At 38.3% G+C, this 144,179-nt stretch overlaps 7 protein-coding genes, 1 long non-coding RNA gene, 1 other non-coding gene and 4 pseudogenes across 14 annotated transcripts in view; 6 read left to right on the top strand and 7 right to left on the bottom strand.

Annotated features, from left to right (window-relative positions):
* The window catches only part of LOC131796473 (ankyrin-2-like), a 178,383-nt gene extending 173,243 nt beyond the window's left edge, over positions 1-5,140 (bottom strand). For 4 of the 6 annotated variants that reach the window (XM_066167742.1, XM_066167741.1, XM_066167744.1 and 1 more), the window contains exons 1-3: positions 3,227-3,482; positions 1,440-1,488; positions 1-1,013 (exon numbers count right to left, since the gene is read on the bottom strand). The exon at positions 1-1,013 is cut by the window's left edge and continues 194 nt beyond it. In XM_066167742.1, coding sequence (XP_066023839.1) covers positions 1-1,013; positions 1,440-1,457 — 1,031 coding nt within the window. In that variant the 5' untranslated portion in view covers positions 1,458-1,488; positions 3,227-3,482. Of the gene's footprint in view, positions 1,017-1,439; positions 1,489-3,226; positions 3,483-4,942 lie in introns of those variants that run through there. The other 2 variants (XM_066167740.1, XM_066167743.1) reach the window with 2 other exon arrangements.
* Positions 5,141-5,958: 818 nt separating this feature from the next.
* LOC136280784 (uncharacterized) lies at positions 5,959-6,855 on the top strand (annotated as a pseudogene).
* Positions 6,856-20,469: 13,614 nt separating this feature from the next.
* Positions 20,470-26,014, top strand: LOC136280785 (uncharacterized; annotated as a pseudogene).
* Positions 26,015-44,153: 18,139 nt separating this feature from the next.
* LOC131787076 (ankyrin-3-like) lies at positions 44,154-54,612 on the bottom strand. Its single transcript, XM_066166482.1, has 6 exons — positions 54,498-54,612; positions 54,027-54,086; positions 52,586-52,651; positions 52,058-52,123; positions 50,496-50,582; positions 44,154-46,234 (listed from the first exon to the last, which is right to left on the bottom strand). The coding sequence occupies exons 1-6, from the start codon at positions 54,610-54,612 to the stop codon at positions 44,154-44,156; spliced, it is 2,475 nt and encodes an 824-aa protein (XP_066022579.1).
* Positions 54,613-56,142: 1,530 nt separating this feature from the next.
* LOC131776921 (uncharacterized) lies at positions 56,143-56,604 on the bottom strand. The gene has a single exon (XM_059093123.2). It carries the CDS (start codon positions 56,602-56,604, stop codon positions 56,143-56,145), a length of 462 nt encoding a protein of 153 aa, XP_058949106.1.
* Positions 56,605-62,938: 6,334 nt separating this feature from the next.
* Positions 62,939-69,007, top strand: LOC131787084 (uncharacterized; annotated as a pseudogene).
* Trnat-ggu (transfer RNA threonine (anticodon GGU)) lies at positions 63,817-63,890 on the top strand. Its single transcript has one exon. It is a non-coding gene; the product is annotated as a tRNA-Thr (tRNA).
* A 2,909-nt stretch (positions 69,008-71,916) lies between the features above and the next one.
* Positions 71,917-76,572, top strand: LOC136280981 (uncharacterized). The gene is made up of 4 exons (XR_010717505.1): positions 71,917-72,529; positions 73,113-73,212; positions 73,951-74,015; positions 74,314-76,572. It is a non-coding gene; the product is annotated as an uncharacterized lncRNA (long non-coding RNA).
* Positions 76,573-81,384: 4,812 nt separating this feature from the next.
* Positions 81,385-95,308, bottom strand: LOC131789964 (uncharacterized). Its single transcript, XM_066166483.1, is given in 12 exon segments — positions 81,385-82,420; positions 83,027-83,954; positions 84,710-84,796; positions 86,413-86,481; positions 86,947-87,012; positions 88,473-88,553; positions 88,992-89,057; positions 91,104-91,172; positions 92,447-92,512; positions 93,139-93,204; positions 93,921-94,302; positions 94,305-95,308. Coding segments are annotated over 11 exon segments (2,817 nt in total). The 5' UTR covers positions 95,247-95,308; the 3' UTR covers positions 81,385-82,420; positions 83,027-83,031.
* Positions 95,309-96,114: 806 nt separating this feature from the next.
* On the top strand, positions 96,115-97,250 carry LOC136281291 (uncharacterized). Its single transcript, XM_066167690.1, has 3 exons — positions 96,115-96,329; positions 96,401-96,507; positions 96,649-97,250. Exons 1-3 carry the CDS (start codon positions 96,236-96,238, stop codon positions 96,817-96,819), a joined length of 372 nt encoding a protein of 123 aa, XP_066023787.1. The 5' UTR covers positions 96,115-96,235; the 3' UTR covers positions 96,820-97,250.
* A 14,162-nt stretch (positions 97,251-111,412) lies between these two features.
* LOC131796474 (putative ankyrin repeat protein RF_0381) lies at positions 111,413-117,270 on the bottom strand. Its single transcript, XM_066167018.1, has 4 exons — positions 117,206-117,270; positions 113,866-114,564; positions 113,021-113,747; positions 111,413-112,374 (listed from the first exon to the last, which is right to left on the bottom strand). Exons 2-3 carry the CDS (start codon positions 114,485-114,487, stop codon positions 113,047-113,049), a joined length of 1,323 nt encoding a protein of 440 aa, XP_066023115.1. The 5' UTR covers positions 114,488-114,564; positions 117,206-117,270; the 3' UTR covers positions 111,413-112,374; positions 113,021-113,046.
* Positions 117,271-117,544: 274 nt separating this feature from the next.
* Positions 117,545-127,272, bottom strand: LOC131775883 (D-inositol 3-phosphate glycosyltransferase-like). The gene is made up of 7 exons (XM_066167017.1): positions 126,969-127,272; positions 121,815-121,863; positions 120,195-121,401; positions 119,597-119,665; positions 118,406-118,471; positions 117,873-117,941; positions 117,545-117,736 (listed from the first exon to the last, which is right to left on the bottom strand). The coding sequence occupies exons 2-6, from the start codon at positions 121,830-121,832 to the stop codon at positions 117,889-117,891; spliced, it is 1,413 nt and encodes a 470-aa protein (XP_066023114.1). The 5' UTR covers positions 121,833-121,863; positions 126,969-127,272; the 3' UTR covers positions 117,545-117,736; positions 117,873-117,888.
* Positions 127,273-138,811: 11,539 nt separating this feature from the next.
* LOC136280976 (uncharacterized) overlaps positions 138,812-144,179 on the bottom strand; it is an 8,222-nt pseudogene continuing 2,854 nt past the window's right edge.

Consider the following 144,179-nt stretch of genomic DNA (forward strand, 5'->3'; position numbering starts at 1 on the left):
ACTTTCTTCAGAACTTCTCCAAGCCCTGAATTACCACTGACAAGTACAGGCAGACCAGCAGATAACGCTTCCAGAGCTGTTGTTCCAAAACCTTCCGTCCTGGATGGCATTATTGCAAGATCTACTTCACAGAATAAGTTTGCCAGCACTTCTCTGTTATCGTCAAAGCTGCAAACAATAAGCTGATTACGACTAATGCCATGGTGGAGCAAATTTTCAGCTACAATATCTCCTTTTCCTCCAGCTGCACAGACAAACTTGAGTTTGTATGATTCGTCTTTCAACTCAGAAATTGCTTTGGAAGCTATGTCGTACCCTTTGACATTGAAATCTTCACAGCTGTCACCACTTCCAATTAAAAGAATACGGAATGTTCTTCTTTGTTTAGTGGCTTGCTCTACTGCCAAAAATTCAGAGAAAATGCTTGGAGTAAGGTCAAAAACTTTTTCCTCCTGTTTAGCTGGACAAAGGTAACACTTGTAAGCTTCGGCCAGCTTAGGTCCAATTGTGATAACTTGATCAGCCATTTTACAGAGTTGGATTTCTGTTTCTTGCATCTTTTGACCTTCTAAAATGTCTTTGTACATTCCATCTTCCTCAGGAGCAGAGTGAACAACTTGCATCCATTTGCAATGACTGTAATTTGGATTTCTCTTCATGGATGCAATTGGTCGGCCCAGGTGAACTCCATGACCAATGACACAGTCTATTGTATGGTCTCTTGGAGGAAAGGACAGGCAAAGAACTGGCTCAAAACCAGGAACTCTATCTGCTTCAACAAGCTTCACGTTGTGACTTTCCGCACTGCTCCTGTCTGCTTCACTGCAATTTGGAAGCAAGACACTAACATCCACATTGGGGTGTTTAGCTAACTGGATGGCCAGCTCTCGGTTGATAGTTGACAAATCCCCATTAGTGGATGATTTCCACTCACTACTTAGCAAAGTGACTTTCAGTGTCATGTTTTCCTGGTCTTCCTGTGATGTACAGGCCACACCAGGAATTGTGAAATCCTACAACAACAAAACAAGAATGGTATTGACAATAAGCTGTAAAACAATAATAATTAAATCACAATAATGCATGTCCACTTGATATGTAATGTCAATTCTTTTGGAAACTTGTAGTTAAGTTTTATCTTTTGCCAAAAAGTCGGAGACGTGTAAAATGAGACAAATTTAAACCAGGAAAATATGAAGTTGCCTTAGAGATGACTACACTGTCACTGTCACTGATAACAACCATTACAGTTACAAGGAATTAAATTTGAAAGAAAAATTATCCTTAAAGGGTCTTCCATTTCAACTCACTTTGAAATTGGTACATGTAGTCTCATTGAAGAAATTTAGGTAAAAAAAACAAGGACACAAATTTGAATGTTTTTGTCAAAATCAAAATAAAAGTTTGGTATTTGTAATAATTTAGATTTTTCTAACTACCTTTTGTAGCGTTGACATCACAGGTAGCTTTTAATTTTGAAAAATTACCCTGGAAAAAAAACAATACAAAATGTGAGTTTACTGAGTCCATTTAAGTTTTCTATTTCCTCTTAGAGTGTTGTTGAGGCCAATTAATGCATACTGGAGGTTAATTTGACCTTTCTGGGAAGCTTTCATTTCCTCATATATTTAAGATCATTGTTTAAATTACCTACTTGCAAAATTTGGCAAATGGAAAATGGCACATTTTCGAAATGAGAAGGACAAATCTTGCAGAAAATAGAGATAAGATCCTGGTCTAATGGTGTTTGCCATTCTTGCTGTATTTCCTTCAGATGACATTCCTGACACATTCATTTCATAAGTAACCATTTCATAAGGAAAAACAAAGTGCTATGACCTTACCATGGATGGAACTCAGAAAAGAGATTTACAGTACATGTAGCTAACTATTTACACTTTCCAAGCAACAAAGACACATTTATTTTGGTTAGCCTTTTTATTCTAAGAGTTTTTCCTCATATTTCCAATTTTCGGAAGGCATCACAACCATAAAGCAAGCCAATAACCACACATTTAATTTTGTTACACCATGTTAAATTTAAAGTTGCTATTATCAAATTCCTACACCATGTCATATTTTTGTGGTTCCTATTACCACTTTTTGCAAATTAATTGCTGCTGCAACTGTATTATCTCAATAAGGTTAACACTTTTGATCAGACTCTCTGCAAACTAAAACTTCTTATGACGAGGAATATTTACAGCACACTATGCCTCTGTCTGCCAAAACTTCTCCAAATGACAAGGTACGGGATAATTAAATTGTCAATATCAAATATTACTTAGCAGACTGCACTGAAAATCTTTATCACCATCAGCTCTTTATCTGTGCCAAACCATTTTGAGTAGTATTAATCAAAAATGGCTTGGATTTAGAGACGTTTTTTCTTAATAATGGCTTTTCAAATACACCCCCTAATTCCATTAAATTCCACCAATTCCATGGCACTGAGCAAAATACAATTTTTCTCTTCAGATTATGTGTAAAATCATATATCCCTTGTGATAATTTCAAGTCTTTCTAACAAATCCGTCAGTAAATATTTCATTAATGATTTGAGACAAAATTCACTCAATTAAGTGTCCAGTACCCCCTTAACTTAGTATTGAAAATGTACCTTAACCCATTAGCACCTGCGTGTAACGCGTGCTTATCCAAAAGTTAAATTTGGAGAAACCGGAAAAGCAAACACAATGCACAGTACATTTTTTAAAATCATCATTTCCCATAAACAAGCTCCAGAGAAAGAAGACCATTTAAATAACTTACTTTCAACGAAAAAAGCGATAGAGGCATATTAAGTTTTAACACTAAAATCAAGATAAAAGATAAAAATCGGTAAGTTTTCTCGCACGTGTGCAAACAAGTATGCGGATTGGATTTTAATGTGAATATGCAAATTTGGCGGTGTGTGGAGAGATTTCAAGTTACATGGAATTTGTAAATAGGAAGCAAGACGAAACTGACCAAGAAACGTTTCGGGAAGAAAGCTTAATTCAAAACAGTTCTTGATTTTCTGTTAGAAGCGAAAAACGTGCGAATTTCTTACGTGTACGAAACCCACGAAGTAGAATTAATCATGCTCACATGACGTTTCTGCTTGACTTCACGGCTAGTAAATTGCGCAGCGTTATGTTGAAAATTCTGAGAGTTCTACGTTTTGACAAAGTCTTCGATTAAACATTACTTTTTGGACATCTCATTACTTAAACATGATATTTACCGGGCTCTGGAATCTTCATAATGTCGCTAGGCCTCGCTTGAAGTTCGAAAGTTCGGTTTCACTTTACAGCCCCAATTCGCATCGCTTCAGAGAATCGTAGTGTTGTCGACTCGAAAGCTTGTTTTGTCGCTTTTAAGACCTTGATATCCATTACTTTCGTAGCAGATTATTCTAAAGTATTTTCACTCTTCATTTTGTGTTCCAGAAGGTCTAAAATAATCGGAAAGCAACGGAAAATCCGACTTGAAGATATTGAAAGTCGGCCGCGCGGACACCATTTTTTCATATTTGATCATTCCTTGTGAACGCATAAAATAACGCCTTTCTAGTACCCCCTAAACTTATCAAATAACTGCGGAAAAAAACGTATTCTGATTGGTTTAAAGATCCTCTAACAACAGAGGAATTTTGGAAACAAAATTCTACCTAGTAGGGGGAGGTAGGGGAGAAAGCGTCTCTAGCGCGGGTTCACCGCGCGGCACGGGCGGTTACGGCGGTTCAGGTGTCAAGTAAATTGGTGATTTCAAATAAGTTCCCGGAGCTGACGTATACAGGTTCAATCCAAAGTAAATAAAAAATCAGCAGCGTGAAAGTTGTGAAAAAGTTACAAACAGGATCGACAAATAGGGAACTGCAAATGCACAACCCGATGTCAAGAAAAACCTCCTCTCATCAAATCCCGAAAACAATGTTACAATGTGCATGATTAAATCAGTTGATTGAACTAGAAAATATTTACATATGTTCGCATTATCTGACGAGTTGGCAGGGACAAAGAGATTTTTCACATGATCCCATTCTAAATTCTTAGAGACATATGACCTGCAACCAGGGTACTTTCTTACCGCAGGAAGAGATAAAGGACCCTAGAAACAAGGTTGGGTCTTCATTCCCGTGAAGGGATCTGATCACAATTTTTAATAAGATGTTTAATTCAAACCATTTTGGTTTGAAAATATCCGAAGATATGAGAGCTGACAATCAAAGTTTGTGACACAACCCAGAAGTTTAATTACTCTACCTTCTACTTCAGGAGTGACTTGCTGATTATGGAAAATAAATCCATATTTTAAATGAACGAGTTGTCCTCCACAAATGTCTTCATGGTATGTTCAAAATGAGATTTAAATTTGCATTTGAAACATCTCTCATGCGTGAATTACTAAGCATTTCAACTGAACGAAATTCCACAATCCTCAAATTAATTCCACAGACAACGGATAATCCGTCTGTTAATAGGACAAGTGGACCGAAAACGTACACAATTCATGGTACCCGTTTTTTCGCACCATCTCGCCTGTAACACCTCACAGTTGTAAACACATGCAATGCGACGAAGGCACAGACAATGCAAATCCAGGGAAAACACGCATATCAAGTCACACTTCTAGCCTACATTAAATTGAGAAAGTATAACAAAATTAGATACATCTCTAATTGACTGGACTTCTTCGGATGAAGTAACCTTGAGTTGATGAGGAAGAAGAGCTTTACGCGAGTTTCCTGCCGACGCAAACGTTGCAAACTCAGCACGTTTGTAAGGTGCCACGAACGCTGGGAATCTGAGATTTCAAATTTGCATGTTTTCTCACGATAAATAGCTTAAAGACAACCTACATGTACACATTTGAAGATATCAAGAGGATCTTAATACCTGAAAGTGGCATCGAACAAGTCCTGAAATGTACAGAAATAGTAATTTCCTTAATAGCATACCTTTGAGTGCTGAAGCACCTGTAAGCTGTTGCTGATTATCGCCACTGGTTTCCAGTGCTTAAAGCCTCTAAAAGGAATGACCACAACTTTTCCGGTGAACTAATCACTCGAAGACATGATTACGAGCTGAAGAAATATGGAACTCAACCCATTATTGACGTAAACACTCCCTTGCTAGGAAGTCAGCTCAGTGACGGATGACCCTTACACGTTGATTGTGAGAGAAAATATCGTAGTTGGTTGGTGCGGATTTCTAGATTAATTTGGTCACATGATTAATTTACCAGCAGTGGTGCGGACAGTGGACTACGGGACGCTGGATCAGATAGTATGCCTGACAACGTTTTTGGGAATTAAATGGGTATGATACTAGAATGCGGTTAAATGATAACCTATAAATACCGACGCCCATTCGATAATATTACAACAAAATGAAACGGACAATTCATTTTTAATGTACAGAATTACTCACAAAATTGGGAGTTATAATTTGGTAATCTGCTATATGTCTGGAGGTAATTTCCTCATTTCTTGCATCTTTCAATTTTTTTTCTAAAATACCTATAAGCAAAGCATTTGATAAGGTGTGGCATGCTGGTTTGTTGTGTAAGTTGCGAACAGTCAACTGCGGAGTCCCTCGAGGGTCTTTGATAGGACTGCCTCTATTTTTTATTTATATCAATGATATTACTGGTGATCTCGCCTCTCTTCCTTTGATTTATGCCGATGATACTACACTGTTCACGAGCCAGCCGTCTCAGCTGGTTGCCTAAATTCTTATCTAAATAAGATCTCCGGGTGGGCTGCTCCTGGTTGGTAGCTATGAATCCTGTTAAACCTCTCAATGTTGTATTTCTCTCAAGCGTAATATACAAGATCACCCGCCTCTATTTCTTGATACCAAGGTCATGAAAGACGTTGAGTCTCACACTCACTAAGGCCTAACTTTGCAGAGTAATATGTGGTGGAGAAATCATAAAGTTAAGATGTACAAGAAAGCCTCTAAAAGATTAAATATGCCGAAATTTGTTAAATACAAAGTTGACAGATCCACCTCAACATGCTTGTACAAAACCCTGATTAGACCTCTTATCGAATATGGGGATGTTATCTGGAACAACTGTCATAATCGTGATTCAGCTTTACTGGATAATGTTCGATACGAAGCCACAGGGGTGGTAACAGGAGCCATTAAGGGAAACAGCTCTGCGAGGTTTCATAATCAACTTGCTTGGGAGCCTCTTTGTACCAGGAGAGAATGACATAAACTAAGTCAATTTTACAAAATAGTCAAGAATCTTGCTCCACGTTATTTAACTGAACTATTGCCCAAACTGTCTAGTGAACGTACAAATTTTCGTCTCAGATCAAGAGAAACTTCATTCAACTTCGAACTGTAGAACTTCTACGTTTCAAAAGTCTTTTTTTCCATCAGCAATCACTGGTTGGAATTCTCTGGGCCTAGATGTCCGAAACTCTGTATCTCTTCCCACTTTTAAAGCAAAAACTCGGTCAATTCTCCTTCCGCATATTTACAATAGGTTATATGATTGTTCTTTATAAGGCGCGCATCTGTTGATCACACCCGCCTCAGACTTGGGTTTTCTTGTCTAAGAAAATATCTCTTCAAAATTGATAGTTGTGTGTCGCCTATTTGCCAGTGCAGTTTTGACTCTGAATCGGTGAAACACTTTATCTTGTATTGCCTAAGGTATGCCGCTCAACGTGATGTTCTCATTACCTCTGCTACTAATATTTTAGGTGAGACGTGGTCATCGAGTAGCGATGCTAAGAACGTTAATTTTTTATTGTATGGTGTTGAGTCTGTAAATTACGACGTCAATTATAGCGTAATTAACACTAATCGCTTCGCTGAAGCCATTGATAGTTTGAATGATATATTCCTAGCTTAGTAGGTTTAACTCGTTTTTATTGCAACTTATTTGTATTGTTCATGCGTGTGTGTGTGTGTTGGGGGGGGGGGGGGGGAGGAGAATCTCTCTATTTGAAGTCCTTTCCCTTGTTTGCTCACGGGCAGCAAGGAGGTCAAATTTGACTTATCTCCCGTTAAATTAGGGGCCCGTTTTCGAACGTCCCGGTTACTTAACGAGCCGAAAGTCATATTTTGAAGCTAAAATTTAAAGATTAGAGATGCAGATTCCGGCACCCTGAGCAGTCCATTTTGTTTCTTTAGCTGATAGTTTTAATGTAGAATTTTCAAAACTTTTTCAACCCCTTTCTTGAAGGAAAACAAAACAGCTTTTCGGGCCCGTTAAGTTTCCGGAACCTTCAAGGCCTCAGGTGCAAATTTTAGAAAATTCACCCATCAAATGTACTCTTTACAGTATTTCATACGCATGCGTCGTGAGTTTTATAGGAAAGCTCAGATCTCACCTTACCCTTCTGTTAACATCACGCGTCACATGTTAGTTTTGGGCTTAAGCACGCGTCACTTATTTTGAAACTTTACGCCACCCTCTTTAAACAGGTGAAGGGAAATCCTTAATTTACACCCCCGTCAACAAGGACTAACTTTATTTCTACTTACGTAAGATCGATGGCTAAAACTTTTTGCCGGATTTTCTGTTTTAGAGGAGAGAAACCAAAAACATGTGATAGACCTAACATAAAAATATTGTCCAGTTTCTATCATATTGTCTTACCTTTATTGATATTATCAAAAGAGAGAAGCAAGGTCCTAATGAAGTTTACCGTTAGCCGTTGAATGGCCAAAACATTTAACCGTTTGGCGTAGAAATGGACAAATTTTAACCGTTGTCGTAGAAAAGGTTATCCGTAAAAATTTCTCCCATTTTCGATGTGTAATTTTGAATTTGTCAAAATCTTACACTTTTGCGTGTCTTGTCTTATGGCCATCGCACAAAAACGCAAAATTACTCAGTTTCTTGACTCTAAGGATAAAAGCGAGCAAGTATATGTGTTTTAGAATGATGAAGATTAATTATTAACCTTTTCAAAATGATTAAAATTGATTGTTCATATTTCGGCTAGCCGTAGCAGAAAGAAATGAAGCGTTTGCCTTAAAGCCTTAACTCCATTATGACCCTCTGTTAAATACAAGTGTTAATTTGGTGTTGGGTACAATAGCTATTTTGACAAAGCGAGAGAAACGATTCTGCAGCGCGCCGATAACAAATTTTCCCCTTATTTCAAACAGCTTTAATTCAACTTTTCATTTCGGCTGCCAAAATGAAATTTATTTTCTACGACTACAAAAGAAAAAAAAAACCAAAACCCACATACTCTTTCCGGATTTCAAAAAAAAAAATGCTCAGGAACTCTCCATTTTCTGTTTAAATTCAAACTGCGCCGACTTTGCTTGCTTGAAATTTTCTTTCAAAAATACCAAATTTTTCTTCTGTGAAATGATGAAAGACCACAATACGGAAGCTCAAATCTAGTACATAACGATCGGTAGGAAATTCATTGGCTGTTCCTTAGCCTGTTTCCTGTCAGCGTTTTCGTTTTCGTTTTATTTTGCTTTTTTTTTTTTTTTTTCACTTCCAAGATCTCATTAGTAATTCTCCTTTCTGTGTGTCATACAACTGTTATGATGATTTAAATGAAAATGATGAGTTTTAAGCGTGGTGTTTACATGAAAGAAGATGTCATTCATCTAATGACATTGGCATACTCCTAGAAGAAGAACTCCAAGAACTAGGAGTCGTCACAGACGTAGTTAAACAACCTAGCTCAGTGGTCTTGGTAGAGAATCGATGGATGTACGTTCGACTCTTATCGGGAACACTCGGAGGTTTTTCTCCTCCGAGTGTGCTTGTGTCATCCACTGATTAACATCTTTTATCACAATTCTTCTGATATTAGTTCGGAGAATTTTGTATTGGATCAACTAATACTCTCCTTATTTTTATCTTTTCTATTCTTATCGCTTTTCTGCTTGATATCTTAGGGATATTGTAAGCAGAAATTCGGTCTTGGCCACTTGAAGACGAAAACACCATCTGCTCATCAAATTTGATTTACTCGGAATAAGCTGCGAGTTTATTAACAGCATCATCACGTTGTAACAATTAGCAATCATGGTTTTCTCGCAAGTCCCTTGCCGGTGTTCATGTTGTCATCGACGTTGTCGGCCTTCCTGGAAACTTACTGGTCATAACAACGATTTGTATGGAGAACATTTTTTATGTGATGTGGTATGTTCTACTTGCCTGCCTAGCAGGATCATTTATTCTCTTTTTGATCCTAGGCAACTCGCCGAGTATCTCAAGCACTGCCCAAGAACGATGGTTGTATGGAAAATAATTTGTAAACTGCATTACCTTGTTTCAGGATATTTCTACTTGAATACGGTTCTTCATCTCATAGCTGTGTCATGAAGGTATAGCGCCATTGAAAAATCACCTTTGATGGTTCCATTACTAGATCAAAAGTCGTGGTAATAGTACTGATATGGAATGTCCCTGCTCTTGTAGTTGCCACCGCTTTTTTCAGACAAGCAGAATCTGCCTTTATCATTCGAAACTGTTCTTTTGCGGGGCAGCTTCAGATGCCCCTGCTTTTCATGCTACCGCTGCGGCATTCATCATGTTCGTTTTGCCAATTTCAACAATCTTTTTCCTAACCTGGAGACTTTTTAAAACAGTTAAAGCTATCCAATCTAACGATCAACCAGTCATATTTTTGGAAAGCAGAGCTGCAAGTTCTAACAATGGTCCAAGCCAGCACCAACAACATGACGCGAGAAGAATCAAAGATCGGAAGGCAGCTGTCGATGTCTGCATCACAATGGCGGCGTTTATGATCTGCTATCTTCCTGAGTGGACCGATTTCGTTCTTCATTATTTCTTCAAGGTAGAATTTCCATCCGAAGTTACGCAAACCACTCGATGTATTTACTACATCAGCTCTGTGACCAATCCAATCATTTATTCTGTTCACAAGAGAGAAGTTCGACGCTTAAGAAAATTGGTGGACAGTGTGCCATTTCATTTGCTTCTGGTACGGACAATGTAATTGGTGTGCACGATTTACGGCTAGCCCTTACAAGAATCCCTTCAATTGCGGAATGAAGAGCTGCACAGGTTGCCCAACACATGGACTCTCGTAGTTCTCGGACTTTGAATGTTCCCGAAGGAATTCAAATGAATCTCCAGAGATGCCATCCTCTAACTGAAGAAATCGTTGAATGAACTGAACACTACAACCCACACTCTCTTGCCTTTATGATTTTTAAAGAAGTCTCTCTTATAGGCTGAAAGAGAATTGTAATTTGTACTTTTTAGCCAAGTGGGAAGGCCAAACGGGAAAATGTTAACTTGATGTCATGACGCTTGGACAGAACTGTTAAGTTCGCTAAAGTTTTGTCTTTTCAAAGACAACAATTAATTTCAAAAGTTTTTATAATACGCTGAACACATTTACTTGATTTTTGTACGAAGAGAGGTTTTGTTTTGCAAGTTTCAACACTAGCTGGGGAAAGGTCAGGATGAATTGATTTTGAAAGTAACGTTACGGCGCGCAAGCACTGAGAAAATGATATCTTGTAGACTTATAATACATTATATCGTTAAGTTCAGGTTGGTAAGGGTTAATCAATGGTGACAAGGAGCCTGTCGATTATATCAGGAAATTACTGTTTAAAAACGAGATGTAAATCAAAGAGAACTTCCAAAAGCAAAGAAACGGATAAGCAAAGTGGTGGTCAAAGCAGAAAGTAAATATAGCTTGCTAAACTTTTGAATCTTCATCGAAAGAGTAACCGCAAGGCAAAAAAAAGATTATCGATCCAACACGACTTATGAAAATGATTGGTGCAATTTTTATTAGAGTGAGTAGAACTAGTTCTTCTAAATCAAATGCTAGGTGATCGATAATTTCGTGTTGAGCCCTTTAGCTGATGTGGCGTGCGTTTTAAGCGAAGGAGCGGTACACAAAACACGTTTTAACTTCCAAAGGGTAAAAAAAAATTCCCTGCCGAACTTCCTAATCCCGACAGATCATAGCAACGAGGTTCTCACGAAGGACATACATTATTTTACTGGATAGATGACCTCACAGCTTTTTGTCAATGTCATTCTTTGTGGGAGTCAGTGTTGGACTGACTGCATTGCACCATCATTGCGCACACAAATTCCATGTCACGATTTACATGAGGGACAATACCTTAACGCTCTCATTGGTGCAAGCATACCCCCAATCCTGTGATCTGATTGGTGCAAGATACATACCCCAACCGTGTGATCTGATTAGTACGAGATACATTTCCCCTATTGTGAACTAAGTGGTGCAAGATATAACAACAGATTTTCATTAGTTTAGTTCAGCTGATCTGTAGATTTTGAATGCAGTTTGGAATAGTTAAGTGCCACCACTTATTTTTCAAGGACCAACAAATTCGCAATTCGCATTCTTTCAAAAAATTAACGGGCGCTTTTTCATTCCAAGTTGCACAAGAATAATCCTTGTGATGAGTTAATCTCAAAAATGAAATGTTGCTTTTTTAACAGTTTTTCAAACCGTGAAAAGATTCAGAGCCCTGCTTAACAGTTTGTCACCTGTTTAACCATGATTCAAGTATGTCTGCATTGCATTACCTCTCCTCTAAAGATGTATGTCGTAAGACCCGCATTCCTGTCAGCCAATCAGAATGAGTAAATGGTTTATGTGCGCAGCAGAGACCCGCTTAACTCAAAGTCACTTAGCTCGAACTCCCCGCTAACTCAAACTAAATGCGATTTGCTCTGGATTTTACCTCATTTAATCACTGATGGTAAAGCATAAACGGCAGAAATCGCCAGAAAACAAAACACCGAGTCACACAACGCGTGACGTTTTCATTAATAAATTAATCTTGGCTTTTTCTCGAGGCACGAGTTTGGGCCGCCTGTGCTCGCTCAAGATAAACATAACATCAATACACTGATCTACGATTACCTCTGCGCTACAAGATGCTCCACTCTTGAGGTCTTGACTTCTCCCTTTATCTTTGACAAAATTCGCATTGAGTGCACTCGAAGATCCTCTTTCCGTCTCAAAACTTTTTAAAGAGACAAATGTAAAGTGTAGAAAAAGACAATCCCTTTTTAGGCTGGATACTTTTACCTGACCAACTTCCGGTTTCAAGTCACGTGAGAGATAACCGCTTTCTGAACATTTTCCGCATATTTTCCGAAACGTCACGGAAAAAAGATAAGTCCCAGGCCGATATCGACCGCTCTATACTATAAAAGAAAAATATATTAGTCTTTTCCATTTTTCTTTAGTTCTTTCATGTTACATCTTCTTTTATTCCACCTTGCAATGCTGGATTGATGAAAATAGTATTGAAATTTGTAGTTACTGGGTGCCCACTAAATGCAGTCTCACTGCTCTACTGTATAATTATTTGACCCAAAAAAGAAAACATAATAAATAAGCAGCTGTCGTGACCGAAGCGTTACATTGAATTTATTGATGAGTTCGTGACGCAAGTACAGAATTATGAGAAGTGATTTGGGTTGATTGATTGTGAGATTGTGAGTTACTAGTGAGTAGGAGAATAAAGTAATTTATTATATACATACCGAGATTTACGCGCTAAAAAGCATCTAGATACAAATAGTCTCTTCGCGCTAGAGAAGCCGGCTGATGGGTCATACGATTTTTTTCACTAGTGAAGAACAGCGTATCGACGCTCTGATTGGCTACATCATTATCTTCACCAGTGAACAATACTTTGTCGCTCACTCGCCGCTCCTCTTTACTGACAAATAGCACATTTTTAAGAGCATAGGCACATTTTTCTTCAGAGAGATGACTTAAAATCAGACCAACCGTTTTCAGGGCCTAGATTTACCAGTAGAAGAGTTCATAGACGGACAGGGAAATGAAAACACCAAGAAAAAGACCAACCACGATGTTGCTCTGTTCCATGGATTTCTTGTTTTGAAATGCGAGACGAGACAAAAAATGAGCAACAAAAAATGAAGTCTCGGGTTTTCACTTCTGTATTTCAAATTTTGAACTTCCCTAGAACTATTTCGACATATTTTCAGGATTTCTTATTTTATACTAACTAGTTCTGCCTTTTAACGGCATTTTTGCTTGATAATTTAAATGTAAAGTATTTGACAAGGAAGCCATTTCAGTGCAACTCTCGAACTGTGAGGCGGCTCGACCGCCCGTTGTTCTCCTTTGAAAGAAAATAAAGATATGTTTATCTTTGAGTTCTGTTTCCTTATGAATCTCGGTATGTATATAATAAATAAGTTATTTCACGGCTAGTTTGCTTGTGCGATTTTTTATTCACTCATTGTGATAACAATCGTACGCGCTCACCAACCAACCGTGAAATAATCTATTAGTACATCAAACCAGTGTGATTTTTTTTGTTGCGAAGCGTAAAATGATTCATAGGCTTGTCAATGTAATGCGAGAGTACTTAATTAGCGAGTGAAACGGAAGTGTTTGACATAGAACGTGAAATTAATTAAAGTTCACAATAACATTCGCGAGGATCCGAGCGGCCTGCGAGCGCTACGTAAATTTAAGTCTCTTTCCTACAATTTTAACGACGATAGAAATAAGTACACAATCATAGCACGAATGGCAATTTTAATAATTTCAAAATAATTCACTGACTTGTACGGCTTAGCTAAGCCCAAGGATGGCTTGTTTACCTGCGTGACCTGACTATCACGTCACAGCTGTTGTACCTGGTCTGTTGTCCGTGATCTACAGATTTATTGATTTGTGACACAATGAACGATTATCTGTTCTGTCACGACAATGCCAAAGTTAAATTGTGACAGCTAACTTATGCCAGACCTTTGTCTCTGAGTCAGCATAGAGGCCGGTGAGCCGCTCAGCAAGGACCTTGTTTTCGAGAGAGATTTCGACTGTATTATGTTCTGGACATACAGGAGTATCATTTAACGCTTCAAACGATTGGGCAGATTTTTGATAATCATTCGAGTTCATTCAAATTCTTTCATTCTAGTGAGTCAAAAAATGTATAAAAAGCCACAGTAGTTTTTTTGAGTGGTAAACTAAAATATTTTTGCCTTGCTGCTTGCTTTCATTGTACACCTGTATGTCCGTACTTTTGTTGACCATTACTGGTGAAATTTTTAGGTAAATATAAGTGTTAATGGTCTTTCTGGAAAAATTGTTCATTTTCAATATCAGGGCTGTGAATGCTCACCTCAGTTTTCTATTTTTAACGTCGTGGAGTTTATTGAACCCTCTTCCTTAACTTAACAGATGGGAATATTTTAGTAGAAATCGCTTTACTTCAAAGATAACTTTCCCGCTTCTTTTGTTATGCTTTTCAAATTTAGTAGATTTAGAGAAAAATATATCCACGCGCTCGATCGTACTTAGGAGAAAAACAGCCCAAACAGGACTACTACCCAAGAGAAACAGAAACAGGTGAAGAAAAACAGAGGGAAAGGTTCTGCCCTCAGATAACAACAGCCCAAATAGGACTGACTACCCAAGAGAAAATTAAGGACTGATTACCCCAGATAATGGATAAGAAATAACAAAAGAACGAGAGCATGTTTAAGATTTCATACTTAAAGAGCTCCTTAGTGTAGACGCCAGAAATGTGTTAATCATTTTTTCTTTTAAATTTTATTTATCAGGAAAGTCCTAGCTTTTAATGATGAGGTTTATTTTTTCCTGAGAAGCCCATTTTATACACTTTAAAGTGAGATATTGTAGGTGTTATTGCTGTAAATATTTGTTGAGATATGAATTAAAACTGAATGTGGACAGTTTTTGCGTTTTTTTAGATGATATGAATGATTTAAAAGGAGGGGTACTCAGTGGAAGGAAGTTGCTTGATCAAGGGAGGTGTTTAGTAAGAAACTATAAGCTGTACTGACTTAGCTGTCGTTGAAGCTTAAAAAGTTATCAATAAAGTAGAAATAGAATCAGGTTTTCCTTTTATTTAGGAAAGTGGGCAGGCAGCAGGATAGTGATAATTCTAAGGGGGGAGCTTGTTTGATATAATGGCCTTGGGGGAGGGCACTTCTCAGAACGAATGCGCTTATATGAGGAAATACAACAATTTGTCACAGTGTTAGACTGGAAGATGCTGATAATCCTATCGTTGCAGCAATGAAAAGCTGATTTACCAGATCTTTTTTATTCTTTTGAGAACTATTATGAGGGATACTTGCTGTTTAGTCAACATCAAGAATATTAAACAAGTAAAGGAAATTATGAACTCACATTTCTGTTCAAAATTATTCTGAACTTATCAATTGTTAATGCACAGGCTTCCCAAGCTCACGTCTCCAGAAAAAGCAAACAATTAACTCATCACTTTGTCCTATAGCAGGAATAGCAGTGACGGCAAACAAGATGAAAACATCAGAGAACGTGGGAAACCAAAACGGACACACAAAATGTGAGTAAATCCTAGTGATCTCACATAAGGGCTTGTTATTATAGGCTCCTGTCTTACATGTAAATTGCTCATATTTCGAAATATTTATCATTGTAAATCGAACATATTTCGTTCCCCATACTATTCCTTATAATGTGTTCAAAATTTCAGTGGTTCCTCTTGTAACTTAACACTGAGTTACACAACGCGTGACGCTTTCATTAATTTTTCTGGAGACCGGAGCTTGGGATGCCTGTGCCCACAGCTGTCATTGAAAACACTCCTTAACAGGAGTTTTTAGTTTACCTAACAGATCCTGTAAGTTAAAAAAATATCACATACCTACTGCTTGCACTACTTCCTTGTCTCCCTGTGTTTGTTCTCTTGTTTCACTTGAAGTGTCTGGAGCTGCATAGAATGAAAACACTGAAGTTATAATCATGACTCTCTTTAAGTGCTATCAATGATGATTTTAGGAGGTCAGTGAAAATGATAATGCCGCTTAATTAGTTTTAAACAGCTCTTAATTTTTATGTCATAAAAGCCAGGCAGCAGTTTACTGTTCACAAAATAAGCTTTTGAGTCAACAACGCCACGATTCTCTTAAAATGCGAATTGAGGCCTCAAAGTGAAAACCAAACTTTCGGACTTCAAGCGAGGCTTATAGCTAGTGACATTATGAAGATTCCAAGGCCAGGTAAATATTGTGTTTGAGTAAAGAGATGTCCAAAAAGTATTGTTTGATAGAAGATTTTGTGTCAAAACGTAGAACTTTCAGAATTTGCAAAATAATGCTGTGCAACATTAACAGATAATATCTTCAGACTTCAAGACTATCCTTCAACAACACTTAAGCATTAAATGTTACAGATGTATTTTATAACTCTACTCTCTGACTTTCTGGGATCTGTTGTACAGTTCAAACAATATCACGCAGGCTAATTTTTCAGAAAAGAACCAAATTAGGGCATAACCTGCAATGTTACATGTTCATTCACCCACCTGGTGCAGACTCACTTTGTTCCCTTCCATCTCTTTTCTCAACTTCTAGGCCACTGTGTGGAAGATCACCTAAAGAAAGTGAAGAGAAATATTTATGAGATAAGCTGATATCATAGCCAGCAAACATATTTATTATCTGCCAATCATTTTGAAGCTTCAACAACTTCCCCCCTCCTCCTGTGCAACCCACAGGGAAATGCCTTACGTTCATAAAACAGAAGTCTTTTAAATCAAAGGTATTCGACGGATACAGTAAAACATAGGAATCAGGAATAAATAACAAACACCAATGAAATAAAGAAACAATCAAAACTGTTAATGGTGTGGGTAAGAGGGAAAAAAAATTATCTTAGAAGCTAGAAATATATACCTTGCCGCTTGCTTGCTTGCTTGCCTGCTTGATTGCTAGTAACATGTGCACAGATACCTAAGAGGTAATATATTAAAGTAATTTCGCAGTAAGAACATGTTAGCCATTGGCTCTATGGAGGTCTATGTCTTACATGCTGAACAAATTGCTCTATTTTAAGGAGATGACTAAAATGTACCCTGCCTGTACCCAGTCCAGACCTCTCAGTTGTCGATGTCTAGATTCATATCGATAAAGATTAATGTTCACTAAAATCTTCGACATGTACACACTGAGAAGTTCTAGAAACAACTTCCTACATTTTGGGAAATACCTAGTACCTTAAGATGGTATGCTATTACTATGGTTGTTGCAATCAAATCTGTGATTTGTAAATTCATTTGTCAGTATACTCAGTGCCAATAACTGATGTAACTTTCTGATTACAGATTTCCCATTACTACCGTCTGATTAGTATTACCACCATAAAGAGTTTAAAAGCTCACGTTTCGAGTACCATTTGCTCTGACTACGCTAACGCTAAAAACGTCAGCTTTTAACGCCAGCTTTTTAACTCTTAACGATGGCCAATTTATGTTATCAACTCAGTTGACAATACTAAATTATACTCTCTGGTATCCGCCAGTTTCGCCCCATTTAATTTTCGACCCAGCAACTTCGTCCCGCATCAAAATGCCGAAAGCATAATGACTAAATTCGGATAAAAGCGTCCTAAAAAGGTGAGATCATTTTGGAGGACGCCTCTAAGGAACGAAACAATAGCGCAATAAGCGACCTCGAGCGTTTACAAGTGTATCCTTCTGTTTTGACGTGCCGGTGAACTCCAAGGAATGGTTGAAAACAATTTATGCCTTCAAGTTTTTTCGCTCAGTGTCCTCAAGTTTGATTTGTATTCATTAAAACAGAGCATTTTCAGAGCTTTAATAAGGGACCTTAAACGAGCATATTTGATGAGTGTAGGCCAAAGGTTGCATTTTACTTCTTGTTATTGGCGTTGTAATTTCTGCACAGCCAACTTTCACCGGCGCGTATGAAGCATGAATTCCAAAGAATGACTGCAGAAATTTTATGCATTCAAGTTTTGTTCGCCAACTGTTTTCAATTTTGATTTTCATAAAATAGAAAAGGGCATTTTGCGAACTTAATAGAGACCTTTGAATGAGGTGCGTGTGAGGCATGTCTTGCAAATCATCCTTTCTCTAACATTCCCATGAGCGCGTGCCAGATCACGATCGAAATTTACGAAAGAGAAGAGATAAACCTTCAGTAAATAAACTTCAGTAAATAAACTTGGATCAGAATATGAGGCAGAGAGCGCGTGGAAGAAATGGACAAGATTTTTAGTCAAGTTCACTGCAAACGCAAACGGCAAATGTCGCCTACTTTTCTTCTTATCCAATAAACCAAACTCACAAATATCTTCTAATTACAATAAACGCAGATATTTTTACATTAGTGCTCTTAAAGCTGAAAGGCAGACGAAACTGAAAAGAGTCCAGAGAAAGAAGTACAGAGATATGCAGGCAAAGTTGTTTGTGCACTGGGATGAATACCAGCAGGGAAAGAAGAGTACCTCGCAACTTCTCAGGTCGTGTTCGTATTGGAACGGACTAAGAGCTAATTGATTGAAACCAATCCGTGAATAGAGTGGAAATAGACTTCAGTCGGAAGTGATCTGTGAGCGGGTCACGCCACATGAATTCAAACTTGCTTGATTCGAGTTTACATAAAATATATAACATGTTAGTTGTACAACACAGTCGTTTTAGAAACGCCTTCAATCACAAATAAAAGTTTTTTTTTCTTTAATAAAAACATCATCGAAGCATTATGTATAAGCAAAACACAAAAAACACTGTGCACATGCTTGGCACATTTACATGAACATAAAGCCACATTCGGTGAATTGTCTAATTTGCATGAAATCCACACAATTCTTGTTTCCGTATCTTTCCATAAATACTTTTAAATATAAACCTGTTGCATAAATACAAATGTTAAAGGACATAAAATGTAAGTTGGACATAAAAACACATATTTTATGAGGGGGTCAAACTTGGAGTTGACACGGGTCGAAGTTAAACGGAGCGAAAATGAAACGTAAATACTTTTAAAATACAAATCTGTTGCATAAATACAAGTGTTAAAGGACATAAAACGTAAGTTAGACATAAAAACACATATATGATGAAGTGGGTTGAACTTGAAGTTGACACGAGTGGAAGTTACACGGGACGAAACTGGCGTAATTCTACTCTCCCACCGACGCATAAGAAACTCAATTCATCATATTTAACACACGTAAAAACGCCTTTCGATGTTGGTAGCTTACCGAACTCAAATGAAGTTTGCCGAACGTTCGTTTACCTCAACCGAATTTTAGGTACGTACCATACAATAACCTCACCTCGTATGGGATTCGATGGATGCCTGCTCTTTCTCCCTAAATTTCTCAAGCTTTTAAAAGGATTGCTCATTATTCTCCCAAAATTAGCATAGATTCCTTTCGTTCCCAACTTGCTGTGTAAAGAATTCCAGCTGGGCAGAAACCAAATTTACTAAAAAAACTTTCGAACTCTGGGCGTGACATTTTTCCGCTGGCAGAAACTCAATGGCGCCAGTAGTTCTAACGAGAATTCCCATTGGATTAAATTCTTGCATTTCGGCCAACAAGACCAATCTTTACTTCTCCGTTCACTTCCTTCTGAATGTTGATTAGCTTTAAGAAGAGACGGGAACCAAATTTAAGTTATCAGAACCAACTGGAGCTGGCTGGAACCGAGGACTGATTAGTAAGTAATCAACGAAGTAACTAATATTTAGTCCAGTCCGATGTTTGACTAACAAATTTTAGACTCAATGATATTAGTTTCCATATATACTCCATATACTCGACTGTGTTTGTATACTCAATACCAGATTACGTCTAATTAACCTCTCGTCCTTCAAGTTGTTCTTATTTATCGACCAAATCTATCACTTTCCGAAGAGATTCGCCACAGTTGCCGTTGATTAGGAAAAAAACTTAGAAATTTCAGCAGTTCAATGAATAGTAATTAAGGTGTGAATGAAAGTGATCCTCGCAGTAATGTGCACTACTTGGGCAGTAGTGAAAATAAGGCCTGAAAAAAACTCAGGCCTGTACGGGATTTGAACCCCGGTGCAGCGCTCTACAAACTGAGCTAACAAGCCAACTTGCTGCGAGGATCACTTTCATTCACGTCTTTATCCGCAGTTCAAATATACGACTTTCATATATTCTTAACTGTTTAACAGTAATGAACGAAGCCAATGGGCGCAAAAGCATGACTGTATGCGAGTTAAGGATAATGGAATAAACAAGTTACGGTCCAATTCAGGTGTAACTGCTTCAGGATTATTTTATCACAGTGCATTGCATTTTCATGTGACCTTGCTTCTTCCTTGTTCCATAACGTACTATTTTTAAGCACTGACTCAACTTCCGCCTATTTTGGTTAGAATTACATAATTAAATAAAATCTCGCATTCTGATCGGTCAACGAAGCGAAGTATTTAGCGTTTAATTGCGAGTTGAAAACGAGGCTAGGTGATATTGTTTCGCATCCGCGTAAATATAACAACTATCGCCAAATTGTAACAAAGTTTTCTACGATGTCATTTTAAACTGTTAGCAAAACCATTGACACCTTTTGAAGAGCGAAAAACGAACAAAAGCGTTTTGCAAAGTGAGTCAGAGGTTCTTCCCTGTTTTGAAATGAACTACAAATTCTTGGAGAGGCATAAAAGCGAGAAAATCCTGTGAACACGGCCTAGAAAATGGCAAGCAAAAGTTCAACCACACAAGACGAAGAAGCGACAACGGAAGAAGTGCCAGGGTCGATTGCCATACGTGTAGAAGAGGAAATAAATACCTTTAATCGCGATGTTAAACTTTCAGCGCTTTCGGTTGGACACTTCATTTCTTTCAGTTTTGCCACAAGAGAGATAAAAGGTGTAAATTAATTTCCTTCTCTTCTTGGAAAAAGATGTTAAAGATAAACGGCTTGTAAATTCAATGAAATACCAGTATCATCCTTAAAATAGTGTGAAGCTTGTTAAAAAGTTTGAAGACAAATGTAAAAACAAGCACAAGATAAAATTAAAGTTGTCGAAGATTCAAATGTGTACCACTGACCTTGCTTCCTATTCGCTATCGCAATGACAGTTCTGACAGTTTACTTTGAAATGGTTTTCTGGGGCACGCACTCAGGATAAAAACAAACAATATTAATATTGTTTTCATTTTTAACTCGTGAATTGCGCGCATACGCAACAGCGAGTTGTAGATACGATGTGGGGAATAGCACTCGCTCGCTCGCTCGCTCGATTGGTCAATTCCTGTAAACGTTTTTTCGATTTTAGGCTTTTGAGTGCATTTGATAGTTTTTGGCGAGCAATAAACGAACGAAATGGCGACCTTTGTTGCTAAGAATAGTGGTGGGGTGACAGAGAAGCCAATGATAATCTTAAAAGTTTTTTTTTTTCGTTTTAGTTTCAACAAGCGGCGCCAGCGACTGGCAGGCATGCAAGGATTCACACTGAAATAACAGAACAACCTTGTTTTTCATAAAATTGTAATTTACAATCCTTGAACTTGAGAACGGTCCGAAGATTCATTGAAAATATCACTTACTGCGAAGCGCTCGGAGTTTACAGATGTTCAAAAGCTTTTTCTGTTACGGCGTGAGATTGAGGACAAAATCGATCATCACGTTTGGTATCTTGTGTTTTTCCTGTGTGAAGCAACAAAAGATGCCGGCGACTAACGAAATTACAAGTTAACACGAAATCAAATAACACCTAAACAAACAATTTTAGCTACCGATTTTCAGTGAATTTTTAAAGAACAATTTTCTTTTGAGTTTCAAGACAATTTGAAGATTCAAAATACATATTACGTACTAAAATGCTTAGGTTATACACCACAAAATTGATAAATGGGCCTGAAATGAAATTCTATCTTGTTATTGATTATACGTTGCCTAGCACGTGACTAAAATCTACCCAGGCGGAGATCCAAAATGACGGTGGCAGTCTTGGCTTAGGTATATCACTCGAAACTCGTTCCCGTTTGTCTCATTTGATAAAGAGGGAATCGTTAATGTTTACATTAAGACAGTATTGCCTTGATTTTCTAATATTTACAATGATAGACAGTGAATTTCAATTTTCACGCACCCATTGAGTTTACTTCCAACCTTTTCTTTTGAACCAGAAACAGAAATGATATACGTTTAAAACACATGACATCATCCACCCCTGTCAAATGCAATAGCATGATCATTTCAATTGTAATGCCTTCTTATCCCAACGTTACTTTGTTTCTTTGCTACAATAGCGAACACTGAACTACTGCTCGTACTCTAGATATGACAATCAACCACAAAACTCCCTAAACCAGATAACATTAAACATAATCCAAAAAATCATGTGTCAATTCACGAGTTTGCTCACAGAGCACTTTGATTTCTTATTTTGATGCAATTATGAGATTCAGGGAAAATCTATTACCTGACTTATGAATTCCTGAACGATTTCGCGATTCATGCGATATCGGTTTTCGCTTGCAGTTTAACTCGGAATTCTCTCGTCAGGTGATAAATTTTCCTATAAAATTTACACTTTATGAAAAGAAATCAGGTAAAACGTTTTTGTATTTATTTCTGGTCATTTGTTGTCTTGAACTTTTGACAACTCCAACTTGATTATGGCCCGGTCGCCTGAGGGGGGAGGGGGAAATGTTATGGACCGGTCGCCTGAGGGGGGATGGTGGAGGGTTTTGAATGAGTCACGATTAAGTTTACATGATCCCCCCTCTTAGGCTGATTATCTCTCGTCAGCAATAATGCTTTTCACGATTTATCTGTTTCTATAACTTCCTAAAAAAGTTTTAACCTTAGTTCATTTTAACTCTTTTGGTACAGGAAAACCCTCCAATCAACGATCAGAGAGAAAATGGCGTATGTGACACAAAGGACATCCATAATTGTCTACCTTGTCTTTATTTGATCAGTAGTCTTGTGATTTGCACCAGAGCAGACCTAATAAGTGAGTGCACCGACGCCACTATTTGTATTGGAACCTATGCTGACATCTACAAATCCTTAGCATCAGATGTGAACAGTTTTAACATCGAATCCGCCTTATATCCGGCAAATGAGCCTTCCTCAGTTCTAGTCTTCGTCAATATATATGATCAGAATGGACCAGATAAAGCAGGCAACGATTCCATACCTGCTGTAATGAAATACACATGGAGTTTAAGAAGCCTTTATGCTGCTTTTCCCGCTGTTTTCCTGGAGATCTCATCCCTTTTCTCGATACTGGTGACTCCACGCACGCAAGAACTAAACATCACGATTCCATACTTTTGCTGCAATGTTTCTGTAAAAGACAGGAAAAGAATGATTAAAACTGTACTGGCTGCCGTAAGTATTTCAAATAGCTATTTTTTATTAGCGCACAAAGCCCCATTCGCGAATTCAAGATGTTAGCGCAATGCTCAACCAGTTTGCTTAGAAATTCCGAAAAGTTTCTGATGAGTCTTTTAGCTGAGACGAAACGCAGCATGTTATTAACCACGAAATATTTTTTCACAAGTATTTAACAATTTCCATGGTAGAAATAATTAAAAATGTCCGTAATACAAAAGGCTCTCATTCAACTAAATTTCAATCTCACTTTACCTAAACCGTCACGTTCACATTTTTCTTTTCTACAAAAATATTTCGGAATCATCCTCACTGATACATTTTGAGTGGTTTGTGTATCAATATGCTGTTGCGGCTGCTCGACGCCCAGCCGTCACCTGGGTCCTCATACGGAACATTTAAGTTTTTCGTGCATGCCCGGTGGCGGCATCCTCGAACGGTGCCACGAGGCCACCGAGTTAACACCTTTTTATCTCGTTCGGTTTTTCGATTTTTGGTCTTAATGTTAGACAATGTAAAATTTTGTGCGAGTTTTCTCAAAGCCCTCGTGAAGGATTTTGGATTAAACTTTGATATTTCAAATGGTTAGTCACCGTTCGCGGCAACAATGCTTTCTTGAGTAGTTTGAAAATGAGAAGTTTATACCCTCCGTAACAAACAGGTATCTCTTTACATCCCTAGCTCTACGAGGGCCATTTCTGTACAAAGGCCACTGTCCCCTGTGTGGAGAGGGTTCAGTTATATTAAGTCGCCTCAAACTCAGTAAAATGTTACAAACTAGCTTAGTTTTTGTGCTTTTTCAGTTGTCTGTGTTCACTTAGTGTTTCAGATATCGGGCCTTGGCGGTCAGAAAACTTGATCTTGGAAACCAATTTTTGTCTTTTTTTGTTAGGTTTGTCTTTGTCTTATGCCATTCATTTAGCAATGGTTACGGCGTAGCTGTCAGTCAGGGTGCAAGAATTGTAAAGTTATGTTAGGCTTGTAAGATTCCATCTATCTCCGGCCTCGTTACTATGCCCTCTTAACACAGAATTTGTTTTTAAGAGGACATAGTAACGAGGTTGGCAACCCGATTGGTTCTTAGGGTGAGCAAAATTTTCTCCTTTCTCTGCCCACAGGTAGTGCTAACACCTAACACTTCGTTAAATTCTCTTGTTATATTTTCGTGAATTAATAAGCAAGCAATCGTCATTCTTTTGACGTTTTAAAAAACATTTAATCCCCCGGCATTTCACCGCGTCGGATTGCCAAAGGACTCCTGTTTACGCGTCCCATCAAATCCCATCAAATTTCCATAAAGGAAAACCTTCGTCGACCCTTGTGGAAATGCCTATTTTTCAACTTCTTGGATCAGTTGGTGCGAGTTATTTAATTAGCTAATGATATACAATACCGATGACGTCAGGAGCAAGCCTCTCGTCAACCTATCAGACGGGAAGAGGAAGAACATGCAAGGGGACATATATATATAAATATATCACAGCATATACATATAAGATTTCTGTTATTGGCAAATCAATGAGTGGTTTATAACGTCTAATTTACTGACTGCCAAAGGCCTTTTAAATCGAAAATGATGACTTCCGCTTAGGTTGTCGAAACCTCCGTCAGTGATCACTACCTCCAGAACTGCTTAAATAAAATACTCCTGCTATCACCAAAAACGGTTTTTCACTGTTACATGCTCCACTCTTATAATCACGTCTGATGTATAATTTTTTTTTCAGCTTCAAGACCTTGCTGTAACTCCTGGTTTGCGAGATCCACGCTTGAATTTTGCAGAATCTGTCATAGAAGGGCACATCCCAGACATGAAGACTACTGATCGTTCTTATTTAAGGGTAGTTTTGTGGTTTTCTTTCCTGTGTCCCATGTTTTTTGGTCCATTTTTATATTTTTGGGTCTTACAATACTTAAAAGATGACACTCAAGGCACATCACTCTCTGCGGGAAGCGATGGAAACCGTAGTAGGGTGGATTATATTTGTCGTAGATACGAAGAACCATTGATATGTTCAGTAACTCTATTTTGTTGTTTCCTGTTGCTGATAGAGGTCATGTTTGTTTTAGCTAGAGTGTGGACATCCACCGAAATTTCAAAAAGAGGAAATATGTCGCGAGACTTTATTGTACTCCTTGCACTTATACCAGAATGGTTAGTGATATGCTGTTGTAACTGCCTTTGTTGTGAAGATTTGGATATTAGTTCATTTTTCAGCAGATTATTGCTGATTATGTGCACGAGCTTGGTTAGTTACCATTTGAGCTGGGTTGCAGTGGGTATCATGGTTAATCCAGCTTGGGGCGTTTCTATTTTGCTGATACTTTCCTTTTTTGGCATTACCTTATTTTTTGTAATCAATGAAACAACCCACGCAAATGACTTTCGCCTTTCTGCCCTTTTCGCATATACACCTGGCTTCCTTGGTCTCTGCTTTGTTGTCGTCCCTCCAGTATTAGTTGGACAGTCATTTTATGGTCGGGAAACTGCAGATGATATTCTAAAAGCAGCGTTATTGTCTGTTATCGGTGCTGTGTCATGGCTGTACTTCAAATCTCGCAAAGCTTCCTCTGATACTTCACAGTGTGTTGAGGCTGCTAAGCAAGCAGCAGCTGTAGCGAGGGCTCTAGCCAAAAAAATAACTGTACCTCAACGTGATGGGACTGAGGTTCATTCTGCAATTGTGGCAGCAGCTATAGCTACATCCTCTGCAGCTAGTGCAGCTGCGGCGGCGGCGGAAGCTGTGGCTGTTGCTTTGGCTGCAGCCAAGAATGAAAATTCAAAACTTAAAGCCGCGCAAGGTGGAAACGAAAATAGCACCCCAAATGGAAATGGATTAAGCGAGGAGACACATCCCCTATACGAAATCCAAAGTGCCTCCGGACGTTAAAACATCGAATCTCGGTCACTTTGAATCAATGTTGGTCTCCTTCCCCACTTCCCCCTCCCTGCTCTTACCTTTCGTGCAGGCTCTCTAAGAAAAATTAATCCTCGCGTTCTTGCCTTGGTTTTAATGGCGGTGGTCTAACAGTTTATGTAAGAGTACCAATAGTTCGCTCGTCAAAATGCTCTTGCTTTATATTAAGGACAAATAATGATATTACGCAAGTTTTAGCTAGAAGTAAAACTCGCTCCTCGGGGCTTATGTGGCCTGGTACGTTTTTGAATTCACTTTGCTTGCTCCTAGAGAGCTCTAGCTCTTATTTCTTAGTTTATAACATGATATCGATTTCCTGTGACGTCTTTGGTACACACCCCATTGATTTAGATTTCATAGAAATAAAAGGATGCAAGCGAAGATATTTTATCATCTTGTTTAGTCATACAATCGAACCTCCACTATTCTCGGCTCTCATTGAATATGACAATCTCATTCATTCTTTTCTGAAATAATTTCTCATCTCCCTTTGACGGCTAGCTCTCCTCAGTTTCCTCCGCCCTCAAAGTGACCGAAGTGGAAAAGTTCGACTGTATTTGTTATCAGTAGCGTTTGAACAGGTTAGGAGGAAAACTTTTTGTAACTATAGAACATGCAGCATATCAACTTAATGCATTTTGAATTCATCTCTCAAAGCAATTGTTAAATTAAATATCATTTTTTCCTTCTTGGTAATTAGTGCTATGATTCTCCGAGACTTGGACGTTTGTCATTAAGAAAATCTTACGACAACATTGCAATAGAGTCAGTTTTATTAAGTCACAAACATCAATTTTTTCATAGCATGATGATGTTACTGTAGCCTAAGTATGAAAATCACTTTCACTGTCATTGATTGTCTATGTATTTTAATTTTTTATATGTTTCCTTTGTACTGCAGTTTTTACTTTAGTGTTAGACAGGCATTTTATGGAAGGAAAAGTATCGATTAAACTAAACCGTTTTTCTCGGCATCTTACAGTAATGTTATGGATAGTTTTGTAATCTCGAAGTGAAAAAACCTGTAACCCGAAACTGTTCCTCTTCCTGCGGTGGCTTCGAGCTCCAAAAATAGGTTGAGGAGGAAAAGGTTTGCGTCTTAACTCCCCACTACGGATTGAACGTTTGAATGCACATACACATATCCCAGCTATTGATTCTATGGTAACCATGAACTTTTTGAGGCCCTAAAAAGGATTCAAATCCACAGAATAATTTCCGTACCCTATTCGAACTAGGGACTTCCACCTGAACAAAAACGATAACATAAACTGGCCACCATAAAGAGTTTAAAAGCTCTCCAAAAATGCAGTGGTCGTTTCCTTTTTCCTGCTCCTTTCTCAAGCCCATGTTTACTTTCTCCTTGTGCCGGGCTACCAAGCTGTAAATAGCGTTGCAAATCAACTGCCACTCAAGGTGGCGATAAGAAACGCAGTTCTTCGAATTCGCTATGTTTTAGCCTTGTTCTGGTGATTTTTATTTCGGTGCGGGAAAGCCCATTTTATGGAAAAATGCAAGCAGGACGAAAGCTAGGGATTGTGTACATTGGCGAGGCTGGTGGCAAGGTCAGTGCGGAAATGTTTTCAGTGACCGGTTTTATTTACTTACTTGTATTTGATCTGATCAAGTACTAATCAAGAGTTTATTTGTAATCTTGCGATTTAGATTGCTGATGTTCTCATGATCAGTTATTTCAGTGGAATCTCCTCGGTTAATCAATAATAATAATTATTATTATTATTATCATCAATTTCGAGGTTCTCACTTTCGATCTACATGTATTGAAAATAAGCCTGATAGAGGGAATGATGGACTCTAACAAAGGGAATAGTGGTCCAAGTTATTGCAATGTTAACGTGTAATTGTAATTCCATACTTCCAAGAGGTTTAGTGTATAACTATACACGTGATGACAACTACTGTTGGGCTACAGAGCTTATTGTAAATTTTACTGGCTCAAGGCATCAAGGAACTAAAGATGCAGCATTTAAAATCCACATAGCTCTAACAATTCCCCTTGTTTGCTCCTTTGTAGGCTATCTTTGGTGGTGATCGAACACAGATCCAATCTTGAGGCCACTCTTCTAGAACAGACCATTTTTTAATTACTTAAATCTTCATTACTTAATGGATGCATTTTCTGGATGTTTTGTAAAATATTAAGTACTATGACAGGATGTGAATTACCTTTTGTTTACTAATCACAAATTTTTTTGTGCTTTTACATCACTTTAAGTTTTTTGTTTTATTCCTTGTTTTTCTCCATACCATCCTTTGTAGCACAAATGTTCTCTCTTCTTGACAAAAACAATGTTCATCCAGTTAAAAAGTTTAGATTTGAGGTAAGTGATTTCAATTTTCTCTTCCTACAGTTACTCAATAAAACCCTATGGAATTTATCAATTTTTTTGTCAGGGTTTATCCAAAATCAAAGGTCTCTACATTAAGTTATGGACCTCATTTTTTCAGCTGGCATTTATAGCCCAAAGGCAACACATGTAGACCATAAATCTGAGGGGTGAAAAACAAGGTTCTGTAACTTACAGTAGTGACTAAGAAAAGAAGATCAGTACAATATTTAGTCTCTCTCTCTGGATTCAAATCGAGGGGAAGAAACCAAATCAAACAAACTTTTGAATTTAGCGTGCTATACAGTGAAATACAGCCTGCTAAATTGACCAATCATTTTGCATGTATTAACTGAGAGATATAATCAGCTACATTATTGATTGTTGTTGTGTAACTGGAATGCAAAACATATTAGTCATTTAAAGCAAAAACACTTAATTTTCAAAGATGCACATGTGCCCTCTCTGAAAAGTGACTTATTAATACTTGATTTGTATTTGAAAATTATACATAGCATCATGCTATTACACTTGCATGCTGTATAGATTCCTTTTCCCTGTTTCTAGTCTGTGGATTTACAGTAAAAGCTTTGTATTGCTTCATCAGGTGAAAGTTGATGCCATTAAAGATGGCAATGGTGCTAACATCTTTGCATATGGATTTGACTTATCAAGAGAAAGAACAAGTGGATGCTATTTTCATGAATGTAATGGTAGTGAAATGTTTGTTGCCTCTCTGACTAGCCTTTAAGAAAGAATGTTCTCCAGTCATTAAATACACAAGAATAGTTGTTAAATAGTAGCTAGTCTTGGCATTTTGTTTATTAAAGTTAACTCATTGTTGACTTACTTATAATGAATTCAGAAGTATGGCATTTGTCTTGCAAGAAAGGTTGTCTAATTTGCTAAGTACGTGTATAAAGAAATGATAAATTAATAATTACTTCAGTTAACTGAAAGGGACCTCAAGGTATTCACAGCTACAATTGTTTCCAATAGTTTATTTATTTATTTATAATAACTTCATTTGCCTAAATAATAAGATAATAATAATGATAATAGAAAAAAAATAAAAAAAAGCAGAGAAAATAACTACAGCATATTTACAGACAGATGAAAAATAAAAATAACATCGAAATGCAAAATGGAAAAAAGGGTCAAGCCAGAGAGGAACTAAATCCTCATTAACAGCAACCCCCAGAATGAAAGAAACATGCAATAAAAATAGAACTAAAATTAAAAGGTAAAAATCATTTGAAAAAAAACTCAATTGATAAATAGATATTGGTGCAATATCATTGATATTAAAGTAAATGGTTTGAACCCAGGAGTATCAGTAGTTCGTGTAGTGTGATCGTCCGGGTGAGTGTAGTTCTGAAAAGAACTGTTGTTGGTGACTGACGTTTCGACTATCTGTGCGATAGTCATCTTCAGAGTCAAGTGAGTAGTAGTTGTCAGTCGATGATGTTATAAAGTCTGGTCTGTTGAACGTGATTCGTCTGTTTAGCCGTGATGTGATTGGCTGGAAGACTCGTGTAGAGTTTGTTAACAGTCATTGGTCGGTTTCGATCCGTCTGTTGTTTGTCGGTCTGTTTGTCGGTTTGTTCACGTCGTTAATGAGTCGTTTGTAAGGTGCTGGTAATTGTTGACATCTGTTGAGAGGCGTCTGTTCTAAGTTAGGGAACCAGCTTTCCAGAGTCAGTCGTTGAAAATAGTTTGTACTGTAGGTTAAGCATTTAGCAGAGTCCCAGTCGATTCTGTGATTAGTTTGTCGGTGATGTTCAGAGATGTGATTGTTTACATCGCCATTTCTAGTTGCTCGTTTGTGTTCAGTTAGTCGCGTGTTAAGGTTTCTACCAGTCTCACAAATGTAGGAGGCCTGGCAGTCGGAGCATTCGATCTTATAAATCGCTCCCTGTCTGTTGTTGGGTTCGTCTTTGTCTTTAACGTTGGTCAGCAAATGTCGTAAAGTAGTAATAGGCCTGTGAGCTACGCGAATGTTGTAAGGTTGTAGGATCCGCGCGATAGCCTCAGAAGTGCCTTTGATGTAGGGTATAGCAGCTGTAGTCGTGATAGATGTGGAGTCCCTGTTAGTTTCTGTAGTGTCGGTCACCCTGTGAGTGTTTCGTCTAATGAAGTCAGTGTTGTAGTTGTTTTTGTCAAAAACACGGTCAAGGTACTTGTTTTCGTCAGATAAACTGTCCGGTGTGTTGCAAACAAGTTGCGCTCGTCTTGTCAATGTCTTGATAGTCGTAGCTTCGTGGGAAGTCGGGTTGTAGGATGATTCGTCAAGAAGTCTGTCGGTATGCGTCGGTTTTCTGTATATTGTTGTTCGTAGTTCGTTGTTGTTTCGGCCTACCAAACAGTCGAGAAAAGGAAGCTTGCCGTCTTCTTCGATCTCCCTGGTAAACTGAATGTCGGTGTTTTGTTCGTTAAGGTGATTGTGAAAAGCGTCAATTTCGTCTTTGTGTACGGCGGTAAATGTGTCGTCAACGTAGCGTAACCAAAGCGGTATGGTTTGTCGGCAAGTTGCAAGGGCGCGTTCCTCGATGTTTTGCATCACAATTTCTGCGACAACAACGGAGACCGGCGACCCCATAGCTGTTCCGTGCAACTGCTTGTAGTGTTTCCCGTTGTACTGAAAGTAAGTCGATGTAAGGCAGAGGTTAAGTAGGTCCATAATGTCTTCTGTCGGTAATGGTAGTGCATCAGTAGACTGTTGGCTGGCGGTTTCAGTACACTGTAGAGCCAATTGAAGTGGAATACTGGTGAACAGTGATTTCACATCAAAAGACACAAGTTTCTAGTCGTCAGGTATCTGTACGTCTTTGATAGCGTCAATAAAGTTCTCAGTTGATTGTAGTTTACGTCTCGATTTGTCAGTCAGTGGTTGCAGTATCGTCGTAAGGTATTTCGACAGTTGGTACGTCGGGGACCCACAGAATGAGACTATAGGTCGCATAGGTATCCCAGGTTTGTGTAGTTTCGGTAGTCCGTAAAGTTTAGGTGGTTGTGGTACAGAGCACCTCAGCCGGTAGTAGCGTTGAGTGTCAAAGGCTTCAGTCTTTTTGAGCGTAAGTAGTTTGTTGTTGAGTTTGCGTTGTAGTGCTGGCGTCGGGTCACGTTTAAGTAATTCGTAAGTTTGTTTGTCGTTAACAAGTGCGTCCATTTTGTCATAGTAGTCAGTCTTGTCCATAACAACAGTAACACGTCCTTTGTCGGCTGGTAGTATAACAATGTTCTTGTCGTTTTTCAGTCGTTTCAGTGCTTGTTGTTCGTCTTTGATTAAGTTGCTGTCAGTTATGGAGGCTGATTGTATCGTGAAAGCAATTCTACTTCTGATGTTGTCCTTGTCCAACAACAGACAGGGAGCGATTTATAAGATCGAATGCTCCGACTGCCAGGCCTCCTACATTGGTGAGACTGGTAGAAACCTTAACACGCGACTAACTGAACACAAACGAGCAACTAGAAATGGCGATGTAAACAATCACATCTCTGAACATCACCGACAAACTAATCACAGAATCGACTGGGACTCTGCTAAATGCTTAACCTACAGTACAAACTATTTTCAACGACTGACTCTGGAAAGCTGGTTCACTAACTTAGAACAGACGCCTCTCAACAGATGTCAACAATTACCAGCACCTTACAAACGACTCATTAACGACGTGAACAAACCGACAAACAGACCGACAAACAACAGACGGATCGAAACCGACCAATGACTGTTAACAAACTCTACACGAGTCTTCCAGCCAATCACATCACGGCTAAACAGACGAATCACGTTCAACAGACCAGACTTTATAACATCATCGACTGACAACTACTCCTCACTTGACTCTGAAGATGACTATCGCACAGATAGTCGAAACGTCAGTCACCAACAACAGTTCTTTTCAGAACTACACTCACCCGGACGATCACACTACACGAACTATCATTGATATTACTTAAAAGTGTGATCTTTCAGGTTTTTTTTTAATTTACTAGCAGAGCTAGAGCTAATTATGTCATTTGGCAAGTTATTCCAGATTTTTATATATTTAAACCAAAAAGAGTTCTTGAGGATGTTTGTTCGAGCATAAGGCGTCCAGATTTTGACATTGTTGGTAGATCTCGTCCGACTATTGGAGAAAGATAAGTAATTACATAAGTCTACTCTTGAAAAACCATTAATTAATTTGAATAATTGCACTAAACTAAGAAATTCACGACGCGAGTTGAGTGTTGGCCAGCCAAGATACTTCAAACGTTCACCATAGTCGATAGAACTACCAAGGATTCACCTGGAAGCATTCCTTTGCACTCTTTCAAGCTTATCAGACAGATATTGTTGATGTGGATTCCACACAGGACAAGCATACTCAACAATTGGCCGAACCATAGACTTATGTCCAATTGTTATTGTTTCAGAGCATTTTCCAAATGTGCGCTTTAGTAGGCCAAGTATCTTATTTGCTTTAGCAGCAACAGAGAGAACACGCGGTTTCCAAGATAAGTCAGATGATATAATGACTCCAAGATGTTTGTGTGTTTTAACCTGTTCCAGTGGGATTGAATTGATGTTGTACGAGCATGGTGTTACAGATCTAGATCTTGTGATTCTCATACATTTGCACTTAGTTGCTTTAAGTTTCAAAAGCCACTTTTTACACCAGTCTACGATCTGAGACAAGCTTTCACACACAGGTTGATGAACAGATGATGGCTGATCTGAGTTAAACAATTGAGTATCATCGGCAAACATTTCACTTGAGCACGATAGGTTCTCAGGTATATCATTGACATACAACAAGAACAACACTGGCCCAACAATACTTCCCTGAGGGGACACCAGAATAAACCATGGACCAGTCTGACCTTTCACCTTCCAGAACAACACGTTGGAAACGATCTTGCAGGAAATCACCTAGCCACTCGAGAATCTGACCATTGATACCATATCAGCCAAGCTTAGAGATGAGATGTTTGTGTGGGACTGAGTCAAACGCTTTCTCAAAGTCTAGGAAGACTACATCTGATGTTTTGTTTTTATCTAAGGCTGATGCCCAGGAGTGAAATATGCGAATAAGTTGGGATGTGCAGGAAAAACCAGCTCGAAAGCCATATTGATGAGGGCTTAACAAGTCATGATCTTCTAGATGAGCCATAATATGTCTTGTGACTAGCTTCTCTAGGGTCTTAACTACAAGCGATGTTAGAGAAATCGGACGATAGTTAGAAACATATTCTTTATCACCATTTTTGTAAACTGGGGTAATGTTGGCACACTTCCAGTCACGAGGTAGTTTTCCTCTATTCAGAGACATATTGAATAACTTTGAAAGTGGATCAGAAATTACAGGAGCTGCCTCTCGGAGCAAACGTGCAGACAAACCATCCGGGCCAGTGGCTTTATTCACATCAAGGGTAAGCAAGAGCTCTCCCACATTAGCACTAGAGCACATGAGATCTGGTATATCGAAGCCTGAACCATGTAAATGGGCATCCTCATCGACACCAGTAGCTAGGTCATGGCGGGTAAACACCGACGCGAAAAATTTGCAAAATAACTCTGCTTTGTCCTTGCCAGTAGAAGCCGTGACACCGCGATCCGACCATTTCATAGTGACAGGTATTGATTTGCATTTCGTTTTGGATTTTATAAAAGACCAGAAGCGTTTAGGGTTTTTGGAATCAATTAATGAGTGACATGTTGGTAATAACTCTTATTAAGTTCCGATTTAACTTTATTCCATAACGATTTATATTTATTCCAATCAACGTCAAGCTGGGTAGATTTGGCTTTCTTCCAAAGGCGTTTTCTTTTGTGGAATAGCTTGCGTATATCAGAAGTGATCCAGGGCACATTTTGTCTTGATTTTAATTTCCTTGAAGGAACGTTGTTTTCAACGGCTTTAAAGAATGCACACTTCCAATTTAACCAAACCTCTTCTATTGTGTCATTGTCGTTCAATATAGCGTCACATGGGATATTTGATAGTTCAAGACGAAAGTCATCCCAATTAGCATTTTTGTAGACAAAGATTTGTTTTGGTCGTTGATATGGACAAGTGACTTTGCATGTCAACTTGAGAGAGACAATATTGTGGTCTGAAGAGCCAATTCCGTCCAAAATTTGGATGTTTTTAATTGATTCTGGACGATGAGATATCCCAAGGATATCTATCTAGGATAGCATCTTGACGTGCAGGCTCATCAATCAATTGAGAGAAACCATAGAAGTTCACAATATTATCGCAGAAATAGTCTGATAAGACATTTGGTTGAGAAGGGCATATCAAGTCCCAATCAATATCTGGAAAATTAAAGTCACCCAAAAGAACAATATTAGTGTGATCAGATACCACTGTAACTTTTTCCAGTGACCTTTTAAGGCCCTGTAGGTAGTTCATGTTACTTGAAGGAGGGCGGTAGAATACTTCTAGGAAGTATGATCCTGAATTTTTCAGTGGAATCTCGGCCCATAAGAGTTCGCAAATATCTTCTTCCAAATCTGGACGTCTTGAGCATGATATATTAGATTTAACAGCTAAAAGTACACCGCATGGGTGTAAATAGTAGAACAATAGTAAAACATTTACTAAGATAAACATGTGAAATCTGTTGTCTACAGATGTAGACAAGTACAGTGGTGTGATGACACCTGTAACTTTTTTGCACCATATTATTTGTATGTGCAGTACCATGACTGGGCTCTGTAGATATAATCATAACAATTTGTTAATGACTTTGTACATTGAAAGTTCATAATTTTGAAAGCATTTCTCTCACTAATGATTAAAACCATATAGAATTTAATTGGAAAGTCATGGAGGAACCTGAAAAGGATTTTTTTATGCATTGTGTGATCTAAACAGAATGCAAAGCTTAGAGTGGAGTTTGCATGATGACAGATCAGAATCATTTGATTCATTTATCTTCTGTGAATGCTTAATTTTTACATGCAATACCTTTGTTCTTGTTCTACCTTAGGGAGAGACATTGTGGTGGCATAGCAGCTGGCCTTAAATTTTTTCACAAAAATGGTGTAACAGTCGGTAAGTTATCATCAGGAATCCAAAACTAAATCATTTGTGAAACAAACCTTATGGAAAAAGAATTGCCTTTGAGTATTCAACATCCTGATGAAGCCATTGCAGGCTAATTGTATGCCTTAATTTAGTTCATCAATGAAAAAGAAGGTTATGAACAATAAACATTTCATTTTGGGACAATAATAAAGTTCAGCTCCTGAGAAACAATCTTAATTTGCTCTTTCTTTTGTTTGTGTTTGGGGTTGTGATGTTTGCTGGCAATGATATAGGCTTACTTGATTTTTCTTTCCATCGTCCATAGTCAATGTTTCACGCATGTAAAACAGCTTAGAAGATGGAGAAACAGAGAGCAATGAACAAACAGAGTCGGCATCAGTTGTGTGAATATCCATTGTAATATTGCAGGTTAGGCCCTAATTTGTTTCTTTTCTGAAAAATAAGCCACATGCATACTGAAGATAAAAGAGAACATCTTATTACGTTCAGCAGCTCAGAGTTACATGCATCATTTTGCATTCAAACTCTCCAAGCACCAACTGGGTGACTAAAGTAAAAGTTTAATTGATAGGAGAATCAAGTTGTATGCTTGCCGTCAGTCAAAACTTTATGCAACTGTATCATAGACATTTTTGAATGAATTATGAAGAGATGCCACAGAAAACCAGTTAAAAGCAAATTTTAAAATGGTTATAGAAGATAACTTTTAATGTTGATGATGACTGCACATTGGAACTTTTATTTATACACAGATTTTTAGCTACCTCTTGGTAGCACTTAGAGTATTGTTGGGTCAAGTTTTGATTCTTTCGCAACTTAAATTTGGTCAATTTTGATTTGGGATTGGCAGGGTAACAGAAGAAAAAGCTGGTTTGAGAAAAATATTTTGGTACACACCAGCAATGAAGGAAAGATGTGCCAATTAAAATTTTGTTGAAATAGATATGTATTGCATACCTATAAGGGCTGCAAATTGTCCCAGAGAGCACATGGCATATTTACCTTGCAAAGAAGTGGCCAATTATTGTGATTAGGACTTACCTATCTGAAAAGAAAAAAAGTATTGGCATGTAAGGGTGAGCTATGTGCATTCAAATCTCTGAATGCTTAATGCTATTAACTTACAAAGAGGTAATTACTTATATTTTCTCTTAACTCTTTACACCCTAACATCAGTATGCATATTCTCCATACTGTTCTCTATACATTTTCAAAGAGGCTGACAAGGAGAATTTGTGTAACGGTCAAGAGCTGCTTTAGTTGGTGATCATCTCCTTTATTCTCATAACTTTCACATTTTATATAGGCATGATATAGTACGGAGAAATTAGGTGCTAGTCAGTCTTAGGGGCTAAAGGGTTAACTGTGTAGGCAGAGCTTCACACAGCTGTCTAGACTGTGTTGTGTTTTATTTTTACAACTTTATTGCTGTTTAATATCTGATAGGTAATTACAAAATAAACTTAGAAGTAAACAAATAGAAGACAATATGAAAACAATAATATATTATATAGAAAATCAATACTTATTAATGAACTTGAGTTGAGAAACAGAGAGCTGGAACAAACAAGAAGAGTGCATACCCAGTGAATAAGCTTACATTACATTGTAAAGATATCTGAGTGAAACGGCTTATTGTAACTGTCATTTAGATTAGCCTATATGGAACAGATCAATAAATTTATAAGGTCTGGCCAAAAATAGTTCCTAAAAAGAGAAAAAAAAGTAAGCAAGTCTAATTCAAAGCTCTTTTTTCACAATGTTAGAGGATTATAATAAGCATCTTAGATTATGTGGAATAATCAACTATGGTGAAGCGAAGACCTTCATGTAATTGCTGACTGAGATAAAGCTTGAATTTAACAAATATATAATTTGTGTACCCGTTTCTGCTTTATAGTTATAACTATTAGTCAATATAGGTAAGTCTAGATAGGTAACTCTAACTAGATAAGTAACTTTATTATCTTAACACATATTAATCAAAGCACTACTTAACTAAACTCCAAAAAGGAGATCTTATGGGAGTGTATATATAAATATATAAAACCTTAAACCTTGAAGCAATAAGGAATGAAATGAGTCAGTTCTTAAACATCGAACAATATGTTAATCAAAAATAGCTATCTACATCTATTTATGGCTTATGGGTCAGTCAATTGGCACTTGGATCAATTGTCAAAATGTTTGTGTGTATATAATTTTGTCAGCCTTTTTCCCATATAACACTCTGGTCCCACACTTCACTTGGGCTGAAACTGGAGGCAAAGGATGCTTTCTTTTACTTAGCTCTGCACTGAACCTGTTTAACATTTGAGTCTTGCCTGTGTTTGGTTCATTTAATGACTGCGTTTATTGGCTTTTTTGCTGTTGTTGTTGATTTTTTAATTTCAAATTCATCTGATTTAGGTACAGTTGTACATGATTCAACCGTTCCGAGAGGTCTTTATTCTGGTGCTTTGCCTTAATCCCTTTAAGACTCAAATTGATTAAGATGTAATTTCTCATATCATCTTCAATTAGAGCCTCTTTTTGCCATAAGAGGTCTTGATATTATTGGCATTTTACTTTGTTCCTTTTTCATGTTTGACTTGATTATTTGATTACTAATCACCGACTGGAAGCGACTGTTGAATGTAAGCGCAGAGTGACATAGATCAGAAATGGATGATGGCGTTTAATCAATAGGAATAGGTTTAATAGGTTTAATACAGTACGTGAATGGTTTTATTGAAATTTCGAAGAACGCATCCTTGTGAGTTTAGAGGGAAAATCTCGTAAAATCCAGTGAGGGGAATGCTTCTTAAAAACAAACCTAAATCTTTAAGTGTGGTTTGTTTGCGAAGAAACATAAAACCGAGAAATTCCCAACAGAGGCAAGAATTTGTTTTAGGACGGAAATATAATGAAAGCAATTTGGGTGGGAAGAGCACAATTTATCTGTAGACACTCATAATTTCTACTTTTTTCCTTTTTGTTTTTACTCACAAGTTTGGTGAAGATTGTCCAATACCACGGATCTTAACGAGTCGTAAATTTAAAGTGACTCGTCGATCCGTACGATCCGTATATACGTACGGATCGTGTAATGATCTGTAATGTTCCACGAGTCTTACACTTCTAACGCGCGAGTCGTCTATTGTATTCACGAGTCGTAAGATCGTGGTGTCGATCCATGAATGTTATTAAAGAGACTTTTTTCACCACTTGAGAGTTTTTCAGGCCATGGTAGATTTCGTCGTTTCGCACGATCCGTAGGGTTCGTGTGATATATTCACCAGACGTGTTACCCTTACGAATCGTCTAATGTATTCTCGGCTGGTGTCGTTCATCCGTGAATCTCATTAGGGATACTTGGGTTTTGTCTGCTGGCATGGTCGTGTGTCGTGCACTTCGTGCAGTGCTTTTTGAACAGAAAATACTCTGTGGGATATTGATCAAATGAAGCCTTTAAGTGCTACTGTGGTTCTTTCTTTATTCACTCCGAGCTTTCGCCGTTCTACGGCATCATCAGGGAGGACGATAAAATATTTGCGCTATGGTTTTAAACGTTGGAGGTGCCACTGTAAATTAGCATAGTGTAAAACTAGCCAGTTGGACGCATGAAAACTAATGGCGTGATAAAATGTTCTAAAATATGTGTTAAAACCGTTAATTAAAATAGCTCATTAAAATAAATCATGAAAATAGAAGATCGTTAAGTTCAGTGCATTCCTCACGGGAGTTCAGTCCCGGCTTGTGCTTTCTGATGTAATACGCTCACGCTCGCAGATTGACGGGGTCATTTTCACGCGTGATTACTTTGACTTCAATGTTATGGCTGTTGTTGCGATGGTGTGTTGTGAGATGTTTTTTTACCGACGAGTTGTCGTTGGTCAAGTGCTCTTTTGTTCGATCATGTAGGAATCGTGTCATGCTTCCGATGTAATATTCGCCACAAGCTTTGCACGTGAGCTGATAAACGGTGTTTCTCTGTAGGCAGAAATTGGTGTCTGCGATGGGGCATTTTGGTCTGTTGCATTGCCTTTCTGTTGTGTTGTGTGAAAGGGCTTGTCTCAGAGTGTAGGACTTGTGGGCGATTCGCATTGGGATGTTTTCTCTCTTGAAGATTCCCGTGATTTTTCAGTTTACTCTGGCAAGACATATTATCTAAATTAAGGAATATAACTTTGTTTGATAGTCAGTGCATGAGATCTAAGTTGAAATAAGGCTTTATTTAATTTACCATTTGAAATTAGCTAGAAAAGACGATCAAAAGTAGTCAGTAATTCAAAAACTATTAAATGTCACGCTCCATCGTGACATAACGCAATGCCCATAAAGTAATTTTCTCACTTGTGACAGGTTTTGTCAGATTATGATCTTTCTATGTGTATTCATGGACAATAAAGACACTATCAAAATAATAACATGCTATTAAAACTGACTTGTTATTTACCTGTGCATTGTTGTTTAACCCTTTGACTTCCATTGGTGACCAAAACAGAATTTCTCCTTACAATTTTAATACAATATCAAGCAGACAAGTGAAGAGAATTAAGAAAAAGTCAAGTGGGGGATTAGCAGTTGATCCAATACCAAATTCTCTGAACTAATATCCTAAAAATTGTGTGAGGCAGTAAGGAGAATTACTATTAAGATCTTGGGAAGGAAATGGTTTAAAGCCGATGAAAGGTTTTGTTTGTGCTTGAATTGGAGCATGAATGGATCAGTTAATTGGTTTGGGAACAAGATACCTGTGTTTAAAAAACAAAATATTTCAGAGAAAGGGGATTTTTGGTTTGAAAAGTATTCAATTTAGAGTGCAGTTTGAGCCAGAGTTTCAAATAAGGGTTACTGATGGTGAGCAGCTAGTCTTTGGTGGTTACAGCTTCTGCAGGTTTTCAAAAGCTATTCTGCTGTTTCTAAATTCAGATCATGCTGATTTTTAATTATAGTTTTACATGGAATTTAAGGCACTGATCAACAGCATGCTGAGCCCCATTGTTCCAAAGTACTTTCTATTCCCCCAGCAACTAGACCAAAAAAAATTATCTTGAAGTCTCAACAAAGTCATAAAAATTGTACTTTCAGTGATACACTTCCTGTACGATCAGATTAAAGCATGTTTCACAGACGACCCACTCCCCTCAGAAGTGCATAGCTTTTCATTGTCCACCCCTCTTTAATAAATAAAAATCGTGCTCCCTCTGTTTGGTATCCGGTTAGATCGCTCCATGGTTAGATCGCTCCAAGTCAGATCGCTCCATACGGAAGTCAGATCGCTCCACTCAAAAGTTAGTTCGCTCCATCAAATAAGTTACTTCGCTCCATACATAAGTTACTTCGCTCCATGTAGAAACCTAATACACTAACTTACTTCTGATCTTTATAGTTTATAGTTGATGATGTGTATTGCGTCTTGCGATCGGTCGAATTACCGATGCTGGAACAAGTGTTTCAGTGTGTAATGAACGTAGAAAACTAATAAACTAACTTACTTCTGATCTTTGTAGTTTATAGTTGATGATGTTGCTTGCGATCAAGTTGCTGAAATATAAAGTGATCGACGATTCGTTCACAAATAAAATAAAAGAAATGACCAACAATGAATATGATTTATAAATATTGCTTTCAAAGAATCGCCATTTTTAAAAGTTGTCAAATCCAGCCGTGAGTGAGACTGGGTTCGACTCCGGTTAAAATGGCGAGTCTTTAGTCGCGTTACAATACTCTTTCTTTTCTTTTCCCTTATCCTTCTGTCTTTTATCAACCTTCCACGTTAGTTTTCTTCATGGAGCGAAGTAACTTATGTATGGAGCGAAGTAACTTATATGATGGAGCGAACTAACTTTCGAGTGGAGCGATCTGACTTCGGTATGGAGCGATCTGACTTGGAGCGATCTAACCATGGAGCGATCTAACCGTAAACCCTCTGTTTCTGTGGATCAATGTCAGTTTCTGAGCAACTGAGTATCTACCTGGAAAAGGATTGAGTGATATTTTAAAATGCTTTCCTTTCCCCTGTGAAAATATTTCCATTATTATTACTATTACTATTATTATTATTATTGTTATTGTTTTTGTCGCCTTTCTTTTAACATTTATTTTCAAATTTCTGTTCAAATAGTATGATTTTAGTCAGCTTTTCTCTTGAATTTTCTGTTGACTCCCAAGATGCAAAAGGTAGAACGCAGCTAATGAATGCTGCTGTGAATGGTAAGGTTCAAGCGGTTAAAGGTTTAATGAAGAGAGGATGAACAAAGGAGGATGGAATTCATTACAACTTGCTGCAGTGGGTGGTAACCCTGAAATCATTGCTGTGATGATAACTCACGTGCCTAACATTGAGTCAAGGTGTGCTGAGAATCTCTTATTACTTATGATTCCTTTTGTGAACCGTAATTGACAGGCTGTGTAGTGGTTTCTTGAGAAGGAAGTAACTGCAACCAGTGAAAACAACAGAAGATTTAAGAATGTGTTGCCACAGACAGGGGTCCCTTACCCCTCATGGTAGCTGGTTTGACTGGTAAGGGACGTGCAGTGAAATGGTTTGTAAGAGGAAGACAACTGCAACCTGTGTAGACAACGATGGAATGTGCTGCATGGGAAAAAACCGCCTGTGGTGATACATCTCTAATCATTGCTGTTTGTCATAGCAAGCTGTAGGGTGTAAAGTATAACCTTCGAAGGAGGGCAAATCCCTAGGCTAAACACAACAACAGACAGAATTCTTTATATCTCGCCTCATCATGTGACTTTCAAGACTTATTGCTGCTGTGTCACATGCACCTTTCCTTTGCCTGAATAGTTTTTGAGTAAAGGAGGCAAGTTTCCAAAGAAACAGTGGTGCTGCGTCGGTGGGAGAGTATAACAGGGTAGTTTAATATTATCAACTGAGTTGATAGAGTAAATTGGCCCCCGTGAAAATTTTAAAAGCCGACGTTTCGAGCGTTAGCCCTTCGTCAATCGCTCGAAACTTCAGCAGCTAAACTCTTTGCGGTGGCCAATTTACGTTATTAACTCAGTTGATAAACTAATTTACTTAGTTTTTGGATAGCCTAGCTAGATATGCAGTTCTTCAATCTCTCGAATGTTCTTTGTTTTGGCTTGTTTGTTGGGGACCGCTTACTATTTATCATCTGGGAGCGGGGAGAGTAGGGTCGGAACAATTTGTTTGAGTCAGAATGAAATTTACCTCACCCCCAACCCACCCCCTTTATGGGTCTGTAGTATTCTAATGATTTCCCTTATCGGCAGACACCCCCCTCCAGGTACTTCAATAGTGACAACTGGTCCAACCTCCCTTCCCCCTTGAAAAAACCGAAATATCCCCCCCTGAAAAAAAAGGCCTCCTTCCCATAGACGATATATACATGTACTGCTCCCTTTAACTTTCCCCTTTCTCCGTATTTATCCAAACAAGGAGTTTTTACACTGCTTTCCCAAACGCTAGAAATATCAAATCGTTCCCGTTGACAAACAAGACTTTCTTTCGTTCGGTGATATAAAATTTTATTGACTACTGTTATAGTCGCTTACAAAGGTTACTTAAAAATTAGTTGTAATTGGTGCCGCTCAGTGATGTTATCATTCTTTATTGGTACAGGTAATCGCACTACTTCGAGTGACATTTGGTATAAATACCCCAGTTTTTTAAATTTTTAATTTTTTAAACCATATTAATTGCACGTGCCCGTAGGGCGCGTGCAATTCGTTGTCTTTTTAAAAATTACGAGTGTTTATTCATTTCAGTTTGCCTAAGAAAAGTCATGTCACTTCTAATTCATTTTAAAATGATCTTATTTTCGACATAGCTTCACCTGATAATGCAGAAACAAACAACAGGTAGAGCACGTACAAAAAGATTCATTCAAACCTTGCAAACATCATTGTGTGCTAGGTCAAATCGACGTGTTACGTCAAAGGAGAAAATTTTATGTTCTATAATAATAAAAAGTTATATGGTAAAAAATAACCTATTTAATTGTGAAAAATATACAAAATCACATTAATTTTAAAACGTCTTAAATAAAAAAATAAAGAGGCCGGTAACATTGCAGAAACATTCCCTTCTGTCATTGAAATTAATACGTTGCAACCTAAGAGACAAAACCAATGAGTATTTTAGGAAGAGAAATGAGGATTCCTACCACAATTGAACAAGAACACGCTGCAATAAGAGACTGCATATCTTGGTACATATCGTCTCATGCCAAATGCAGCCCAGCACTAACACCGCAACATACGATTCATTCGGATCATTCATATGTTTTAAACTTATGGCTGTGCTCTGTCCAATTGCCACTGACTTTTGTCTTTGGGTGACTTGTACAACTTTTATCTCATGAAAACTCTCAAAAGCTGGATAAGCAAATTCTGAGAATAAGGCCTGTATGCACACAGTGTTGAAATCAACTAGCTTCAAAGAACTAAATCATTACACTCAGCCAACGTGCCACAGGAGGCCCAGGCTCAAGTTCAACTTTAACGACATAAGCTATTCCGTATCGAAACCGTTAAACAGCTCACAAGTTGTACAGATTGTAAGTTAGTCTAGTTGGTAAAATATCAAATAACACACAACCTGTTAAAAACCTTCATCTGCAGCAATAGATCACTTAATAAAAAGAACGGCTTTGAAGTTGACGGAACTAGCAAACCAGTGAGTTACATTTTGACATTGAAGAATTAAGCAAACATAAAATAACCTGTAAAGCTTACTTCACCAACCTGAGTTAATCATGCGTAACGCATCAGCAAGTCAAAGAAATCTGAGTCACATGATGAGGCGTGATATAGAGAATTCTGTCCTTTGTTATCTTCAGCCAAAGGATTGGCTCCCCTCTCAAGAAGACACTTTACACCCTGCAGCTTTCCCAGACGAACAGCAATGATAAGAGGTGTTTCACCATGAACAGTTTTTGACTCAATGTCCGTCAGGTGGGTAAGGATAAGATCAATGGTATCAGGGTCACCGCTCTGTGCGGCACCATGTAATATATTCCATCCATGGCTCACAACAGAAGTTACAGTTGCTCCCTTCTCAAGAAACCATTTCACTGCATGTAATTTGCCACGGAAAGCTGCCACCATTAGTGGCGTGAAGCCGTTGCTTGTTTTTGACTCAATGTTGGGCAGGTGAGTATGGATTAGAGATATAATATCAGTGTCTCCGCCCTGTGCGGCATAATGTAACGTGTTCCATCCTTCGTTGTTTTCACAGGTTACGGTGGCCCCCTTCTCAAGAAACCATTTCACTGCATGTAATTTGCCACACGAAGCCGCCAACATTAGTGGCGTGTCACCCTCGCCTGTTTTTGAGTCAATGTTGGGCAGGTGAGTATGGATTAGAGATATAATATCAGTGTCTCCGCCCTCTGCTGCACGATGTAACGTGTTCCAACCTCTGTAGTCTTTACAAGCTACAGTTGCCCCCTTCTCAAGAAACCATTTCACTGCAAGTAATTCGCCATGGAAAGCCGCCACCATTAGTGGCGTGAAGCCGTTGCTTGTTTTTGACTCAATGTTGGACAGGTGAGTATGGATTAGAGATATAATATCAGTGTCTCCGCCCTGTGCGGCATAATGTAACGTGTTCCATCCTTCGTTGTTTTCACAGGCTACAGTGGCCCCCTTCTCAAGAAACCATTTCACTGCATGTAATTTGCCGCACAAAGTCGCCACCATTAGTGGCGTGATACCCTCCCCTGTTTTTGAGTCAATGTTGGGCAGGTGAGTATGGATTAGAGATATAATATCAGTGTCTCCGCCCTGTGCGGCATAATGTAACGTGTTCCATCCTACGTTGTTTTCACAGGCTACAGTGGCCCCCTTCTCAAGAAACCATTTCACTGCATGTAATTTGCCGCACAAAGTCGCCACCATTAGTGGCGTGATACCCTCCCCTGTTTTTGAGTCAATGTTGGGCAGGTGAGTATGGATTAGAGATATAATATCAGTGTCTCCCCCCCGTGCGGCATGATGCAACATGCTCCATCCTCTGCTGTCTTTACAGGCTACAGTTGCCCCCTTCTCAAGAAACCATTTCACTGCAAGTAATTCGCCACGGAAAGCCGCCACCATTAATGGCGTGTAGCCGTTGCCTGTTTTTGACTCAATGTTGGGCAGGTGGGTATGGATCAGGGATATAATATCTGTGTCTCCGCCCTGTGCGGCATAATGTAACGTGTTCCATCCTACGTCGTTTTCACAGGCTACAGTTGCCCCCTTCTCAAGAAACCATTTCACTGCATATAATTTGCCACACAAAGCCGCCAACATTAGTGGCGTGTCACCCTCCCTTGTTTTTGAGTCAATGTTGGGCAGGTGAGTATGGATTAGAGATATAATATCAGTGTCTCCGCCCTGTGCGGCATGATGTAATGTGTTCCATCCTCTTTTCTCTTCACAGGCTACAGTTGCCCCCCTCTCAAGAAACCATTTCACTGCACGTAACTTGCCATTCAAAGCCGCCAACATTAGTGGCGTGTCACCCTCGCCTGTTTTTGAGTCAATGTTGGGCAGGTGAGTATGGATGAGAGATATAATATCAGTGTTTCCGCCCTGAGCGGCATAGTGTAACGTGTTCAATCCTCTGTTGTCCATCAGGGACGGATCTGCTTCCCTTTTTATTATACTCTTCACCACTTGAACGTTGCCCTTCAAAGCAGCATTCATTAGCGGCGTTCTGCCTGTTGTGTTCCTGCAGTCAACAGAAAATCCACGAGGAAGCGTCGATTTCATCTCAGTGACGTCACTGTCTCTTTCAGCAGAGTGTAACTGATTCAATTCCTTGTTGTCCTCGCTCACAGAAGTACCGCCTAAAATCATATAATGTGAAAGGAAATTAAGATTGGCATCAAACTCCAAGGAGGATGTAGAGAAATGAGATTTATTTTGGAACTAGTGCCGTCGGGAGGAAAATTAGGTAACAAGAAAATTGGACCAATAACAAATATAGTAATACTAATTATGATAATAATGATAACTGATTGGTATAATTGCTCTGGTGACTATAGATATGCATGCACTCTGGTTGGTCAAGGATTGCATCATATCTCGCTAAAATCGCCTTGCGCGAGATTATGTCATTTTAAACTTCCACTGAAAAATGACTGCTTATCTCGATACGAGTAATCAAAACAATTGTAACACATTGTTATCAACAAAAGTCCGAACAGCTTGTTGACAAAACGCCTAAAGCAAAGTCGCGATTTGATTGAATTTCAGTTGACGTAAGCGTTACAGACAGGATATGAAAATTATGTTTTATGACTTTTAAGTGCTTAGTTGTTCTCCAATTCTCTTTTTTGCGTCGCCACAAGTCAAAAATGATTTTTGGCCAGCCATCCCTGTGGACAGCGATCGAAAGTACAAATTTCAAAGATTTTTTCCAGCGCGTAGCGACTGCAACAATGTAGCTCACGGAATTCTATCTTGATACAAGTTACAAGATGTATTCAGTTAGTTCACAGACAAAATATGGAAACTTCAGCTGAAATATTTTTGATACCAGCGTGATCAGAGGAGACCCTTCACTTCGAACTTAATTTGCATATCAAAAATTCACTACTTTGTACAAAAGAATTCTCAAAATGCAGGCGCTAATCTGGCTAAAAAAGCATATCAGTGCATATTTTATACACCAATGAGGTTACGGATTGCCTCAAACCCGCAGGTATATCTCTAGCTTCCATCCACCAACTTCTTAAAAACAACGCAAATCCATGTGTTTGCTCAATTGGGCTGGTGTCAAAGATTATTTGCATGACTCTAAAAATTGACCAAGATCTCCTTTTGACCGTTCAAACTTCGTTCGTTTATCTTCTGCGTTGAGGATTTTAGGTTTTCATAGTAACTGAATGGAGAATAGATGCCGAGTTGTTCTAAAACGTTGCGTAAACGTGATCGGTCGTAACGCCTGCACGCTTGCGTGACTTACAAAGTAGACAAAGGTGATCGGAGGGCGCCTTCGCGATAATTTACGTTGAAATATCAGGTCATGAACTACGCACAGTGTGGAGAAGATCAAAATTAAAGAATAAAATTTGGCACTTTGGTCATTACACACATATCGCGTTGCTTAAAAGGACACCAAAAAAAGGCAAAATAGGTTACAGTGTCTACATTTACAAAGCAACACGCATACACTCTGAAACAATTCTTCCAGTTTCTCCCGAATGGACCACAACAGTTTTGAGCGATAAACTCGAAATTTCCTTGCGACCATCAAAATCAACTTGACAACCCGGCTTGATATATTGCGTGACGTGATTGTGCAAATTTCTCCCATTGCCATATGGCTTGTTTCGCGGGTTCTACAAATTGAAACCAAAATTAGTTAATGCAACGAATTAGAATCGAAAGTTATTAAAATGTACCGAAGAATTTTACATTTGAAAGAGAATTTTAACTTTTAAAAAGGTTTACATGATTCATGGAAAGCAAAGATTGGAGTGGCTTTGGGTATTTCAGCCCTGATTTCTCTCCTGGAATGCTGGGAAGACGTATCGAGTCATTTGAAGTACTATCAGCTATCCATCGAAATCGTCAATTACAAGTTAATTTTGTTTCGTTCCGGTCAGTTTGACCACGATATGGAAAAAATGTAACAGTAATTGGTATGTTCTGAACATCCGAACACTTTAAGAAACATTGGAAATGCGGTGAAAGTACTTGTTAACAGCCACAGCACAAGGGAAAATGTGAGGCAGTGAAGCAAGCCAGACTGACTGGAGATGTTTTCGAATTTTTCGGAAAGTTGTAGTCGTAGTTAAAAGTTGTAGTCGGATCACATGGGTAATATATTTGCAATTTCTCGAGAGTGGAGGCTATTATTTACCTAAAAATTGATTCGTAAGTGCCTATCTGGGCTATTTGCATTAGCAGACAAAACCAGAATTCTCTTGACTAAATCAAAGGACAAACTGTGTCATGACGAATTTTGTCTCGATTTTTGCATCCGCTTAAAATTTCAAAACTGTCAAATTTCGTCAGCGCTTGATCTGCTCATGAGACCAGCTGGCATAGTTTGCCGATGGACTCAAACTCCAGTTTCAGGATTCATCGTACGTCGTTTCAAAGTTTTAAAATCCACGAGTTTCACGACAAAAGAAAGTTAATGCCATCCAGGTAAATTTTAGTGAGTTCAATAACAAGCTGGTGGCAGCTTTTACGACAAATGGCGTTGAAAACTCAGTCTCTTTTCACTGCCTGACATTCTCCTTTTTGCTCTGGATGCTAAAAAATACCTTTACTACATTTCCACTGTCCTCTCAGGTGTTCTGATGTTTAGAACGTACCCATAACTGTTAAATTTTTCCAAACCAGGGCTGAAATACCCAAAGCCACTCTAATGCTTGCTTTCCATGAATCAAGTAAACATTTTCAAAGATAAAATTCTCATTAAAATGTAAAATTCTTCAGTCCATTTCAATAACTTTCGATTCTAATTCGTTACACTAACTAATTTGGGTTTCAACTTGTAGAACACGCGAAACAGGTCACATGACAAAGAGAAGTCTGCACAATCACGTCACGTAATACATCAAGCTGGGTTTGTCCAATTGAATTTGATGGTGGCAGGGAAATGTCGAGTTTGTCGCTCAAAACCGTTGTGGTCCATAAGAGCGTAACATCATTAATGACGGAAAATTTGCAGAAAGAAGGGCTAGTTCATCGGGTTCCGTGAACCAAATCTTGGGAGAAACTGCAAGAATTGTTTCAGAGCGTATGCGTGTTGTTTTGTAAATATAAACACTGCAACCAATTTTAACTTGTTTTTGGGTACTTTTGAGCAACGCGATATGTCTGTTATGACCAAAGTGCCAAATTTTATTCTTTAATTTTGATCTTCTCCACACTGTACGTAGTTCATGACCTGATATTTCAACGTAAATTATCGCGAAGGCGCCTTCCGATCACCTTTGTCTACTTTGTAAGTCACGCAAGCGCGCAAGCGTTACGACCGATCACGTTTACGCAACGTTTTAGGACAACTCAGCATCTATTCTCCATTCAGTTGCCATCAAAACCTAAAATCCTCAACGCAGAAGATAAACGAACGAAGTTTGAACGGTCAAAAGGAGATCTTGGTCAATTTTCAGAATCATGCAAATGATCTTTGACACCAGCCCGATTGAGCAAGAAGTTGGTGGATGGAAGCTAGAGATATACCCGCGGGTTTGAGGCAATCCGTGACGTCATTGGTGTATAATCTATGCACTGATATGCTTTTTCAGCCCGATTAACGCCTGCATTTTGAGAATTCTTTAGTACAAAGTAGTAAATTTTGATATGCAAATTAAGGTCGAAGAAAAAGGTCTCCTCTGATCACGCTGGTATCAAAAATATTTCAGCTGAAGTTTCCATATTTTGTCTGTGAACTAAATGAATACATCTTGTAACTTGTATCAAGATAGCATTCCGTGAGCTACATTGTTGCAGTCGCTGCGCGCTGGACAAAATCTTTGAAATTTACACTTTCGATCGCTGTCCACATGGATGGCTGGCCAAAAATCATTTTTGACTTGTGGCGACGTAAAAAAAAAGAACTGGAGAACAACTTAACTATTTTTGAAACATGTACCCTAAACCTTTCTCGTGGGCAAGAAATGAAAGAAAACTTTTCTCCGACGGGAAGTCGAGAGGAACGCTCTTAGAGAGAGGGGCACTTAAATCACTAATTTTCAGCATTTGCCGACCAGCTATGTTCTTGGTATTAAAGGTTATTGACAGTTGTAAAAAAAAAATCATATCGTGGCAGGCTTTGTTGTGCTTTACAACTTACCCAATTTTCTGTCTAAAAACAAATTTGTGCCCCTTCTTGCGAGAAGAGGCTCTAAATTAAGATGTTGTGAGAAATTACACGTGGGTCAACATTGTAAACTAAAGGAATGAAACCAAAGAAATGGAATACAACTGTTACACAATATGAGTACAAAGTCTAATATCCGTACTGCCAGTCCCTTCTTTTCCGTAATTTCCTGCTCTGTATGAATCTATATTCTTCTACCCCCTCCCCGCCCATCCCTTCACATTTCCCAATTCCAAAATTGGTTGAATGATATAAAAGGTATATACCTTCTACAGCCGTACATAATGCTGTAAAGACTTCCTTTTCATTTTTCAATTCTTCTTCTGTTGAATCACACAGAACTGTACCTGAATCTGATGAATATGAAAAAATATAAATTATGCACACATTAAATCAACCAAACACTTGCAAGGCTCAGATTTTAAACGCGTTTACTATATTAGTGCTAACTATAAGTATAAGGAAGAGAATCTTTTGCCTCCTTTTAGCTTCATTGAAAAAGTCATTAGAGTGACGACAATTTTGTAGAAAAGAGATACATGGAAAATCATTATTGATATGTTTGATCCATTTGTGCTGGATGACATGTAAGCAAACATGAATACATGTAAATAGCTCTTCTTTGATCAACACTGTTCTATGTTTGAAAACTAACTCATTTCTTCTCAAACAATGCTTTAATTAATAAAGTTCTACCGGTATTTCCGTACATATCCTTTTAAGTTGAAAGTGAAGCAGAAAGACAAGAAACTGTTACAGAAATACTACTTATATTATATAGCTTCATCCCAATCAGAAATGACTGGTACACGAAGGTCTTTGCTTCACCACATTTAATAACTTTACATGCATTACCTTGAATAAGCACCTAGGCACGAATTTCAAGTTGTGACTAAGAGGAGAGTCGCTTATTAAAAGCAAGTCGCTTAATCCAAGGGGTGTTTTAGTATGAAACTATAAACTGTTCTGATTTGGCTGTAGTTGAAGCTTTCTAAAGTTGTAAATAAAGTGGAAATAGAATCAGGTTTTCCATTTATTTTGGAAAGTGAGAGAGAAGGGTTGGATAATTATTCGATTAAGGGAGGGGGGCTAGTGTTCTTGTTTGATATGTTGACCTAGCTCACAAAGGTGCCATCTAAACTCGCACAATTTGAAAATATATTAAGAAAGGCAACATTATGCAAGAAGAGTGTAGAGAGGGGAGAGTTGTGACGGAACTAGTAACTTTGAGGGGAAAATTAAGACCGAGTAAACATTTCAGTTCTATAACTTTTATCAATGTGGACCTTGTTCAAACAGAAATTTCTTATTTAGTTGAATTGCGTTATTAAAAAAATCGAGATTAATATGTTACGCCCGTCCTGATCTTATGTTAGAGACTTCTCACCAGAACTGATGGTAATTCGCTCTATTGAGCTCTAAACGTGCAGTCGAAGCTTGGTTGATATTAGTTGTGTTAATTACGTCAAGTTTTGGTTGTGATTGAAAATGCCCGTGAGCCATCACTTTGATATTCAACCAACTTGTTCTGTCTACTATCAAGATTAGTAACCAAAAATAGTCCCAACTGCCCGTTAGCAACACAGCTGAAGTGAAGCCTCAACTCGGTTTGTTTTCAGTTGCTCAAAGTGTTACAGACGGGATATCAAAGTATTGCTACAGAAAAGAATTATTCATAGCCTTGGCATTTTGGAAAACTTTCATAGATCAATCATGTTCTATGACATCTGAATCACTTATTTGCATTATTCACTGACCAGCCTTATTCTTTGTATTAGAGTTTATTGACAGTTATAATTAAATGACGTTAGTTGTAAAGTTTACTCACCTTGAACAGACTTCGTTTGTTTATTCCCATCAATTGTTTTACTCTTTAAAGTGTTTGGACCTTTTTCTTAGGAGCAAGAACAGAAATATCACATAATGAAATCCTACCTAGTTTGCAAAACCTGCAGACAGACTTCCATTTAAAAGACAATAAAAAGCAGAAATGATGGGTCTCCTAACATCCGTTGTACTGTCTAACTTCCATATTGTTTCAATATTACTTTCTGTTCTTAGAATCAATCTTGCCCCCTTTTTGCAAGATGCTCTAAATTACAATGTTATGAGAAATTAAATGTTGATCAATTTTGGGTATTAAAGGGATTAGACCAAAGCAACAAAATAGGAATGTTACATAAAATAGAAGGAAAAACTCTAATATCCCTTGGGAGTCCCAGTCCCTCCTCTAGAGTCCTTCCCTGTTGTTTTATCCAGGATGTTCTCCCCAACCCCCTTCCCCCTTCGTATTTCATATTGGTTGCAATCCATAAATTGCTGATAGGCACGTGGTGTATTCATTCTACAACTGTACCTGTTGCTGTCCAAACATCTTTTGTATTTCTCTGTGCTTGTTCTGTTGAAACATATGCAGCTGCACCTGCAACAATCAGTTTAGGTTAAAAAGACTTACTTTAATACTCCAACGTAAACCAAGCAGTTACATGTTCAAAAGCCACACAAAACCCACAACCTCAAATGCGCATATTATTGGTAGATCAATAATAGCGCACTCATTGGAATTACATGCATATGTTTGCTGCTTATAGATATGGTTTGGTGATCTATGGCTGCATACTTCCAACAGTATTTTGTTACAGTACCTGAATCTCATGAATATGAAAAAATACAAATTATGCAGTTATTAAATGAACCAAACACAGGTTAAGACTCAAATGTGAAACATATTTACAATATTGGTGCTAAGTAGAAATAAGAGAATCTTTCGTCTCCTTTCACCTTCATTAAAAAAATTCAGAAGAGTGAGAAGTGTTGTGGAAGAAAGAGTAAGGCAAACACAAACATATTGATATTGTTTGATCCATGTGCTAAATGACCCATAAGCCAACATGAATACTGCAAGTAAATTAAGCTCTTCTTTGATTACCAATTATATCATTTTTTTAATTTGAGAACTAACTTATTTCCTTCTTCAAGGCCTTATCTACACACTCAATCTCTTTCTGGTGTTTACTCAAATAGTGCTTTGATTGATAAGTGTTGGGATAATAAAGTTCTACTGGTATTTCCATACATTTCCTTATAAGTTGAAAGTAAGGCAGGAATAGTTACAGAAGTTCTACATAAATTAAGTAGCTTCATCCCAATCAGAAATTACACAAACGTCTCTTTTTCACTAATTTAATCGCTTCAGATCCTGCATTTCCTTGAATAAGTGCCCAGGTGCGAGTTATTTAAAGTTTTGGTAAAAAAGGAGGGGGCACTTAGTGGAAGAAATTTGATTACTCCAGGGGGGTGTTTAGTAAGAAACTATAAACTGTACTGATTTAGCTGTAGTTGAAGCTTAAAAGTTATCAATAAAGTGGGGAAAGAATTAGATTTTCCTTTTATTTGGGAAAGTGGGAGGGAAGCTGACGGTGATAATTCTAGGGGGGAGCTTGTTTGATAAAAAGGCCTTGAAGGAGGGCACCTCTTTGAGTGTGGGCACTTATATGAGGATATACAGCAATTGGTCATAGCGTTAGACTAAAAGATGCTGATAATCCTATTATTGCAGCAATAAAAAGCTGATTTACCGGATTTTTTAATTCTTTTAGGACCTTTTCTGTGGCATACTTGCTGTTTAGTTGTAGAAAGTTATAAAAACCTAAGGAAATTAGTAATTAACGTTTCTGCTCCAGTTTCTGGAGACGTGAGCTTGGGGTTCCTGTGCTCCCACCTGTTATTGACAACAATTCTATACAGGAGTTTTTTGTTTACCTAAAGGATCTTTCAAGTAGACAAATATTACATACTTGCTGCTTGCACCACTCCCTTGTCTCCTGGGATTTGTTCTCTTGTTTTATTTGAAATGTCTGGAGTTGCATAAAATGAAAACACTAAAGTTACAATCATGACCTTCTTTAAGTACTATCAATGATGATTTTAGGAGGTCAATGAAAATTGAAATGTCGCTTTTCTATTCACAGTCTAGGGTTTTTTTTTATTGTTAGCATTGAATGGAAATTGTGATCTTAGAGTACTCGGTATAACTTAAGATCCCAACTAGAATATCTTAATCAATTTTAAACAGACTCTAATTTTATTAAAACTAAATTGTGCAGAAAGCTATATAGTTAAGTGGCTGTAGACTGTACACAAAATAAAGAAAAAGCTGGCTTCTTTTACCTGTTGAATGACAGTATGAGAAATCAAAATTATCCCTGGGTTCAGACTGATTAATCATGAAACTAATAAAATTTAAAAAAGGCAATTAATACACATACCTGCTGCTTGAACTTTTTTCTTGTCTCCCTTCGTTTTTTCTCTTGTTTTATTTGAGGTGTCTTGATCTGCAACAAAAACTGAATTAAGCATATTCATGAATTGCAACGCATACATCTCTGTAACATATAATAGCTTTGCGTAGTTATTTCTTTTCATCTCTTTTCATTGTTTTTTGTAAAAAGTTGCTCAATTTTAAGGAAATGACTGATATGTACCCTGCCTGTGCCCAGTCCAGACCTCTCAGTTGTCGATGTCTAGATTCATATTATTAGAGATTAAGATTCACTAAAATCTTTGACATGTACATACTGAGAAGTTCTAGAAACAACTTCCTACATTTTGGGAAATACCTACCTTAAGATGGCACGCTATTACTACGATTAGTGCAATCAAATCTGTGATTGGTAAATTCATTTGTCAGTATACTCAATGCTAATAACTGTTGTAGCTTTCTGATTACAGATCTCCCATTACTACCGTCTGATTAGTATTACCAACATAAAGAGTTTAAGAGAGAATGTCAGCATCCATCGAACAAATTTGAAATATTGTGGCAAGTCGCCCAAAATTCGTTTTCTCTCCTACTTTCATATTTTTTTTAGCCCAATATGTCCTAATAATTGTGGTGTAGTTTTTTGTGAAAACATATTTTCGTTTTCGAGAAATGAATTTTTTCGCTCGAGCGCTGAAATATGCAAATTTTCACCCTGAATATTACCCGAGTTGTGTAACCTCGCGTAACGAATTTACTTGATCGAGGTAACCGGTAACCGGTAAGGTTACCGGTTACCTCGCCACCAGGGAGACTCGCCACCAGCGAACTCGCCACCAAGGAACGATCTCGCCACCAACGTACTCGCCAACAAGCGAAGTCTTCTCGCCACCAACCACCAATAAAGAGATAAACTAGAATAAAGTAGTCGAGGAGAGTAAGATGTTCGAACGAGCACAATTCAAATCGGCCGATACGTTTGTGCGCTTGTCTGTATTTAAATTAGGACCTTCAGCGACGTGTTAGATGTGTTCCGTTCCTAACCCATCGAAATCGAAACGTATCGTGTTTGTCTTTTGCACATAAGCGAGGAGAAATTGCAAAACTCGATGCGAGGAATAAAAACTTATTTGAGAGAAAATGAAACTTCATGGGAAGAAATAGGTGATGAAATGAAACTCGATAGCAGTTGTATTAAAACTAGATGCGAGAAATTGTAAGCGTCGATGGACTGAAGCTTTCCTAAGGCAACTACAGTTGTTTCCCAAGGAGAGTTAACAGTTCGAACCAATCGATTCCTGAGTTTGTTTGCTTATTTGTATGAAAATTTTGACGTCTGTGATGTTATAAGTTCGAACGAATCGACTCACGAGTTTGTTTACTTATCTGTATGCAAATTTCGACGTCTGTGATGTTGTCAAGGGAACTTATTCAATATTCGGTCGAATTATATTACCCAGTTTCCCCGCGGCAAAATAACAACAAACTTTATTGAATATTAAATCTAGAAGAGCAGCTCATATGTGATCATGACTTTGCAGATGTGGCGGCTCCTAAAAGAGCCATTTTTAGCGACCTGGAAACGTCCTAAAGACGCAACCAGGGCGCGGTGGCTCCTAAAAGAGCCGTTTTTTGATGTTCCAGGTTCTGCTTCAGGTTCTGGTCGCCGGGCCGTTCAGGTAACTGCAGAGTTTGAGAAGGCGGCGGGCAGAAATCTCGTTGCCGTTAAAGTCTTCCCAGTGCTTGAAGATTTTAGATTGAAGCAGCCGGTACTTCTTCCGCTGAATCCTGGACAGCTTCCCGTCTGACACTAGCCTTATCTGAATGGAGACAAGTCTGGCCTCCTGGTGTAGCAGCTCCACCAGCAGGTAGAATGGCAAGTGGACTCTGTTGTTGGCTCTACTGTTAAGACCGTGGTGCCACGCCTCTATGTCGTTGTTGGTGCGGATCGGCAGCATGAAGACAGACCAACAGGATTGAGGCCACATTGTGCTGGTAATCCAGTTCTCCTCTACGTACAAGGCAAGTGCTTCCAGAGCAGTGGTAGTGGCGCGGTCTCTGAGCCGCTGAAACATCGGCGTAATCTCGGCTTCCGGCAGGAAGGGCAGCGCCATGAGTTTTCTAATGTACTTGTAGGTACGGCTTTACTTTCCTTTTATACACACCCCTAGGATCCAAATTTTCACTTCGAAGAAAGCAAGGAATTTGATTGGAGGATCGTTAATTAACACAACATTTGTTTGTTTGTTTGTTTGTTTGAATTTAGTCTCACCTAAAATTAACATATTTTCGCACATCGCCTTGGGTTTAAATGGTGAGAAAAATGATCATTACATTTCCAACATTTCGACTTGTGTTTGGATGAAATAGTTTGCCTTTACACTACGAGATACGAACGAAATGCTGTTGCACAACACCTTCAGTTTTGAACGTGCTATCGACAACATACGTTTATAAAGTTTGAGTACAGACAAGCGAACAAACTTATCGGTTTCGAACGTGCTTTCGACAACATACGTTTATAAAGTTTGAGTACAGACAAGCGAACAAACTTATCTGCCGAACATCCTACTCTCCTCGACTAATCTCTTTATTGGTGGTTGGTGGCGAGAAGACTTCGCTTGGTGGCGAGTACGTTGGTGGCGAGATCGTTCCTTGGTGGCGAGTTCGCTGGTGGCGAGTCTGCTTGGTGGCGAGGTAACTGGATACCCACGGTAAAGATAGGGTTAAGTCGATTCCAAAAGCCTATTGGGAAATTGGCGAGCGTGTACCACAGATAGTACGCAAGACGTCTGGAAAATTTCTATAACCTGGCTACTTACCACCTTGTGCAAAATTACTCGTCCCGTCAGACTTAGGCCTCGATTGGGGATTGGTTAATAGGCCACCAAAAATCCAGACAGAGGCGGAGTTTTCCATACTAATATCTGAGCACTTTGTAAGCTTCGTAAGACGCGTAATTAAGGACACAGTGGTAAAGGGCCCTTCCGCACTGGCTACAAGACGCTGACAGAACTTTTTTCACTTCACCGAAAATCACATCAAAATTTGTCCTTGCTAAATTTCAAATGTACTGCACATATCAGCATCCCCCGGGGAGCCCCTATACATAAGAGGGCGAGGATGCGCACCAGGACCCCTATAAAATTACAAAAAAAGGTACCAGAATCTTATCCATGTGGGAGTGGTGACAACTGATGTCTACCCCTAAAAAGTACCAATTTAAACGCAAAAAATTGAAAAATTCCAAAAAGAAGAACACCTTTATCGATATGCTCCAGAGGCTAAAGTCAGATTATTAAAATCGTCCTAGTAATGCATAAAGCCTCTTTCAGGTATTTTATTGAGCGAAAAACACCTTAAAAGGTACCAGCTAAGTCTCTGGTAGTCCATTAAAGTTTGAGACACTGTAAAAGGTACCAGATCACTGATTTTGACCCCTGAAAGGTACAAGCATCCTCCCCAACTTTCGATCGAAATGATCACATGAAATTCGCTTGGTAATATATAGAAAAAAAACAACACGAGTGATACACATATATCCAAAATCTTTTATCACATAATAAGTTGTAGGACCTGATAGCATCTTCGGAACGGGCCATTGGATTTTTGATTGGGGGAGGTGTTAGGGTGTTGAGCAATAACCCCCGAAAAAATCGAGCACAGCCTTAATGGAAGAAAACATATTGTGCAATTGGCAAAAGGCCCCCCCTCCCCCAGTTCCGCATCAGAAATCTAATTGTCCGTCCCTAAGGCATCCTCGGAGACTCAGGGGCTGTGAGTCGATTTCAAGTCAGGGCGGAAGAGCCTCTGGGGACATTAACGTTCTCTGCTATCTTGGCCATATTGTAAGGGTCCCAATGGGGTTAACCGTTAGCCGTAAAACGGCCAAAATATTTAGCCATTAGACTTAAAAATTGACAAATTTTAACCGTTAGTCGTAAAAAAAGTTAACCGTAAAAAATATCTCTGGTGGAAACAATGGAAAGGTGTTAACCGTTAGCCGGAAATTGGCCAAAACTTTAACCGATAGCCGTAAAAGCCATCACCCCATTGAGACCCTCTATTGTGAAAGACTTTACTACTGTGTAGGGGTTAGATTTTGGCGCGTACAGAAAGCTACGCAAGCGTAAGCGCCAGTTGCTTGACATACCTGCGTGGCCCGTGCGACAAAATAACTTCACGGGATTGGCAAAGTTTCAGTCACAGCAAATTATACGAGAAATCTAGAACGATATAAGTTTACATTACGTCTAACGTTTAAAGCGACATATTAACGCCTGCAACCATTATGTTTTGTACGAACCTCGCAAACTTTATACGTTTTCTTGTGATACTTGCGAAAGTATTCAGTATAATTTCTGGCAAGATTTTCGCGGCCAATCTGATCGATTTCTCTTGCATTGTGTGCTGAGACTGAACCTTTTCACCCCGAGCAAAGCTTCGTCGCACGGCCCAAACAAAGAAGGCGAGCTACTGAGCTTCTTATACATCTCCGTGTTAAAACACATGAAAGGACTCTAAAGCATACTTCACTCTGATTGGGCAGAAAAACACAAAGATTTTCTGCCACCAATCAGCTGCCAGAACAACTGCGACCGTTTGGAACTAGTCTTGTAAGACAATATCCCCAGGGGTTCTTCTGCCCTGACTTGAAATTCACTCACACCCCCTGGGTCTCCGAGGATGTCCCTAAGGTACCTTTTACATTATTCCAAAATAGGTTTCGCTCCAGAACGAAATGAATTTCATACTGCGTTTAATGCAAGATAATTTAGCTTTCTATGCTTCCCTCGCTCCTAAAGAGGATTCATGCAGATATGAGTGTCGCACCCGTTTACTTTATACAGGTACAAAAGGTCGTCCAGAACAAGTGTTTCGTTCTGGAATGAAAAACCTCAATAAACTCATTCAGAAATGACTCGTTTCGAATGATTTTACCCTGGTATCATGTGGCAACCGAGATGAACTCGTTCATGAACAAAACTCATTCCGATATCATGTAAAAGGCCCCTAGAAGTTTTTATTCAAAGAGCATCACGCTTTGCTCTCTTGCCAGAACACTGTCTATAAATTTCAATAGCGTTGAAGCAACCACCCACTTTTAACTGATATGCTGCTACTGAAACAACGATTGTGACCACAAAAGTAAAATACTGTAATATTTTCGATTAAACATAAACAAAAATCTTCATACAGGGTAAATATTCATTTGTGTTGATATCAATTATTGCGTGACTAACTTATGATATACATGGAATAGGGGAAAGTACAACATAAAACCTGGGCTCCTGGCAAAAAGTAATACCCAAGTGTAATATAATAACTGAAACAGCTTATTGATCCTATAAAATCATAAATAAATAGGGTAAGAGTGTTATGTTAGACTTTTTTACAAATTGTAGTGATTTATGCCTCGATATGCCAATAAACGGTGGCGACAAGTAAGCACACCATGTATATTTCATAGTCGCTAGCAAGTAAATTTTGCTGGACTTTGAGTGCGTCTCACGATAGAACAAAACAAATACACAAGGAAATTTTTGCAGTAACTTTATAACCATCCTTTTGTCTTTTAAAAGCTCGAAGCTCAGTAGATTCTGTCATATCGGTCATTGTTAAAACTGTCTTTGTTTTGATGCTACTTTTCGACTTAAAAAAAGTATGTCGGACAAAAATATTCACCAAACAATAAATATTTCTTTGCCAGCCTCAATAATGACAGGGGATTAATTTTATATGACAAAACAAAGGATTATGCCGACAGAAATACCGGAGGTCAAGTAAATTCGTTACATGAGGTCACACAACTCGGGTAATATTCAGGGTGAAAATTTGCATATTTCAGCGCTCGAACGAAAAAATTCATTTCTCGAAAACGAAAATATATTTTCACAAAAAACCTACGCCACAATTATTAGGACATATTGGGCTACAAAATATGAAAGTAGGTGTGAAAAACGAATTGTGGGCGACTTGCCGCTGTTTGTCTGATGCATGTTGACATTAGCTCTAAAAAGCTGACGTTTCGAGCGCCATTTGCTCTAACTAAGCTTAACGCTCAAAACGTCAGCTTTTAATGTCAGCTTTTAACTTCAGCTTTTAAACTCTTAACAGGGGCCAATATAGGTTATCAACTCGGTTGATAATACTAAATTATACTCTCCGGTATCCGCCAGTTTCGCCCCATTTCATATTCAACCCAGTAACTTCGCCCCGTATCAAAATCAAGCTCTACCCGCCATATGACTGATACATGATAAATAAATTCAAACATACTACAAACATATATATCGGTGAAATATGTAAAGCAAATCATCGATGAAATCCAAAGGTTATAAACTGATAAATTAGTGAACTTTGAAATTTAATAATTGAAAAGACAGCTATAGACCCGCATTTAAACAGAGATCGAAAGGTTAGAGACATAAATACTTTTTAAATAACATTACAACCTCACGTCGATTTAAGTGTGTCATTTAGAAGTAGGTGTTAGCGCTGGATTTTGTGCATAGAAAGCTCGATTTATTCCTTTGGGTATTCACTTCGTGGGCCACGTAGAGCCGCCGAAAGCGGAACAACTAAATTCGGATTAAAGCGTCCTAGAAAAGGTGAGATCATTTTGAATGACGAATCTAAGGAACGAAACAACAGCGCAAATATCCTCTAATTACAATAAACGCAAATATTTTTATATAATTGCTCTTAAAGCTGAAAGGCAGACCAAACTGAAAATAGTCCAGAGAAAGAAGGACAGAGATATGCAAGCAAAGTTGTTTGTGCACTGGGATGAATACCAGCAGGGAAAGAAGAGTACCTCGCAACTTCTCAGGTCGTGTTCGTATTTTAATGAACCAACAGCTAATTACTTGAAACCAATTCCCTGAATAGAGTGGAAATAGACTTCAGTCGGAAGTAATCTGTAAGCGGGTCACGCCACATGAATTCAAACTTGCTTGATTCGAATTTACATAAAATATATAACATGTTAGTTGTACAACACAGTCGTTTTAGAAACGCCTTCAATCACAAATAAAAGTTTTTTTTCTTTAATAAAAGCATCATCGAAGCATTATGTATAAGCAAAACACAAAAAACACTGTGCACATGCTTGACGCATTTACATCAACATAAAGCCACGTTCGATAAATTGTCTAATTTGCATGAAATCCACACAATTCTTGTCTCCGTATCTTTCCATAAATACTTTTAAATATAAATCTGTTGCATAAATACAAATGTTAAAGGACATAAAATGTAAGTTAGACATAAAAACACATATTTTATGAGGGGGTCAAACTTGGAGTTGACACGGGTCGAAGTTAAACGGAACGAAAATGAAACGTAAATTCTTTTAAAATATAAATCTGTTGCATAAATACAAGTATTAAAGGACATAAAACGTAAGTTAGACATAAAAACACATATATGATGAAGCGGGTTGAACTTGAAGTTGACACGAGTGGAAGTTACACGGGGCGAAACTGTCGTAATTCTACTCTCCCACCGACGCATCACCACATTTTCCTAACAAAATCAATTCATCATATTTAACACACGTAAAAATGCTTTTCGTAAAAACGCCTTTCGATGTTGGTAGCTTACCGAACTCAAATGAAGTTTGCCGAATGTTCGTTTACCTCAACCGAATTTTAGGTACGTACCATACAATAACCTCACCTCGTATGGGATTCGATGGTTGCCTGCTCTTTCTCCCTAAATTTCTCAAGCTTTTCAAAGGATTGCTCATTATTCTCCCAGAATTACCACAGATTCCTTTCGTTCCGAACTTCCTGTGTAAAGAATCCCAGCTAGGCAAAAACCGAATTTACTGTGAAACTTTCGATTTCTGGGCATGACGTTTTTCCGCTGGCAGAAACACAACGGTGCCAGTAGTTCTAACGAGATTTCAGCAGATCAATGAATAGTAATTAACAAAGCCATGGGCGCAAAAGCATGACTGTATGCGAGTGTAGGATAATGGAAGAAACAAGTTACAGTCCAATTCAGGTGTAACTGCTTCAGGGTTATTTTATCACAGTGCATTGCATTTTCATGTGACCTTGCTTCTTCCTTGTCCCATAACGTGCTTTTTTAAACACTGACTCAACTTCCGCCTATTTTGATTAGAATTACATAATTAAATAAAATCTCGCATTCTGATTGGTCAACGAAGCGAAGTATTTAGCGTGGAATTACGAGTTGAAAACGAGGCTAAGTGATATTGTTTCGCATCTACGTAAATATAACAACCTTCGCCAAATCGTAACAAAGTTTTCTACGATGTCATTTTAAACTGTTATCAAAACCATTGTCACCTTTTAAAGAGCCAAAAACGAACAAAAGCGTTTTGCAAAGTGAGTCAGAGGTTCTTCCCTGTTTTTAAATGAACTACAAACTCTTGGAGAGGCATAAAAGTGAGAAAATCCTGTGAACACGGCCTAGAAAATGGCAAGCAAGAGCTCAACCACACAAGACGAAGAAGCGACAACGGAAGAAGTGCCAGGGTCGATTGCCATACATGCAGAAGAGGAAATAAATACCTTTAATCGCGATGTTAAACTTTCAGCCCTTTCGGTTGGACATTTCATTTCTTTCAGTTTTGCCACAAGAGAGATAAAAGGTGTAAATTAATTTCCTTCTCGAGCAAATGATTTGGAAATTTGAAAAAAGATGTTAAAGATAAACAGCTTGTAAATTCAGTGAAATACCACTATTATCCTCAAAATAGTGTGAAGCTTGTTAAAAAGTTTGAAGACAAATGTAAAAACAAGCGCAAGATAAAAATAAAGTTGTCGAAGATTCAAATGTGTACCACTGACCTTGCTTCCTATTCGCTCTCGCAATGACAGTTCTGACAGTTTACATTGAAATGGTTTTCTGGGGCACGCGCTCAGGATAAAAACAAACAATATTAATATTGTGATAAGAATACATGAAAGTCATATATTTGTACTGCGGAAAATACATTTTAAGCAAATGAAGATCATCACAGTATATACTCAACTTAAGCAGTTGAGAAATAAGGCCTGAAAAAAATTCAGGCCTGAACGGGAATCGAACCCATGACCTCTGCGATACCGGTGCAGCGTTCTAACCAACTGAGCCATCAAGCCAACTGGGAGCTGGTCAATTGTGAGTTCGTTATATACCCGTGGATGGAGAAGGTGTGATAAGAATACATGAAAGTCATATATTTGTACTGCGGAAAATACATTACATAAAATGTATTTTCCGCAGTACAAATATATGACTTTCATGTATTCTTATCACACCTTCTCCATCCACGGGTATATAACGAACTCACAATTGACCAGCTCCCAGTTGGCTTGATGGCTCAGTTGGTTAGAGCGCTGCACCGGTATCGCAGAGGTCATGGGTTCGATTCCCGTTCAGGCCTGAATTTTTTTCAGGCCTTATTTCTCAACTGCTTAAGTTGAGTATATACTGTGATGATCTTCATTTGCTTAAAAAATATTAATATTGTTTTCATGTTTAACTCGTGAATTGCGCGCATGCGCAAGAGCTAATTGTAGATACGATGTGGGGAATAGCACTCGCTCGCTCGATCGGTCGATTCCTGTAAAATTTTTTCCGATTTTAGGCTTTTGAGTGCATTTGATAGTTTTTGGTGAGCAATAAACGAACGAAATGGCGACCTTTGTTGCTAAGAATAGTGGTGGGGTGACAAAGAAGCCAATGATAATCTTAAAGAGTTTTTTTTTTCCTTTTAGTTTCAACAAGCGGCGCCAGCGACTGGAAGGCATCCAAGGATTCACACTGAAATAACAGAACAACCTTCGTTTTTCATAAAATTGTAATTTACAGTCCTTGAACTTGAGAACAGTTCGAAGATTCATTGAAAATATCACTTACTGCGAAGCGCTCGGAGTTTACAGATGTTCAAAAGCTTTTTCCGTTACGGCGTGAGATTGAGGACAAAATCGATCATAACGTTTCGTATCTTGTGTTTTTCCTGTGTGAAGCAACAAAAGATGCCGGCGACTGACGAAATTACAAGTTAACACGAAAATCAAATAACACCTAAACACAATTTTAGCTACCAATTTTCCGTGAATTTTTAAAGAACAATTTTCTTTTGAGTTTCAAGACAATTTGAAGATTCAAAATACATATTACGTACTAAAATGCTTAGGTTATACACCACAAAATTGATAAATAGGCCTGAAATGAAATTCTATCTTGTTATTGATTATACGTTGCCTAGCACGTGACTAAAATCTACCCAGGCGGAGATCCAAAATGACGGTGGCAGTCTTGGCTTAGGTGTATCACTCAAAACTCGTTCCTGTTTGTCTCATTTGATAAAGAGGGAATCGTTATTGTTTTCATTAAGACAGTATTGCCTTGATTTTCTAATATTTACAATGATAGACTGTAAATTTCACTTTTCACGCACATTTACTTCCAACTTTTCTTTTGAACCAGAAATAGAAATGATATACGTTTAAAACACATGACATCATCCACCCTTGTCAAATGCAATAGCATAATCATTTCAATTGTAATGCCTTCTTATCCCAACGTTACTTTGTTTCTTTGCTACAATAGCGAACACTGAACTACTGCTCGTACTCTGGATATGACAATCAACCACAAAACTCCCTAAACCAGATAACATTAAACATAATCCAAAAAATCATGTGTCAATTCACGAGTTTGCTCACAGAGCACTTTGATTTCTTATTTTGATGCAATTATGAGATTCAAGGAAAATCCATTACCTGACTTGTGAATTCCGCGTTAAGTTGCACTTGAAAACCGATATCGCACTCATCGCTTCGCGATTCATGCGATATCGGTTTTCGCTTGCAATTTAACTCGGAATTCTCTCGTCAGGTGATGAATTTTCCTATAAAAATTTACACTTTATGAAGAGAAATCAGTTAAAACGTTTTTGTATTTATTTCTGGTCATTTGTTGTCTTGAATGTTTGACAACTCCAACTTGATATGGCCCGGTCGCCTGAGGGGGGAGGGGGAAATGTTATGGACCGGTCGCCTGAGGGGGGATGGTGGAGGGTTTTGGATGAGTCACGATTAAGTTTACACGATACCCCCTCTTAGGCTGATTATCTCTCGTTAGCAATAATGCTTTTCACGATTTATCTGTTTCTATAACTTTCTAAAAAGTTTTAACCTTAGTTCATTTTAACTCTTTTGGTACAGGAAAAGCCTCCAATCAACGATCAGAGAGAAAATGGCGTATGACACAAAGGACATCCATAATTGTCTACCTTGTCTTCCATTTGATCAGCAGTCTTGTGATTTGCACCAGAGCAGACCTAATAAGTGAGTGCACCAACGCCACTATTTGTATTGGAACCTATGCTGACATCTACAAATCCTTAGCATCAGGTGTGAACAGTTTTAACATCGAATCCGCCTTTTATCCGGCAAATGAGCCTTCCTCAGTTCTAGTCTTCGTCAATATATATGGTCAGAATGAACCAGATAAAGCAGGCAACGATTCCATGCCTGCTGTAATGAAATACACATGGAGTTTAAGAAGCCTTTATACTGCTTTTCCCGCTGTTTTCCTGGAGATCTCATCCCCTTTTCTCGATACTGGTAACTCCACGCACGCAAGAACTAAACATCACGATTCCATACTTTTGCTGCAATGTTTCTGTAAAAGACAGGAAAAGAATGATTAAAACTGTACTGGTTGCCGTAAGTATTTCAAATAGCTATTTTCTTATTAGCACACAAAGCCCCATTCGCGAATTCAAGATGTTAGCGCAATGCTCAACCAGTTTGCTTAGAAATTCCGAAAAGTTTCTGATGAGTCTTTTGGCTGAGACGAAACGCAGCATGTTATCAACCACGAAATATTTTTTCACAAGTATTTGACAATTTTCCATGGTAGAAATAATTAAAAATGTCCGTAATACAAAAGGCACTCATTCAACTAAATTTCAATCTCACTTTACCTAAACCGTCACGTTCACATTTTTCTTTTCTACAAAAATATTTCGGAATCATCCTCACTGATACATTTTGAGTGGTTTGTGTATCAATATGCTGTTGCTGCTGCTGGACGCCCAGCCGTCGCCTGGGTCCCCATACGGGACATTTAAGTTTTTCGTGCATGCCCGGTGACGGCATCCTCGAACGGTGCCACGAGGCCATCGAGTTAACACCTTTTTATCTCGTTCGGTTTTTCGATTTTTGGTCTTAATGTTAGATTAGACAATGCAAAATTTTGTGAGAGTTTTCTCAAAGCCCTCGTGAAGGATTTTGGATTAAAGTTTGATATTTCGAATGGTTAGTCACCGTTCGCGGCAACAATGCTTTCCTGAGTAGTTTGAGAATGGAAAGTTTATACCCTCCGTAACAAACAGGTATTTCTTTACATCCCTAGCTCTACGAGGGCCATTTCTGTACAAAGGCCACTGTCTCCTGTGTGGAGAGGGTTCAGTTATATTAAGTCACTCAAACTCAGTAAAATGTTACAGACTAGCTTAGTTTTTGTGCTTTTTCAGGTTGTCTGTGTTCACTTAGTGTTTCAGATATCGGGCCTTGGCGGTCAGAAAACTTGATCTTGTAAACCAGTTTTTGTCTTTTGTTAGGTTTGTCTTTGTCTTATGCCATTCATTTAGCAATGGTTACGGCGTAGCTGTCAGTCAGGGTGCAAGAATTGTAAAAGTTATGTTAGGCTTGTAAGATTTCATCTATCCCCGGCCTCGTTACTATGCCCTCTTAACACAAAATTTGAGGGCAGGTAAGAAGGTTGGCGAGCCGATTGGTTCTTAGGGCAGGCAAAATTTTCTCCTTCCTCTGCCCACAGGTAGTGCTAACACTTCGTTAAATTCTCTTGTTATATTTTCGTGAATTAATAAGCAAGCATTTCACCGCGTTGGATTGCCAAAGGACTCCTGTTTACGCATCTGAGTTGAAACCATTTTAGGAAAATCCCATCAAATTTCCATGAAGGAAAACCCTTCTTGGATCAGTTGGTGCGAGTTATTTAATTGGCTAATGATATACAATACCGATGACATCAGGAGCAAGCCTCTAGTCAACCTATCAGACGGGAAGAGGAAGAACATGCCAGGGGACATATATATATATATATATATATATCACAGCATATACATATAAGATTTATGTTATTGGCAAATCAATGAGTGGTTTATAACGTCTAATTTACTGACTGCCAAAAGCCTTTTAAATCGAAAATGATGACTTCCGCTTAGTTGTCGAAACCTCCGTCAGTGACCGCTATCTCCAGAACTGCTTAAATAAAATACTCCTGCTATCACCAAAAACGGTTTTTCACTGTTATATGCTCCACTCTTATAATCAGGTCTGATGTATAATTTTTTTTCAGCTTCAAGACCTTGCTGTAACTCCTGGTTTGCGAGATCCACGCTTGAATTTTGCAGAATCTGTCATAGAAGGGCACATCCCAGACATGGAGACTACTGATCGTTCTTATTTAAGGGTAGTTTTGTGGTTTTCTTTCCTGTGTCCCATGTTTTTTGGTCCATTTTTATATTTTTGGGTCTTACAATACTTAAAAGATGACACTCAAGGCACATCACTCTCCGCGGGTGACGATGGAAACCGTAGTAGGGTGGATTATATTTGTCGTAGAAACGAAGAACCATTGATATGTTCAGTAACTCTATTTTGTTGTTTCCTGTTGCTGATAGAGGTCATGTTTGTTTTAGCTAGAGTGTGGACATCCACCGAAATTTCAAAAAGAGGAAATATGTCGCGAGACTTTATTGTACTCCTTGCACATATACCAGAATGGTTAGTGATGTGCTGTTGTAGCTGCCTCTGTTGTGAAGATTTGGATATTAGTTCACTTTTCAGCAGATTATTGCTGATTATGTGCACGAGCTTGGTTAGTTACCATTTGGGCTGGGTTGCGGTGGGTATCATGGTTAATCCAGCTTGGGGCGTTTCTATTTTGTTGATACTTTCCTTTTTTGGCATTACCTTATTTTTTGTAATCAATGAAACAACCCACGGAAATGACTTTCGCCTTTCTACCCTTTTCGCATATACACCTGGCTTCCTTGGTCTCTGCTTTGTTGTCGTCCCTCCAGTATTAGTTGGACAGTCATTTTATGGTCGGGAAACTGCAGATGATATTCTAAAAGCAGCGTTATTGTCTGTTACCGATGCTGTGCCATGGCTGTACTTCAAATCTCGCAAAGCTTCCTCTAATACTTCACAGTGTGTTGAGGCTGCAAAGCAAGCAGCAGCTGCAGCGAGGGCTCTGACCGAAAAAATAACTGTACCTCAGGGTGATGGGACTGAGGTTCATTCTGCAATTGTGGCAGCAGCTATAGCTACATCCTCTGCAGCCGGTGCAGCTGCGGCCGCGGCTGAAGCTGTGGCTGTTGCTTTGGCTGCAGCCAAGAATGAAAATTCAAAACTTAAAACCGCGCAAGGTGGAAACGAAAATAGCACCCCAAATGGAAATGGATTAAGCGAGGAGACACATCCCCTATACGAAATCCAAAGTGCCTCCGGACGTTAAAACATCGAGTCTCCATCGCTTTGAATCAATGTTGGTCTGCTTCCCCACTTCCCCCTCCTTGCTCTTACCTTTCGTGCAGGCTCTCTAAAAAAAATTAATCCTCGCGTTCTTGCCTTGGTTTTAATGGCGGTGGTCTAACAGTTTATGTAAGAGTACCAAGCGTTCGCTCGTCAAAAATGCTCTTGCTTCATATTAAGGACAGATAATAATATTACGCAAGTTTTAGCTAGAAGTAAAACTCGCTCCTCGGGGCTTATGTGGCCTGGTACATTTTTGACTTCACTTTGCTTGCTCCTAGAGAGCTCTAGCTCTTATTTCGTAGTTTATAACATGATATCGATTTCCTGTGACGTCTTTGGTACACACCCCATTGATTTAGACTTCATAGAAATAAAAGTATGCAAGCAAAGATATTTTATCATCTTGTTTAGTCATATAATCAAACCTCCGCTACTCTCGGCTCTCACTGAATATGACAATCTCATTCATTCCTTTTTGAAATAATTTCTCATCTCCCTTTGACGGCTAGCTCTCCTCAACATCCGGCATTTTTCTCTGCCCTCAAAGTGGCCGAAGTGGAAAAGTTCGACTGTATTTGTTATCAGTAGCGTTTGAACAGATTAGGAGGAAAACGTTTTGTAACGATAGAACATATAGCATATCAGCTTGATGCATTTTGAATTCATCTCTCAAAGCAATTGTTTAAATAAATATTCTTTTTTCCTTCTTTGTAATTAGTGCTATGATTCTCCGAGACTTGGACGTTTGTCATTAAGAAAATCTTACGACAATATTGCAATAGAGTCAGTTTTATTAAGTCACAAACATCAATGTTTTCATAGTATGATGATATTAATATAGTCTAAGTATGAAACTCACTTTCACTCTCATTGATTGTTTACATATTTTAATTTTTTATATCTTTCCTTTGTACTGCAGTTTTTACCTTAGTGTTAGGCAGGCATTTTATGGAAGGGAAAGTATCCATTAAACTACGAACATGCCGTTTTTCTCGGCATCTTACAGTAATGTTATGGATAGTTTTGTAATCTCGAAGTGAAAAAACCTGTAACCCGAAACTGTTCCTCTTCAAGCGGTGGCTTCGAGCTCCAAAAATAGGTTGAGGAGGAAAAGGTTTGCGTCTTAACTCCCCAATACGGATTGAGCGTTTAAATGCACATACGCATATCCCAGCTATTGATTCCAAGGTAACCATGAACTTTTTGAGGCCCTAAAAAGGATTCAAATCCACAGAATAGTTTCCGTACCCCGTTCGAACTAGGGACTTTCCACCTGAACAAAAACGATAACGTAAACTGGCCACCGTCAAGAGTTTAAAAGCTTTCCTAAAATGCAGTGGTCGTTTCCTTTTTCCTGTTCCTTTCTCAAACTCCAACTGAAGAGCCACGTGTACTTTCCCCATGTGCCGGGTTACCAAGCTGTAAATAGCGTTACAAATCAACTGCTACTGACGGCGGCGACAAGAAACGCAGTTCTTCGAATTCACTATGTTTTAGCCTTGTTCTGGTGATTTTTATTTCGGTGCGGGAAAGCCCATCTTATGGAATAATGCAAGCAGGACAAAAGCTAGGGATTGTGTACATTGGCGAGGCTGGTGGCAAGGTCAGTGCGGAAACGTTTTCAGTGACTGGTTTTATTTACTTACTTGTATTTGATCTGATCAAGTACTAATCAAGAGCTTATTTGTAATCTTGCGATTTAAATTGCTGATGTTCTCATGATCAGTTATTTCAGTGGAATCTCTTCAGTTAATCAAAATTAATAATAACGAGAATCACTTCGTGAATTTTACCGGGGCTACTTTTGCCTTGGTAACCCACGTTTAGACTAGCATGCATAAGGGTTGTTTACATCACCAAGTTTGTCGCGCGATATGAAAGTCTATTTTATCACAAATATTCTTTTGAGAAAAAAATTGTAATTCCGGAAGACTTGTTCCAATAACACACGGTGCCCGCGTTTTTAAAAACTTAAGACGTAGTATAATCAATATCACTTTGTTTTTTCCGTATTTATGGGCAATTTTGGTGGATTTTCAAAGTTTTTGAAAGCGATTTAATCGGTTGCCATGGAAATTGTATTGTTTACACTTCATTTTCTGTTTTAGAAGACTGGTGACTAGTTTTCGGAATACAGGAGACACCTTAAGGATACATACACAACCTTGTTTTGGTAAATTTCGTAGTGTTAAACGAAACAGAAGGAGATTTGTTTATATTCAATACACAAAGAAGGAAAGCGCAGCGACAAAATCGTTCTAGATCGAGAAAGAGCAAGCAAAAGTAGCGGAGAATCAGAGTGTGACGAAGGCCACGTGGAAACCGCCGAACACCAAAATACTGAGAAACGATTGCCAGCTTCTGTTCGCAGACTCAAGGAATAGTACAGCGATTCTTCTGAAAACTGCACTAGCGAGGAGGAAATTGATTCAGGAGTACCAGAAGGACTTCGTTTTATTAACATTTCAGTTCTTGCCTCTTTGGCTTCGGTATAAGAATCGATGAAATCCTTTTGAAGAGAAACTTTTTTAACACGCTACTCTTATTCTCGAGACGTCTTAAAAATCGCAGTGAAATTCTGCTTGGTTCACGGGCACGTCTATAGCGCTTTGTAATAAACTTACGTTTTACAAGAGATTGATGTAAAGATAGTTTTGATATATGTTCGCTTTGATTCTCGATAAAAGGTTCACTCGTAAGTGGTCGCTCGTAAATACGTCTCTCTAAACATTGAGTACCCTCCATTGCCTCGTGTTTTTCTCAAAATCCTCAAAATGACGCACATCAGTCCAACTGAGCCAGCAATGCATCTGACCAAAATTACTATGACAACGATTTTGTCACAGCGGAAAGCGAGGCCCTGGAAACGAGACATTGAAACAACGAAAGGAACAGACAGCATTTTATAATTTCGAGGTTCTCACTTTCGATCTATATGTATTGAAAGTCAGCCTGATAGGAGGGAATAGTGGACTCTAACAAAGGGAATAGTGGTTCAAGTTATTGCAATGTTAACGTGTAATTGGAATTCCATACTTCCAAGGGGTTTAATGTATAACTGTACACGTGATGACAACTACTGTTGGGCTGCAGAGCTTATTGTTAATTTTAGTGGCTCAAGGCATCAAGGAACTAAAGATGCAGCATTTAAAATCCACACAGCTCTAACAATTCCCCTAGTTTGCTCCTTTGTAGGCTATCTTTGGTGGTGATCGAGTACAGATCCAATATTGAGGCCACTCTTCTAGAACAGACCATTTTTTAATTACTTAAATCTTCATTACTTAATGGATGCATTTTCTGGATGTTTTGTAAAATATTAAGTACTATGACAGGATGTGAATTACCTTTTGTTTACTAATCACAAATTTTTTTGTGCTTTTACATCACTTTAAGTTTTTTGTTTTATTCCTTGTTTTTCTCCATACCATCCTTTGTAGCACAAATGTTCTCTCTTCTTGACAAAAACAATGTTCATCCAGTTAAAAAGTTTAGATTTGAGGTAAGTGATTTCAATTTTCTCTTCCTACAGTTACTCAATAAAACCCTATGGAATTTATCAATTTTTTTGTCAGGGTTTATCCAAAATCAAAGGTCTCCACATTAAGTTATGGACCTCATTTTTTCAGCTGGCATTTATAGCCCAAAGGCAACGCATGCAGACCATAAATCTGAGGGTTAAAAGACAAGGTTCTGTAACTTACAGTAGTGACCAAGAAAACAAGATTAGTACAATATTTATGTAATATATTTAAACAAACTTTTGAATTTAGCGGGCCATACAGGGAAATACAGCCCCCTAAATTGACCAATCATATCGCACATATTAACTGAGAGATGTAATCTGCTACATTATTGTTTGTTGTTGTGTTACTGGAATGCAAAACATATTCGTCATTTTAAGCAAAAACACTTAATATTCAAAGATGCACATGTGCCCTCTCTGAAAAGTGACTTATTAATATTTGATTTGTATTTGAAAATTATACAAGGCACCATGCTATTACACTTGTATGCTGTATAGATTCCTTTTCCCTGTTTCTAGTTTGTGGATTTACAGTAAAAGCTTTGTATTGCTTCATCAGGCAAAAGTTAATGTTGTTAAAGATGACAATGGTGCTAACATCTTTGCATATGGATTTGACTTATCAAGAGAAAGAACAAGTGGATGCTATTTCTATGAATGTAATGGTAGTGAAATGTTTGTTGCCTCTCTGACTAGCCTTTAAAAAACAATGTTTTCCAATCATTAAATAAACAAGAATAATTGTTAAATAGTCGCAAGTCTTGGCATTTTGTTTATTAAAGTTAACTCACTGTTGACTAACTTATAATTAATTCAGAAGCATGGCATTTGTCTTGCAAAAATGCCGAAAAAGGTAGTCTAATTTGCTAAGTACATGTTTAAAGAAATGATTGGTTAAAAATTAGTTCAGCTAACTGAAAGGGACCTCAAGGTATTCACAACTACAATTGTTTCCAATAGTAAAACATTTACTAAGATAAACATGTGAAATCTATTAAAGTTCACACAGACAATCAGACAATCAGTGAAATCAGCAGATGTAGACAAGTACAGGTAGTGTGTTGACACCTGTAACTTTATTGCACCATATTATTTGTATGTGCAGTACCATGACTGGGCTCTGTAGAGATAATCATGACAATTTGTTAATGGCTTTGTGTATTAAAAGTTCATAATTTTGAAAGTATTTCTCTCTCTAATAATTAAAACCATACAGAATGTAATTGTAAAGTCAAGGAGGAACCTGAAAAGGATTTTCTTATGCATTGTGTGATCTAAACAGAATGCAAAGCTTAGGGTGGAGTTTGCATGATGACAGATTAGAATCATTTGATTCATTTATCTTCTGAAAACACTCAATTTTTACATTCAATACCTTTGTTCTTTTTCTACCTTAGGGAGGGACATTGTGGTGGCATAGCACCTGGCCTTAAAGTTTTTCACAAAAATGGTGTAACAGTCGGTAAGTTATCATCAGGAATTAAAAACTAAATCATTTTTGAACAAACCTTATGGGAAAAGAATTGCCTTTGAGTATTCAACATCCTGATGAAGCCATTGCAGGCTAATTATATGCCTTAATTTGGTTCATCAATGCAAAAGAAGGTTATGAACAATAAACATTTTCATTTTGGGACAATGATAAAGTTCAGCTCCCCAGAAACTATCTTAATTTGCTCTTTCTTTTGTTTGTGTTTGGGATTGGGATGTTTGCTGGCTATGATATAAGCTTACTTGATATTTCTTTTGATTGTCCATAGTCAATGTTTCACACATGTACAGCAGCTTAGAAGATGGAAAAACAGAGAGCAATGAACAAACAGAGTCTGCATCAGTTGTGTGAATGTCCAATGTAGTATTGCAGTTTAGGCCCTAATTTGTTTCTGTACTGAAAAATAAGCCACACGCATACTGAAGATAAAAGAGAACATCTTTTTAAGCTCAGCAGCTTAGAGTTACATGCATCATTTTGCATTCAAATTCTCCAAGCACCAACTGGGTGACTAAAGTAAAAGCTTAATTGATAAGAGAGTCATATTTATATGCTTGCAATCAATCAAAATTTTATGCGACTGTATCATAGACATTTTTGGATGAATTATGAAGAGATGCCACAGAATACCATTGAACCCTTTAACTCTCAGAAGTTATTAAAATCCAACTTCTCCCTGTAATATCCATACATCATCCAGCAAACAGGCAACAAGAATACTCAAACATATCAAGTAGAAGTTGTCTTGATCTAACACCAAATTCTTGGAACTAATTTAAAAGGAAATAATTATGTAGTAGCTGGTAGGGAGAATTGACTATCAGATCTGAGAGTTGAAGGGTTTAAAGCAAATTTTAAAATGGTTATAGATGGTAACTTTTAATGTTGATGATGATTGCATATTGGAACTTTTAGTTAAACACATATTTTTTGCCACCTCTTGGTGACACTAGGAGTATTGTTGGGTCATGTTGTGATTCTTCTGCAACTTAAATTTAGTCAGTTTTGATTTGGGATTGGCAGGGTAACAAAAAAAAAAAAAGCTGCCATGAGAAACATATTTTGGTACACACAAGCAGTGAAGGAAAAGATGCAACATTTAAATTTTGCTAAAACAGATATGTATTGCATACCTACTAGGGTTGCAAAGTGTCTTAGAGAACACATAATATTGCATATTTACCTTGTAAAGAAATGGCCAATTATTGTGATTAAGACTTACACATCTGAAAAGAAAAAAGTATTGGCATGTAAGAGTGAGGTATGTGCATTCAAATCTCTGTAGGCTTAATGCTATAAACTTACAGAGAGGTAATTACTTATATTTTCTCTTAACCCTTTACACCCTAACATGAGTATGCATATTCTCCATACTGTTCTCCATACATTTTCAAAGAGGCTGACAAGGAGAATTTGTGTAACGGTCAAGAGCTGCTTTAGTTGGTGATCATCTCCTCTATTCTCCTAACTTTCATGTTTGATTTAGGGGTGAAATAGAAAGGAGAAATTAGATGCAAGTCAGTCTTAGGGGCTCAAGGGTTAACTTTGTGTAGGCAGAGCTCCACACAGCTGTCTAGACTGTGTTTTGTTTTATAAAACTTTATTGCTGCTTAATATCTGATAGGTAATTGCAAAATAAACTTAGAGGTAAATAAATAGAAGACAATATGAAAACAATAATATATTATATAGGAAATTAATACTTATTAACAAACTTGAGTTGAAAACAGAGAGCTGGAACAAACGAGAAGAGTGCATACCCAGTGAATAAGCTTTACATTACATTGTAAAGATATCTGAGTTAAACAGCTTATTGTAACTGTCTGTTAGACTAGCTTGTATGCAACAGATCAATAAATCTATCAGGTCTGGCAAGGAGAATAAAAAGTATTAGTAAATTTAGTTCTGAGCTTTTTTTCACAATGTTAGAGGATTATAATTAGCACCTTAAATTATTTGGAATAATCAACTATGGTGAATCAAAGACCTTAATGAAATTGCTGACTAAGATAAAGCTTAAATTTAATAAATATAGAATTTATGTAACTGTTTCTACTTTAGTTACGACCATTAAGGAAATGTATGGAAACAATACCGGTAGAACTTTATTATCCTAACACTTATTAATCAAAGTGCTACTTGACTAAACTCCAAAAACAGAGATCTCATGAGAGTATTCATTTATCTAGATAAATCTTGAACCAATAAAGAATGAAATGAGTCAGTTCCCAAACATAGAATGATATGTTGATCAAAAATAGCTATCTATATCTATTTATGGCTTATGGGTCAGTCAATTGGCACTTGGATTAATTGTCAAAATGTTTGTGCGTATATAATTTTGTCTGCCTTTTTTCCATATAACACTCTTGTCCCACACTTCACTGAAGCTGAAACTGGAGGCAAAATATGCTTTCTTTTACTTAGCTCTACACTGAACATGTTTAACATTTGAGTCTTGCCTGCGTTTGGTTCATTTAATTACTGCGTTTACTGGTTTTTTGTTGTTGGTGTTTTTTTTTCAAATTCGTCTGATTTAGGTACAGCTGTACATGATTCAACCGTTCTGAGAACAAGCAGAGATAAATACAAAAGAATCTTTTACAGCAACAGATACAGTCACTGTTGTAAAAGGTATACCATGTGCTTATCAGTAATTTAATATGCAAGGGGGAGAGACTGAGACCGATCAGCGATATTACACTTTTTTACTCCAATTTTTTGTAACATCTATATTCTGGTGCTTTGCCTCAATCCCTTTAAAACTCAAAGTTGATTAAGATGTAATTTCTCATATCATCTTTAATTAGAGCCTCTTTTTGCCATAAGAGGTGTTGAAATTATTGGCATTTTCCTTTTTTCGTTGTTCGTGTTTGACTTGATTATTTGATTACTAATCACCGACTGGAAGCGACTGTTGAATGTAAGCGCAGAGTGACACAGATCAGAAATGGATGATGACGTTTAATCAATAGGAATAGGTTTAATACAGTACGTGAATGGTTTTATTGTAATTTTTGAAGAACGCATCCTTGTAAGTTTAGAGGAAAAACCTTGTGAAACCAGTGAGGAAAATGTATTAAAGAAAAAAAACGTGATTCTTCAAGTGTGGTTTGTTTGTGTTTAGCGACATTAATTAGATTCTTTTCAGCGAACAGAAACCGAGAAATTCCCAACAGGGGCAAGAATTTGTTTTAGGGCCGAACTATTACTACAGTAAAGCAAATCGAGAGAGAAAGAGCACAACTTATTTGTAGACACTCATCATTTCTGCCTTTTCCTTTTTTGCTTTTACTCGCAAGTTTGGCGAGGATTGTTCAATACCACGGATTGTAACGAGTCGTAAATTTAAAGTGACTCATCGATCTGAAATGTGTTTACGAGTCGTACGCTCCTAACGCGCGAGTCGTCTGTTGTATTAACGAGTCGTCTGTTGTATTCACGAGTCGTAAGATCGTGGTGTCGATCCATAAATGTTATTAAAGAGACTTTTTTCGCCACTTGAGAGTCTTTCAGGCCATGGTGGATTTTGTCGTTTCGTACGATCCCTAGAGATCGTGTGAAAAATTCACGAATCGTGTGACCCGTACGTATCGCCTAATGTATTCTCGGGTCGTGTTGTCGTGAACCTTATTAGGGATACTTGGATTTTGTCTGCTAACCTGGTGGTGTGTCGTGCACTTTGTGTGTTGCTCTTTGGTAGAACTAGTTACACCCTTGTTGTTTGCATGTGCACTGAGCAAGTGATCCGCTCCTATCGTGCAGATCAAGCGTGCATTTTAATCCACGCGTCGACACACTTGGTCATGGCCAGAGAGACTCTAAGTCTCTCTTATGAGGTGTACAGATCGACCGGAAAACTTGACTACTCGTGAATACAATAGCAAATCTCCTTGTCGCCTAATATTTCTCCTAAAGTAAAATTTACTAGTTCCATAATAAATCTTATGTCTCTTCATCGTTCTTGTATTATGTTGCCTTAATTCCTTTTAAAATTTTACGATTTTAGGCGCCACCTTTGTGAGCGAGGACAACAAGGCATTGAATCAGTTACACTCTGCTGAAAGAGACTGCGACGTCACCAAGATGAAGTCCACGCTTCCTTTTGGATTGTCTATAGACTCCAGAGACGGAACAGGCAGAAAGCAGCGAATGAAAGTTGTGTTGGATGGCATCGTTCAAGCGCTCAACTCTAGAATGAAAACAAGTTTCAGCAGCCCCCTCCCCAACTTCCTTTACTAATTGCACGATTAAATGGAGCCCACCCTTGAATCCAATCCACCCCTATTCACCCCCTAAGAGTCATTTTTATCCACACCCTAAGTCAACTGTTTTGCTTTTACTTACCTATCTCTCACTCTGGCAAGACATGTTATCTGAACTAAGGAAGAAAACTTTGTTTTGATACTCATTTCATAAGGCTGTATTTTGTTTACCATTTGAAATTTGTTAGAAAAGATGATCAACAATGCTCGGCAATCCAAAAGCACTTAAATATCACGCTCTATCGTTGTATAACGCAATGCCCATTAAAATGATGTATTGGGTAATTGTCTCACCTGTGACAAGTTTGTCTGATTATGATCTTTCTATGTGTATTCATGGACAATAAAGACACTATCAAAATAATAACATGCCATTAAAACTGACTTGTTATTTACCTGTGAATTGTTGTTTAACCCTTTGACTTCTACTGGTGACCAACACAGAATTTCTCCTTACAATGTTAATACAATATCAAGCAGACAAGTGAAGAGAATTAAGAAAAAGTCTAGTGGGAGATTAGAAGTTGATCCAATACCAAATTCTTTGAACTAACATCATAAAAATTATGGGTCAGACAGTAAGGAGAATTACTTTTAAGATCTTGGGAAGGAAATGGTTTAAAGCCGCTGAAAGGTTTTGTTTGTGCTTGAATTTGAGCATGAATAGATCAGTTAATAAGTTTGGGAACAAGATACCTGTGTTTAAAAAACAAAACATTTCAAAGAAAGGGGATTTTTGGTTTCAAACGTATTCAATTTAAAGTGCAATTTGAGCTGGAGTTTCAAATATGAGTTACTTATGGTAAGCAGCTAGTCTAAAGTGGTTACAGCATCGGTAGGTTTTCAAAAGCTGTTCTGCTGTTCCTAAAATTAGATCATGCTGATTCTTAATCATAGTTTCACATAGAATTTGAGGAACTGATTAACAGCATATTGAGCCTCACTGTTCCAAAGTGCTCTCTATTCCCTCAGCAACTGGACCAGAAAAGATTATCCTATAGTCTTAACTCAACAAAGTCATAAAAATTGTACTATCTATAATACACTTCCTGTACCATCAGATTAAAGCATGTTTCACAGATGACCCACTCCCCTCAGAAGTGCATAGCTTTTCATCGTCCACCCTCTTTAATACATAAAAATGGAGCTCCCCCTGTTTCTGTGGATCAATGTCAGTTTCTGAGCGACTGAGTACCTACCTGGAAAAGTACTGAGTGATATTTTGAAATGCTTTCATTTCCACTGTGAAGATATTTCCTTTATTATTATTATTATTATTATTATTATTGGTTGCCTTTCTTTTAACATTTATTTTCAAATTTCTGTTCAAATAATATGATTTTTTTTTCTGTTGACTCCCAAGATGCAAAAGGTAGAACGCTGCTAATGAATGTTTCTGTGAGTGGCAAGGTTCAAGGTTCAGGGTTTAATGAAGAGAGGAGCAGATCTGTGTCTGATGAACAAAGGAGGATGGAATTCATTACAACTTGCTGCACTGGGTGGTAACCCTTAAATTATTGCTCTGATGTTAACCCACGTGCCAAACATTGAGTCAAGGTGTGCTGAGAATCTCTCCCTATTTATGATTCCTTTTGTGAATTGTAATTGACAGGCCTTGTTGTGGTTTCTTCAGAAGGAAGTAACTGCAACCAGTGAAAACAACAGGATATAAGAATGTGTTCTGTTTTTCCGCACAGAGTACTGACACTGACATTAATAATGTTATCCTTCTTGACGTGCCAGACATTGACCCAAGGAACACAGAGCAGGGTCCCTTGCCCCTTATGGTAGCTGGTTTTACTGGTAAGGGAGTGGTAAGGGACATGCAGTGACTGGTAACGGACTGGTAAGGGACATACAGTGAAATGGTTTGTGAGAGGAGGACAACTGCAACCTGTGTAGACAACGATGGGATGTGCTGCATAGATAAAAACCGCCTGTGGTGATGCATCTCTAATCATTGTTGTTTGTCGTGGCAAACTGTGGGGTGTAAAGTATAACCTTCGAAGGTACAAATCTTTTGGCTAAAGACAACAACAGACAGGATTCTTTACATCCCGCCTCATCATGTGACCCATACTTTCTAGATTAATTGCTGCTGTGTCACATGCACCTTTCCCTTGCCTGCATAGATTTTGAGTAAAGGGGGCAAGTTTCTTAAGAAACAGTGGTGCTGCGTCGGTGGAAGAGTATAATAGGGTAGTTTACTATTATCAACTGAGTTGATAAAGTTAATTGGCCCCCGTGAAAATTTTAAAAGCTGACGTTTCGAGCATTAGCCCTTCGTCAATCGCTCTAACGCTCAAAAAACTTCAGCGGCTAAACTCTTTGCGGTGACCAATTTACGTTATCAACTCAGTTGATAAACTAAATTACCTAGTTTTTGAGTAGCCTAGTTAGATATGCAAAGTCAAGTTTATTAAACTAGCATACAAAAACAACAACTATCTTGTATACTTCAGCGGTTTGCTACATTATGCCAAACTGACGCTGACACAATTCTCAAAGGCTCACTTAATGCGAACGTGGGGAGAGGACTGGCAAGAGTCACCAACTGTACCCTTCCTAAACGCAGTTCTTCAATCTCTCGAATGTTTTTTATTTTGGCTTGTTTGTTTGGGGCCGCTCATTATTTATCATCTGGGGGTGGGGGGTGAGTAGGGTGGGAACATTTTGTTCCCCTCGCCACCCTTCTATGGCTCTGTAGTATTCTAAGGATTTCCCTTATCAGTAGACACCCCTCTCCAGATGCTCTATTAGTGACAACTGGTCCAACCTCCCTTCCCCCTAAAAAAACCAAGGGCTTCCTTCCCCATAGACGATATATACATGTACTGCTCCCTTTAACCCTCCCCTTTCTCCCTATTTATCCAAACAATGATTTTTTTCACTACTTTCCCAGACGCTAGAAATATCAAAGTCATTCCCTTTGACAAACAAGACTTTCTTTCGTTCGGTGATATAAAATTTTATTGACTACAGTTATAACGTCGCTTACAAAGGTTACCTAAAAATTTGTTGTAATTAGAGCCTCTCAGTGATGTTATCATTTCTTTATTGGTACAGGTAATCGCACTACTTCGAGTGACATTTGGTATAAATACCCCAGTTTTTTGTTTTTTGTTTTTTATTTTTTAAACCATCTTAATTGCACGTGCCCGTAGGGCGTGTGAAATTCGTTGTCTTTTTAAAAATTAAGAGTGCTTACTCATTTCAGTTTGCCTAAGAAAAGTCATGTCACTTCTTATTCATTTTAAAATGAACTAATTTTCGACATAGCTTCACTGATAATGAAGAAACAAACAAAAGGTAAAACACGTACAAAAAGATTCATTCAAACCCTCCAAACATAATTGTGCGTTCGGTCAAATCAACGTGTTACGTCAAAGGAGAAAATTTTCGACATGTCTTTCTTTTTTAAGCTATTATACAGTTCGTTACGGTTTTTTTACTGAAAATGTATTCTATTAACAGGTTTCCTTGAAAAATGAGATATTCTTAACATCGATCGCGTTAAAAGTAAAAGCTATGTGCTATTATATATAATAGTATTTAAAAAATAGATCTGCTATGCAAAATACACTGGCTAAACGTCTGAATTCATACTTCTTTTTTTCAAATTTTACAAAAACATTCCAACCTCGAGTTTAGCTTGATACAAATGTTATCGGAAGACATTTTCAGCTAAGACAAACTTGTTCAACGAAATGCGATTTACGTTCATATTTCCAACTTTTGTATCAAACTACACAGCCGTTATATTACATCTATATGTTCTATAATAATAAAAAGTTTTATAGTAAAAAAACAACCTATTTACTTGTGAAAAATATACAAAATCACATTAATTTTGAAACGTCTTAAATAGGGAAATAAAGAGGCCGTTAACGTTGCAGAAACCTACACTTCTGTCTTTGAAATTAATACGTCCTAGCAAAAAAACACCCTCGTACTTGTGAAATATACATAACATTATATCAATTTTAAAAACGTTTAACTAGATAAAAATAAAATCACCGGTAATATTGTAGACATACACTAACAGTTTTTCCAGTGTAGTACAAACCACAAGAGAACCTCAAATATTGACAACACCACGCAAATTGTAACCTAAGAGAAAAAACCAAAGAGTTTTTTAGGGAGAGAAATGAAGATTCCTCCGACAATTGAACAGGAACACGCTGCACTAAGAGAATGTATATCTTGGTACATATCGTCTCATGCCAAATGCAGCCCAGCACTAACACCGCAACATACGATTCATTCCAATCATTCATATGTTTTAAGCTTATGGCTGTGCTCTGTCCAAACGCCACTGACTTTTGTCTTCGGGTGACTTGTACAGCTTTTATTTCACGAAAGCTTTCACAAGCTGGATAAGCAAATTCTGAGAATAATGCTTGTATGCACACAGTGTTGAAATCAACTAGCTTAATGGAACTAAATCATTACACTCAGCCAACATGCCACAGAAAGCCCAGGCTCAAGTGCAACTTTAACGACAGAAGCTATTCCGTACCGAAACTGTTGAACAGCTCACAAGTTGTACAGATTGTACGTAGGTCTAGTTGGTAAAATATCAAATAAGACACAGCCTGTTAAAAACTTCCTCCAAAACGGCTTCGAAGTTGACGGAACAAACAAACCAGTAGGTTACATTTTGACATTGAAGAGTTAAGCAAACATAAAATAAGCTGTAAAGCTTACTTCACCAACCTGAGTTAATCATTGCCCGTTGTTGACTCACTTCTAGGCACGTGATTCAATAGCAAGTCCAAACAATCTGAGTCACATGATGAGGCATGATACAGAGAATCCTGTCCTTTGTTATCTTTAGCCAAAGGATTGGCTCCCCTCTCAAGAAGATACTTTACACCCTGCAGCTTACCAAAATAAACAGCGATGATAAGAGGTGTTTCACCGTCAACTGTTTTTGAGTCAACGTCCGGCAGGTGGGTAAGGATAAAATCAATGGTAGCAGGGTCACCGCCCTTTGCGGCATAATGTAACGGGCTCCAACCACTTTTGTCTTCACAGGCTATAGCTGCTCCCTTCTCAAGAAACCATTTCACTGCATGTAATTTGCCAGACAAAGCCGCCACCATTAGTGGCGTGGAACCCTGGCCTGTTTTTGACTCAATGTTGGGCAGGTGAGTATGGATTAGAGATATAATATCAGTGTCTCCGCTCTGTGCGGCACTATGTAACATGTTCCAACCTCTTTTGTCTTCACAGGCTATAGCTGCTCCCTTCTCAAGAAACCATTTCACTGCATGTAATTTGCCAGTAAAAGCCGCCACCATTAGTGGCGTGTAACCCTCGCCTGTTTTTGACTCAATGTTGGGCAGGTGAGTATGGATTAGAGATATAATATCAGTGTCTCCGCCAGATGCGGCATGATGTAACGTGTTCCATCCTTTGTTGTCCGTCAGGGAAGGATCTGCTCCCCTTTTAATCATACTCTTCACCGCTTGAACATTGCCATTGAAAGCAGCATTCATTAGCGGCGTTCTGCCTGTTGTGTTCCTGGAGTCAACAGAAAACCCACGAGGAAGCGTCGATTTCAGCTCAGTGACGTCACCTTCTTTTTCAACAAAGTGTAACTGATTCAATTCCTTGTTGTTCTCGCTCACAGAAGTGTCGCCTAAAATCGTATAATGTGAAAGGAAATTAAGATTGGCATCAAACTCCAAGGAGGAGGTGGCTATTGAGATGCATGCACTCTGATTGGTCAAGGATTGCGTCACATCTCGCTAAAATCACCTCGCGCGAAATTTCATCGTTTCAAACTTCTACTGGAAAATGGTTGTTTATCTCGATACGAGTAATCAAAACAAGTTTAACACATTGTATCAACAAAAGTCCCAACAGCTAATTAACAAAACGCCTAAAGCAAAGTCTTGATTTGATTGAATTACAGTTGACGTAAGCGTTACAGACAGGATATGAAAATTATGTTCTATGACTTTTAAATCACTAATTTTCGGCATTTGCCGAGCAGCTATGTTCTTGGTATTGAAGTCTACTGACAGTTATAAAAAAATCATATCATGACAGGCTTCGTTGTGCTTTACAACTTACCCAATTTTCTGTCTAAAAAACAAATTTGTGCCCCTTCTTGCTAGAAGAGGCTCTAAATTAAGATGTTGTGCGAAATTACACGTTGGTCAACATTGGGTATTAAAGGAATGAACCCAAACAAAAGGAAAACAATTGTTACACAATATGAGAACAAAGTCTGATAGCAGTATTACCATATTCCCTTCTTTTCCGTAATTTCCTGCTCTGTATTAATCTTCATTCATCTCCCGCCTCCCCCCCCCCCGCCCATCCCTTCACATTTCCCAATTCCAAAATTGGTTGAAATACATAAATTGCTAAAAGGCATATGGTACATACCTTCTACAGCCGTGCATGTTGCTGCACAGACTTCCTTTTCATTTTTCAGTTCTTCTTCTGTTGAACCACACAGAACTGTACCTGAATCTGATGAATATAAAAAATATAAATTATGCACATATTAAATCAACCAAACACAGGCAAGGCTCAAATTTGAAACAAATTTATTGTATTAGTGCTAACTATAAGTACAAGTAAGAGAATCTTTTTCCTCCTTTTAGCTTCATTGAAAAAGTCATTAGAGCGACGAGAATTTTGTAGAAAAGGGATACATGGAAAATTGTTATTGATATGTTTGATCCATTTGTGCTGGATGACTTGTAAGCAAACGTGAATACATGTAAATAGCTCTTCTTTGATCACCATTGTTCTATGTTTGAGAACTAACTCATTTGTTTTCTAATAGTGCTTTCATTAATAAAGTTTTACCGGTATCTCCGTACATTTCCTTTTAAGTTGAAAGTAAAGCAGAAATACCAGGAGCTGTTAAATAAATACTACACATGTTATATAGCTTCATCCCAATCAGCAATTACTGGTACACGAAGGTCTTTGCTTCACCACACTTAATAACCTTACATGCATTTCCTCGAATAAGCACCTACGCACGAATTATTTCAAGTTTTGGCTAAAAGGAAGGTCGCTTATTAAAATCATATAAACTATAAACTGTTCTGATTTGACTGTAGTTGAAGATTTCTAAAGTTGTAAATAAAGTGGAAATAGAATCAGGTTTTCCATCTATTTTGGACAGTAAGAGAGAAGGGGAGGATGATTATTTGATGGGGGGAGAGGGGTGTCAGTGCTCTTGTTTGATAAGTTGACCTCGCTCACAAAAGTTTCACCTAAAATCCAACAAATTGAAAAGAAATTAAGAAAGGCAAAATTATGCAAGAAAGGTGTAGAGAGGGGAGAATTGTAACACAACTAGTAACTTTAAGGGGGAAATTAAGACCGAGTAAACGTTTAAGTTGTAGAACTGTTATCAATGTGGACCTTGTTAGACAGAAATTTCTTATTTAGTTGAATTGCAAATCGAGATACACCCATCTTGATCTTATGTTAGAGATTTTTCACCAAGACTGATAGTAATTTGCTGTATTGTTGTCTAAACGTGCGGTCGAAGCTTGGTCGATATTAATTGTGTCAATTGTGTCAAGTTTTGGCCGTTGGCCATCACTTTGGTATTCAGTCAAGTTGTTCTATTTCACGTTTGGTAATCAAAAATTGTCCCAACTGCTCGTTAACTACACAGCTAAAGCGAAGCCTCGAATAGGTTTGTTTTAAATTTCTCAAAGTGTTACAGACAGGATATGAAAGTTATGCTACAGAAAAGAATTTCTTCAAAGCCCTGGCATTTTGGAAAACTTTCATAGTTCAGTCACTTTCTATGACATCTGAATCACTACGTATAAGTATTCACCGACCAGCCTTATTCTTTGTATTAGAATTTATTAATAGTTATAATTAACCCTTTACACCCTAATATCAATATGCATTTTCTCCATACTTTCTCTACACGTTTCTTAAGGTTCTGAAAAAGAGAATTTGTTTAACAATCACCAGCTTTTTCTTGTGGATCATTTCCCTTATTCTCATGACCTTAATGTTTGAATCAGGGGTGATCTTGTAAGGAGGAAATAGATGCCAGTCACTCTTAGGTGTTAAAGGGTTAAATGATATGTGTTGTAAAGTTTACTCACCTTGAACAGACTTTGTTTGTTCATTCACATGAATTCTTTTTCTCTTTAAAGAGGTGTTTGGAGCCTTTTCTGTGGAGAAAGAAGAGAAATATCATATTATATGGAATGCCAACTAGTTTGGAAACCTGCAAACAGACTTCCATTTAGGAGACAAGAAAAAGTAGAAATGATGGATGTCTTAACGTCCGTTGTGCTCTTTCACTTCCACACTGTTTCAATGTTCCTTTCTGTCCTTAAAATCAATCTTGCCCCTTTTTGCAAGAGGAGGCTTTAAATGACAATGTTATAAGAAATATATATTGATCAATTTTGTGTATCAAAGGGATTAGACCAAAGCGACAAAATAGGAATGTAATATAAAGTAAGAGGAAAAAGTCTAATATCCCTGAGGAGTCCCAGTCCCTCCCATATAGTTCTTCCTTGTTGTTTTATCCAGGATGTTCTCCCCAACCCCCCTTCCCCCTTCATATTTCACATTGGTTGGAATACATAAATTGCTGATAGGCACGTGGTGTCTTCCTTCTACAACTGTACCTGTTGCTGTCCAAACTTCTTTTGTATTTCTCTGTGCTTGTTTTGTTGAAACATATGCAGCTGCACCTGCAACAATGAGTTTAGGTTAAAAAGACTTATTTTAATACTCCAATGTAAACCGAGCAGTTACATGTTCAAAAGCCACACAAAACTCACGTCCCCGAATCCGTATACTATTATTAGATCATTAGAGGGGCACTCATTGGAATGAGTTCATGTGCATGTGCATATGTTCACTGCCTATAGGTATGACCTAGTTATTTAAGCCTGTGTACCTCCAACAGTATTTTGTCACAGTACCTGAATCTCATGAATACCGAAAATACAAACTATACAGCCATTAAATGAACCAAACACAAATAAGACTCAAATGTTTCACATATTTACTATATCAGTGCTGAGTAGAAGTGAGAGAATATTTTGCCTCCTTTCAGCTTCATTGAAAAAGTCAGAAGAGTGAGAAGCAATTTCGTTTCTTCACCGCAGTGCAAATATGAATTTCTTATATCTAAAATCATCATTCATCACTTGGATGGTTTATTTGGACCCAACACATTGACCAGTTCCCAGTTGGCTTGTTAGCTCATTTGGTAGAACACTGCACCGGTATCACAGAGGTCATGGGTTCAAATCCCATACGGGCCTGAATTTTTTTCAGGTCCTATTTTCAACTACTCGTTTCAGTAGTGTTCTTAGCTGCGAGGATCTCTTAATTTCGAGAGTGAGAAGTGTTGTAACAACTACCTCATATTCTTTTTCATTGCTACAAGGCTTTATCTACTCACTCAATCTCTTTCTGGAGTTCACTGAAAAGTGCTTTGTTTAATAAGTGTTGGGGTAATAAAGTTCTACCGGTATTTCCATACATTTCCTTATAAGTTGAAAGTAAAGCAGAAAGAGCTACAGAAGTTGAACATACAGTATACTAAATAGATTCATCCCAATCAGCAATTACACACAGATCTTTGCTTTTCCAAATTTAATAGTTTTAGAAACATAACTCTCTTATTTAGTTAAATTGCATCATTGACAAATCGAGATTAGTTTGTTGCAACCATCTTGATCTTATGTTTAAGACTTTTCAACAATACTGATATTAATTCGCTGTATTGATGTTTAACTGTGTGGAAAAAGCTTGGTCGGTATCAATTGTGCCAATTGTGTCTAGTTTTGGTTGTGATTGGAAATGCCTGTTAGCTGTCACTTTGGTATTCATTCAAGTTGTCCTGTTTGCTATCAGGATTAATAATAAAAATAGTCCTTGCTGCTTGTTAACAACACAGCTAAAGCGAAGCCTGGACTTGGTATGTTTTCAGGAGCTCAAACTGTAACAGACAGGATATGAAAGTTACGCTACAGAAAATAATTTCTTCGTAACCTTGGAATTTTGGGAAACTTTCATAGTTCAATCATGTCCTATGACATCTGGATCACTAATTTGCAGCATTCACCAACTGGCCCTATTCCTTGTATTAGAGTTTATTGACAGTTATAATTAAATGACATGAGGTGTAAGGTTTACTCACCTTGAACAGACTTTGTTTGTTCATTCCCATCAGTTCCTCTTCTCCTTAAAGAGGTGTTTGGAGCTCTTTCTATGGCGAAAGGAGGGAAATATCACATTATAGAATGCTACCTGGTTTGGAATCCTGCAAACAGACTTCCGTTTAGAACACAAGAAAAAAGTAGAAATGATGGATGTCTTAACGTCTGTTATGCTCTCTCACTTCCACATTGTTTCAATGTTATGTTCTTTTTTTAAAATCAATCTTACCCCCTTTTTGCAAGAGAAGGCTTTACATGACAATGTTATGAGAAATATATATTGATCAATATTAACCAAATATTATAGGGATTAAACCAAAGCAACAAAATAGGAAAGTTACATAAAATAAGACAAAAAACTCTAATATTCTTGAGGAGTTCCAATCCCTCCCCTATAGTCCTTCCTTCCTTCACAACCCCCCTTCCCCCTTCATATTTCACATTGGTTGAAATACATAAATTGCTGATAGGCACGTGGTGTATTCCTTCTACAACTGTACCTGTTGCTGTCCAAACTTTTTTTGTATTTGTCTGTGTCTTCTTTGTTGAAACATATCCAGCTGCACCTACAACAATTTAGTTAAGGTTAAAAAAAAACTTATTTTAATACTCCAATGTAAACCAAGCAGTTACATGTTCAAAAGCCACACAAAACTCACAACCCCAAATGCACAATTATCATTGTTAGATCATTAGTAGATCACTCATTGGAATGAGTTCGTGTGCACGTGTGTATGTTCACTGCTTATAGATATGACCAAGTAAGTTATGCCTGCATACTTCCAACAGTATTTTGTCACAGTACCTTAATCTCATGAATACCGAAAAATACAAACGAATTAATTATGCAGTCATTAAATGAACCAAACACAGGTTAAGACTCAAATGTTAAACATATTAATATATCAGTGCTAAGAGGAAATGAGAGAATATTTTGCCTCCTTTCAGCTTCATTGAAAAAGTCAGAAGAGTGAGAAGTGTTGTGGAGGAAAGAGTAAGGCAAGCACAAACATATTGACATTGTTTGATCCAAGTGCTAAATGACCCATAAGCCAACATGAATACTGCAAGTAAATTAAGCTCTTCTTTGATAACGAATTGTGTCATTTTTGGAGACAACCAACTCTTATCCTTCTTCGTTGCTTCAAGGCTTTATTTACACAGTCTCTTTCTGGAGTTCACTTAAATAGTGCTTTGATTAATAGGCGTTAGGAGAATAAAGTTCTACAGGTATTTCCATGCATTTCCTTATAAGCTGAAAGTAAAGCAGAAACAGTTACAGAAGTTTTACATATATTTAATGGCTTCATTCCAATCAGTAATTACACAAAGGTCTTTTCTTCACAAAATTTAATAGTATTAGATACTGCATTTATTGAATTAGCTCAGTTTTTTGTAAAAGGCAAAATCAGCAACTGGGACTTTCTACACATTGATCAGGCATAAAAACCTAAGCCTTGTAGACCTTTTCTTCCCAACCATTCTATAGCGAAAGTGAACCGTTTACCTTGAACACCTCCAAATTAAAGGGTGCTAACTTGTATTTCACTGGAAAGACTTAACACTTCTGTATTCCCCACCCCAGCCTGGCGGTACAGAAAGGCAGGGCCTTTGCCAAGAACAGGGTTGTTTACCATTTCACCAAAGAAACCAGTTGGATGACTAATAAATACTAATAGTTTAAGACTTCTAGGGAGGCACAGCTTAATGTTAGGTGGATCAAAATCAAGATGGAAAAAAAGAGCCTTTGTCTAATGTGCAATGTTACAAGGAGAACTGCCACTAGCTTCCATCAAAGTAAAGCAGAGAAAAAACATCTTCCTAGTCATTTTCCTCCTCCTTTTCCATTTGCTCCTCCCCCAATCTCCTTTTTTCCTCCCCCTTCTTCCTTTGTTATTCTACCTATGGTTTTTTCCTCTCCCTTTCCTCTTGCTGTCCCTTCTTTTTTTTTGTTTTCCTCTTTTTTTTTCCCTCTTAAGATTTAGGAAAACCCTCCATTGGTGATCTTTCCCAGATTTGCCAGTTGTTAACTAAATTATTTACCTCTTGTAAAAACTATAGTCACTAGCAGAAAAGTCTAACTTGAACCTTCCAAAAAAACTTGAAGTAGGGACTTCCCCCTTTTAATTAGTTTTGCACAAGTGTCAAGATGAAGAGGAAATGTTAAGCAACTTAAGTATGATTGATGTTTTAATGTGGGGTTGAAGCTTGGTCGATATTAATTGTGTTAATTGTGTCAAGTTTCGGTTGTGATTGAAAATGCCTGTTGGCCATTACTTTCAATGGTATTCAGTCAAGTTGTTCTGTTTGCTGCCAAGATTAGTAAATAAATAAAAAATAGTCCTAACTGCTCATTAACAACACAGCTAAAGCGAGGCCTTGACTTGGTTTGTTTTCAGTTGCTCCAAGTGATATCAAAGGACAGGATATGAAAGTTATGCTACAGAAAATAATTTCTTATTGCCTTAGCAATTTGGAAAACTTCCATAGTTTAATCATGTTCTATGACATCTGAATCACTAATTTGCAGTATTCACTGACAAGCCCTTTTCTTTGTTCTAGAGATAATTGACAGTTATCATAAAATGTCACGCTTTGCAAAGTTTACTCACCTTGAACAGACTTTGTTTGTTCATTCCCGTCAGTTCTTTTTTTCTCTAAAGAGGTGTTTGGAGCTTTTTCTGTGGAGAAAGGAGAGAAATGTCATATTATGGAATGCTACCTGGTTTGGAAAACTGCACATAGACTACTATTTAGAAGACAAGAAAAAGTAAAAATGATGGATGTCTTAACATTTCTTGTCCTCTCTCACTTCCACATTGGTTCAATGTTACTACCCTTAAAATCAATCTTGCCCCCTTTTTGCATGAAGATGCTTTATGTGACAGTGTTATGAGAAATTACACATTGATCAATTTTGGATATTTAAGGGATTAAACCAAAGCAACAAAATAGGAATGTTACACAAAATAAAAGGAAAAAGTCTAATATCCCTGAGGAGTCCCAGTCCCTCCCCTATAGTCCTTCCTTGTTGTTTTATCCAGGACGTCTCCCCAACCCCCCTTCCCCTTTATATTTCATATTGGTTGAAATACATAAATAGCTGAAGAGTTTATGTTAACATGACTTATTTTAATACTCTAACGTAAACCACGCAGTTATATGTTCAAAAGCCAAACAAAATTCACAGCCCTGAATGCACAAATTATTATTATTAGATCATTAGAAGCACACTCATTGGCATTAGTTCATGTACACATGCATGTTTGCCACTTATAGATATGGCCCAGTAATTTATGCCTGCATACTTCCAACAGTATTTTATCACAGTAACTGAATCTAATGAATATGAAAAAATACAAATCATGCAGTAATTAAGTGAACCAAACACAGGTAAGACTCAAATCTTAGAGCATGGGTACTCATTGGTCATAGTATTCAACTGGAAGATGCAGATAATATGAATGTTGAAGCAATGTAAAGCTGATTTACCAGAGTTTTTCATTCTTTTAAGAGCTCTTCTGTAGCATACTTGATTCACTGATTTGTTCCTGACAATGCTCCTGACAGTTGCAGTTTTACTGTAATATTGCTAAATGGATCATGCTAAGTAAAGTTTACTCACCTGGTACACACTCTTCTTTCTTATTTTTTTAATAAGTTCTACTTAGCTGTTTAGTGTATTTGAAGAAAATTAAACAAACTAAGCAAATTATTAATTCCAGTTTCTGCTCAAATTAGACTGAACTTGTCAATTGTTAATCAGAAATTATCTGCTGATTCAAGACAAACCTTCAACAATAATTCAACATTCAATGTTACATAGAATTTTACAACTCTACTTTCTGACTGTCAGAGATCTTTTGTACAGTTCAAACAATATCATGCAAGCTTATTTTTAAGAAAAGAACCAAATTAGGGTATAACCTGCAATTTTAAATGTTCATTCACCCACCTGGTGCAGACTCACTTTGTTCCCTTCCATCTCTTTCGCCAACTTCTAGGCCATGTAAAAGATTGCCTACCCAAAGTGAAGAGAAATATTTATCAGATAAGCTGACATCTTAGCTAGCCTACATATAATTGTGTTCTGTCACGTGTCTAGCGTTACCACACAGTTTAGCATTGTAGCAAGGTATCATGGTATTGATTTTCCATGTGATTTAGGGATTGTCATTGTATTGTCGTGCTCGCTGGTGAAAACCCTTTCTTGTTTCACCGCGAAAATTTACTTCGAATAAATCTGGTTACACTGACTGATGAAGGATTTACGTCTCTTTTGTTATGGTGAGCAAACTTATGGATCAGTATCCAAAGGATCAGAACAAATTGACTGCCAATCATTTTAAAGATTCAACATCTTACCCCCTTCTAGGCAACCCATGGGCAAATGGCAGTGAGGTTACCCAGGGTGTTGCCTGTGGGAGGGATGTTGAAGCTTTGAATTGATGGTGCATAACGGTTTGCAAAATTTTAGATGACACAATTCTACTTTCATCACAAAATTGTTAGATTGATGTGTATGCTGTAAAAATACTCATGAAAATATTAATTTTGATAAATAATTTGACTTTTTTTTGACCTGTGTCCCTCCCAGCAAATATTACTCATTGCTCATGGATTTTACAATTATCATCCAAAATTTACCTTTTGCTGTCAAGACCTCCTTCCTTTGTGTTTGTTCTTTATTGTTTGAACTACAAGGAACCTTTCCTGGAAATAAAGGAAATAAATAAAGCCAATTTAATTTCAGGATGCCATATTTCCTCCTATAAGTGCCTGAAAGGGGGGGGAGGGGGGGCAACTTCCTGGATGGAAGGTGCTTAGTGGCATGAAATTTAAAAGAACAGATTAGACACCTAACAGAACTCTTCAATCACGTGGAGATTAAAATAACTGAATGGAAAAGAAACTATTCTCCTGCACTGATTCCACTATAGGTAAAGTCCAAAAAGTTACAATTAAATGAAGCAGCAATAGAAACAGATTTTCATTGTATCCCTACTATTTTAACAAAATGAGGGAGGAGGGGGGGTAGTAATTCGAGGGGGTGCTTTTTGGAAATTACAGTCTAAGTTGTGAATGCTTATTTGGGGGGGGGGCACTTATTTGAACATGGGCTTTTATTCGAGGAAATACAATTAGTAATCTTGCAAAAAAATGTCTTAAATAAGTGATCTCTCTCTTGATTACTTTTTCAAAAATGACAGTAAGGGCATTAATAAGTAGCAACCTTCAGTGACCAATAACAAGAATTGGAGACAGTTCCTGATCATCTAATAGGTATGCACTTGAAAGTAACACAATTGTTTCTATTACAAAGGAATAAATCTTTTTTGGGGAAGTCAGTAGCTATAATTCTCACGGTGCAAACATTCTTTGAAATTGACATTGACTTAGACATTACAGTTATCATTACAAAAGCAAACCTGTGATTACAGTCTCCTTAGGAGAGGGATTGGGAGCCAACTGCAGAATCACCTTCATAAACTTTTCACTTTCTTCCTTCCAGTGGTACCTCTTCCCATAATTCTCTCTCAGACACACAGCGGAGGCATATCTCTCATCTGGTGATTGTTGTGATAGCTCTTGGATTCTGTTTGCCCATTCCTCTGGTGAAGCTGAGGAAATGACCACAGCCATCCCACCATCCACAGTTTGGAGGGCTTTGGCTATCCCACATTCCCCGGAGACCAGTAAAGGCACACCAGCTGATATGGCCTCTAGGGCCACCAGCCCGAAGCCCTCGGTGCGGGATGGCATCACAACTACATCCGCTTGACGAAACATCTCCCTCATTTCTTCGTAATTACAAAATTACAAAAGCCTCTGATGGTTAGTTGATTCCGTGTTATTTTCGTTTCCTCCAGGAACCATTTTTCAATCTTCCGTTGTTGATCTTGTGGTGCACCAACAAAAGTGAGCTCGAATTTTCTTTCCAGTGAAGCTACAGCCTTACCGATTATATCGTATCCTTTCAGTTCAAAGTCCTCAAAGCTTCCACGACCGAACATGAAGATGCGAAACTCATCTTCTCCTGATGATTCAAATTTATTCGATTTCCTTGCTGTTGGATTGACATACTTTTCGAAAATCCCCGGAGTGATGACTTCTACTTTGAAATCTGGCAGACTTCTTTGATATTTTCCTTGTAGTAGGGAGCCTACTGCAACGACTAAGTCAGATGCTTTGCAGAGCTCCAGTTCTCGTTTGTTCTTCGCTTCGTTATCTGCAATTGCATCGGCCGTAACGCTGCATTCCAGCTTGTACTTTCCAAGGTCCTCGCAAAACACATGCACAAAGTGTATCCACTTACAGCCTGTTATTCGTCGAATGGAATAAGCCGCACCACCAAACTTTCTACCGTGGCCAACGATGATGTCAGGATTGGGAAGCTCTGATGGTGGAAATCGAATCCATTCAAGCGGATCACTAGATCCAGGAGGGCGCTGTGCTGTGATTAAATGGATTCCATTGCTGCTCGCATCTTGTCGTTCTTCTTCTGTGCTTTGGCAAACAGAGCAGTGAACCCTGATTCTTTCTTTCGAATACTTCGCTAGATTCAAAGCAAGCTCCCTGTTAAACGTTGATAATCCACCTTTCGAAGAGCCCCACTCGCCACAGATAAACATAACATCAATACACTGATCCACGATTACTTCTGCGCTACAAGATGCTCCGCCCTCGAGGTCTTTAGTTTTCCCTTTATCTTTCACAGAATTCGCGTCGAGTGCATTCAAGGATCCTCTTTCCATCTCAAGGCTTTTTCAATAGACAAATGTGAAGTGTAGAAAAGAGAATCACTTGTACGCTGGATCTTTACACGCAACTTCCGCCTTTAAGTCGCGTGCGAAATAAGAGCTTTCCGAACACTTTCCGAACATTTTCCGAAACGTCACGGAAAAGAGAATAGTCCTAGGTCCATATCAAGAAGAACTGTGATAGTCTCTTCTATTCTTCCTTGGTTCTTTCTTGTTACACTCGGAAATGACCGAACTCAACATTCTGTAAGTCACAAAAAGAGAAGCCATCATAAACCACAATCGAATGGAAACGAAACTTAGATTTCTTGTCTCCTCATCCTCAGTAACAACATGTTAATGCATAGAACTTTTGTTAACGCTCTTAAACCAGGCATTGTGCAACAAAGATCTCAGTTTTAGTGTCCTTGTCCACCGTATAAAGATGTTTGTTGGACAGAGATTCATTTTGACGACATCGTGGCCTCCTCTGCTCAAGCTGTCATACCTTTCAATTTTTTGATAATGTTGACAAACAAGCAAAAAAATGATCTAGCCGAAACGAAGAGATTTGTTTTTTTTTGTTATTTTTTTTTGTGTGTCTTTTTTTTTCTTTCCTTCATAGGACGATTGTAGTAGGGAAAACTAAACTGGAGTGATCCAAACACACGTCATCATCAAAAGAACCATAACCAGGCATTTGAGTTAAGGAACATATAGATAAAAATAAATGAAGTTATGAAATTAAAATAACTGAAAAAAAAAAGTAACTAAAGACTCCCCAACCCGACCCTAGTTAGGGAGTAGTGTGCTTCTCCCCAGGCTTGCCCTTTTTTTTTTTTATAACCATGATGCAAGCGGAGAAAGGTACGTGTTTGAAGCCTCTTTGTTTCATGGTTTTCGGTCGGATGAATTTATTTTGGTGCTGATAATCGCTAAAATGTGACACGAAAATTTATGATAGCACTCTTCGATGAGTCTCCCAACATTGCTGAGGACGCGAAATGAACAATGAAAATAGCGGAGAGGAGGAGGAGGATGGACAGATAGAGTCGCCTTTGAATGATTCGATTAACAGTAATTCGAAAACCCGCCAAGGTACTTTGAAGTATTTGGCGTGATTTCGGTCATCTCGAGTAACTCACGAACTGTTATTTATCCCTGTACAGCTGTTGACGAAAATGCATCAGAAAGTCTTAAACCGCCCAACAGTAAGATATTTCAGCTTCAAATGGATGAGTTTGGTTCAAGAATTCGAGAGACTGGAGAGAAACTGGTAACACTTTGCTGATTAAGCCGATTTTGAATGAGTCCCTTTCATTGAGAGATATCTTGTCGTTGTTGTTATCGCAGGTGTAAAATCGTTTTTTCTTACTTTTTATTTGTTTTTAAAATTTCCTTAATTCTTTGCTTGTAGAAATCACTTGAAAAGCAGATGTTGTTGTCTGGGGGCAGAATTAACAAGTCGGCTGCCCTGGTCGATAAGGAGAAGTTGCACGAAGAACTTCAAGACCTACGCACTCAGCGCGAGAAAGTCATCGAAGAAAAGAAACATTGTGATCTCGAACTTAAAGGGTTAATTAAATGATCAACTTCGGAAGAAGGTTTGTTGTATTTTGCTCTCGAAATCCGCGAATAGCACAACGACAGTATGTTTTCTAAACTATTTTTGGCAAGTGACATGAAGGTTGCGGATAAATTGTAGTGGTAAACCGCTATAAAAAGCTGTTTCCGATTTATTTTATTGTTATTTCTCTGAATTGATCTGTGATCTTCCTTTTAATTGAAGGGTTACCAGCTCTGTGCTTTTTTAATTTAGTGATGTGATTACAGTCGACCATTTTTCTGTCGATTGCCATTTATCGGATTGAAGAAATATAACTCAAGTTTGTAACTAAATTGGAATTGGATCATCACCAAAAAATCTTTTTATAGCCAGTTTAATTTATTATGTTATTTTTGTTATAATGTGTCTGGAGGAACAAATTTGGGTAAAATTTCCGCACAGCCCCATCCTACATTATGCATTCAGTTCTTGAATAGAGAAAACAATGACAAAAACAATACATTTCCATTGGGAAAACAGATTTGTTTTACAATAGTATTGGGCTGTGCGGAAATTTTACCTAAATTTGTTTAGTTTATAGTAACGTGGCTTTTTCCAAAGGGATGATGTTGAAATTTGAAAGCGGTTCATTAAACCCAAATATACGTTTTGTTTGAGTGACAGATATTTAGCGAACTGAAATTTTTTATTTAACTTAACCCACCAGAGATTTTGTGAGTTTCCCATCTTGTAAATGCAAAAATAATGCAATAAAGATTTAAGCAGTCATTTCTAAAATTTAACAAGTGAAAGGGAATGCAAAGTTGTATAAAAAAAAAAAAAATACAGGCTGCTAAGGAAAAGTTGTAAAAATGGAATTTTTTAGCTGGCAATAATTTTTTTTCAATGCATCTTCACCATGTAGTAATCAGTCAAAATTTTATGCAACTGTATCATATACATTTTTGGATGAATTATGAAGAGATGCCACAGAATACCAATTAAAAGCAAATTTTAAAATGGTTATAGAAGATAACTTTTAATGTTGATGATGATTGCATATTGGAACTTTTAGTTATACACATATTTTTTGCTACCTCTTGGTGACACTTGAAGTATTGTTGGGTCAAGTTTTGATTCTTCTGCAACTTAAATTTGGTCAATTTTGATTTGGGATTGGCAGGGAAACAGAAGAAAAAAGCTGTTACGAGAAACATATTTTGGTACACACAAGCAGTGAAGGAAAGATGCAACATTTAAATTTTGCTAAAATAGATATGTATTGCATACCTATTAGGGCTGCAAAGTGTCTCAGAGAACACATAATATTGCATATTTACCTTATAAAGAAATGGCCAATTATTGTGATTAAGACTTACACATCTGAAAAGAAAAAAAGTATTGGCATGTAAGAGTGAGCTATGTGCATTCATATCTCTGTAGGCTTGATGCTATTAACTTACAGAGAGGTAATTACTTATATTTTCTCTTAACCCTTTACATCCTAACATCAGTATGCATATTCTCCATACTGTTCTCCATACATTTTCAAAGAGGCTGACAAGGAGAATTTGTGTAACGGTCAAGAGCTGCTTTAGTTGGTGATCATCTCCTCTATTCTCCTAACTTTCATGTTTGATTTAGGGGTGAAATAGAAAGGAGAAATTAGATGCTAGTCAGTCTTAGGGGCTCAAGGGTTAACTGTGTGTACAAAGCTCCACACAGCTGTCGAGACTGTGTTGTGTTTTGTTTTATAAAACTTTATTGCTGCTTAATATCTGATAGGTAATTGCAAAATAAACTTAGAGGTAAACAAATAGAAGACAATATGAAAACAGTAATATATTATATAGGAAATTAATACTTATTAACAAACTTGAGTTGAAAACAGAGAGCTGGAACAAACGAGAAGAGTGCATACCCAGTGAATAAGCTTTACATTACATTGTAAAGATATCTGAGTTAAACAGCTTATTGTAACTGTCTATTAGACTAGCTTGTATGCAACAGATCAATAAATCTATCAGGTCTGACAAGGAGAATAAAAAGTATTAATAAATTTAGCTCTAAGCTTTTTTTCACAATGTTAGAGGATTATAATTAGCACCTTAAATTATTTGGAATAATCAACTATGGTCAAGCAAAGACCTTAATGCAATTGCTGACTGAGATAAAGCTTAAATTTAAAAAATATAGAATTTATGTAACTGTTTCTGCTTTAGTTCCGACCAAAAAGGAAATGTATGGAAACAATACCTGTAGAACTTTATTATCCTAACACTTATTAATCAAAGCGCTACTTGACTAAACTCCAAAAAAAGAGATCTCATGAGAGTGTACATTTATAGATAAATCCTGAACCAATAAAGAATGAAATGAGTCAGTTCCTAAACATAGAATGATATGTTGATCAAAAAGAGCTATCTATATCTATTTACGGCTTATGGGTCAGTCAATTGGCACTTGGATCAATTGTCAAAATGTTTGTGCGTATATAATTTTGTCTGCCTTTTTTCCATATAACACTCTGGTCCCACACTTCACTGAAGCTGAAACTGGAGGCAAAATATGCTTTATTTTACTTAGCTCTGCATTGAACATGTTTAACATTTGAGTCTTGCCCGCGTTTGGTTCATTTAATTACTGCGTTTTCTGGTTTTTTGTTGTTGGTATTTTTTTTTCAAATTCGTCTGATTTAGGTACAGCTGTACATGATTCAACCGTTCTGAGAACAAGCAGAGAGAAATAAAAAAGAATCTTTTACAGCAACAGATACAGTCACTGTTGTAAAAGGTATACTATGTGCCTATCAGTAATTTAATATGCAAGGGGGAGAGACTGGGACCGATCAGCGATATTACACTTTTTTACTTCAATTTTTTGTAACATCTATATTCTGGTGCTTGGCCTCAATCCCTTTAAAACTCAAAGTTTATTAAGATGTAACTTCTCGTATCATCTTTAATTAGAGCCTCTTTTTGCCATAAGAGGTGTTGAAATTATTGGCATTTTACTTTTTTCGTTGTTTGTGTTTGACTTGACTATTTGATTACTAATCACCGACTGGAAGCGACTGTTGAATGTAAGCGCAGAGTGACACAGATCAGAAATGGATGATGACGTTTAATCGATAGGAATAGGTTTAATACAGTACGTGAATGGTTTTATTGTAATTTTTGAAGAACGCATCCTTGTGAGTTAAGAGGAAAAACCTTGTGAAACCAGTGAGGAGAATGTATTCTAAAAAAAAAAACGTGATTCTTCAAGTGTGGTTGGTTTTGGTTAGCGAACGGGAAGTTCGCCATTAATTAGATTTTTTTCAGCGAGCAGAAACCGAGAAATTCCCAACAGGGGCAAGAATTTGTTTTAGGGCCGAACTATTACTACTAGTAGAGCAAATCGAGAGAGAAAGAGCACAACTTATTTGTAGACACTCATCATTTCTGCCTTTTCCTTTTTTGTGTTTACTCGCAAGTTTGGCGAGGATTGTTCAATACCACGGATTGTAAGGAGTCATAAATTTAAAGTGACTCGTCGATCCGTACGATCCGTACGGATCGTGTAATGATCTGAAATGTATTTACGAGTCGTACGCTCCTAACGCGCGAGTCGTCTGCTGTACTCACGAGTCGTAAGGTCGTGGTGTCGATCCATAAATGTTCTTAAAGAGACTTTTTTCACCACTTGAGTCTTTCAGGCCATGGTGGATTTTGTCGTTTCGTACGATCCCTAGAGATCGTGTGAAAAATTCACGAATCGTGTGACCCGTACGAATCGCCTAATGTATTCTCGGGTCGTGTTGTCCATCCGTGAATCTTATTAGGGATACTTGGATTTTGTCTGCTAACCTGGTGGTGTGTCGTGCACTTCGTGTGTTGCTCTTTGGTAGAACTAGTTACACCCTTGTTGTTTGCATGTGCACTGAGCAAGTGATCCGCTCCTATCGTGCAGATCAAGCGTGCATTTTAATCCACGCGTCAACACACTTGGTCATGGCCAGAGAGACTCTAAGTCTCTCTTATGAGGTGTACAGATCGACCGGAAAACTTGACTACTCGTGAATACAATGGCAAATCTCCTTGTCGCCTAATATTTCTCCTAAAGTAAAATTTACTAGTTCCATGATAAATCTTATGTGTCTACATCGTTCTTGTATTATGTTGCCTTAATTCCTTTAAAAATTTTACGATTTTAGGCGCCACCTTTGTGAGCGAGGACAACAAGGCATTGAATCAGTTACACTCTGCTGAAAGAGACAGCGACGTCACCAAGATGAAGTCCACGCTTCCTTTTGGATTGTCTATAGACTCCAGAGACGGAACAGGCAGAAAGCAGCGAATGAAAGTTGTGTTGGATGGCAACGTTCAAGCGCTCAACTCTAGAATGAAAACAAGTTTCAGCAGCCCCCTCCCCCCCCTCCCCAACTTCCTTTACTAATTGTACGATTAAATGGAGCCCACCCTTGAATCCAATCCACCCTCATTCACCTCCTAAGAGTCATTTTTATCCACACCCTAAGTCAACTGTTTTGCTTTTACTTACCTATCTCTCACTCTGGCAAGACATGTTATCTGAACTAAGGAAGACAACTTTGTTTTGATAGTCATTGCAGGAGGCTTTATTTTATTCACCATTTGAAATTTGTTATAAGAGACGATCAACAATGCTCGGCAATCCAAAAGCACTTAAATATCACGCTCTATCGTTGCATAACGCAATATCCATTAAAATGATGTATTGAGTAACTGTCTCACTTGTAACAAGTTTGTCTGATTATGATCTTTCTATGTGTATTCATGGACAATAAAGACACTATCAAAATAATAACATGATATTAAAACTGACTCGTTATTTACCTGTGCATTGTTATTTAACCCTTTGACTTCCATTGGTGACCAAAACAGAATTTCTCCTTGCAATGTTAATACAATATCAAGCAGACAAGCCGGAAGAGGATTAAGAAAAAGTCAAGTGGGGATTGGAAGTTGATCCAATATCAAATTCTCTGAACTAACACCGTAAAAATTTTGTGTCAGACATTAAGGAGAATTGCTATTAAGATCTTGGGAAGGAAATGGCATGACAGGACGGAAAACGCGTGCACTGTAAGTACCTCCCGTTGTCCCATACAAAGCCTTAGAAAACTTTTCTAAGGCTTTGTATGGGACAACGGGAGGTACTTACAGTGCACGCGTTTTCCGTCCTGTCATGTTAAAGCCGCTGAAAGGTTTTGTTTGTGCTTGAATTTGAGCATGAATAGACCAGTTAAAAAGTTTGGGAACAAGATACCTGTGGTTAAAAAACAAAACAATTCAAAGAAAGAGGATTTTTGGTTTCAAAAGTATTCAATTTAAAGTGCAATTTGAGCTGGAGTTTCAAATATGAGTTACTCATGGTAAGCAGCTAGTCTAAAGTGGTTACAGCATCTGTAGGTTTTCAAAAGCTGTTCTGCTGTTCCTAAAATTTGATCATGCTAATTTTTAATCATAGTTTCACATAGAATTTGAGGGACTGATTAACAGCATATTGAGCCCCACCGTTCCAAAGTGCTTTCTATTCCCTCAGCAACTGGACCAAAAAAAATCATCTTCAAGTCTTAACTCAATAAAGTGATAAAAATTGTACTTCAGTAGTACACTTCCTGTACCATCAGATTAAAGCATGTTTCACAGATGACCCACTCCCCTTAGAAGTGCATAGCTTTGGTAAAAAAATACGGTGCTCCCCCTGTATTTGTGGATCAATGTCAGTTTCTGAGCTACTGAGTACCTACCGGGAAAAGGATTCAGTGATATTTTGAAATGCTTTCATTTCCCCTGTGAAAATATTTCCGTTATTACTATTATTATTGTTGTTGCCTTTCTTTTAAGATTTATTTTCAAATTTCTGTTCAAATATTATGATTTTAGGCAGCATTTCTCTTGAATTTTCTGTTGACTCCCAAGATGCAAAAGGTAGAACACAGCTAATAAATGCTGCTGTGAATGGCAAGGTTCAAGCATCATCATCATCATCATGCCCTTTACGCCTAACAGGCATGTAGGGCAGCAACGTGTTCCCTCCACATCTGGCGATCCCTTGCCATGAACTTGATGCCCTCCCAGGTCTTCCCCATCTCCTTTATTTCCTTCTCAACTGTCCGTCGCCATGTGATCTTGGGGCGACCCCGCTTGCGTTTCCCTTCTGGCGTCCAATGCATAGCAGTTTTTGCAATGGAAGCTTCTTGGCGGGTGACATGGCCAATCCACCTCCAGCGTCTCCTCATCAGGATGGTAGCCATTGATTCGGTTCCACACCGTTCAAAAGATCTTTGTTGGAAATGACATTAGGCCAAAAGATGCGTAAAATACGCCGAAGGCTTTTGGTGTGAAAAGTGGAGAGTTTTGATAGATCCTTCTCCGTTAAGCACCAACATTCTGAGCCATACAGGAGGGTTGTAAGGACGCAGCTATGATAGAGCTTCAACTTGGTACGAGTACTATAGGTGGAAGAACGCCATACCTTATTCATCATATTGAGCGAATTTGAGGCCCCTTACAATAGACACCCAGCAGCCGCTAGAGAACTTTGAGTTTAGATCAGTCTCGGAAAAGGTTGTCTTTAATGCATTAAAGAGCCTTAAGAGAAATAAGTCCTCTGGCCTTGACAACTTTCCTTCTGGAATGTTAAAGGACTCTGCTGATATAATAGCCAAGCCTCTCACGCATATAATTAACCTGTCTCTCGCAACAGGGTCTGTACCTACTGACTGGAAAGCGGCTAAAATTGTACCACTTTTTAAATCTGGTTCAATGGCCGAAATCGACAATTATAGGCCTATTTCAATACTTCCTTCAATGTCAAAGATCCTGGAGAAAGTGGTATTTAAGCAGCTGATGGCTCATTTTGAACAGAATGGTCTACTTTCTCATTTTCAGTACGGCTTTCCGTCGCATGCGCTCTACTGAACTGGCCGTTACTCATCTTACCGATGTTATCAGAAGAGAAGGTGAGAATGGTAACCTGACAGGCTGTGTTTTCATCGATCTATCCAAGGCGTTTGACACCATCAGTCACTCTGGCCTCCTGAGCAAGCTTTCAACTTACGGAGTTCGTGGAACAGAACTCGCATGGTTCACTGATTACCTTTTCTGCAGATCACAAGTTGTCCAATATAAAGGCGTGCTATCAGAACCTCAACCCATTCTCACAGGTGTTCCTCAGGGAAGTATCCTGGGTCCTATCTTATTCATTATCTTTTTCAACGATGTACATAAACCGCTTCAACACTCGAAGATTATCACTTATGCCGACGATTCAGTCATCTATACCTCTTCTAAAGATATTGATACTATACAGAGAAGCCTTAGCGAGGATATGAATAACCTGTGCGAGTGGTTTAAAGACAACGAACTGATCATTAACCTAAAAAAGGACAAGACGGAGTCTATGTTATTTGGAACAGCTAAAAGAATCAACCTTCAAGACAAGGAACTTAAACTTTCTGCTAATGGGTCACTCATCAATAATACCTCTACCTATAAGTACTTAGGTGTTCACCTTGACTCATCACTAAACCTCGCATCACATTTTGACCGAATCTATAAAAAAGCTGCAACCAGAATCAATCTCTTGCGATCAATTCGTCCTTTGATCGACCAAAAGTGTGCAGAATCGATCTATAACACTATGATCACACCTATCTTTACCTATTGCGGAACACTTGGTCTTAGCTTTCCGGATTACCGAAAGGAAATGATAAAGAACATCGAACGACGAGGCTTTAAAGTTATCGGCAATAGTTCTTTTAATCCCCCATCCGTGAACAATTTGATCAAGCGTAAAAGCTGTCTGTTTGTTTTCGACTGTCTCCTGAATAATGTTTGCACACCCTTTAAGAACTACTTCGAAAGGCTGGTTCATTCTAAGGCCACTAGGAATAACGGTATATCAGTGAAATTACCCAAAGTTCGTTTAGAATTTGGTAAAAAGAGCTTCTATTACCAAGGAGCAAAGACTTTCAACAACCTGCCTGCTGAACTAAGGTCGTTAGATTCGAGACTGAAATTTAAGAACAAATTGCGAGATTATTTTAGTTAAATTCTATCTAAACGTGGTTATAGGTATCCTTTTCAGAGTATTTTTATTTAATTTTTAATTTTTTTTTCATTTTATTGTATGCTTTTCTAGACCTTAAGATCAATGATTATATCTTGTTAAATTTTATTTTATTTATTTATTTATTATTTTTGACAGGACCCCAAGGACAACAGTGTTACACACTGATGGGTTTTTCAATCCTGTATAAAAATTCGTTATTATTATTATTATTATTATTTCTGGCCTTGTTGAGACGGCTCTGGATGTCCAGGTCAGTTCCTCATCTTTACTGATGATACTGCCGAGGTAGGTAAATCTGTCTGTGTAAGGAAGCTCTTCGTTATCAATCTGGACTGGTCGTGTGTTAATAGCGTTCAGTGCCATAATTTCAGTCTTCTTGCTGCTGATGTTCAGGCCAACTTGCTTTGCAAAGGTGTTGAGGCGATGCGTCTTCTCTTGTATGTGGGTATGGGTGTGTGATAGTAAGGCTAAATCGTCTGCGTAGTCCAGGTCTTCCAGGTAGGAGAAAGGTGTCCATCTGATTCCCCTGACCTGATCCTCAGTGGTGCGATGCATGATCCAGTCCACAACAAGGTTGAAGAGAAATGTAGACATTACACACCCCTGCCTGACACCAGTGTGAACTTCAAATAAGATGTCACCATCACCAACACAGCAGGTAAAGTTGTCATAGAAGCTTTTGATGATCTCAACAAGGTGGAAGGGGATTCCATATGCTCGTAATAACTTCCAGAGGCTGTGCCGGTGCACACTGTCAAAGGCCTTGGCGAAATCTACAAAGTTGATATAGAGAGTTCGCTGCCATTCGGTACTCTGTTCAAAAATATTTCTCAGTGTGAAAATATGATCAATACAGCCCCTTCCTCTCCTGAAACCTGCCTGTTCTTCACGAAGTCTATGGTCCACAGCCAGTGATAACGCTTCATGATGACCTTCGCTAAGATCTTGCTAGGGGTGGATAATAGTGTAATGCTGCGCCAGTTGTTACAGTCAGACAGAGCTCCTCTCTTTCGTATCTTGATGATGACACCCTTATTCCAATCGTCAGGAATTTTCCTTCTGTCCCATATGGTGTTGAAAAGTGGCTGCAATATGCTTGCCGTAGTCACAGCGTCTGCCTTGAACAGTTCAGCATTGAGGCGGTCTTTGCCAGGTGCCTTGTGGTTTTTTAGAGAATTAATGGCTGCAATGATCTCTTCTTTCTTTGGTGGTCCGGTGTCAACACTTAAGTCCTCCTCAGCTTCTGGTATATCAGGCTCCTCTTCTGGTGGTGGTCTGTTGAGGACTTCATTGAAATGATCTACCCAACGTGCTTCTTGGTCTTTTTCAGAGGTGAGGAGCTGTCCTTGTTTATCTCGTATGGGGACATTTCTATTGCCATTATATTTTCCACAGATCAGTTTAGTGACTTTATAGACATTTCTCTGCTCTCCCTTTTGCGCCGCTTCCTCTGCTTCTTTTGCTAGATCTTCCATATACGCTCTCTTATCTGTTCTGATCTTTCTTTTGACACGCCTGTTGGTTTCTGTGTAAGCCGCTCTATACTTCTCTCGAAGTCTGGCTGATTTGCTGTCATTTATCTTCTTCTTCAGCTGGCGTCTCTCCTCGATAGCCTGCCACGTGTCTGGTGTAATCCATTCTTTCTTCTTTCTCGTCTTTTGCATCCCCAGACAGGTTTTACTTGCTTCATCAAATATGTTCTTCACTTGCTTCCACTTTTGATTTACATTGTCTTCCTCTTCATCAATACTTTGCTCGTCTATGTTACTCAAGGCTTGGAACCTGTTTCTCAGCTGTAGGACAAAAGCATTCTTAGTCCTTTGGTCTTGTAATCTGCTGATGTCATATCTAGGAGTGCGTTGTTTGTTTGGTCCAGCTGCTCTCAGTTTCAATCTCACCTTTGCAGTCACAAGATGGTGATAGCTGCTTGCATCAGCCCCTCTTCTTACTCTTACGTCAAGCAGGGAGCGGCGCCACATGCTGTTAACCATTAGGTTGTCTATTTGGTTTTGATCCCTCCCATTTGGGGATGTCCAGGTGAGTTTGTGAATGTTGCGATGCGGGAATAAGGTTCCACCGATGATCATGTTATGAAATGCACACCATTCTACCAGCCTCTCTCCATTGTCATTCTGCACTCCACATCCTTCTCTTCCCATGACTCTTTCAAAATTCAAGTTGTCTGAGCCCACCTTGGCGTTAAGATCACCCATCACCAGCAGGAGGTCTCTACAATGGACGTTCTCAAATGTTGCTTGCAGCTGCTCATAGAAGGCCTCTTTATCTCTGTCGTTGCTGTCATTTGTAGGTGCATAACACTGTATGATGGATTAGTTAGTCTGTCTGCCCTTTAATCGTGCTTGAATAATCCTGCTGTTTACTGGTTTCCACTCCATTAAGTACTTCTCCATCCCTTTCTTCATAATGATTGCAACCCCCTCATGATGTAAATCATCCTCTCTCCCAGAGGAGAGAACTCTCTCTCCTGTTGTTGTCTTCATTCTCCCAGATTTTGTCCATCTACTCTCACTTACGCCTAAGATATCAAGTTTGTAACGCTTCATTTCAGCAATGACCTGCGCCACCCTACCTTGCTCATACATTGTTCGCACATTCAAAAAGCCAATCAGTGTAGTTGTTTTTGCGCTGATGGCTCCCGTTGTCATGACAGCGGCTTCCTTTCGGCTTTGACCACTGTCAGTCATTCGAATCCTATTACCTGCAGAGTTTCTGGTGTTTTCACTCTCGACATTCACTGTTGCCCATGGCATGGATTCCGGAGGCTCTTTCTGCACAGATGATTCTTGTAAGTTACACGTTGCTGTTTCCGTAACAGAAGCTTTTTACATGATAGGGTTGTTAGCCCTATGCAAAACCCCCAAACCTGGAGGGCCGGTAGATTGCTCTTTGTCTGGCCCCTACCCTTTGACCTGTCTGGCATGGGTGTCCCTACCAGGACCTCGAGAGGTCCAGCCAGCATAGCTCTCGGGCTCGTTGGGGCGTGCAAGCACCCCCACCACGTCAAGGTGGCAATCTTTGGGCGTGAAGGTTCAAGCAGTTAAGGGTTTAATGAAGAGAGAAGCAGATCTGTGTCTGATGAACAACGGAGGATGGAATTCATTACAACTTGCTGCGCTGGGTGGTAACTCTGAAATCATTGCTCTAATGTTAACCCACGTGCCTAACATTGAGTCAAGGTGTGCTGAGAATCTCTCCCTATTTATGATTCCTTTTGTGAATTGCAATTGACAGGCCGTGTAGTGGTTTCGTGAGAAGGAAGTAAATGCAACCAGTGAAAACGACAGAGGATATAAGAATGTGTTCTGCTTTTCCGCACAGAGCACTGACACTGAAGTCATTAATCTATCCTTCTTGACGTGCCAGACATTGAACCACGGAAGCAGAGCAGGGTCGCTTGCCCCTTATAGTAGCTGGTTTGACTGGTAAGGAACATGCAGTGGAATGGTGGAATGGGTAGTTTACTATTATCAACCGAGTTGATAAAGTAAATTGGCTCCCGTGAAAATTTTACCGGTAAAAGCTAACGTTTCGAGCGTTAGCCCTTCGTCAATCGCTCTAACGCTCGAAACTTCAGCTGCTTAACTCTTTGCGGTGGCCAATTTACGTTATCAATTCAATTGATACACTAAATTACCTAGTTTTTGAGTAGCCTATTAGATATGCAAAGTCAAGTTTATTAAACTAGTATAGAAAAACAATAACTATCTTGTGTACTTCAGTGGTTTGCTAAATTATGCCAAAACTGAGGCTAACACAATCGTCAAAGGCTCACTTAAGAAACTATGGTCGGGCATTCGTCAAGTTTCTCCTGTTGGAGCGCCGTGTTACACGAGACTGTATCCAGTTCTACACCCAGAAAGGTTAATGTGCAGGTAGATGGCATGAGTTTATGCTGACTGATAGTAAAAGCCTAAATCTTGCAGCAACTTTAAGGTTTGTCGTCTTTTATACAAGAAACTAGAAACTATGGTCTGGCATTCGGGAAGTTCTCCTGTGGGAGCGCCGTGCTACACGCGACTGTATCCAGTTGTACAGCCTTAAAGGTTATTGTGCAGGTAGGTGGCATGAGTTTACGCTGACTGACAGTAAAACCTAAATCCTGCAGCAATTGTAGCAATTACGACTTCATAGGTATGGGTGCACTCCGCGTAGCACCAATGACATGGAAGTTGTCGAGATAAACTATCATGTTCATAAAACCTCTCTTTCCCATCATGCGTCGAACAGCCTGTGTTGGACGGTGAAAGATTTCAGCACCGAATGGAAGGCGGGTGTCGTAAAAACAACTGTCAAAATCGTTCCCCGAAAACCGCCACTGGCAGCCTGTAGCCTGATTATTTGCGGAGTAGATGGGTCGCCACCGGTAAGCATGGTTGAGATCTATTTTAGCCATGAAATAATTAGGTTTTAAGAGTTTGATAGCGTCATATAGAAACTGAAATTTAACATACCGCGTGCTGATAAACTCATTGACCGCATGCCCATGCGGTCGAAAGCAGTCATGGATAAGCCGTGCTTCGGAAGAGTTCGGTTTAGGAATCACTCCTGAAGCGCTTTCCACCGTAGGTATCGTAGCCGTAATAACGTAGTTGCCTTGCTGAATCTCGTTGCGAATGGTTTTTCCCACCAACAGTTTAAAGGTGGCATTAGTAGCCGATTTATAATTGCGCATATTTACTTCGGTGAATTGCGTATTAGGGTCCACTAACTGAAAACCGTTAATAATGCCATCTGCCAAAAACGCCTCGTCCTCGTCCTTCGCGAGTTCGTGCAGCCATAGCTTTGTGTTAGGCGGTGAAGTTAGGAGCGCTAGTCAATTTTGCGTGGCCGATTAGTTTGCTGTTGCAATGAAGATTGCGCAGCATGAACGAAACCTGAGCGGCTAAGACCGAAAGCTTTTCCTCCTGACACGTGACGATTGCATACGTGTTCGTATCCACAATTGTGAATGCTTCAGCCCCTTGAACTGTTAAAGTTGCGGCGAATAGTACGCCCGTAACTAGTGAAGGGTACGAGCTGGGGACCAGGGTTAGGCGTGCAGTTAGAAGACCTGAAAGCAGGGGAGGGTTTGATAGAAATAAGTTCTAAAATAATGGAGTGGAGGTGATTAGAGTCGAACTCCACGGAAAATTATATGTCGCCTATAAGAGGCGAAACTCGTCATCGTACTTCAGTACGGAGACCCACTGGTAACGGTTTGAAAGTTCCATCGTAGAAACTAAATTGTTTGGCACATCTTATGGCGTACTTAGTTTGTTAATGGTCAGAAAATTATAAAAAATCCTAGTACTTCCAACCACTCACTGTCAAATTGAAACTTGCTCTATACGGGGCTTTTTTAGGCCATATGACACGACTAATTTGGTGTTTCCACCGTCTGCTATGTTCGTTCGTAAATCTTAAATAGTGTTATGACTTACTAAACCAATACTTTTGTTCTATACTATATTTGACGTCATCGTAACCCCTTTTAATGAGTCAGAAACAACAGTAGAACGTTTAGCTCACTTGTAGAGATGTATTAAACTATTTTTGTCATGTGCCAGTATGTTCTACAATGTGTTTGATCACTGTTTTTTTTTTCCTCTTGACATGCGGGCAATTTATGGAAGGGGGACCTGATAATGGTTTTTGCAAGTTATTTGCATTCCTTTGCCTGAATAGTTTTTCAGTGAAGGTGGCAAGTTTCTAAAGAAGCTGTAGTGCTGAGTAGGTGGAGAGTATAACAGAGTGATGTAGTATTATCAACTGAATTATTAACGTAAATTGGCCATCGAAAAGAGTAACAGCTAAGCGTTTCGAGCGTCAGTCCTTCGTCTATCGCTCTGGCGAAGGGCCAACGCTCGAAACTTCAGTTGCTAAACTCTTTACAGTGGCCAATTTACGTTATCAACTCAGTTGATAATACTAAATTATCTAGTTTTGAGTAGCCTAGTCAGATATGCAAAGTCAAATATGTTAAACTAGTATACAAACACCATAACTATCTTGTACAACTCAGTGGTTTGCTAAATTATGCCAAAACTGAAGTTAACACAATCGTTAGAAGCTCACTTACTGTGAACATGGGGAGAGGACTGGGAAGGGTTAACAACTGTACCCTTCTTTAATGCAGTTCTTCAATCCCTCGAACATTTTTTGTTTGTTTGTTTGTTCGGGACGTTTATTATTTATCACTGGGGGGGGGGGTGGGTGGGTGGGGTCGGAGCATATTGTTTGAGACAGAATGAATTTTACCTGACCCCCCTTCCCCTATTTTCAGACCCCCCATACTCTGTCAGCGACAATTTATCCAACCTCCCTTTTACCAGAAAACCGAAAAATTCTCCCCCTCAAAAAAACCCTCTTCTCCATGGACGACATAGAACTTCTGTTCCCTCTACCTTTCCCTTTTCTCGATATTTCATCCAAATAGGGATATTTTATTACTACTTTCCCAGACGCTAGAATATCAAAGTCGTTCCCACTGACAAACAACACCTGTCGTTCGGTAATATAAAATTTTATTAACTAATGTCATAACCTCGCTTACAAAGGTGGCCAAAAAATTCTACATAATTGGAGTTGTTCGGTGATGTTATCACTTCTTTATCGGTACAGGTAATTGCACTACTTCGAGTGACATTTGGTGTAAATATCCTCGTTTTCTTTCTTTTTTTTTTCAAAATCAAGATAATTGCACGACTTTCACGTTTTGTCGTAGTCTCAAAACTTACAAAATATTTCAAACTCTATTTAATTTGATTCAAATGTTATCAAAAGGCATTTTTAGCTGAGACATAAACTTCTTCAACGAAATGCAACTTACGTTCATGTTTCCAAATTTTACATAAAACTACACAGCTGTTACTTTGTACGTGTGCTATAATGAAAAAAAATGTTATATGATCAAAAAAGTAACCCATCCCATTTACTTGTGGAAAATATACAAAATCATATTAATTTTAAAACATCTTAAACTAGACGCATATTTGCGTTCACTCGGGCTTTCTGTTGGAAAGAAACTGTTTTTTTCTTTGTGCCTAAGTTATTTTGTGCAGTTATTGGTTTATCCTGTAACCGTTTTCTGTCTTGGTATACAAAAGATGCAGGTTTCTCACACATGTATACAGAGAGCTGAAAACAGCATTTGTTACGTAGTGTAAAGACCCTTTTCTGGAGTGGGGTGAGGGGAGTTACTGCCATACACTAATAGCTATTATTTCAGTACTTGTTACTCAACACTACTACTTGTGTTACATAATGTGTTCTAGTGAAAAAGACCCTTTTACTTGTGAAATATGCACAAAATCATATCAATTTTAAAAACGTTTGACTCGATAGAAATAAAATCACAGGTAATATAGTTCAGACATACACTTCAGGCTGTTATCAGATTGGGTTCATTTTCAAAAATCTCCAACACTGGAAGCTTTTCCTGTATAGCACAAGCCACACGAGAACCACAAATATTGACAACACCACGCAAACTGCAACCTAAAAGACAAAACCAATGAGTATTTTAAGAAGAAACATGAAGATTCCTTCGACAATTGAACAAGAACACGCTGCACTAAGAGGCTGTATATTTTGTAATATGTCGTCTCATACCACTGGCAGCCCAGCACTAATACCGCGACATACCATTCATTCGGATCATTCATATGTTTTAAGCTTATGGCTGTGGTCTGACATAGTCTGTCCACATACAATTGACTTTTGTCATCGGGTGACTCGTAGAACTTTGATTTCATGATAGCTTTCAAATGCTGGGTAACCAAATTCTGGGAAAAATGCCTGTATGCACACAGTGATTAAAATCAACTAGCTTAATAGAACTAAATCATTAAATTTAGCCAACATGTCACAGAACGCCCAGGTTCAAGAGGTGGACTTCACTGAAAGAAGCTATTCAATACCGTGAAAGTTACTATGCACAGGACCTTTACAGACAGCACGTAGGTCTATAGTGAGTTGGTAAAAATCTTAAAATATCACACAGTCTGTTAAAAATTTCCAGTGACAGCACTAGAACCACTAATTAATACAACGGCTTTAAAGTTGATAAACAAAACAGCGAATTACATTTTGACATTGAGGATTTAAACGATTAAAACTGAGCTGTACACCTTATCAGACCAACCTGAATTAATCATTGCCAGTTGTAGACTAACTATCAGGCACGTAACTCAGCACCAAGTCCAGGAGATCTGAGTCACATGAGGCATGATGTAAAGAATTCTTTCCGTTGTTATCTTTAGCCAAAGGATTGGCTCCCCTCTCAAGGAGACACTTTACACCCTGCAGCTTGCGACAAAAAACAGCAATGATTAGAGGTGTTGCACCATCAGCTGTTCTTGACTCAATGGCCTGCATGCGAGTAAGGATATGATCAATGGTACCCGGGTCACCACTAAATGCAGCAGAATGTAAAGCATTCCATCCCCCTTTGTCTTCATAGGTTGCCTCTGCCCCTCTCTCGAGAAACCATTTCACTGCATGTAATTTGCCACTGTTAGCTGCTACCAATAGCGGTGTCTCCCCCTCGCCATTTAATGAATCAATGTCCGGCATGAGGGTATGGATCAGATAGATGATATCAGTGTCTCCGCCAGCTGCGGCAAAATGTAACGAATTCGATCCTGAGTCGTCCGTTAAGGACGGATCTGCTCCTCTCTTTATCAGAAGCTCCACCGCTTGAACGTTGCCATTCATAGCAGCATTCATTAGCGGCGTGATGCCCGTTTCGTTTCTGGAATCAACAGAACGTTCAAGAGGAGGCGTGGATTTCATTCTAGTGACGTCACTGTCTCTTTCAGCAGAGTCTAACTGATTCAATTCCTTGTTGTCTTCGCTCACAGAAGTGCTGCCTAAAATCATACAACGAGAAAAGCAATTAAAAAAGGCATCACACTTCAAGGAAGATGCAGAAATTTTAAATTTTTTTTGAAACTAGCGACGTTAGGAGAAAAATTAGAGTAGACTCACTATCAGCCACGTGACTCAGCACCAAGCCCAGGAGATCTGGGTCACGTGATGAGGAATAATATAAAGAATCCTGTCCTTCGTTATCTTTAGCCAAAGGATTGGCTCCCTTCTCAAGGAGACACTTTACACCTTGTAGCTTTTGATGACGAACAGCAATAATTAAAGGTGTTTCACCATCAGCTGTTTTTGACTCAATGGCCTGCACGTGAGTAAGGATATAATCAATGGTTTCAGCGTCACCATTATACGCAGCAGAATGTAAAGCATTCCATCCCCCTTTGTCTTCATAGGTTGCATTTGCCCCTCTCTCGAGAAACCATTTCACTGCATGTAATTTGCCATTGTAAGCCGCTACCAATAGCGGCGTCTCCCCCTCGCCATTTAATGACTCAATGTCCGGCATTCGGGTATGGATCAGAGAGATGATATCAGTGTCTCCGCCAATTGCGGCAAAATGTAGCGAATTCAATCCTGAGTTGTCCTTTAAGGACGGATCTGCTCCTTTCTCTATCAGAAGCTTCACCGCTTGAACGTTGCCATTCATAGCAGCATTCATTAGCGGCGTGATACCTGTTGCGTTTCTGGAGTCAACAGAACGTTCAAGAGGAGGCGTGGATTTCATTCTAGTGACGTCACTGTCTCTTTCAGCAGAGTCTAACTGATTCAATTCCTTGTTGTCTTCGCTCACAGAAGTGCCGCCTAAAATCATACAATGAGAAAAGCAATTAAAAAAGGCATCACACTTCAAGGAAGATGCAGAAACTTTAAATTTTTTTTAAATCTGCGACGTTAGGAGAACAATTAGGTAACAAAGAAATCTGGGACAATTACAACAATAATACTAATTATAATAATAATCATGGCTGATTAGTAAAATTGCTCCGGTGAATACAGAGATGCATGCACTCTTAAGGATTGCGTCATATCTCGCTAAAATCACCTCCCGCGAGGAGATTGTATCATTTCAAACTGCTAGTGAAAACTGGCTACCTATCTCGATACGAGTAATCAAAACAATTGTAACAGATTGGTATCAATTAAAGGCTCAACAGCTCGTTAACTAAAAGCCTAAAGCAAAGTCTCGATTAGATTTAAATTCAGTTGCCGTAAGCGTTACAGCCGGACTATATATGAAAATTATGATAGGGAAAAAAAGTTCTTTATAGCCTTAATTGCCATTTTGACAAGTTTCCTCGTTCAACTTTTTTTCATGACATCTAAATCACTTGTTTTCAGCATTCGCCGACCAGCCATGCTCTTGGTATGAAAGTTTATTGACAGTTATAATTAAATCATATCGTGGCAGGCTTTGCGAAGTTTACTCACCGTGAACAGACTTTGTTTGTTCGTTCTTATCTTTTGTTTTATTTTATTATTTTATTTTAGAAAAGAGAGAAATATAACATGTTATTGCCATGCTTAAATTGCCTGCAAACAGACTTCTATTTGGAAGACAAGAAAAAAGTAGAAATGATGAATGTCTAAAGGTAAGTTGCGCTTCGCAACTTACCTAATTGTCTATAATAAAAACAAATTTGTGCCCCTCTTGGCTAGAAGAGGCTCTAAATTAAAATGATGCGAGAAATTACACGTTGCTCAACTTTGGGTATTAAAGGAATGAAACCAAAGAAATGGAACACAACTGTTACACAATATAAGAGTACAAAGTGTAATATCAGTACTGCCAGTCCCCTCTTTTCAGTAATTTCCTGCTCTTAATTAATTTCATTAATCTTCCCCACCCCCCCTCCAATTAAAAATTTGGTGGAAATACATCAATTGCTAATCGGCATGTGGTTTATACTTTCTAAAGCAATACATGTTGCTGCAAAGACTTCTTTTTTATTTTTCAATTCTTCTACTGTTGAACCACATGGAGCTGTACCTGAATCTGATGAATATGAAAAAATACAAATTATGCAGTCATTAAATCAACCAATTACAGGCAAGGCTCAAATTTTAAACACATTTACTGTTAGTTGCAAAACGCCTAGTTAGTACACTCTTTATTATCGTTTTGTTCTGGTTCATTTTTATCAAGAAGTCTTTCGTTAGTAAATGATTATTACACGATTATTCTGTTATCTCCTATCAATTCGCATTTAAGGTCACGTGTAAAGACTCGATTTCAATCATCGTTACCAGATTATCGCAGCTAGATCATCGCTACTTGTTCATCGCTACTTTGTTCTTAGACGCTATCGCTATCAGCTTTTTGCTATCATTAGGAGCTGGACCAAAGTAAGTCTTAATCTCTTTTTCATTTATGATGTTTACGTTTTGTCTGTATTAGTGGTGTAGTTCTCGTATTCAGTTTTCTGTGCAATCTCTTCACTTTTAGTAGGTTAATGAAACATTTCGCAACGCATTTTTCTTAGTTTAGTTTCCGTTGTCTAAGTCCTAACCACACAACCTCAATCGCTACTTCGGTCAAACACAAATACGTCTCCGCGCTATCTTCTACAATTATTAAAGATCACTTCAACTTAAAAAGGATAGGTACGGAAATGTCTGTAGAACTTTATTAACCAAAGCAGTATTTGAGAAGAAATGAGTTAGTTCTCAAACATAGAATAATGGTGATCAAAGAAGAGCTATTTACATGTATTCACGTTTCCTTACGGGTTATTCAGCACTAATGAATCAAGTATATCAGTATGTTTTTCCATGTATCCCTTTTCTACAAAATTCTCGTCAGTCTAAAGAATTTTTCAATGAAGCTAAAAGGAGGCCAAATATTCTCCTACTTATACTTATAGTTAACACTAATATAGTAAATGTAACCTCAAAAGGTTACCTAAGCGGCTGAGTAGAGATTTCGAATGCACATAGAATGTGAAAGTAAAGCAGAAAGACCAGAAACTGTTGCAGAAATACTACATATATTATATAGCCTCATCCCAATCAGCAATTACCGGTACACGAAGGTCTTTGCCTTGCAACATTTAATAACTTGATGCATTTCCTCGAATGAGCATCCAGGCACGAATTATTTCAAGTTGTGGCTAAAAGGAGGGGCGCTAATCGGAAGGAAGTCGCTTAATTTAGGGGGTGTTGAGTAAGAAACTATAAACTCTACTGATTTCGCTGTAGTTGAAGCCTCATAAAGTTGTAATTAAAATGGTAATAGAATCAGGGTTTCCATTTATTTTGGACAATGTGAGAGAAGGGGAGGATGATTATTTGTGTAACAATCAAGAACTTCTTTAGCTGTTGATCATTTCTCTTATTCTCCTGACCTTAATGTTTGAATCAGGGGTGATCTTGTAAGAAGAGAATAGATGCCAGTCACTCTTAGGTGTTAAAGGGTTAAATGACATGCGTTGTAAAGTTTACTCACCTTGGACAGACTTTGCTTGTTCATTCCCATCAGTTCTTTTTCTCTTTAAAGAGGTGTTTGGAGATTTTTCTGAGGAGAAAGGAGAGAAATAACACATTATGGAATGTTACCTAGTTTGGAAACCCGCAAAAAGACTTCTATTTAGAAGACAAGAAAAAAGTAGAAATGATGGATGTCTTAATGTCTGTTGTGCTACCTCACTTCTACATTGTTTCAATGTTACTTTCTGTCCTTAAAATCAATTTTGCGAGAGGAGGCTTTAAATGACAGTGTTATGAGAAATAACATCTTGATTGATTTTGAGTATTTTGTAGTATTACTATGTTATATGTTTGACCCATTGGTGCTGAAATGACCCGAAAGCAAATTTGAATACATGAAAATAGCTCTTCTTTGATCACATTTTAGTAACTACCAGCCCATCGCTACCAGCCTGAGTACCCTGACTGGCTATCACCACTGTCCCTGATGTCTCAAGTCGTGGATGAGGGTCTGGGATGGTCCCACAATCAATCCATATTGGAATTTTAACTGTAAAGGGAAAGTTCAATCATGTTCTATGACATCTGAATCACTGATTTGCAGTATTCACTGACCAGCCCTATTCTTTGCATTAGAGTTTATTGACAATCATAGTTAAATGACATGCATTGTAAACTTAACTCACCTTGAACAGACTTTGTTTATTCATCCCCATAAGTTCTTTTTCTCTTTAAAGAGGTGTTAGGAGCTTTTTCTGAGGAGAAAGGAGAGAAATATCACATTAAAGAATGCTACCTGGTTTGGAAACCTGCCAATAGACCTCCATTTAGAGGACAAGAAAAAAGTGGAAATAATGGATGTCTTAACGTCTGTTGTGTTCTTTCACTTCCACATTGTTTCAATGTTACTTTCTGACCTTAAAATCAATCTTGCCCCCTTTTTGCAAGAGGAGGCTTTAAATGACAATGTTATGAGAAATAATTTGTAGATCAATTCTGGGTATTAAGGGGATTAAAACAAAGCAACAAAATAGGAATGTTACATAAAATAAAAGGAAAAAGTCTAAATCCCTGAGGAGTCCCAGTCCCTCTCCTATAGTCCTCCCTTGTTGTTTTATCCAGGATGTTCTCCCCAATCCCCTTCCCCCTTCATATTTCATATTGGTTGAAATACATAAGTTGCTGATAGGCACGTGGTATATGTCTTCTACAGCTGTACCTGCTGCTGTCCAAGCTTCTTTTGCGTTTCTCTCTGTTTGTTTTGTTGAATCACGTGGAACTGCACCTGAAAAAATAAGTTTAGGTTAAAACACGATTTATTACTCCAACGTAAACTGAGCAAATACATGTTAAAAAGTCAAACAAAACTCACAACCCCGAATGCCCATATTATTATTTGATCTTTAGCAGCACACTCACTGGGATTAGATCATGTGCTAGTGCTTATGTTTGCCGTTTATAGATACGGCTTGGTAATTTATGCTTGCATACTTCAACCGTATTTCATCACAGTACCTGAATCTCATGAATATCGAAAAATACAAATTATGTAGTCAATAAAAGAACCAAACACAGGTAAGACTCAAATGTTAAATATATTTACTATAATTATTGGTGCTAAGTAGAAGTGAGAAAATACTTCGTCTCCTTTCAGCTTTATTAAAAAAAGTCAAAAGAGTGAGAAGTGTTGTGGAAGAAAGAGTAAGGCAAGCACAAAGGTATTGATGTTGTTTGATCCAGTTGCTAAATGACCCATAAGCCAACATGAATACTGCAAGTGAATTAAGCTCCTGTTTTATTACCAATTGTATTATTTCTTGTTTGAGAACTAACTCATTTCCTTCTTCAATGCTTCAAGACTTTATCTACACATTCAGTCTCTTTCTGGAGTGTACTCAAATAGTGCTTTGATTAATAAGTGCTGGGATAATAAAGTTCTACAGGTATTTCCATACATTTCCTTATAAGTTGAAAATTTTTAGTAAGGAACTATAAAGTGCACTGATATGGCTGTAGTTGAAGCTTAAAAAAGTTAAAATAAAGTAATTAAATAAGGTTTTCCTTTTATTTAGGAAAGTGAGAGAGAAGGGTGATTGTTCAATGCTTGGGTGGAGGGGGGAGTTCTTATTTGATATATTGGCCTAGGGGAGGGCACTTCTTAGAGCATGGAGCATGGAGCATGGGCACTTATGCAAGGAAAGACAGAAGTTAATCATAGAGTTAGACTGGAAGATGCTGATAATCCTATTGTTGCAGCAATGACAAGTTGATTTTAGCAGATCTTTTTGTATTCTTCTGAGAACTTCTCTGCAGCACACCTGATTTACTGATTTGTTCCTCATAATTTTCCTGACAGTTGCAGTCTAATTTCAATATTCCTTGATTAACATGCAGTGTAAAGATGACTGACCTGGTATAGACTCTCCTTGTTTATTCCGCTCTGTTTCTTCGTAGTCTAGAGAGCTGTGTAGAGCTTTACCTACAGAAAGTAAAGAGAAAAAAGAATTTATCTGAGCAGTCCAGCCAAAGCTTCCCTGAAAATTGTCATAAATTAACTCAGAATACCCTCCTAGGAGGAGTTAAAGTTAAAGTTAAAGCTACTGTACCACTAAATGTTTCAGTTACCAATAAAAATAATATTACTGACCCTAAAAAAGACACCAACAAAGTTGACCATGCTTGTTCAACTTTCAACAGTACCTGCTTTGTGTCTTGAGTAAAATAACTACAGAAAGTATTTCCCATACAAATACACTTTACCAAGTAAATATTTAAAAACTCTGCGACACTGTTCCTAATCTTGTGGGTAAGATTATTACATAACAATTGAGTTTACCTTTCCTGAGTATTTACCATTTTTGACTATATGTTTGATTCAGTTCTATAAAGAATTTATGGTTATCATAGGTCCAAGTTGACTCAAGGCTGATTCAACTTTTACCAGACTACCTGGTTTATCAGTTATTAGACAAGTTAAGGCTGAAACATTTAAATTTACGTAAATTTACCAAAGACAAGGTTCTTCATCTTTATCACAAGACTCCTACAAGGCTCCTCCCAGTTGTACTTCTCCAAATACTTTTCACGTAGAAGTCTTGACTCTGAAAGTCGCACGTCTCTCTCTTTCTGACGGACACGCTTGATTTCTTTGGCCCAGTCCTTGGGATCTACAGAGTCTACCACACTCTGTGAGCCTAAAGGCACTTTCTTGAGAGCTTTTCCAAGTCCTGAATTACCACTGACAAGTACAGGCAGACTAGCAGATAAGGCTTTCAGAGCTGTTACTCCAAAACCTTCCGTTCTGGATGGCATTATTGCTAGATCCACTTCACAGAATAAGTTTGCCAGCACTTCTGTACCATCATCAAGGCTGCGAACAATAAGCTGGTTACGACTGATGTCATCAAGGAGCAACTTTTCTGCTACAATAACTCCTTTTCCTCCAGCTGTGCAGACAAACTTGAGTTTGTAGGATTCATCTCTCAACTCAGCAATTGCTTTAGCAGCTATGTCGTACCCCTTGACATTGAACTCATCACTGCTGTTACAAGTTCCAATTACAAGAATACTGAATGTTGTTTTGTCTTCAGTGGCTTGCTCTACTGCCAAAAATTCAGAGAAAATGCTTGGAGTAAGGTCAAAAACTTTTTCTTCCTGCTTAACTGGACGAAGGTAACCCTTGTAAGTTTCTGTCAGCTTGGGTCCAATTGTGATAACTTGATCAGCCATTTTACAGAGTTGGATTTCTGTTTCTTGCATTTTTTGACCTTCTGAAATGTTTTTGTACATTCCATCTTCTTCAGGAGCAGAGTGAACGACTTGAATCCATTTGCAATGACTGTAAATTGGATTTCTTTTGATGGATGCAATTGGTCGGCCAAGGTGAATTCCATGACCAATGACACAATCCATTTTATGGTCTCTTGGAGGAAATAACAGGCGAAGAACTGGCTCAAAACCAGGAACTCTATCTGCCTCAATGAGCTTCACATTGTGACTTTTTGCACTGCTCCTATCTGCTTCACTGCAATTTGGAAGCAAGACGCTAACATCCACATTGGGGTGCTTAGCTAACTGGATGGCCAGCTCTCGGTTGATAGTTGACAAGTCCCCATCAGTTGATGATTTCCACTCACTACTTAGCAAAGTGACTTCCAGCATCATGTTTTCCTGGTCTTCCTGTGATGAACATGCCACACTTGGAATCATGAAATCCTACAACAACAAAACAAGAATGGTATTAATAATAAGCTGTAAAACAATAATGGATGTCCACTCAACATTTAATGTCAATTCTTTTGTAAACTTGCAGTTAGGTTTTATCCTTTGCCAAAAAGTCAGATACATGTAGATTGAGACAAATTTAAACCAAGAAAATATCCAGTTGCTTTAGAGGTGACTACATTGTTACTGTCACTGATAACAACCATTACAGTTACAGCTGTACAAGGAATTAAATTTGAAAATAAAAAATTATTCTTAGAGGGTCTTCCTTTTCAACTCACTTTGAAATTGGTACATGTAGTCTCACTGAAGAAATTTAGGTAAAAAAAAACAAGGGGACAAATGAATGTTTTAGTCAAAATCAAAGGTTGGTATTTGTAATAGATTCAGATTTCTCTACCTACCTTTCGTAGCGTTGACATCACAGGAAGCTTTTAATTTTGAAAAATTACCCTGGAAAAAAATAATACAAAATTTGAGTTCACCAAGTCCATTGATTTTAGACTTTCTATTTCCTCTTAGAGTGTTGTTGAGACCACTTAATGGATAATGGAGGCTAATTTGATCTTTTTGGGAAGCTTTCATTTCCTCATATATTTTAGATCATTGTTTGAATTGCCTGTTTGCAAAATTTGACAATTGGGACAACAGCCTATTTTCGAAATGAGAAGTTGTGTTTCCAAAGACAAATCTTGCAACAAATAGAGATAAGATCCTGGTCTAATAGTGTTTACCATTCATGCTGTATTTCCTTTAGATGACATTTCTAACGCATCCATTTCATAAGTAACCATTTCATCACGAAAAACAAAGTGCTATATCTTACCATGGATGAAACTTAGAAAAGAGATCCACAATAGCTAACTATTTATACTTTCCAAGCAACAAAAACACATATATTTTTGCTAGCCTTTTTAGTCTAAAATGCTTTCATGATATTTCCAATTTTCGAAAGGCATCTCAACCATAAAGCAAGCCAATAAGTACACATTTAATTTTTTCAAACCATGTTAGATTGAATGTTGCTACATGTACCATCAAATTCTATACCATATCATGGATTTTTGTGGTTCCTATTGCCACTTTTTGCAAATTAATTGCCACTGCTTAGGATAGTTTATACCTTTGATAAGAATCTCTGCAAACTAAAACTTTTTTTGACAAGGAACATTATAGCACAGTATACCACTGTCTCCCAAGAATTTTCCAAATAAGAAGGTATAAGATTGCAAAATTGTCAAAATTGAACATTACTTGGTAGACCACACTGAAAATCTTTATTACCATCTGTTTTTTGTCTGTGCCAAACCATTTTGAGTGGTCTCAATTAAAAATGGCTTGGATTTAGAGACATTTTTCTCCAAATGGTCTTTCAAACACACCCCCTAATTCACTAATTCCGTGGCACTGAGCAAATAAAATTCTTCTCTTCAGATTATGTGTAGAATCATATATCCTATTTCAAGTCATTCCAAATTTCAAATTTGTCAGTAAATATTTCATTAATAATTTGAGACAAAATTCACTCAATTTAGTGTCCAGTACCACCTTAATTTGATATTGAAAATACACCTTAAAGTAGGCACTATATGATGAATTATTTCCCGTCACAAACAGACGATTGACCACCAATAGGAAGTAATCTGACCACCACCCTGTTCATCCATCCTAAATAAATAGAGAAAATTTATGAAAGAACGTTTAAATACATCACCTATTCCGCATTTGGAAAGGCATGTTATACAAGTCATAAATCATGGACAGAGAGCCATTTTTATTGACCACCAATAGGAATATTCCACCAATAGGAATATTCCACACCAGGAATTGTGAAATCCTACAACAAAACAAGAATGGTATTGACAATATGCTGTTAAACAATAATAAATCCCAATAATACATGTCCACTTGATATGTAATGTCAATTCTTTTGGAAACTTGCAGTTAAGTTTTATCATTCGCCAAAAAGTCGGAGACATGTAAAATGAGACAAATTTAAACCAAGGAAATATTCAGTTGCCTTAGAGATGACTACACTGTCACTGTCACTGATAACAACCATTACAGTTACAAGGAATTAAATTTGAAAAAAAAAATTATCCTTAAAGGGTCTTCCTTTTCAACCCACTTTGAAATTGGTACATGTAGTCTCATTGAAGAAATTTAGGTAAAAAAAGGAGGAAAACTTGAATGTTTATGTCAAAATCAAAGTTTGGTATTTGCAATAATTTAGATTTCTCTAACTACCTTTTGTAGCATTGACATCACAAATTACCCTGGAAAAAAAAATACAAAATCTGAGTTTACTGAGTCCATTTAAGTTTTCTATTTCCTCTTAGAGTGTTGTTGAGGCCAATTAATGCATACTGGAGGCTAATTTGATCTTTCTGGGACGCTTTCATTTCCTCAAATATTTAAGATCATTGTTTAAATTGCCTACTTGCAAAATTTGGCAAACGGAAAATGGCCCATTTTCAAAACGAGAAGTTATGTTTCCAAGGACAAATCTTGCAGAAAATAGAGATAAGATCCTGGTCTAATGGTGTTTGCCATTCTTGCTGTATTTCCTTCAGATCACATTCCTGACACACCCATTTCATAAGTAAACATTTCATATAGAAAAATAAAGTGCTATGACCTTACCATGGATGGAACTTAGAAAAGAGATTTACAGTAGCTAACTATTTACACTTTCCAAGCAACAAAGACACATTTATTTTTACTAACCTTTTTATTCTTAGAATTTTTCCTCATATTTCCAATTTTCAGAAGGCATCACAACCATAAAGCAGCCAATAACCACACATTTAATTTTGTCACACCATGTTAAATTGAAAGTTGCTATTATCAAATTCCCACACCATTTCATATTTTTGTGGTTCCTATTGCCACTTTTTGCAAATTAATTGCCACTGCAACTGTATTATCTCAAGAAGGTTAATACTTTTGATCAGAATCTCTGCAAACTAAAACTTTGTATGACAAGGAACATTTACTGCACAGTATGTCACTGTCTGCCAAAACCTTTCCAAATGACAAGGTATGGGATGATTGAATTGTCAAAATGGAATATTACTTAGCAGACTGCACTGAAAATCTTTATTACCATCAGCTTTTTGTCTGTGCCAAACCATTTTGAGTAGTATTAATTAAAATGGCTGGAATTTAGAGACATTTTTTCTCCATAATGGCTTTTAAAACACACCCTCTAATTCCATGAAATTCCACCAATTCCATGACACTGAGCAAAATACAATTTTTCTCTTCAGATTATGTGTGGAATCATATATCCCATGTGATAATTTTAAGTCATTCTAACAAATCTGTCAATAAATATTTCATTAATGATTTGAGACAAAAAAAAAACAATAAAATTTAGTGTCCAATACCACTTTAATTTGATATTGAAAATGTACCTTAAAGTAGGCACTATACCATAGATTATTTCTTGTCAAAAATAGACAATTGACTACCAATAGCAAGTACCTGGCCACCACCCTGTTCATACATCTTAAACAGATAGAGAAAATTTCATGGAAGAATGTTTAAATAAATCACCTATTCTTGGAAAGGCATGTTATAAAAGTCATAGATCATGGACAGAAAGCTATTTTTATATGATTAAAAAAAAATTATCAAGATTCATAATGAACTAAATTTAAATTGCAGAAATGATCCTTGAAGGTCCTACATTGTAATTTAACCCTTCAACTCCCAACATTGAATTGTTAATTCTCCCCTGTAGCTACTACACATTTCCTTATAAATTAGTCACAAGAATTTGTTGTTAGATCAAGATAACAGTTTCTACCTGGTAAGATTAAGTATTCTCATTATCTGTTTGCTGGATAATGTATGAATAATATTGGAAGAAGTGACTTGTTAATCACTTCTGCCAGTTAAAGGGTTAAGCAATTGCAGAGAACAGGATTCTTCCACAGGATTCTACTGAAGCCGATAAAAGACAATACCAATATATATTTGAAATCCAAAACATAGTCCAAATTGACCGAGCCTTCTTCTCAAAGTCTTCACATGGATAGAAATACGATGATATTTTATGAAAACACTGATGACAATCAAAATACTCTTTTAAAGCAATGCTCCGTAGCAAATTTCTTATCTGCTAAAGTATCCACCTCGCTTTAGTGTGTAATCACTCATTATTCTCAAGAAACTAGGAATCTGCTTTGTACTAACCAACCGGATGACACAACAGCATTCTTGAATTAGGAGACACATCGCCATATACAGTACCGCTCGCGTAAAAGTCAACCGCGCCAAAAAATCGCATGCAACTAAGAATAAAAAAAATCGTGCGCGTCAAAAAAATTGCACGTGCGCGCACGATACTGAAACATCCGCCTCATTAGTATGTATAAGGTCATCGTTTTGTTTTTCTACTGTTGGCTGTTTGTTGTTTTAAAGAATAGGCCACAATGTAGTAGCACTAAAATACTAAACGGCCACCAACGACAAGCAAACTTGTTCGTTGCAATCGCCGTTCGAACCGACCATCTCAAGATGCTGTTACCAGTGCGACTTTGTAATCGGAATATATAAATGATTTGTCATTTTCCTACGGAATCCATTTATCAAAACAGCTATTTCTCACTTCGTTTACAGAAACATCTGTCGCAACGGCTTGGAAATTTGTTCAAAATAAATTGTCCCAGTGTATCGTAATTCGGTAGAATCAGCTAAGGCGTCCGTTTGTAACAAGTTGTCGCGTTCTGAATGCAAACCCACGCTCGAATGCTCATTTTATAGCTTTTGACATCGGTGCACATGCATTTCTCGAAAACTGGTTCCTTCATCTCGCCATTTATTCACAGACTAACAAGTTCTACTCGCTTATTTTAATGGTGTTATGTTACAGCATATTTACCTGTCACGACTACGTCTTCCACTGACTCGTATGCAAATTTTTAAGTGAAACTGGATTTGCTTTTTGTTTCGTTATTTGCCAAATCATTGATCGATGTTCACCAAATTGCTCGAAAAATGGGAACGGAAAAATTTACAGCGAGATACATGTAGTTCAAGTTTGTTTATGACCCGCCGGCACGAATTTGAAACACATCTCTCATGCGTGAATTACTAAGCATTTTAACCGCACGAAATTCTACAACCCTAAAATTAAAGTGTTCCACAGGCAACAGAAAACCGTCAGTTATTCAGACAAGTGGACCGAAAACGTACACAATTCATGTTGCCACGTTTTTTGGTACCATTTCGCCTATAACACCTCACAGTTGTGAATACATGCAATGCAACGAGATACAGACAATAGAAATCCAGGGAAAACACGCACATCAAGTCACACTTTTCTAACGTACATTTAATCGAGAAAGTTGACAAAATTACATACATCTCTAATTGACTGGACTTCTTCGGAAGAAGTAACCTTGAGTTTACAAAGAAGAGGAGCTTTACGCGAGTTTCCGGCCGACGCAAACGTTGCAACTCAGCAAGTTTGTATGGCGCCATGAACGCTGGGAATCTGATATTTCAAATTTGCATGTTTTCTCACGATAAATAGCTTAAAGACAACTTACATGTACACATTTGAAGATATCAAGAGGATCTTTATATCTGAAAGTGGCATCGAACAGATCTTGAGACGTACAAGAATTGTAATTCCTCAATCGAATACCTTTGGTTACAGAAGCACACGTAAACTGTTGTTGATTATTGCCACTGGTTTCCACTGCTGGAAGCCTCTGAAAGGAATGACCACAGTTTTGTCCTTTAAGACGCGAGAGAGCAAGATAGTGAGTCTGAGTCCAGTAAGCTTCTTTGAACACAAACTTTAATTACTTGAGAGGCAGGTTACCTTTAGAGCTAACGAAACAACAACAACGCGATAGCGACTCTCTTATTATAAAATGTTTTGTCGTGTAACCCGAGAACTGACACGTGAGTAGTCCGAAGTGATTACATAACCAGTCCAGAAAGTTACATAACAGTTGAGGGTTACATAAGAAAGAAAAAAGCAAACGTTGATGTCCGGAAGGTTTTTTGCATATCATAACATCTTTCCCTTTTTCCTATTTTTCTTTTTTTTTTTTTTAACTATAACTCAATGTCAAACTTTTTAGGTGGCTTGATCAATCGTCCATGTCGTGTCCGTATTTCAGTTGTAGTAGCTTCGTGAGGTGGTCTTGCACTCAGCTCTGTTTGAGGTGTTGGGGGTAGTTGAGATCTTGGAGGGGACATGGATGTTCCTACTTGAGAACTTGCTGGAGGGGGTTGGTCCTGTTCCTGCAGATTGTCTGGAACGGTCAGGTCATCTTTGTCCATTTTGAAGGGGGTTTCTTGAAGTGGTTCCATGGTAGAACGCAACTGCTTGCGATTACGCCTGTAGAATCTACCATTGACTTCAACCTTGTAACTACGAGATGCCACTTTAGAAGAAACAACTGCTTTTGACCACTTTGTTTCTCCAGGCATCTTCATGCGCACTATGTCACCTGATTTGAGTTCTGAGAGTTGTTTAGCATGTTGGTCGAAATGTTTCGCTTGCTTGACACGATCCCTTTTGTGAAGATCACTAACTGTTTGGTCAGTCTTGAGTAAAGACTCTGAGAAGGGTAGAAGTGTCTTAGTTCGGCGACCAAAAAGTCGTTGGCATGGAGACATACCTGTCGCAGCAGTGGGGGTGTTGTGGTGATCCAATAAACCAAGATATGGATCGGATTGAGACAGAAGAGCTTTCTTCATTAAAGTCTTGCAGGTTTTGACTGCGCTTTCGGCCATCCCATTAGCTTGTGGATAGTGTGGTGAGGTGGTGATATGAGTGAACTTCCACGTTACTGCAAATCTTCGGAACTCTGAGGATGAGTACTGAGGACCGTTGTCAGAAACTACGTAATCGGGTACCCCATGTCGCGAAAAATGCATCTTCAGCTTGTGAACGACTGTCTGGGACGTAGTATCGGCAAGATGATCCAGCTCGATAAAGTTGCTGTAGTAATCAACTAATACGAGGTAGTTTCGGTTCTCGAAGGTAAACAAATCTGTTCCAACTCGTTGCCATGGCCTGTCAGGAACTGGGTGAGGCTGAAGAGGTTCACTGGCTTGTTCAGGTCTCACACTTTGGCATATAGAGCATTTATCAATACGATTCTTGAGTTGTGCAGACATTCCTGGCCAGAAGAAAACCTCTCTGGCCCTTCGAAGGCATGCTTGGAGTCCCTGATGGGACTTGTGTGTTTCCTCTATCATGTCACGGCGAAGGCTCTCTGGGACAACGATCTTCGTTCCTTTGAAAACTAGGCCATTTTGGAGCGTCATTTCATCTCGGTATTTGAAGAAAAGCTGTGCGCTTGTAGGTACCATGGAAGTTTTCGTAGGCCAGCCAGCGCGTATAACTTGTGACAACGCTAGTAAAGATTCATCCTTGGCCGTTTCCACTTGAAACTTGGCAAGTGTCGACTCTGATATCGATAAGTCTTCAACAAAGTTGACAGTTTCTAGATCTTTATAGCAGGATGAGGTGCTAGCATTTGGTACCTTTGACTGCTTAGGTAGAACGCGAGAAAGTGCGTCAGCGATGTACATCTCTTTGCCTGGCTTGTAAGTGAGATTCAGGTCAAATCTTTGAAGACGTAGCATCATACGCTGTAATCTCTTAGAAGCTGTATTGATTGGCTTCTTCTGTATAGCAATCAGTGGCTTGTGATCTGTTTCGACTGTGACGTGCTTGCCATAAATGTAATGCTCGAAGTGCTCACAAGAGAATACAACAGCTAAGAGCTCCTTCTCAATCTGTGCGTAATTTTGCTCTGTCGACGTCAGTGCCCTGTTGGCGTAGTGAACTGGTTGTCCTTCCTGAAGTAGAGTTGCGCCAATGCCATACTGTGAGGCATCGCACTGTATAGTGACATTCTTACTCACGTCAAAGTACTGTAGGACTGGGGCTTTAGTGATGAGCTCTTTTATCTCCTTGAAGGCTTTATCTTGGGGGTGTTGCCAATGCCATTCTATTTCCTTCTTTTCCAACTGTCTTAAGGGCTGTGATGCTGTAGACAGATGTTGGCAGAATTTCGCCAGATACTGCACCATTCCCAGAAACGTTCTGAGTTCAGCGAGATTGGTAGGCACTGGATAGTCCACTATAGCTTGTACCTTTGACGGGTCAGGTTTTAGACCTTCCGCTGTAAGGAGGTGTCCTATGAAAGGAACTTGTGACTGTCGAAGTTTCAACTTCTCGCTGTTGAGAGTGAGGTTTCTTTCTCTTGCGCGACTGAGGAAAGCCTTGAGATTCTGATCATGGTTGGCAATTGCAGCTTCATTAGAGTCTCCAAAACCGCAAACTAGGAAATCATCGGCGATGACTTCAACACCTGCGAGTCCTTCTACTAGCTCGTGCATTCGTTGTTGCCATACTTCTGGGGCTGAGTTTATTCCGAATGGCATTCTGAGCCATCGATAGCGACCAAAAGGTGTGTTCATGGTTGTCAAGTAACTACTCTTTTCATCAAGTTGTACCTGCCAGAATCCACATTTGGCATCTAACACGCTAAAGACTTTAGCACCACTAAGGCGAGTTGCTACTTCCTCAATAGTTGGAAGTGGATAATGCGAGCGTTTCACTGCGCGGTTGAGATCTCGAGGATCCAGACATACTCGTATTTTCCCGTTAGATTTCTTCACTATGACAAGGCTAGAGACCCATGATGTCGGTTCAACTACCTTGGCGAGGATACCACTCTTCACCATGTTATCCAGCTCTAACTTGAGGGTATCTCGAAGTGGGACTGGCACTTTACGAGGGGGATGTACCACCGGGCGGAAACCTTCGTCCACTTGAATGGAGTAGGTTCCTTCAAGGCAGCCAATTCCAGTGAAGATATCGGTAAATTCATATAGGATAGGATCACTTCTAACATTTGACGAGACGTCAATTCTTTCGTCGTGAATCGCATTTACGTCAGCATCCAAGATTTTGACCAGGTTCATCTTTTCACACGTCGTTCGACAGAGGAGGGGTGTCAAATCTTGCTTCACAATGTGATAAAGAACTCCATATTTTCTTCCTTTCCGTTCAGTAAGTAGGCGGATTTGACCAAGTGGCCAGACTACAGTCTTGTTGTGCATGATGAGCCTTGTAAACGACTGTTCAAGGTTTGTACACTGTTTGTCTCCTGTAGCCCGGATGTAGGCACTTTTGGGGAGAATGTTACATGAAGCACCTGTATCAATCTGAAGTTGTACTTGGGCATTATTGTTAAGGCACGCCGTTACATAAGCTGATGTGGGGGAGGGTTTGTGGCTGTAGATTTCACAATCTTGTACGTGATTGACAGAGCGAGAGTGGCATTTTTTTGCAAAGTGTCCGTCTCTGCCACATTTGGTGCATTTCTTGCCAACTGCTGGACAAGCTGACTTTTCCATCTCGTGAACAGTACCACAAAACTTGCATTCTCGTGTGTATACATTGTCGGGGTTACCAGAACTTTTTTCTCTTGACTTCCACGGAGGAGTCCGCTTCTTACCTGAAGTGTGTTTATGCGGTGTTGTATCCTCAGTCTGGGTCTTATGCGGTTTCGTTTTCTTGGCTTTTACCCTATTCACATTAGCTTCTTCAGTTGTCATGTCTAAAGCGCGTATATCAGTTAGCTCTTGTGTTCGCAGGATATCCAACGCGTTATCCAAAGTGAGATCTTTCTTCTCTAAAAGTTTCTTGCGTGACCGATCATTCTTGACTCCAAGGATGAGGCGGTCTCTTATCAAGCTGTCTCTTAGGGTTAGGAACCCACAGTGTTCAGAAAGGCGCATCAGTGCTGTGCAATATTGATCGACACTTTCTCCTGGTTCTTGCTCTCTCTTGTTGAAGAGGTACCGTTCATACGTCTGATTTCGCTGCGGCAAACAACGAGATTCAAATTTAGCCAGGACGTCATCAATATTGTCAGCGCTTTCGTCTTCAGCGAAGGTAAAGGTGTCAAACAATTGGACTCCTTCTCTTCCAACGATGTTAAGAAAATGAGCAACACGGACTGGGCCGTCCTTTTGACTTATCCCAGCCGCCCGTTCATAGATTTGCCATGCTCTCTTAAAGTGTAACCAGTTATCGCCTCTACGTGACCTGTCTTCGAGATTAAGAGGATCTGGAGGTTTGGCTAGCGGTACTGTGGTGGTATAGATCGGTGCAGCAGCCGATGAACCAGAAGGTTGCTGACTAGCAGAGGTCGAGGTCATGACCAATATAAAATAAACTTCCACCAACAACAACAAAGCTCGTGAAACGTGACTCACCTCCTGACACCAAGTTTTGTCCTTTAAGACGCGAGAGAGCAAGATAGTGAGTCTGAGTCCAGTAAGCTTCTTTGAACACAAACTTTAATTACTTGAGAGGCAGGTTACCTTTAGAGCTAACGAAACAACAACAACGCGATAGCGACTCTCTTATTATAAAATGTTTTGTCGTGTAACCCGAGAACTGACACGTGAGTAGTCCGAAGTGATTACATAACCAGTCCAGAAAGTTACATAACAGTTGAGAGTTACATAAGAAAGAAAAAAGCAAACGTTGATGTCCGGAAGGTTTTTTGCATATCATAACAACCACAACTTCGCCGGTGAACCACTCATTTGAAGACATGATTACGAGCTGAAGAAATATGGAATTCTCTCATGATTGATGCAAACGCTCCCTCGCTAGGAAGTCAGCTCAGTCAAAGATAACCCTTAGATCGTGAGAGAAAATTATCGCTGTGGGCGAGTGTGTAATTCTATATCAATTTAGTCACATGATTAATTTACCGGCGGATTAGAGAGTATGCCTGACAACGTTCTTTGGAGGTTAAATGGGTACGGTATTATGGGTACGATGCGGTTAAATGAGCCTAGGGTAAAATATGGACTGGACTATTTTTTGGACCATTTTTTTTGGACTATTTTTTTTTGGACCATTTTTTTTTTTTTTTGGACCATTTCATAAGGGGGGGGGAAGCACACCATTAGTACTCAGGGAAGTGTGGGATGCAGTCTATTAGTACCGAGGAAGGGGTAGGAGGTAAAGTGTTATTACTCAGCGAGGGGTAAGAGACGGAGTACTACTACGCAGGGAGGGGTGGGAGGTGGTTGTAATGGTAAACACTACTGGTGAATGGGGCTTTTACTCGATCGTTCAAATTATTTTAATCGCTTTTTCGACTGACTTTTTGATTGTCAAAATTTTTGCGCTGGGCCGTGGCGTTTCTTCATTCTTGTCGTCATGCGAAAGCGAAACTGCCACGTAAACACTGGACTTTGATTTCCATTGAAAATGTCGCGTTTATGATCCTCCACTGTTGACGGTTATGCGTGTGCCTTTTGAGGCGACTTGTGCACCATCAGTTGCTTCACGCGTATACTGTATACTGTGTATACCGTATGTAATTACTAAGTTTATCTATCCTTGACCTTATCAGACGAGATCACGAAATTTCCGGTCCTTAGCCCTTAACTTAGCAGCATGTAGAATTCATAAGCGCTATTGCAATTTAAGAGCAAATGTTACCATCGGTCAAACATTTCGTGGCAGTCAAAATTCAATTTGGTCCATATTCTCAGGTTAGGTAGACCTTAATGTTAAAGAAACCGCTGCATAGTTTGTTTGGCTAAATATCAAATAGTTTTCGAGAAAATCGATAATAACCGAATCCTGAGAATTTGCCACATTTTGAGCTCACAATCAATTAAGGGCGAAAAAGGCTTATGTAACGAAATAACACACTCTAAAGAAATGTCTTGAAGAATGATGCCAAAATATGTGTAAAAAGGAATTGAAAATATAATTACATCCCGCGAACCCTCTTTTACCAAGATGAGAACATACTAAAAAGTAACCTTTAATTTAAGTATGTGTTACCAAATGAAATGCGTCTTGTCTAAAGGATTTTTTTGGAGAAATGATTTAATGCGAAGAAATTTAATTTTAAAGTTGGATAAAATGTCCTGTTTTAACCGACCTTCCAATGTATGACGTAACGCAGAAATACAATTGTTTCAAAGATAGCATTCAATCAAACGCGGGATTAACGTAAAAACTTAAAAAACATGTTTTAAAATCAAAGACAGATTGCATTTCTGCTTTCCATTCGTTTGATACAAATTTCAATGAAACTACAGAATAATTTGTCAATATGACGCAGCTGTCATGTTCGTTCACACGCCAGCGTGAAGACCGGACTCGAGATGTTTTGGTGGGAAGATTTCCCGACCTTATCTTTGAATTCGAGATTAGAGATCATATTTAAAAGTGATTTTCGTTCGTCTTTCTTCCAAAATCAGTTTCGAACTAATAAGCAAACCAAGGCAAACAATTTAACGAGCCGTCTTTTAAAAACTAACAAATCGAAAACATGTCTTAAATCCGTGACAATTTCGGGAAAGAATCAAAGTTTTTTATCATGAAATTAGTGGCTCATTTGACCTTCCTTACCAGCACATTAAGACTTCCACATTTTCATACTATAATAAAAACTTTCATTTTCCTTGCGGACGGAGCTGGGCGTTCTCGGCAAGTTGGATTCGCCGAACATGTATTTACGGAAGTGCATGCAAGAAAACCGCTTAACGGTTGCGTGACCAATTTTTATTTCCGGAATTGAGAGCGGAAGTTCACGTGTACGGACTTTTGGGAACTGGGGCTGGAAAATCATGAACCCTTTATATAATGCTGATACTAAACCTTTCTAACCAACGATTCTTTTTAGTTTCAATATCAGTTATTCCATAATATACCCTCGACTATATTCTACGGCGATAATTCACGTAAACCATCTTTCTGTGTAAAATCAATGAACCACTCGAAAAACAAGATCTAGCCTCTAAATCAATTTCAAAACTGTCATCACCTAACTTTTTTTTAAAAAATAATTCAGCCCGTTTATGGTCACCAGCTCTGAAAAGGGTAAGAACATTATTGCCTCAGTGTGTTGAACGGGATCACTCGGACATGACCAGTCGCGGATAATGAATTCCGCGAGATCCTATGACAATTTATTAAACAGGGGTCAACTACAGAAACCAATCATTCGCTCCAGTCTTCTTACGGTTATCTTTCCATTTGAGTTATATTTTAGAGAGAGTATGGATTAAAACATGTCAAAATCCCATATAAACATAACTGTCTTTTGCATTACGGAAGCTGATAGCAGAGCTTTTTTCGCAGTTCTAGCTTCCTGTAACCAGCCACAGCAAAAATCCGCGGGAACCAGCCAAATATTCAACGCATTTTGAAAAAAATGTGGTGTGATTAGTCACCAGTTCCCTCTAACTTTATAGAGACAAAAAAATTGAATGGGGAACCTACATGGTATTTGCCGCCTGATACTTAACAGAATGACAGAGGACAAGCTGACTATAAATATCCTAGCGTGGATCAAAGCTTACCTGATTAAAATTTTCCATCTGCATTAATACACTGGCATCAACGGAACGAGGAGTCGAACTTACTATGACTGTCGACTCTTTTTCCTCTGCTGTAAGCAGCCTGAGGGTTTTTCGACAAGATGTGCAAATACCTAAGAAAATTAGAGTCAAAGGCTTTGAGTCAATTTTCTTTAGGAAACGAAGAGAAGTCAGTAGAGTTAAACCAAGTTTGAAAAATGCAAACTTACCTGAGCCTACTTGAAGAAACACTCCAGTTTTTTTAAAATTAATTTTCCCGATTTCTCGATCGCATTTTGGCCAGTTTTTGCGTCTTCTGTCATGATTGGATTGGATGATGCCTCTGGCACTCCACACCACGCAGCAGATCCCCGCCTCCAACCCAAACCAAGGTTTTCGCGATGCAATGGACAAATGGTTGAGTCAATACCGCTGCTAGGCTGAGGATAAGGTCAACTTCGTTCTCTGGACCGAGAAATCCCAGGCTTGCTGTATGGTTGGAAATTGGTTTTGAACAGGTCAGTAAATCGCCCTAACTTTCGCATTGAAAAAGCGGCCTCTTCAAAAACATTATTGATTACCGATTTTCTAAAAACTAATCAATATTAAGCCCAATGAACTATGCAGTGTTTTGTTTTACATCAAGGTCTACCTAACATGAGATTATGGGCAAAATTGATTTTTGAGCTGTTGCCACGAAATTTTAAAAATGTTTGATTTTTGGTAACATTTCCTCTTAAGGGTTTAATGAAGAGAGGAGCAGATCTGTGCCTGATGAACAACGGAAGATAGAATTCATTACGACTTACTGCACTGGGTAACCCTTAAATCATTGCTCTGATATTAACTCACGTGCTTAACATTGAGTAAAGGTGTGCTCAGAATCTCTCGCCACTGATGATACCTGCTATGAATGGTCATTGACAGGCTGTGTAGTGGTTTCTTAAGAAGGAAGTAACTACAACCTGTAAAAAAACAGAGGACATAAGCAATGACAAAATATCCGCTCGTATAAAGCTTTCTCTCGTAAAATTATATCTACTTGACAATGCAACCTTGCAAAAAAGAACATTGCTACGTCTGTTTAACAAATAGATGCCAAGATCACAGATGACATCAAAATGTGGTAAGAACAAAAAAGTGGCACACGAGGCGCAGCCGAGTGTGTCACTGATGTTCTTACCACATTTTGACGTCCTCTGTGATCTATTACTGAACAGACGCACGGCAACTTGGAATCTTTTTGTTTTATATAATAAAGAATTAAAATATACGGAAAAAAGTTTTAAAGATGACGTCATCTATACGTCTGTCCTCCAATAGATCATAAGTGAGAACCAATCAGAATGCGTGCATAACTGAGCTTAGTAAATAAACAATTTTATTACAATGATACCACTTTATAAGTGTACGTGCTCTATCTTAGGAAGCAAGTCTTCAGTAATTTTTTCTAAATTACCAGCGCTAATTTTGAAACGAAAAATGAACTTAGCGTTTTTTGCAAGTTATTTACATTCCTTTTCCTGAATAGTGTTTGAGTAAAGGAGGCAAGTCTCTAAAGAAACAGTGGTGCTGTGTCGGTAGGAGAGTATAATAGGGTAATTCAGTATTATCAACAGAGTTGATAACGTAAATTTGCCACCGTGAAGAATTTAAAAGCGCCTAAACGCTCCTAACTTCAGCTGTTTAACTGTTTACAGTGGCAAATTTATATTGTCAGCTCAATTGATAAAACTAAATTACTTAGTTTCTAAGTGGCCTAGTTAGATATGCAAAGTCAAGTATGTTGAAGTAGTATACAAACAGAATAACGATCTTGTATACTTCAGTGGTTTGCTAAATTTTGCCAAAACTGAAGCTAACACAATTGTCAAAGGCTTACTTATTGTGAACACGGGGAGAGGACTGGGAAGGGTTAACAACTGTACCCTTCTTGAACGCAGTTCTTCATTCCCTCGAATGTTTTTTCTTTGTTTGTTTGGGACCGCTTATTATTTATGACCTGGGAAGGGTAAATAAAATAGAATAAAATTTACCCGATTCCCCCTCTGTAGTATTCTAATAATCCCCCTCATTGGCAGACACCCACTTCCCCTTTATAGCGAAAACTGATCCAGCCTCCCTTCCCCTAAAAAGCGAAGAATTCCCCCCCCCGAAGAAAAGAGGCCCTGTTCCCCATAGACGATAAATGATGAATTTTGCTCCTTTTACCTCTCCCCTTTCTCCATATTTTATCCAAACAGGGATTTTTTTACTACTTTCCCTGAAGCTAGAAATATCAGTCGTTCCCATTTATAAACAACATATTCTTTCGTTCGGTGATATAAAAATTTATTGACTAAGGTTATAACCTCGCTTACAAAGGTTACCTAAACATTTGTAACAATTGGAGTTGTATTTTGTAGTCTTTTTAAAAATTCGGAGTGCCTGCTCGTTTCAAATTGCTTGAGAAAAATTATGTCACTTCTAATTCATTTATAGACGATCTAATTTTCGAGATACCTTCACCTGATAACGCAGAAACAAAGAGGGTTGAAACACGTACAAAATGATTCATCCAAACCTTGCAAACCTCATTGCGCGTTAGGTCAAATCAACGTCTTTAGTCAAAGGGCAAATTTTTCGACAAGCCTTTCTTGTTTAAGCTATTAAACAGTTCGTTATCGTTTTTTCACGGAATTAACAATGTTCTGTACTGAATTGGTTCTCTTCTGCATTGATGTTACATGAAAACTGTATTGCAACCAATCAGAATGCAGAAAGTTCTTCATGTATTCTATTAAAAAATGTCCTTGAAAAATGAGATATTCGGTACATCGTGTGAAATGTAAAAGCCATGTACTCTTATATAAAATAGTATTTAAAACCTCGATTTTAGCTCGGTACAAAAGTCATCAAAACGCATTTTTAGCTTTGGGACATAAACTTGTTCATAAACTTGCTCAACTTTCATATTTCCAACTTTTGCATAAAATTTCACAGCTATTATATTACATTTACGTGTTCTAGAAAACAAAAATGTTACATGGTAAAAGAAACCCCTTTACTTGTGAAAAATAAACATAGTCATATTAATTTCAAAACGCCTTAAGAAAAATAAAGAGGCCGGTAACATTGCAGAAATCTTCACTTCTGTCTTTAAAATTAATGCGTTCTATTACAAAAAACCCTCGTTGTGAAGTATACATGACATCATATCAATTTTAAAGACGTTTAACCAGATAAACACAAAATCACCGGCAATATTGTACAGACATATACTTCAGGCTGTTACCAGAGTGTGTTCATTTTCAAAAATCTCCCACACTGACAGTTTTTCCTGTATAGTACAAGCCACACGAGAACATCAACTATTAACAACACCACGCAATCTGTAATCTAAGAGACAAAACCAATGAGTATTTTAGGAAGAGAAATGAAGATTCCTACGACAACTGAACAAGAACACGCTGCTCTAAGAAGCTGCATATCTTGGTACATATCGTCTCATGCAGCCTAGCACTAACACCGCAACATAGGATTCATTCGCATCATTCATATCTTTTAAGCTTATGGCTGTGCTCTGACAGAGTCTGTCCACATGCCACTGACTTTTGTCTTCGGGTGACTTCTACAACTTTGATTCCTTGAAAGCTTTCAAAAGCTGGATAACCAAATTCTGAGAAAAATGCCTCTGTGTGCACAGTGTTGAAATCACCTAGCTTAACAGAACTAAATCCTTACACCCAGCCAACATGCCACAGGAAGCCCAGGCTCAAGTTCAACTTTAACGACATAAGATATTCAGTACCGAAACTGTTACACAGCTCACAACTTGTGCAGATTGTACGTAGGTCTAGTTGGTAAAATATCAAATAACACGCAGCCTGTTAGAAAACCTCCATTTGCAGCAATAGATCAGTTAGTAAAAAGAATGGCTTTGAAGTTGACGGAACAAACAAACCAGTGAGTTACATTTTGACATTGAAGAATTAAACGAACATAAAATAAGCTGTAGAGCTTACTCCACCAACCTGAGTTAATCATTACCCGTCGTTAACTCATTTCTAGGCACGCGACTCAGCAGTAAGTCAAAGATATCTGAGTCCGATGATAATGCATGATGTAAAGAGTCATTTCCATTGTTATCTTTAGCCGAAGGATTGGCTCCCCTCTCAAGAAGACACTTTACACCCTGCAGCTTTCCATAAAGAACAGCTATGATAAGAGGTGTTTCACCATCAGCTGTTTTTGACTCAATGTCCGGCAGGTGAGTAAGGATAAGATCAATGGTATCAGGGTCACCGCCTTGTGCAGCAAAATGTAATACATTCCATCTATTGCTACCAACAGAGGTTACAGTTGCCCCCTTCTCAAGAAACCATTTCACTACATGTAATTTGCCACAGAAAGCCGCCAACATAAGTGGCGTAAGACCTTCGCCTGTTTTTGACTCAATGTTGGGCAGGTGAGTATGGATTAGAGATATAATATCAGTGTCTCCGCCCATTGCGGCATGATGTAACGTGTTCCATCCACTGATGCTTTCACAGGTTACAGTCACCCCCTTCTCAAGAAACCATTTCACTGCATGTAATTTACCACACAAAGCCGCCACCATTAGTGGCGTGGAACCCTCGTCTATTTTTGACTCAATGTTGGGCAGGTGAGTATGGATTAGAGATATAATATCAGTGTCTCCGCCCTGTGCGGCACGATGTAACGTGTTCCAACCTCTTTTGTCTTCACAGGCTACAGTTGCCCCCTTCTCAAGAAACCATTTCACTGCATGTAATTTGCCACAAAAAGCCGCCAACATTAGTGGCGTAAGACCTTCCCCTGTTTTTGACTCAATGTTGGGCAGGTGAGTATGGATTAGAGATATAATATCAGTGTCTCCGCCCTGTGCGGCACGATGTAACGTGTTCCCACCTCTTTTGTCTTCACAGGCTACTGTTGCCCCCTTCTCAAGAAACCATTTCACTGCATGTAATTTGCCACAAAAAGTCGCCACCATTAGTGGCGTAAGACCTTCGCCTGTTTTTGACTCAATGTTGGGCAGGTGAGTATGGATTAGAGATATAATATCAGTGTCTCCGCCCTTTGCGGCATAACGTAACGTGTTCTGTCCTCTGTTGCATTCGCAGGTTACAGTTGCCCCCTCCTCAAGAAACCATTTCACTGCATGTAATTTGCCAGTGAAAGCCGCCACCATTAGTGGCGTGTAACCCTCACCTGTCTTTGACTCAATGTTGGGAAGGTGAGTATGGATTAGAGATATAATATCAGTGTCTCCGCCCTGAGCGGCAAGATGTAACGTGTTCCATCCTCTGTTGTCCATCAGGGACGGGTCTGCTCCCCTTTTCATTATACTCTTCACCGCTTTAACGTTGCCATTCAAAGCAGCATTCATTAGCAGCGTTCTGCCCTTTGCGTCCCTGGAGTCAACGCTAGCAAACGTGTCACCTAAAATAAAAAAATTTGAAACGAAATTAGGAAAGGCAACATAATGCAAGAAGGGTGTAGAGAGGGGAGAGTTGGGACGGAACTTGTAACTTTGAGGGGAAATTTAAGACAAGTAAACTTTTCAGTTATCGAACTGTTTTCAATGTGGGCCTTGTTAAAACATTAATTTCGTATTTAGTTGAATTGTATAATCGACAAATCGAGATTAGTTTCTTACACCCGTCTTGATCTTATGTTAGAGACTTTTCACAGTAATTCGCTGTATTGTTGTCTAAACGTGCAGTCGAAGCTTGGTCGACATTAATTGGTTTAATTGTGTCAAGTTTTGGTTGTGATTGAAAATGCCCGTGAGCTGTTAATTTGGTATTCAGTCAAGTTGTTCTGTTTACTATCACCACTAATAATCCAAAATAGTCCTAACTGCTCGTTAACAACACAGCTAAAGTGAAGCCTTGACTCGGTTTGTTTTCAGTTGCTCCACGTGTTACAGACAGGATATGAAAGTTATGCTACAGAAAAGGATTACTTCATTGCCTTAACGTTTTGGAAAACTTCCATAGTTCAATCAAATTGTCCTATGACATCTGAATCACTAATTTGCAGTGTTCACCAGCCAGCCCTATTCTTTTTACTAGAGTTTATTGACGATTATAATTAAATGACATGCATTGTAAAGTTTACTCACCTTGAACAGACTTTGTTGGTTCATTTCCATCAGTTCTTTTTCTCTTTAAAGAGGTGTTTGGAGCTTCTTCTATGGAGAAAGTAGAGAAATACCACATTATGGAATGCTACCTGGTTTGGAAAACCTGCAAATAGACTTCCATTTAAAAGACAAGAAAAAAGGAGAAATAATGGATGTCTTAATATTCGTTGTCCTCTCTCACCTCCACATTCTTGCAATGTTACTACCCTTAAGATCAATATTTCCCCCTTTTTGAAACAAGAGGCTTCAAATGACAATGTAATGAGAAATTATATGTTGATCAATTTTGGGTATTAAAGGGATTAAACCAAAGCAACAAAATAGGAATGTTACATAAAATAGAAGGAAAAAGTCTAATATCCCTGAGTTCCAGTCCCTCCCCATAGTCCTTTCTTGTTGTTTTATCCAGGACGTTCTCCCCAACCCCCCTTCCCCCTTATATTTCATATTGGTTGAAACACATACATTGCTGATAGGCACGTGGTATATATCTTCTACAGCTGTACCTGCTGCTGTCCAAACTTCTTTTGTATTTCTCTGTGCTTGTTCTGCTGAATCATATGCAGCTGTACCTGCAACAACGTGTTTAGGTTAAAAAGACCTATTTTTGGAGGGGGAGGCAGTAAAGATATTAGGAAGAGACTGCAGAAGGCACGAGGTGCATTCTGGAGGCTATGGAAGGTATGGTCAGCCAGAGGAATAGGAAGGAGAGCCAAAATACGCCTAAGACCGATACTGAGGATTAGATGGCAGCTAAGAATGACAAACAGGAGAGTGGTTGAAATGGCAGGGACGGATGAAATTAGTTGCCAGGTGCAAAGAAGAAGGTGGAACTGGTTAGGAAACATACTCAGGAGAGAGGGCGTGAACGACTGTTTTGCAGCATTGGGCGGACACCAGAAGGTGAAACGGCGGAAGGAAGACCAAAGACCACTTGGAGAAGGGCTGTCAAAAGAAAGAGAGGCAAAGCAGGGTGTAAGAGCTGGAATGTGGCCAAGGCAGTGGCATGTGACTGGGGGGGTTGGGCAGAAAATGTGACCATCTTACGCGTTTACTGGTACAACGAGCAATGATAATGATGATGATGAACATAAACCAAGAAGTTACAAGTTCAAAAGCCACACAAAACTCACAACCCTGAATGCATATGCTCATGACGCTCATAGATATGACCTGGTAATTTTATGCTTGCATTCTTCCAACAATATTTCATCATAGTACCCAAATCTCACGAATATCAAAAAAAATACAAATTATGCAGTCATTAAATGAACCAAACACAGGAAAGACTCAAATGTTAAACATATTTACTATATCAGTCCTGAGTGGAGGTGAGAGAATATTTTGCCTTCTTTCAGCTTCATTGAAAAAGTCAGAAGAGTGAGAAGTGTTGTGGAAGAAAGAGTTAGGCAAGCACAAACATATTGATATTGTTTGATCCAATTGCTAAATGACAAATAACCCGACATGAATACTGCAGGTAAATTAAGCTCTTCTTTGATTACCAATTATATTATTTTTGGTGACAACTAACTCATAACCTTCTTCATTATTTCAAGGCTTTATCTAGACTTAATCTCTTTCTGGAATTCACTCAAATAGTGCTTTGATTAATAAGTGATGGGATAATAAAGTTCTACAGGTATTTCCATGCATTTCCCTATAAGTTGAAAGTAAAGCAGAAACAGCTACAGTTCAAGTTCTACATACACTAAATAGCTTCATCCCAATCAGTAATTACACATAGGTCTTTGCTTTACCAAATGTAATAGTTTTAGAAACATACCATTTTTTTTAGCTAAATCACATAATTGACAAATCAATTAGTTTGTTACACCTGTGTTGGTCTTATGTTAGAGACTTTTCACTGTGACTGATAATAATCCACTGCATTGTTGTCTAAACTTGTGGTCAAAGCTTAGCCACTATTGATTGTGTCAATTGTGTCAAGTTTTAGTTCTGATTGAAAATGCCTGTTAGCCGTCACGTTGGTATTCAGTCAAGTTTTTCTGTTTGCTATCATGATTCGTAAATAAATAAAAAATAGTCCCAACTGCTTGCTAACAACACAGCTAAAACAAAGCCTCGACTTGGTTTGTTTTCAGTTGCTCTAAGTGTTACAGACGGGATATGAAAGTTATACTACAAAAAAGAATTTCTACATTGCCTTGGCATTTTGGAAAACTTCCATAGTTTAATCATGTTCTATGACATCTGAATCACTAATTTGCAGTGTTCACCAACCAACCCTATTCTTTGTATCATGAAATGACATGCATTGTAAAGTTTACTCACCTTGAACAGACTTTATTTGTTCATTCCCATCAGTTCTTTTTCTCTTTAAAGAGGTGTTTGGAGCTCTCTCTGTAGAGAAAGGAGAGAAATATAACATTATGGAATGCTACCCTGTTTGGAAACCTGCAAATAGACTACTATTTAGAAGACAAGAAAAAGTAAACATGATGGATGTCTAAACATTTTACCCTTAAAATCAATATTGCCCCCTTTTTGCAAGAAGAGGCTTTATGTGACAGTGTTATGAGAAATTACACATTGATCAATTTTGGATATTAAAGGAATTAGACCAAAGCAACAAAATAGGAATGTTACACAAAATAAAAGGAAAAAGTCTAATATCCCTGAGGAGTCCCAGTCCCTCCCCTACTGTCCTTCCTTGTTGTTTTATCCAGGACATCTCCCTAACCCCCATTCCCCCTCTATATTTCATATCGGTTGAAATACATAAATTGCTGAAGAGTTTCTGTTAACAAGACTTATTCTAATACTCCAACATGAACCAAGCAGTTACATGTTCAAAAGCCAAACAAAATTCACAACCCTGAATGCACAAATTATTATTATTAGATAATTAGAAGCACACTCATTGGCATTTAAGTTCATATACACGTGCATGTTTGCCGCTTATAGATATGGCCTAGTAATTTATGCCTGCATACTTCCAACAGTATTTTATTAAAGTCTCTGAATCTAATGAATATGAAAAAATACAAATTATGCAGCCATTAAATGAACCAAACACAAGTAAGACTCAAATCTTAGAGCATGGGCACTCGTTGGTCATAGTATTCAACTGGAAGATGCGGATTAGAAGAGCTCTTCTGTGGCATACTTGATTCACTGATTTGTTCCTTACAATGCTCCTGATAATTGCAGTCTTACTTTAGTATTCCTAAATGTAACATGCTAAGTAAAGTTTACTTACCTGGCACACACT

Source organism: Pocillopora verrucosa, chromosome 5 (genome assembly GCF_036669915.1).
Source record: "Pocillopora verrucosa isolate sample1 chromosome 5, ASM3666991v2, whole genome shotgun sequence".
Taxonomy (NCBI): Eukaryota; Metazoa; Cnidaria; class Anthozoa; order Scleractinia; family Pocilloporidae; genus Pocillopora; species Pocillopora verrucosa.

Bases quoted from the DNA above. Each gene is read 5' to 3' on its own strand.
- LOC136281291 (XM_066167690.1), top strand. From the start codon at position 96,236: ATGAACAATGAAAATAGCGGAGAGGAGGAGGAGGATGGACAGATAGAG. The intron at 96,330-96,400 runs GTACTTTGAAGT...ATCCCTGTACAG, and splicing joins TAATTCGAAAACCCGCCAAG to CTGTTGACGAAAATGCATCA. The intron at 96,508-96,648 runs GTAACACTTTGC...CTTTGCTTGTAG, and splicing joins GAGAGACTGGAGAGAAACTG to AAATCACTTGAAAAGCAGAT.
- LOC131796474 (XM_066167018.1), bottom strand. From the start codon at position 114,487: ATGAAATCCACGCCTCCTCTTGAACGTTCTGTTGACTCCAGAAACGCA. The intron at 113,748-113,865 runs GTGAGTCTACTC...GTATGATTTTAG, and splicing joins GCTGAGTCACGTGGCTGATA to GCAGCACTTCTGTGAGCGAA.
- LOC131787076 (XM_066166482.1), bottom strand. From the start codon at position 54,612: ATGTATGCGTTGCAATTCATGAATATGCTTAATTCAGTTTTTGTTGCA. The intron at 54,087-54,497 runs GTATGTGTATTA...ATGCAACTCCAG, and splicing joins GAAAAAAGTTCAAGCAGCAG to ACATTTCAAATAAAACAAGA. The intron at 50,583-52,057 runs GTGAGTAAACTT...CATATTCATCAG, and splicing joins ACAAACGAAGTCTGTTCAAG to ATTCAGGTACAGTTCTGTGT.
- LOC131775883 (XM_066167017.1), bottom strand. The intron at 119,666-120,194 runs GTAAATTTACGT...TACTTTCTGTAG, and splicing joins GATGAAGAACCTTGTCTTTG to GTAAAGCTCTACACAGCTCT. The intron at 117,942-118,405 runs GTACAGCTGTAG...CTTTCTCCTCAG, and splicing joins AGAAGCTTGGACAGCAGCAG to AAAAAGCTCCTAACACCTCT.
- LOC131776921 (XM_059093123.2), bottom strand. From the start codon at position 56,604: ATGGCGCTGCCCTTCCTGCCGGAAGCCGAGATTACGCCGATGTTTCAG.